This window comes from Mercenaria mercenaria, chromosome 19 (genome assembly GCF_021730395.1).
Source record: "Mercenaria mercenaria strain notata chromosome 19, MADL_Memer_1, whole genome shotgun sequence".
In the NCBI taxonomy this organism is placed as follows: Eukaryota; Metazoa; Mollusca; class Bivalvia; order Venerida; family Veneridae; genus Mercenaria; species Mercenaria mercenaria.
Window position 1 is genome coordinate 12,345,605 of NC_069379.1, and position 144,179 is coordinate 12,489,783.

Below are 144,179 nucleotides of genomic sequence, written 5' to 3' on the forward strand. Positions count from 1 at the left end.
AGGTCCGTAAGTCAAAGGTCAAGGTCACAGTGACCCGGAACAGTTAAACCGTTTCCGGCCGGTAACTTGAGAACGCTTGGGCCTAGAATCATGAAACTTAAAAGGGAGTCGATCATGACCAGCAGATGACCCGTATTTATTTTGAGGTCAGTAGGTCAATTGTCAAGGTCACATTGACCTTGAACAGTTAAACTGTTTCCAGATGGTAACTTGAGAACGCTTGGGCCTAGGATCATGAAAGTTGATAGGGATGTTGGTCATGACCAGCAGATGACCCCTATTGATGTTAAGGTCAGTAGGTCAAGGTCACATTGACCCAGAACACTAGAACTTTTATTTTGCCCAATAACTAGAGAATGCTTTGGTCTAAGATCACATTTGATACGGAGGTCAATTATGACTGGTAAATGACCCATAATTATTGATTTGAAGTCAGTACGTCAAACATGCAGTGCACAGTGACCAAATGATTTTTGTTTCTTGTGCAGTTACTGAATGCATCATAGGGGACATTTCGTGTTCTATGAACTCTTGTTTTTAAATTTTGAGTGTTTTTGTTCTACCTGAATATTTGGAACTTTGAAGAAGAAACTAGGTACAAACAAGAACCATTGCTAATTTTGATAGTGTTGAATATGGTTGAAGCAATATTGTAACAAATGTCTTCACTGAATTCATTACTGCAGTTAGGGCTGGCAACTAGGTGTTAAGCAGTCATGACTTCTGTCTTGGTATAGGTATTTTTCAAATCTTTAAACAATATTTTCAGGTCATCCCAGCAAGCACGATGCACGTTACTCGAGATCATTGAAAGTTATTGTCGAGGTTGGAAGGATCTGTCAAACGATGTTACACGCTTTTACTGCGATACTATGATGGACATATTGACTGACTGAAACTTACATTATGTATTTGAAAATAACTTTATTTGCCTTTTATGATTTTTAATGAAAGTATCTATGTAAAGATGCTAGACACTTGCTGTGGCACTGTGACGGATTTATTAAGTTATTGACTGATTGAAATAAGTGCTTGCGTTAAGAATGCAACTTGTGACATCTTACTTTTTCTAATTCAAGAATTTCATGTTTACACAGATACTTGGCAGGAGGTTATAAAACTGGGTTGTTGTACCAGTTATAAAGTCTTACTATTGGACAATTTCAAAACTGAGTTCAGATTCAACCAATCAGATGCCGAGTTGTTAGACTGGTCTAGAATCATAAGTTTTGTAACCTTTGACCCAGTTTATATAATTAATAGTTTTGCACTTTCATGCTTACACTACATACAAATTTATACGTGTGACTGTCCTGCTTTTTCTTTGATGGACAGGTGTGAGCAATTATTCAAAGTATTATGTTTGTTTTTAGTCATTATCAAATTGCAAGGTGATAAATTCACATTCCTTACCAATTTAGAAAAAGGGCAGATTGATAAAGGCAGCAAATTGATGGAATAGAGAGTTGGAGTTGTTTTCTAGTTAAACTTTGCTTCAGTCTGATATTTACATTTATGCAATGCATTTTTGAAAATTACGATGTTCCTATTGCATGAACTGAAAAAGGAAAGGCACCAAATTTTGATAATATGCAACTGTTTTTTGACGATGTGCACATGTAGTCAGGGATAAAATTCTTTAGATGACTTCTCATTAACTGTTGTTCTGTCTGGTGAACTGAATAACTGAAGAAAATTCTGATGTTATATACAACAACATTTGTGCAACTTAAAAAAAAAATTAAATAAATGGAAATGAAATATAATGTGCATACAAGAAACAATCATATTTTTCCAGAATAATGCGTTATTCAAAGCTTTTCTGCACATATTTTGTCGTTCATTTTTCATAGACTCTGAAAAAAATAAATTCATTTCTTAACTGAACTGAGAACCATAAGGAGTTATTTTTTTGTGTGAAAATAATCCTCATTCTAATGTAAGAGAAATGCGGTATAGGTGCTTTTCATCAAACTGGGAATGGTACATGGAAACATGAGGTGTATTTGTTGTATCTGTATATAGCAATTGTTTTTGTGGAGAAGTCAATTTACTGATAGTGAAAGGTGTTTTTTCTATTTAGAGATTTAAGCCTGCCCACTTAGCTCGGTAGAGCGTTGGTCTATGGATCGTGGGGTTGTGAGTTCTATCGTCGGGCGGGGTGTATGTTCTCTGTGACTATTTGATAAACAACATTGTGTCTGAAATCATTAGTACTACACCTCTGATTCATGTGGGGAAGTTGGCAGTTACATGTAGAGAACAGTTGTACTCAGGTACATAATCCAGGAACACTGGTTAGGTTAACTGCCCGTCGTTTCATGACTGAAATACTGTTGAAAAATGGCATTGAACCCAAAACAAACAAAAATCTTCAGAGATTTTGTAAACAGAGGTTTAGCTGTACTAAGACTGGCATTTTTAATTGATTTTTGTTCAAGTTTATCAAAATTTTAATAAAAATGTCATGCCTGGCAAACAGCACCAGTGAATAAGCATTTTTTCAAGATCTGTGTAACACTTCACGTCTGTTTTAAAATGAAGTGCCCCCAAAATTATGTCTTTTTCTATTGTATTACTATTATTTTTATTTGCAACTGTATAATTAGTGTAAACAAAATAAAATAAAGAAGGGATGCAGCAAGATGCAGGCAGCATGCAATTATATATTATAAGATACACTTTTGTAATTGGGAAAAGCATGTACATGTAGAATAGATCTCTTTTATGTTAATTATGCATTCTAACATGACTCGATTTGATTTCCAGTTAAACAAAGAAGAAAATCAAGCTCTGTATATTCTGCGATAAACAACGGTTGATGCGCGGACCGGTAAGAGAGCATTATGACGTCAAATTGCCGCACGACGTCCGATACATTACTCCTCGCGGAAAAGAAGTCCAGTATAATATTTATTAAAATATATCAATGAGCATGTCAGAATGAAAACAATCAAGGCCTTCTTGTGATTTATCGTCTTATTTACCACGGTTCATCGTTCAGATGCTTCAGTATTGAACCACTCGGGCTATCGTCCTCGTGGTTCAATTCTTACGCATCTGAACTCAGAACCGTTGTAAATCAGACGATAAACAATTCGAAGGCCTTGATTATTTGTTAAATATAAAATGATCTAGTGATAATTTGTTAAGGTGGTTTAACCCATAATAGCAGTCAGATATTTCGGTGCACTTGAGTGTATTTTCATGTATTATTCATGATTTTAACATGTCCAAAATGTAGTAATGATACTAATTTCACTTTGGTAATGTTTACATTTTACTCGAACTTTATCATAGACACACTTTTAAAATCTTGTAACTATCTAAATTAAAACCGAACTATAATTTTAAAAGGAAACTTGAAAGTTTTGTATTTTGTAGGGTATATATGGTTTTAAAAAAAAGAATTAGATTTCTGAAATAATATGATACTTACTTTTAAAGTCACTATATGTTCATTGTAAAGGTAGTGGAAAATAGCAAGTACTTAGTTTATCCTAATTTATCTAAGGTCGATTAGGAGCAAATTCTACTACTTATATTAATCACTCTCGCCACAAGGATATGATAGAAGAGAAGCAAGTTTCCCTTTTAATGCCAAGCGCCAAGCATGAAAGCTAATGGTATCATTTTTCACATCTGTGTATGACGCAGCCGGGGATCGAACCCATGACCTCCCGCACTTGAAGCAGATGTTCTACCAGTAGATTACCAAGGGGCTTCAAAGCACTTGAAAATGCAGTTTTCCTATTGGTCAAATAGAATTCTTGATGTCATGTTAAAGTTATGAATACTTCATTTGTATTTCTGTTATGAAATTCCTTTCCTGCAACAGTTAAAAATTCATTTGATGGTAGTTTTGTTATGCCCACAAAACAGTACATGAATTAAAAAATAACATACGGTTTCCTATTACGAAAATTTTAATGTCACCAATGAACACCATAATACCAGTGGTACTTCCATAACATAAGTCTAAAAATAGAATAAAGTTTTCCCAAAAATAATTTTGCGTTGTGATTTTTTTTTCAACATTTAAAAAAAATCATTTTATCATCCATAGAATCTTTTGGTTTAATAAACTAAATTTCTTGTGCATTTGAGTATGTAAGCTGATATTGTGAACCCTTGAAAAGCCTTGTAGATGTATAATACTGTAAAATCATTTAAATTCGCTGGCATGAAATTTCGCACAAACGTAAAAAAGGACTGTTTCGCGCGGGCTTTAATTTGCGCACTTTCATTTTTAGGAATGAAAAAATAAAATTAAAAATAATAATAGCACGGTCTAAAATTTGCGCATCGGTTCTAGCGCGGAATACGCGAAAAATTCGTCCTATGCGAATAAAAATGATTTCACAGTATGTAATGCTTCTTCAAATTCTTCTAATGCTTTTTGTAGCTCATACAAGCACGTGACATTCCATGCTTGCTTAGAACTGCCAAAATCATTTAATAATGAATACTGTAAAATCATTTAATTTCGTGGGCCTAAAATTTTGTGGTTTTGGTCAAAACCGCAATTTTGTGAGGATATGAATTCGTGGATTTTGCCTTTTGAACATAAAAAGAAAGGGAATTTTACTTGTTCGTTGGGATTGAATTTCGAAGATATACTCAACCACGAAAATTAGTCCCCCACGAATATTAATGCTTTCACAGTATACAACTATACATGTAATAATTCATTAAAAAGAAACTGTTGATTAGCTTTAGAAATATTGATTTAAGACGATGTTGAGGACTTTTCTATATCTTTTGAAATTTTTATATATTGTTTTGTATACTTTGACTAGTGTTCAGAATATTGCTGTATGTTGTGTTGGTAATATTTCAGGATTAAGTTGGAGGGCACCTTAACCATTTGATAAAGTTTGAGCAACTCGGCTATGAGGTATGCCCGCTTCAATGTCAAAAGCACTTTTCATATCATTTTTTGAAACATATCATTTGATGTTGTGCTATTAATGTTGTCTTACAGATGTAGATGTTCTAGGAGTGGGGCTGGTATCTCTTTTTAAGCATTAAATGTAAATAAATTGTGAACAAAAAGAAGAGAATTTTCTGTGGATTCTTTAGTTTTTAGATATCAAGAGGATATCTTTTGATTTTTACAAGTAATAAGGAACAAGGTGACCTGCCTAAGTCTGCTGGCAGTGAATTCTCTAGTTGAAGACAATAAGGTCAAACCTGTATTAACTATTGGAACAACACAATCTGAGTGCACAAGGTAGGTTGGTGCTTAAGACAAGTTGAACTTGGTTGCGTTCTTTGCTTTTAAAGGATCTTTTCATAGATTTATTAGAAGACATGACTGTCAAGCTCTACATCAGTGAATTTTGTCGATTGAAATCATTATTTGTTTAGTAGCAAAGCACTTGTATGACAAGGACGCAGTCTGATTGATATAATAACACGCATCTCTACTACTGGGAATTTTATTTTCTTAACTAAGTGGCAACCCTGTTTGAAACTATTTTGCTTTTGTTAGAACCACTTTCACTAGTAGACAAAATTCATCCATCTAAGAAACTTGAATTATTTTCATGGTAAAAAAAATGTAATTTTGTTTTTTATATGTTTTACAGAAAAGTCAAGAGTATTTTGTCAATTCTGGCAGTATTTCTGGTGAACGGCAATCTTTTGGTGCAATTGAATTATATATGTACGTTTTTTTAGAAGAAAAAAAAAATATTTGCATTTATTTATGGACTGATGTACATTTTGTTTTCAGTTTTCATGCAAATTTTGAGAACACTATGTAACTTATTTGACTTTCAAAACCAATAAAAATGATTTGAAAGTATTCCCGTTTTCTTCGTTATTTGAGGATGGATTTGTGAGTAGAGAATGGGAATATAATTATAATCAAATAATAATTGCTCATGTTCCGTACTTACCAGTCATGTCCATGTATACGAGTCATGTTCCTGGTGGCTCAGAAAGCCTATCATATTGTGCATGTTTTCATTTACATAAAGTCTCCAGGCCCATCTTTTATCATCACATCAAAGCATAATTCATTAAACGTTTTCCACAAACCTGGTTTCATATAACAGATAAGTTATATCGGATAAGTCATTTGAAGTGTTCCCTCACTGTCACATAATAATATTGAATGTGGCAGACAGGGAACACAAAGTTCATGTCGGGGACAAAAACTTAGGCCGTCTTCTCATTACTCCAGAAGACATAATTATGAGGAAGTGAAGAAAACTGTCTTTTTTCTATCTTTATTCAAAACATATCTCTTCAGTTTATAAGGTAAAAAATAAAAATAAGTTATCACAATTCGTTATAAATGTACTGACTAAACTAACACAAAAATAGAATAAATAAAACAAAAAAATGTTTTTACTAAAATGCATACTGTTAATACACAAAATGCTGTCTTTACACCAAAGAGCAATAAAAATACTCAAAGAGCTACACACATTCTTTAAAATGCTTTCAATCTATTGAATATTACTTCATACACAACTTACACTTAGATGCTTCCATGACATCATTCTATAGTATTTACATTTAAAGCTCTTATAGAGCCATAGCCTCTCATTAGCTAATAACGACCCTCTGTATCCATTAACTATGTAAGCTTTTTTAACTATGTAACATTTTGCTTTTTTGTCCAGAAACGTCTCTTAATAGCATACAGACGTCTACTGCAAACAACACGTGTTTGCTTGTATTTAGTATTTTGCAGGCAAGTATATTCAGCAGTAAGGGAAGAAGTATGCCATTTATATACATGTATAGGCACATGTATATAAATGACCAATAGACACAAATCACAAATCCTGACTGGATTCACTGCTGATGTAGACAAAAAAAAAACTACAGTAGAATCAGATAATTTAGCAAGCAATATTCACTGTCTGTATTTGCCAAATAATTTGTGAAAGCGTTATTATCTATATACATGTATACAGTAATATATGTTTCACCAGACAGCTATTTATTGTGAAAATTCTACCTCACAAATTCCAGTTTATAATATAAAATAATGAACTGTAAGACTTGCAGAAATTGTCTGATTTTACAGTAATGGAAATATACTACGCATCCACCAAACAACTGACTGTTTCACAAGAGGGGGGCAATTCCTCTAGTAAATTCCTGTAGGGGAAGGGTAATTTTATTGAATGTTTCTCATTGCAGAGTTGGTGCAGCCGTTCTGCGCAAGTGCGGAATTATTATCCATTGGAGCGCACGGCAAAATTACTCATTTTTTTGCATGTCCACACGCATTTAGTGTATCAAATGCATAATAAACTGACTAGAGGTTAGGGTTAGTATCACCATGGTTACAAAATATATACATTTAAGATATTTTCTTTCAAATTTAGTTAATCCGGTATATACCGGAGTCTGTAATATATCACAGGTGCACCAACTCTGTACTTAGTCACAGCCAATTTTATTACTCCAATCCCCCTTTCCTTTTCTCCAAAGAATAAAAAACGCTAGCAACACCAAATATTCTAAAATCCATGAATATTACTTTCTTGTCATGTCATCTTGTCCCTATTAATTCAATTAACACCAAATTAACACTTTCCAAATAAATACCACACCCCACTTTCCCCACCTCTCCATTCATCATTCCACATGTTTTACAGTTTGTAAATTTGATGGTAGATGACCTTGACCTGCTAACTTCCTCCTGTCACTAGATGGCGCTGTGTGTGAACGTGGATATTTTCCTGCTACTGCATGTGGCATAGTTTGCTAAAAAGTGAACAAATTAAATGAATTACTATGATCATACATTCAATGTCAACTGGTAGTTAACTGCAATATTGTATAAAGTACAAGTCATAGCATCATTATTTAATCAGCTTCTTTACATATAAGCCTAGGCACTACTGATCAATATACCAGTAATTGACCAGACGCCAGGTTCTGCCTACTGGTCACGTGGTACCACAAAATACTAAACCTCCGACATTTAGATCGATAATGGCTGCTGCTGCTACTTTACGCGATATTTCTGAAGAGATTGGCAAGAATTTTCTGTCTTATTATGTGTCTTTAAAACATTTAGATGAATTTCGAGAAAGTACTGTTAGGAGTCTTACATTGATAGTTTTGAGATTTTCCGACATTCGGGGACGGAATTAGTTGAGAAAGCATGTATATTCAGAAGACAAAAGAAGACGGAAGAAGGCTACACGACGACAATTACTGATGATATTTATTGTTGAAAATTTTGTGTTGCTTCTTTAATAAATCACTGACAAGTTTATGCGTGTTTTTATTATTATAAAAATATTTGTTTATCATTCAGTTTGATATTTTCTTAGTATTTTCTCGACTTGTACTCTATCAGTACTTATGCCCCGTGTGCAGAACTGGAAAAAGTGCATTGAAGGATAATGATACATTTACATTTTAGGTATAAATAACCCTTCTCCCTCAACCTAAAAAAATTCACATCACCGATGTCTTTCCACGTACATGTCGATCGAGGCAACTGAAAAGTTTGGGCACGAATAATGTAGCACTTATAGTTCATATTTTTGCTACTTGAACATTTTGGCACTTTCTCTTCACAGTTTCTTGTTATGTAAATGCCCAATAAGAAGTGCTATGGCTGAGAAATAAACCAACAATGCCTAGTTTATCTTTGGCCTACGTTGTGTCTGCAGAACCCGTAGACTGCCCGTATCCTCCTTTCTGTGTGACTGCGGAGGCAGTGGGGAGGGGGTTGGGGGTATGGATGTGCGATTTTCGTACGGGCTCCGCAGCCTCTACGACTTTGTTTAGCGGAAAGTTATACATATTTGAATTAACTGAAAGCCCGTAGACCGTAGACATGTCGTAGGTGGCATTGCACAATCTCCGCACAGGCATCGTTAGGAGGTCATGCGCTGATCGTGCAGCCAACGCACGATATTCCGTGGACAAAGTGCCTAAAAGAAATCGTACGGAGATTGTAGACACCTGAGACCTTCGCACGGCACTCGCAGAGCTGCCACAAGGTTCCTGCTTGCTGCAGTACTTTACCGAATGAAATCGCATGGATATTGAGCAATCATCGCGCGGCCTTTATATGGCATAACATTTTTCAGATGGTTATATATATTGGTCATCTCCAGCACGTAAGAGTTCCGTTGGAAGCCTGCGATGACTGCAAGAAAACTGCACTGAAATTGCAAAAAACAAAAAAATGAAAAAAATATGGCACGATGCCCGTATTTAATGTGAACACATACACCGTAGCTGGTAGCCACCTACGATGCCAAATTTAGACTAATTTATCGCACGGCGCCCGGGTCAAATGTGAATTAAGTGAAAGCTAGATATATTAATACCATTGTATATACAAATATGTGGTAGTTTCCGTCGATTTTATCCACTTTCAATTGTCTGTGAGGACGTCCACAAGTCTTAATCCAGCGAAGATACGGCATGTTCTAATCTCTGGCCTGGCCTGGCCCGGTCTGGCCTGGCCCGATGAGCCCAATTTTCGACTGAGCCGGGCCAGGCCAGGCCAGGCCATAGATTTCAATTTCGTAAAAGGTGAAAGTGATTACTATAGCATCTTTAAAATCTGACTTTTGGAATAAGTTTGGATATTTCAGACATTATATAAATACATTTTGAACTCCCACTCTGTAAAATTATACACCTGGGAATAAGCCTGTCTAATTTAAAGGTGATGCCTGATTAATTGTTAGACTATTATCAGGGGATCTCCACCTCAATTGACACTTGACTGGTGGTTTGGTTTTCCCCCAATTGAATAACCTAACTAATTTTATTATTTTGTCTATTGAGGATTATTTAGTATTGTCCGAAATTATTGAACTAGCACTCAAGGATATTCCGTATGCTTCCGTAAAAAAAATTTCGGTGCCCAAACATAAATAAAAATATAAATATTGAAAACCAAATAAAATATAAACATTTCTTTACTGCCAGGTCGATAAAGTTGTGCTGACAAAACGTTCAGCTACCAATCTCGGGACTGTAAGTTCGAAACACCTGTTTGACCATTTTTATTATCATTTTTTTAAAAATTTCCTCTGTAAACTTAGAATGCAGGAAATTATTTATTGTTCATTTATTGAAAGAAATACACAAGTATTTGACATTCTTCTACATACAAGTTATTACCATAAAATGTTGCAAGAATAAAACCAGTATCAATAAAATGACATTATATTGATTTAATGAAAACAATCTGAATTGAAATCGAACCCACGGTAACATGTGTGAAAGTCGGAGAACTTACCACTACGCCACTGTGCCATTGGTAAACTTTGCATGTTATTTTGGTCAATTTAGATATTTTCAGGTTACAAATATGGTGTAAAATAAAGAAAACGCCCGAAAATATTGGCGAAGATTAATGAGTGGCACCTGTTGTACTAACGGACAACTTTTAATTTCTAAAATAATGCTACCTCCGTTCTAGAATCTGGGATAGTATGGTGCGGGGAAGCGATAAATAAATTTTGTAGTTTAGGTTATACACATACTGAATATTTTTGTAAGATTGTTTTTATATTGATCTAAGTATGTGGAAAAAAAATCCTACAAAGTTTTGTGAAACAGGCTCAAGAGCATCTTTTAGCATTAAATATATCACTTAGAAATAACATAAACACAATGCACCATTATTTTTTGTGCAAGAAAAATATCAATAATCTAAAATGCCAACACCCTGACAATGAGTTAGAGGTCCCACAATGAATATTATTTTTATTACTCTTCCATAAATTGAACATCAGCTTAACTAAACCAAACACATTAAACGTTCAACTGAACAGTTAAAAGGTCAGCTAAGGATAGTAGGGACACAACCTGTAATTACAATTCCCAAAGAGATGTGTTCACTGCACATATTCAGTTATATTGCAGCATGTAAACTTATCAATGAAATTAGCCATTAGTTTTAAAACCAAGTGTTAAAGTTGACTTTAAATAATTTTAAGGTAAGTACTAATATTAATTGATAATAAGTCTAGGAATAATTACTGTTGCTGGATACAACAAAATGGCATCTATTAAAATCAATGTCATTGCGACAGGAATTAAAATCACTGGCGCAGGCAACTTCAATAATGTAAGATTTGAACATCCAATACAGATTTGTTTTGCTTTTTTTCAGAACATAAATTGACAGAAAACAATTGTGTCGAATATCTACTCGACTGAATAACTCATGTGGTAATTTATTTAGAAGTAAATGTGACAGTACAGTAAAATTCATAAGCATTATTCTGTTTTTGTATGAAATTATCATTTCAATAAATAACCGATAGGACTTATGAAGGTGTAAACCACATTTTGCAGGTAAAAATCGACTGACAATGCTGCAGAGGTAAATTCTCCAGGGCCATAGTTTGCATTTTAATAAATGAAGTTTTTGCAGTTAAAGCTATAAGAAAATGCTTGAGCCGTAAAGAATGCAAGAAAGCAAAATAATAACACCTCGCTCTAACTGAGTCTTCAAACAGAATTAAACTACAAAAAAATGTGTACAACTAGAAAACTATCAGCATGATCAGTAGCGATACAAATGCAGTATGTAAACGTGTTCTTGTTAAGACGTCGATATAGATCATTTAACAAAGTTTATAAATCAGAATTGATTGCATTACCTGTAATTCAATTATGATAACAATTATAGTGCGTTTCATTTGACCTGGCGGGTCGGAGTTATGCAAACAAGAGTCTGACTTATGCAAATAAGGGTAACCTCAAAAATGAGCAAAATAGATAGAGCAATATAACTGTTTAATTCCGTAATCCTTCGGTAACCAACGACAGAAATTCAAAGCTACATTGATTACAATGTAAGATAGAGGAGCTCTGAATAAGAAATCAGCGTAGTATGATGCACGTGCATTACGTGCACAGTGTTTCATGTTACATTAAATGTAAATTACTGGTTTTCTTTACACTCGTAAAATGGCAAAAATAAATGACCAACGTAGAAGCATAATTTCAAAAGTATTCAGCTTCTTTAAGAAAGAATCTAAGCAGCCTTCCAAGTTACCACCAGGTGCATGCACTCTAAGAACGTCCATAGCTACTGGCGTCAGTGAAAGAACCGTGCAGCGTGTTGTCAAGGAGAAAGAAAATAATAACCGTCCAGCAGCAGTAACCAAGAAGCACAGGTACAAATGCATAGACAATGTTGATGAGACGGCAATACGGAACAAGATTTTCGAATTTTACACCGTTCTTCGCCAGCTTCCCACACTAAAGAACCTTCTTGGTGCTCTTCGTGAAGATCTGGCATATCCTTGAGCCGTTCTCACCTACATCAGACCTTGCACCAACTTGGTTTCATCTGGATAAAGACAAAAAGCCAAAGAAAGGTCTTGGTGGAAAAACAGTCGGTTTTGGAGCAAAGATTACACTTCTATGAACGGAAGGACAGGCTGCAGAGGGAGGGATTTCAGTTTGTTTTTGTCGACGAAACCTTGGTCGACACAGGTTACACCGCCAACTACTGCTGGCAAAGTCGAGATACTGACAGTGTTTTGACTATCATCACGAGATGAACGGGGAGTAGTTCCTGAAGTGGAAGACGGAAAGGCTTCTTCCGAGCCTGCATCAGAAGTCTGCCATACTACTCGACAATGCGTCTTATCATTCTATGAAGAGTGATAAATGCCCTACATCGTCCACCAGAAAGGCCGACATCAAGGTACGCAAATTATAAACTGTTTTACTTGTAACAATGAATATGATTAATGCCACTAAAAAACAATAATAATAATAATTATAATAATGATGATGATGATGATGATGATGATAAGTAATATTCCTGATTTATTGCAATCAATTGTATTTATTTGTTTTAGAAATGGCTGAGTGATCACGGCATCACGTTTGATCCGAAGCTTCTCCGTCCCCAGCTTTTGCAACTAGTGAGACAGAAGAAGCCCGAGACTTCATACGTCCTTGAAAACGTAGTACAGGCAAGTGGACACGAAGTGCTTGGACTTCCTCCTTACCATCCGGACCTAAATGCAATCGAGTTAATCTGGAGTCAATTGAAAAGGGCTGTCCAACAGCGCAACGTGACCCACAGACACGATCACGTGTTGAAATTGACACATGCCTCCTTGAACGAGATTGGCGGGTTGCAGTGAAGAAACGCTTGTGCGCATGCCCAGAAATACGAGAACGACTACAGGCGCCGGGATATTGTAGTAGACTCTGCTATTGATCGCTTAGTGATAGACTTGACTGATTCAAGTGACAACGACTCTGACAGTGAAGCAACTGATACTGCTAGTGAGACAGAAGATTTTTAATTGAATATTATTACGTAGTATTAATTATCTGTGATCATTAAATGAACATAAAATATGAAATTAAAAAAAGAACCAGAAAGAACAGAAAGACAGAAAAAAGAAACACACACAAAAACAAAATAAAAACAAACTACATATCCTGCACAATAATACAGTGGTCCGTCGCGAAACCACGCCCCGCCAGGTCAATTGAAATGCACTATACCTGTAGGAATTATTTTCAAAATATCTATTACCTTACATGATAACATTTCAGCAAAGACCCACAATAATGCGATGGCCTAATGAATAATGCACTTGCCCCTTAATAGGGAGGTCAAAAGTTCGATCCCTGTCAGAGGCGGATCTGTATGGCACAATCACTGAAAGTTATATTTAGCAGACATTAGGCAATAGTATTTATGCTATATGGAGCAGTATGAAAATGTTGAATAATATAATATTACAAACTTCCAGACGAAGCTATGGTTGACCCGAGGTATAGTGTATAAGATGGTCCCAAAGAAAGGGAGAACTTGTCAAATGTTTCGTATGCTTTCGTGCCGTTTGCAGCTTCTAAATCAATACGTAAGTCCGTTTGATCTTGACCGGCTAACTCTTGAATGTAATTCAGACCTGTAATTAGAGTAATTCGATCTAAAGAGCATTTCTTTACTATGAGGAGCTTGAATACCAACATTTGAAATAACGAGATATAAAGAAGAGGGTTGAGTGATTTAACAAATATTAATAATACAATCATCATATACAAATGCGTTTCATTAATTGAAATGCTAATGATATTATATCATAGAAACATATATGAAAAAGTCGATTAACAAGTTCTTTATACCCGACGATGCAACTTACCCAACCAAAATTCTGTGGTAAGATGTCCAAATCCTGTCTCATATTCCGTAAAGTTTCTGTAAAAATCTACTGTCCCGTCAAAGCGGTGCTGAAATACCTATTTTACAGGTATTTGAAAATGTAATATACTTCAATATTTTACCATTTTCTTCTGCATGAAACAGAACAGATTCAATTCATTGTAAAACTGTTCATTCAAACTTTAAATTAATACAATGCATAATAAGTTTCAATATTTTATTATGATTTACTTCACTGGATAGCTTTAGCTGAGGCTTTTCACTAATATCTAAGTTGTATATGTACAGACTTCGAATTGCTTGCCCTTCACAGATGCGAGTTCAATACCTCGATCTGGATGCAGAATTCTTTTAATTCAACCAGATATTTGACCGTGCTTGTAATAATGCAGTCTCTGTAAATGTCTGTTAAAAGTTAAGCAATTTTCTGAAAATAGGTGGATCTATTTTGACTTGTGTTTTAAAGGAAATGTTTACATATTTTAGCCATACCGTCCATCCCCCACCATCAGTGGACATGTCACAGTACACATCAAAATGTTGATGACCGTTCCCTGTTCTGATTGTATAAACACCATCAGTACTGTTTCCGTCGTAACGCAAAATGTTTAAACAATCAGATAACACTGGAATTATGTACATCATATTGTTAACTTAACTGCGTTCTTAGTTCTTATTATAAAGAAAGTATTGTAAGGCAATTACATAATCTCTTGGATCAAGCAGATATAGATGTTGGCTCCAAACGCTCTTCTCATCGCCTCACTGGGTTCATGAAATTATCAGACCTTCATGAAATGGCCCAGAAAACTTGTGAAAATTGTTCCATCAGTGTACTATTTTTGTATTATACACCATTACCATTGTGAATACGCTCATTGATATTTCATTTTATACTGATTAACATCGAATATTGTATCAAACATTAGCCTAAATAATTATAAAATTGTTACTCTTTGTGTTTTATCTAAATCTTCATAAAGGGATAATAACATATAGCGTTTTTGTTAAAGAATTAATGTCCTATAAAACGGTACGGGAATCAGTTTGAAGAGACAATTATCAATAATGAAAATTCTTGAGGCCTTTAAAACATTGAGTTTAACTGATATTATTTTACCCTTTACTTTCATATGCTTGAAATACATTTTACACTTGAGTGTTTGATTGATTTATTTAGTTAATAACATAACCAAACTTGATATCCTGCTAAACAGATAAAATTGGGTATTTATTTTATAAACGTATAGTTATTTATTAATCATCTACCTTCTTGTTTTTTGAAAAAGGAATACTTCTCACAGCACTTGCATTTAATAGCAATGATGGTTAAACGGACTTTAAAGCGTTTCTGCATAATGAACAATCGTTTAAACAAATATGATTGCACAAAAGAAATATTTCTGCTTATAAACTAGTTTTACTGCATATACGGACCGTTGGTTCAATATACCGGTAGTCGTAAGTCGTTACCAACAGTTATTATAACACGTGCAACATACATACATACATACATATACGTACATAGCTTTTAAATTTAATACTTATCTACATGCAACACGAGTCTACGAGGGACGACCCACAATAAATTTTATTTGTACATGAACATGACAAGGAAGACGTTCTCGTCTGGACTGGAGCTTAATTGGTCATCATGTTGTTGTAATTTCATTTTTGACCTTAACGGTTTTTCATACTTCATAAAATATAGAAACTACATGACTCCCGGCTTGGTGACGTCATCATTATTGCACATGTTACTCGACTCCCATAAGACAATAAATATATGCAACTTACTGTAGTCACAGTTGGTTCCGGTAAATCCATCATCGCATGAGCATCTGTAATCATTGATACCATCAATACATGTCCCGTTTCCACATGGACTTGAGATGCACTCATCAATATCTACAATGTAAATCAATACATGTCCTTTACCGCTTTTTTTTGGGGGGGGGGGGGGGGGGGGGGGGGGGGGGGCTACTCTGCAAATACGTTGCTCTTGGCTGTGTTCTTGGAGAAATCTACCCTTACCTTTATCTTATACAATCATAATTATGTCAGTAAATTGTTCTGTAGTAAATACATATATAATAACAATTGTTAATAAAATTGATATTAACACCTACAAAATAACTGATGTCTAGTATTTTAATAGTATCGATGAAAACAAAACCGTTTAGGGTTATCTCAAAATGCGATTTCGAAACAAGATGGTATTTGTTATTCTTAATCGCTCACCGAATGTCTAAATTTCTTCAAAAAAGACTGTGAAAAATGGCTTGCAGATTCAGAGGAGAAGATATTTTCAACGATTTCCGTAGAGCTAAAATCAGACCAGTGTTTTGATAAGGGATGGCACCTATCTCTTCTACTTTAAGCTCTGTCAGCCACATTTGTTGAAAAATTGAAATGTTATGAATATACATGTATTTGGCTGCTGATCGCCTTTAAAAGAACATTTGTATTGCAATTATTAGACACTCGAAGTATTGGGTCATGTGAAACCATTCCTATCAAATTATTTTGAAATTTAGCATGCATGTTATTTAAACTTCTACATACTTGTAAAGGGAAAATTAACAACGCGTCCTAGTGGTCGTAAGGTTATTTTGGTTTTTATTCAGAATAGAATGAACAAACTACTACGCAGGGAGTCACCAAATACACATGTCTGTGATATGTTTTATAATTAAAAAGCTTAAAAAGCTTAAGAGAAGAGGATATATTTTTCTCTTTTTTATTTTTTTTATCTTTAGCTTCGGTTGCAATGCCCCCCCCCCCCCCCCCCCCCCCCCCCCCCCCCACACCTGTCTATAAAGTCTATAAGATTTCCATCTTTGAGAAATTGGCTACTACCTCGACAGAGGGTCGTACAAGGAACATTTGTGTGGAATTAATTGACAAGAAGATAAACGGTTTCTGATAATAATACTTTTGAAGTATCCATTATATACATTTTATATCATTATCGATAAGGTTTTTTGAAGAGTCGTCATGGTTGGAACAATCTTGTTAAAGTGTAAAACAATTTTTATGAACCAAATGGTTGTGTTGATATATCATTTGAATATTGTTTCTATCTTTAGCTCAGTTGGTTCCTCCATTCAACCAAGTGGATAATTTTGAACAATTTTGAAAGATGATCCACCAAAACATATTTATCTTTTGTCAACTAATGATTTTAGAATAGGTGTAATTTTGAAGAAAATGTTGATGGTTAGCGAGTGATCACAATAAACCGCCTTGAGTGAAAAATGTAAAATCGATCTAGTCAAACCAAACGCTAAGCAGTAAACAAGCAACGGCAGTAGAGAAATAACTTACTGTGCTCACAGTTTGTTCCATTGAATCCATCATTACATGAACATCTGTAATTATTAATGCCATCAAAACATGATCCATGTTCACATGGGCTTGAACTGCACTCATCAATATCTTGAAGAGAACATGTTTAAACATGTCATAATTATATTCTTTTGATTATCGTATTCTAAAGTCGCAAAGTCTAAACCCGTAAGGATGTATCGTATCAGTGGCACAAAACGTATAATAAACCAATAAATACCTACTTTAAACTTTTATACACTCTGGAAGATGTTTAACATTTCAAATTAAAGGACTTGTATAATTTAAGTGAATTAAAGACTTTTGCCAATGTTTTGTGAAAATATTCTATGTTGTTTCATATATGATATAAACTGCAATCAAGCAAAATGATGTCAGACTCAGTGCATGAGAGGGAATGATATGCATGAGAGATAATGATATGCATGACAGGTAATAATATGCATGACAGGTATTGATATGTGCAACACTCCTCACGTCTCTTGCACCGGCTTAAGCGGAATTCTATAAGATAGGTATTGAAAACACTCCATGACCCCAAAGGACCAGTACATATACTGAAGCCAAGTAGGGGGAGACTGTTTTACGACCGCCTTAAAGATCTCTGTTTTGATAGTTAATAAAATCTATGAAAAGACTTTTAGAAGCATAGAATGCAACCAAGCTAAATAATGGTGCACTAGGTTTGGTTCAGTCTGTTTTCACAGCTACTGAATTGAATTTACATACTTTGAGTGTATGATTACCATTTTCTCTAATTACTCTTAACTAATCAGTTTATATTACAAACCGTTTTATTCTTATTATAAACCGTGTATGTTTGCATTTATCATTTTACAGCTTGTAACAATATATAAATGTACAATATATTTTGTATGAATAACATTTTTGCAATGATTTTCGAGCCCTGTTCGCGATACTGCACGGTTGATACTTGACGAGGTTCGGAACTTTCCAAAGTAGAAGCAAACATTTTACAATGTACATTCGATTACAGCTAAAACTCAAAACCATCAAAATAGAATCGATGAAATGAAATTGAGTAGATTGTTACTAGGCTGAAATATATTAGAAGACGAACCGCAATTTAATGTGGGTCAGTCCTTCTGGTTGTTCTATCCAGAAGTTTAGATATTTCTCAGTTTCAGTCAAATAGCAACTCGAAATAACAGACTGAAAACCTTTGTTATCTGGACAGCCTTTAATTGTACGCTTTATGTACATAGAAACATTAAGCAGACTCATTACGGGGAGACAACCAAGACGTCAGTTGTGTAAATAACTTACTGTATTCGCAGTTTAGACCTTTAAATCCATCATCGCACGAGCATCTGTAACTGTTTATGCCATCAATGCATGTTCCATTACCACAAAGACTTGAACTGCACTCATCAATATCTTAACGAAAAAAGTGTTCAAGCGTAACAAAATATATAGTATATGGCTTTTTAAAACTTCTTATATGTACTTAAAATGATATTTTTTTCTCTGTAATTAACCTAATGTATTTCTGATTAGACATGATCATTTCAAATAACATGTAGACTATATTTTTTATAGTAATCGTTTTTGTTTTGCATGAAGATTTAAAGTCAACCCTGATTTAGTGACTACAACTACATTTATACCAAAAGCCTGCTTATAAAGGTCACTATATTCCATTCTAGTTTAACCAAGAGTGTAAATGAAAACATTTTATAAGATCCTTTTTATACACAATCTAACATCAAAATCCGAAGTCTTTCAGAAATGTATGTAAATAGATATCGTATAATAGAATAAACAAACAAGAACGCATATCCAACAGAGTAGTAAAATTTGAATAAAAAGTTTATCAATTTATCAGTTTTATTTATGCAATGCAAGAGATAAATTATTTTACAGATATCGTCAATTCAAAATAGCTTAAAACGTCTGTGCATTTTAATTGCCTTAAATTCTATGATTTTTGTACTGCGGAATATCAAACGGATTTAGCCTATCTATAACGGAGACAATCACAACGACAGTGGATAACTTAACAACTTACTGTGTTCGCAGTTTGTTCCATTGAACCCTTTATCACATGAGCAGCTATAATTACTTATGGCATCAATGCATGTTCCATTACCACATGGACTTGAACTGCACTCATCAATATCTTAAAGAAAATATGTTTAAACATTCTTTTGACTATTTCTCTTTGAATGTCTATGATAATAAAAACGTAAAGATACTGACATTGATTTACGTACAATGAACTTTGCTTTATTTATATTGCTCTCTTATTTTCTTAACTGATTCTTTACTAAGCTTTATTTCTTAAAGGTTTAATAACTTTAGCACCAAGCATTACATACAAATGTAGCAACTCCACCTACCAAGTTGAAATATTTCTGCCTTTCAATTGCTTTTTATGATACGTTTTCAATGTTTGAAACAATTATTTTTTCAACTCAGTCCCAAACGATAAGACGAATTTATCAGTAAACAACTTACTGTGCTCACAGTTAATTCCATTGAATCCATCATCGCATGAGCATCTGTACTTATTGATATCATCAATGCATATTCCTTTTATACAAGGACTTGAGATGCACTCATCCATATCTTGATAAATATTTGTTCAATAGTCTAAGTATTATCATATCGATAATAGACATTTTCGAATTAATACGAAGTGGACAGAGGGCCCTTTGGCGATCAATATTTCAAGGGGACCACCGCGACATAATCCAGCTATACCATGTCCGATAGGAAAACAATTCCAAAATAGTGATGGTGTCTGCCTTATTATGCCACCACTTTGCTTTGGAGAACATAGATTTGACTTTTTCTGTTCGTCAGAAACAATTTGTATTACAAAAAAAATCATAAGTAGTATTTTACATTCCTTTATTAAAATTTACTTCAACACTTCAACATTAGAAGTTGAGCATCTTAACTAATGCGGGCAAATACAGCTAGTGTGATTGACCGGTGTCCATCTTCCGTCGTCGTAAACACTCCAGATTATATCGCAACTTTGTCAGAATGTTTGTCTTAACTAAAAGTGGTACAATTTATGAATTTTGGTCAAAAGAAGGCCCTTAGATCTCTAAATGTTAAACACCGTTTTTATTTCTTTCATTTGACATAGTGACCTTGATTTTAATCCGAGATAATACACTACTTAAACCGATCTAGACTTCATGAAAACAAATATTCTGACTATATTTCATAAAGAACAAATAGAAAATATTGACTCTAAAAAGAATGTTTTATTTTTTATAATTTAACCTCCTACTTACATAGTTATTTACCAAAGATAACCAAATTTTAAACTTGATCCAGATGTTATAGAAATAGAAACTTTCTGACCAAGTTTATACAGAGCAGATACAAAATATGCCTTCAGAGTGTTATGAATATGTTTCTATGATATGACCTTATTACTTAGTCTTATATCCAAAATATTTTTCGCTAATTTGTTCTATAATGAATAAAGAGAAATGTTCTGACTAAGTTTCATGTAGACAATATGGCATCTTATCTAGAGTGTCTATGAAACAACCTCGAGCAACAGATAATCAAGTTTCAAACAAGATCTAGATTTTGTACAGTTAAACAGCCTAACCAGGTTTCATAAAGAGCGAAAATAAATCATTGCCTCTAGTAGATATAGTACTAGAGATCAATCAATTACATAAATAATAATCTTATCAGATGTTTATTCATGCACCTGTATGACACCAGTTAAAAGGAACAATAAACTAACTGTGTCAGACGTAAAAACCTTGGTGATAAGTCAATTCATTAAATGAAACTTTGCAAATTAAATATTAAAAAGTTTTCACTTAACAATGACTTTCACTGTTTGCCTTGTTTTCGGTGCTTCCGAGATATCTACTTTCTTGATTGTATTGATAGGTAGGATGATCGGTAAGATAGACTACATGGAAATTAAATGTTAAGAAGTTTCAAGCTTAAAAAGTTTAGAAATGATTAAATCAATACTAAAAGACTAGAATATTGTACTCAAAATTAATTGTTTTTATTGTTTTGTTGTTTTTTTTTTGGTGTTTTTTTTTTTATAATTCAATATTTTTGGTAATATATCTACCTCTTGTGTGTAAACGAAGTTTTTCTATAACTTCCACTAGTGACTTTAATTTTGATCCTAGATAATCCAGATACATACCCAGCCCTTATTGTAGCAAAAAATAGCCAAAATTTTAACACTAATATTTTGCCAAATAGTACTTAAAAGCCTGACGTACCAAGATGAACCAGTTTCAAATTCTGCCGCAATTTTTCTTACAACAAACATTCTGACTAAGTTTTACTACGATTGTGGAAAATTTTAATCTCTAGTGTTAACAATGAAATGTTTAATGACGAATGACAACGAACAAAGACGCTCGAGGGCACAGTGCTACCACAATAGCTCACCTTGAGATCTTTGTGCTCAGATGTGCTAAAACACGGGATAGCAAGTCATAATGTTGAATAGCATTCCCATACAATCATATAATTTCATGACGGTCATTCAAAAGTGTAAGCGATATGTGTAACGCAAAGTAATGGTACAGATGAACAGACAATGCGAAAGCTATATCCACAAGGTATAGTGATTTAATAATAAGAAGCCGGACGTTATCACTGCTATATGCATGTTTTTCTTACTGATCATAATATAAATATAATATGTTGAGATGCCACTCTTGAAATACCGATCATCCTAAGTTTTCACACTTTACTTCGTCTTTATTATCAAATGTATAATAGCACCGTCACAGTTTACATGGTTTAAATAAAAAGTACATTCAATTTCTGACTTAGCTAGAATGACGATTTGAAAATGGAATATTGTAAATATATTAATCAAAAATCTTTCTGTTACCTTCTACGATTTCTATATTTAAAAATATAAACAGATAAATGATAGATAAGTTAACTACTTACTGTGTTCGCAGTTTGTTCCATTAAACCCGTTATCACATGAACATCTGTATCTATTTATGCCATCAATGCATGTTCCATTACCGCATGGACTTGAACTGCACTCATCAATATCTTTAAGAAAATATGTCCTCAAATGCTAATGAGGTTTGGCAATTTCTAAAGTTTCGTAGCGAACACATAACGATGCTCGGCCATTTCCGTGCGATACGTAATCCACGAAATCTATATGTATGGAATATTTCGAAAAATACCTAAATGGCGTACGGAGAATACTAATCAAACGGATTTGACTGATTGTCATTACGGCTGTACTCGCTTAACGAAACACATGGACAGCCTGAATTTTTATATTTACCAGACACAACCATTCAATTGATACAGATTAGCCGCAGCATTTTGGAAAGGTGCATTGTATTTTTCATATCAGTACCGTTGTTATATCAAAATGATAATTTATTACCAAAGAAATCGTTGAACAATTAAAGTTTATACATACATGCCTAAGGATAAATACACTTTTACATTAAATGTTTAACTACGAAATGATAATTTTGTTATATATTATAGCAAGGTAGTGATAAAACTTTCCACCTTTTACATAAATACAGTTGTAAACAATAACATGTTTTGCAGTCATTGTTAGTTGTCATCTCAAAGTAACTTAATGAAAACGACGTCTGTGTGCATTAACTTCTACAATTCCTTTATCTTCGGATTTACTCCACACCAGCTCAAGACCAGGACAACAAATATAGATGAGTAAACAACTTACTGTGTTGGCAGTGTGTACCATTAAAACAAAGAATAATATCAAACAGGGAATGCCACGCACCAAAAACGCAGCCTCCTCAAAACGAAACCCCCATCGCATGTACATATGTAATTACTTATGCCATCATTGCATGTCCCATTACCACATGGACTTGAACTGCACTCATCAATATCTTTAAGAAAATATGTTTTAACATGCTATATATCATTATACTTTGAATGCTTAATTAAATGGAAATGACTTTACACACATGGTGAACCAATGAATCAGTATTGTTACATTTTCTGCTCCTTCGATATTACCGATTCTACATAAAAGAATTCCGCTTAAGCCGAAGCTATGAGCGTTAGAGCTGTTGCGAAATCATTACCTCTCTTTTAAACAATCTTAATTAAGAAAGACTTTTTAAATCGAAACATGATCAAAAAAGGTATTACAGTTTTAACCCTTACCCTGCTAAATTTCTATAATGAACTTGTCCATCTTTCAATTTGGATAGTACCATTAACCGTTAAAAGGTATTACAGTTTTAAGGTTAAGAAGTGCTCATGGAGGCAGTCAGTTAATGGTGTTTATGACTCTATCAACGCACTGTTAAAGTCGTTATTTAGAGAATTACTTTTCAGTAGGTTAATTGTATATGTTTCTTGAGTGTAAGATGTATAATTTGCAAATTTTCTTCATATTTATTGGTAAAATTTTTAAACCATGCATGGAATCTTTACCTTCTTATATAAAGGCTTAACGGTCTTTATTTTACAATGTTGCAACACTCTCTAAAATACATAAAGAAATATATCTTTGACGTAAAGTCTGTAAATAGTCCTCATATTGAGGGTATAGATCAGTACTTTATGGAAAATGGTTTTAAAACACAGGGTGGATTCTTTTACACAATAATATTTCACAATTAGTTAAAAATATCATTTATAACTGTAACGCGTATACATGCAATCATATGAATACACATGCAATCAAACAAATATTTACACTTTCAAGCAATAAAATGCTTTCAGCTATCGTCTAATGATAACGCAAAGTAATTGACTGAAATTGTATTTTACTTTCTTTTTTTTTCTATATAATTGTTACTAAGTCTGAAAATCTTGCAACATTTGACGTAAAGTATGTACGTAACAACATTCCTCATATTGAGGGTATAGATCATTACTTAATGGAAAATGGTTTTAAATCACAGGGTTCTATTACTTCTTTTCCTAAGATCATAGAATTAGTCCTTAAAATCAGTTTTAATTAAAGAAACTATCTTCAATTATTAGGTACCGGTATGGGAACGAAAATGGCTCCTAGTTTTGTCTCTCTATTAAAGAGCAAAATTGAACGATTATTTATAGATTTCTATGATAATAAACCACTTATCTTGTTTCGTTTTTAGATTATTTTGTTTTAAAAATTAACAATAGTATCCTGCATACTAGTGTCATTGAAATAGATACTAACAGTGCATATTACGATATTAAGGTAATGGTCAAAATCAGCACAAAACTAACATTCATGTGTAATATATGAGGCATTAATGAGAATGTACGATACTGGAAACTTTTTAATCGTGAAAAGAAATCTTTCCTTTTGTATGTGCATACAAAACATCTTTGCCTGAGACTGGTAATTAATAAAACAGTACTGGAATTTTCTAACGTATTGTCAACATGACAGTGTTAGACAATTAAAATACTTAATCTGTTGTTGCTCTAAAAAAACCCGGTTATATTAACTAGCAAGAACATTCAATATTTTTAGTTCTATCTAGGTCGACCAGAAAGACATAATGGTATTGTATGAATATGTTTTAGACGTATCTGTTCCTATTGTTTAAATAAAAATGAATCTAATTGATTTTATCGTACGATCAATTCATTTTTTTAGTGTAAGGCATGATCTGTCATGCAGCTATTCTTAAAACATGTAATACATGTTTGAAAGAGTTTTTTTTTTTTTTTGGATATTAACAATGTACAGAAACAATAGTCATAGATATGATATACACCAGTATCCGAAAACAACTTCTAACGTTTCTGAACATTTTGAATCTCAATTACATACTATAGAATATTTCTCTCTTGTGCCTAATAAGATTAAATATCAAATACTTGTTAAAGAATTTTAGAAGAGTCTTCCTGGATGTATTGTTTGCATACTTTGTCTCTCCACAAGGAATGGATTCTAAAATTCTATAATGACGTCGTATAGATTTGTAATATACTTTACATATTAATGCTGTGTATTGCTTAACCATTGTATTTATACTGCTTTTTGTTCACAATTACTTAGGTATCATGCTATGATTCGCCTGTTTGTTACATTTTTTACGACGTCGTCACTGACGTCTTTTGACGCTGACATCAGTTCACGTAGCAAGTTTATTTTGTATTCTAGGTAAGGCTAATCTAGACAAAACGTTGGTAATAGATTAAAATGATTTATAATATTCTGTATTTTGACTACTTTTGGTACCCATAAACTCTTCTTGTTAATTGGAATCAGTAAAAAAGAAAGTTAAAACAAAATACTTTACAGAAATAAGAAAATATCGTTCAAATATATTTGTAGATATTTAATATATCTGCCTGCCATGGACAGAAAATGACTACCATTTTGATCACATTTTGAATTGTCCATATCATCCTTTTTATGCCCGTTATGAAAATTCTTTCACAAATAGTAAGTAGCCGGTACAATAGTTTGTAAATTCAACATTTATATAAATTGATTGACACCATCGAGGTTTTAGGATTTTGTTTTTATAACGACTTACTGAATTCGCAGTTGGTTCCTTTGAACCCAGGATCGCACAAACATCTATAATCATTAACGCCATCAATACATGTTCCATTACCACACTGAATTGAGCTGCAGTCGCCGATATCTTAAATGATACAAATATAAACGTATCCCATTATATTGCTCATTTCACCCGAATGCCCTAAACCAATTTTTCTGTTCTTCGTAATACCATGGACTTTTAGAATAAGAAATTTCTAAAAAAAACTACTTTTGTTAAGCGTTTTTAATAGAAAATACCGTTTTTGTTTAGTCAGAAGTAAAATGGATTATTCCCGCTATATTCTGTTTAAGCTTCCATTAACTATTACGAGTATAACAAAACATGTTTTCTTATCGTACTTCAAGTTTTCGTTCTTCTTAAAAATTTATTTAATATACTTTTCACAGAGCATGCAGAAATGTGAGATAAGATAGGCAAGAAACTGTATAATCAGGAAATAATTTTTTAAAATGTCAAATGGAAAACTAAAGACTTTAGTAAGACTTTATATTTTTTTCGCGGGGATGGTGGTTATGTCTTTCGTATGTTCAAAACGTTCGTTGAAAAGTGGGAAAAATCATTCTATTAGCCCTGTGATTTCGTAAAGGATCTACACTTGTAAATCATTCACGATTACTTACCAAAACAGTTGTAAGCGTGACACGTATACATGCAATCATATGAATACACACATGCAATCAAACAGCTATCGTCTAATGGTAACGCAAAGTAATGGAATGAAATCGTATTTTACTGTCTTTTATTCTGTGATTTTTCTATCTAGAAACGGATATACTCTGACTGAAATCTCATCTTGTTCCATTTTTCCAACATCGCATTAGCAAAATGTATCTTACTGTATTTAAATGTATTTGGAGCGGTGGTCTTGTGGTTAAGCTGTCGGCCGCTGACCCATGAGATCATCGGTTCGAGCCCCACTCGGGTCATGACCATGACTGCTCATATGACACCAAAAACTGGTTTTCCGAGGAAGCGAGCTCGGGACTGGCTCAAATAAGCTTGAAGCTTTCATTAAAATCGAGCTAAAATAAATTAGTATAAAATAAACTCAATGTATTTATTGTCGCCATCAGTACATGTTCCTTTTCCACATAGTCTTGAACTGCACTCATCAATATCTTGAAGGATATATGTTTAACTGTATAGACTGCAGGAGAAATGTATTGCACTAGATGAATCACCACATCATTAAATACTTTTATATTAGATACGGTGGTGCTAGTTAACGAAGAACAAACACAGAATATCGAAACCAAACTTTTACATAAATTATTATGATTTCCGATTTCTTAAAAAACAAACTGTGCTGGCTTTTGTGTTAAAGAACTTCAGCCATTTCGTTGCAATGACATAAAATAATTTTAATGCAGAAAAAAGTTGCAACCCAGGATGATAAATCAAGAGCTCAGGGCGAAACTTATGTATAATTATGAATAAAGAATAAGATATAATAGTTTCGTGCTGAGCTCACAAAATATTATGCGTAGGTTATACGTACCTTTTTTATCAGCATTTGTAACACCAAAGACAATACCAATAATCGTCCCAATAACAATAATCGTCAGCAGAATTCCAATACTAAATGCTTTTCTGTGTGATAAAAATCCACATTGTGTGTCATTATCATCTGCCGACGATTTGGTATAATCTGGTTTATTTGGATCTACTTCATCCGACTGTAATTCATACTGAGATCTAACATTGTCTACATCACCCGACTGAAATTCATGCCGATGTCTAAAACTATCTGGTACTTCATCCGACTGTAATTCATGCTGAGGTCTAACACTGTCTACATCATCCGACTGTAATCCATGCCGATGTCTAAAACTATGTGCTTCATCCGACTGCCGAGGTTCAAACCTACTTATTTTTATTAAATAAATTCCGCCGCCAGTCACACGAGTGTTCGCCATTAAAATATCGGTTTGCGTTTCTCAAACTGCTTTATGGTTTTAAATTGAAGCATCTGATAATAAAAAAAAAATCTTCCTTGTTATATAGTGCTACATATTTTACATTTTGAATTTCTGAACTTAATGATGATAATTTTTCAATAATTGTTATTGATACAAATTTTCTATTACATTTGGTGATTAAATGTCATAAGTTCAAACAAAATTACAATTTATGTATGTGTTCGCCATTAAACTGCAATTTTAAGGGTAGTATTGTAATCTGATATGATAACTGCCTGCTTGTTACACTACATTTGTAGCACTTTTATCAAAATCAAAATCAATATTTTTTTATACTTAATGAATGTTAAAAATTATATACATTTAAATGCAACGAGTCTTAATTTTTTATCGGAAAACTTGTAGCACACATGTTTTACTATACATCTGTTTCGTTCAAATGTATTTATTTTTTTACTTCAAGGTAACTTAATAGAAAGTTTATTAAACAGCTAAGCCTTATTCCTAAATGTAATGGATATACAGTTTTAAACGTGCCAACACGTGTGAAATGTTTTTATTTCGTCCTTTTTATAAGTTTACCTTACTGTTTTGGCCTTCGATCTATAATATAAACATTGTGTGATCGTTACAATATCCTAGTAGATAATTTGATATGATTATTTTGTATATTATATACTAAAATGAACCAGAATCAAACTTTTACGACATGCGTCATATTTCCTGTCGAAATGTGATGAACTATCTTCTAGAAGAATTTTGATAGTTTGGCACAACGCTGAGGCGGTCAGATAGCCGACCCGTTAAAACTGCAACGCATGTTTTCGCTGCTTCCTGCACCAATGCAGTGTTCTACTGTATCTATGTTTATTTTGTTTTCTTGTCGATGTCCACATTATTTATTTGTTGGGCAAATACATTAACAATATATAACTTGTCAGCCAGATGTATTTTTCAGAGTAAACCAAAGTAATCTTCTTATGTACATTAAATAGCTAAATGTAAACCACACCCTATAAACGACTGTACTCCCCCTCTTCCTCTTGCGAGTGATCAAAACAATAAACTGACAGCTAAAAGTTGAAAAACAGCATTTTAAAGTGACTGATTTGCTTTGAAGGTATGTCTATTGATATTTTATTTGAAGCTGAACATGATTTGTTTCTTTATATAATGTGTTAGTCTGATTATAGGTAGAATTATAGCAAAATAAAATCGATTGATCACTGATTTTGTCCATAAATTGTACATTGTCGGCGTCAAAAGTACATATTTTCTTGCATTTCAATTTGAAGAATGACCTACATGTCAGTTCCACTGTTTCTTGGATCAAGAAACAACACTAGTTTTGTAAAATCAAATAAAATCATTGCTAAAATCTCCAATTTGTTTATAATCGTCAATGAAAGAAGATTCGGTGTGATTACCTGACTGTATGCATGCTTGCTTTAGTACTGTACAAGTGCTTGCGACTTTCGGAAAAAGACTGTATGCCTGTTTGCGACTGACATTTAAAATATCGGCGTTTCCTAAGCTCCTGTAATATTTCTTCATAATTATAACCCGCAACAAAGTTTGAAGGAGGGTGGTATATAGGAGTCACCATGCGTTCTGTCTGTTCGGTCTGTTTGTATATGTGTCCTCATAAATTTGGTCGTGCAATTACTTCGGTACTATTACACTTACCTCTCGCAAAGTTTACACACAAATATCGGAAATGTGTAGTTAATGTCCGTCTTATTCATTTCCTTTTTTTTTAAAGTGACACTTAAAGGTGAAATTGGGTGTGTTTTTCGTGTGCGTGCCATAACTTCTTTATGCATTAAGGGATTCTGAAATAACTCGGCACAAATGTTCACCATCATGAGACCATCATGAGACGATGTGTCGTACACAAGACTACACTTTCTAGAATTTCAACCCATTGAATTAATAAGCTTTGAAAATATGAACAGTAAATGTGGTGATTTGTAGTGAAACGGCGCCAGATTTAATCCACTAGCTCTTTGTGGATCGGTTTCTTGACAGCGTCACACAGTAAACAGCTCTATTTTAGTTTGGTCCATGTATTTGCCTTAAACACACGATATTTAACATGAAACTTTTCTTATTTTACTGAAAAAATTCTACATTTTACAAGAAGTGTCATTAGAGGAAAAATGAAGGTTTATTAGGTCACCTGAGCAAAAAGTGCTCAAGTTGAACTTTTGTGATCACCCTGTGTGTGTCGTCCGTCTTCGTCGTCCGTCGTCAACAATTTTACTGTTAATTGTACAGGTCACACTTTTGGTCCAATCTTAATGAAATTTGGTCAAAATGTTACCCTCAATAGAATCTTGGACTATATTGCGTCATCTGGGCTCAAAATCTAGGTCACCAGGTTAAATCAAAGGAAAAGATTGTTAACAGTCTAGAGATCACAAATTGGCCCAACCTTAATGACACTTGATCAGAATATTACCCTAAATAAAATCTTGGACGAGTTCGATTTTGGGTCATCAGGGTTCAAAAACTAGGTCACCAGGTCAAATCAAAGGAAAAGCTTGGTAACACTCTAGAGGAAACATTTGTGACCATATATTAATGAAACGTTTTTCAGAATGTTAATTTTGATGATATTTAGGTTCAAATCTGGGTCAGATGGGTCAAAAATTTGGTCACCAGGTCAAATCTAAGTAAAAGCTAGTTAACACTCTAGAGGCCATATCGTAATTAAACTTTGTCAGAATATTGATCTTGATAATCTATAGGTGACGTTTAAATCTGGGTCAGGTGAGGTCAAAAACTAGGTCACCAGATAAAATAAAAGGAAAAGCTTGTTAACTCCCGAGAGGCCACAATTATGACAATATCTCTATGAAACTTGTAGGGACCATAACTCTGGAACCCATGATGGGATTTGGCCACTTTTTAAAAGGAACCGAGATATTATACCCATACAAATTGTTTGCAACTTTGATCAAGATCACGTACAAAATGTGGTCTCTGTCGTGTTCACAAGGAAAGGTGATCACAAAAGTTCACACTGTCACTGCGTGACAGGTGAGCTAAAAATTATATACGTGCGTTTACTACATATTGCCCTAAATTTGTTTGTTAAGCATCAAAGTAGGTGCAATCACATGTACCTTAGCTGTGTCTGAACATACGGCCGTCGTGTTGACTACCCGCCGTGATTTGATAATCATTTCACATACATTTAACTTACCAAATAAGACACAGCTTTCGATTAAAATGTCAGAATTTGCCGATGATATTCAAACAAAGACGAGGTGTAACTCACGCCATGTTTAAAACAACGAAGTGGATTGAGCCAGGCTTAGCAATGAAAACGACTAAATCTGCAATGACAGAGTTGGATATTACCTTGTTTAGGGGAATTTTAGGGATTTTTTTAGGGAAAATAAACCTGTTTCATGGGTTAAACTTCCAGGAAGTACTTAGCTTTATTTCAGTTTCAGTTTCCTATGGAAAAAAACAAAACATTTAGAGTTATAAACTTGCCAAGTTGCTGAAAATACGTGACTGTACAGATATCTGTTAATAGTCCAGTGCGTACGTTGTCTCGTAAAGTTTAACATGGTCAATAATTTTGTTCTCGATCAATTACTTTGTAATATTGTACTAATATTAAAATACACACAAAAAAAATCTAATTGACACAACATACAAGTTTACATGATTGTATATTGTGCCTATAACATGTTTAAACAAATATATAAATTATCCATTTTTAAGAAATGTACTGCCTAGAACTGCATTTCCAGCCTGCCCAGCTAATATATTTTAACTCTGCTCTGCGGCAGGGTTCGCTCTTCAGGTTCCATGAACGGGGCACAATTTTGTCAAAAATACAATAGAGTTATGGGGATTGTAACCACACATGCAGATGGTTATAAAGAAATTTTTTAATTTCAGTTCATTATCTTTTAAAGTACCAAAGATATGTCTATAAAGGAAGCTTTTGAACAAATTTAACATGAAAATAATTACAAGTATAACACCTTGATGACCTTGACCTTGGGTATGATGGACCCAGCCCCTGCACATACTTTGTTTGTTTGCTGGACAATATTTATGTGAAGTTGCAGTAAGATATAAGCAACAGTAACAAAGATATAACACAAAAACAAATGTTGCCAAAAAACTTTAACCTTAAAAATAATCCAAGTATTACACCTTAGTGAACTTGACCTTGGGTATAACTGGCCCAGCCTCTGCACATACATGTACTTTGTTTTTATGCTGGACAATGTTTATGTGAAGTTACAGTAAGATATAAGCAATAGTAACAAAGATATGACAGAAAAACAAAGGTTGTGGAAAAACCAAGAAAGTGACATGCTGACACCAACGCTGGGGCGAGTAGAATAGCCTCCCTATTCTCCGAAAAGTGGAGCTAAAAAACATGTTTGCCGTAACATGACCTAGTAACCCTCGAAAATTGCTGCGACCCAATTTTTTTTCTGGCCAGTCAAATGAAAATATTTTTTTTCCTATATAATTATATGCAAATTTTTCTTTTTTAAAATTCCCTACCTACCCACACAAAAAAACTTTGGGTCATGTTACCGCAAACAATTTTTTAAATACGGCCGGGCCGTATTCATAAAGCATCTTAAGTATAAGTTTTGACTTAAGTTGAAGATTTTACTTAAGTTTGTGGTGATTTCAGCTTAAGTCTAAGTAAAAAAACTTAAGTCCTATTCATAAAACAGCTTAAACTTAAGATACGTAATAAATGACTTGAGTCAGAAAACAAAATGGCGTCGGGAGTACGATTAAATGTTGTTTTTCAGATAAAAGCACTTTAAACATAATTGTGCATGTTGTATCTCAATCTGTCTGAAATTAATGTTGTTTTTTTTTTTAATGTTTTCGTCCACAATAAACAGATAAAAAGCCAAGAATTACTTATTAAGTTGTTTTATGAATAACAAAATACTTAAGAAATAATAAATTTCTTACCTAAGTAATACTTACTATGTAAATAATCAGTTTCTTATACTTAATATACTTAGATGCTTTATGAATACGGCCTCTGGTCTATAAAAAGAAAGACTAAAAGAAACTCACCAGTAACTGTATCTGGTATTTCAGCACAGCTTTCAGTATTCCTTTATACCCAGGTATGTCTTTGAAAATATCCAGATCTAGACTTGCTCCAGTCATCCTTCAGTATATTTAGACTCTCCCCTTTCACATAGACAGTAACCTGCAAATGGAGAAACTGAAGTAAAATAACCGAGGGACTCAAAAAAAAAAATAAAAAATACAAGTACCCTGTTCTGTGCCAATTAATTTATTGTAAAAAATAAACTGTCGATAAAAGATTCAGCATACCATTTATATCTGAATTTCAGCTGAAAAAAAAAAAACACCTTTATAAATTGATAAAAATAAAGTTTATGACATGCACCCTTTTATGTTGTTATTTATTTAAACCAGGACAGAAAAGTTTGTTTCATAATCAGTTTACTCATCAATATGATTACACGGAATTCATAGTGAAATCTTTCATTGTATCTCTTAAATAAATGGTCATCGAACAATTGCATTAAAAACATAAATACCCTGATCTTTCCATCTAAAGTCATGTCCTAAATATTTAAGACAGGTTTGTCATAACATTTATAACTTCTTTGTTGTCCCTTGATTATTTAAGTTCTGTACGAACGCTGGTTTTGTGAACCCATTTAGACGGTCACACATTAAACCGGAATCCACCTAAAAACCGGAATACACCGGAATACACTTTCCATAACCGGAGACCACGTGACATAAAAAACTGCAATTATTGAAAACTCTCCCACGCGTTCTATATAAATTAGGATTAACGTGTTTTTATAAGAGTAATATCATCTTTGTACCGTTAGCGCTTAATTGTCAGTAGGGCATATGAAAAAATGCAGGTTATTTGTATAAATTCAGTTTTACTCAAATACCTGATTTACTAAGATTTAACGTTCATTAACACTTTGAGTCATTTGCAGTCACAAAATTCATGATAAACAGTTAAATATGGATTTCTCAAAAATACTCAAAATTGGACAATTAGTTTTGTGAGGAGTTTGCATGTTGGTGAAACAGGATAACAGATACGTTGATTCAAGAAGATAGCCAGGTTATTTATTTATTTATTTATTTAGTTAGTTATTTTTTTATTTGTTAACTTTGTCTATCAAGATATAGTTAGTGCGTAGATGCTTGTAGGACTACGAATACCTTTTACTATATCGTGCCCTTCTTGTAAGAATGACGTAGTTGTTTTACTTTCTAACTGGGCCAAGTTGTTCGAAACTTTAACGGGATGTAATTTAGTTTTGTTTAGTTTATACTACCGGTAATTTGTTTTAGCTCGATTGTGATGAAAGCTTTAACTGTTTAAGCTTATTGTAACCACTCTCAAGTCTGTTTCCTATGAAAACTAGTACTGGGGTCATATGAGAAGTCATGGTCGTGACCCCAATGATGCTCGAACCCACGACCACTGCATTAAACTACTAAACTAACCGCCTGTTAAATTTCTATTCAGGATACTAGTCTTGGTGGGTGGGAAACACTAGTATGATGTTTTAATTTTACTGTAAAGATGATTTAGTGTTTATAATCTTTAACAAGTACATTTGAGTTTTCTAAACTGTCGAAATCTACTGATAAAGTTAATCGACCGTTAACTCAGTCGCCTATTAAAGTTTCGAACAAATGGATCCAGTTGTTTGCAAATGTAAAGATCATGCTGACATGTCTGTTTTTAATAACAAGTGAACATAAAAGGTTACAAATGATGGAAACGTTTCAGTGAATGTGTAAATTAAGTTTTTACCAAGTTGGTTCCACACTACAAATATGTAGTTTATTGTAATTCAATTTTATTGATATCTAATAACATGGGGTCATTTTTACGATATTAATATTTAGACGTTGTCAACTGAATTAACTTCCAAGTCAGTCTTATTTTTTTATCCCATTGATAACTGGTGAGAATATTGCAAGGTCATTTAACTCCAGCGTTAGCCTGTATTGTTAGATAGTAAATTGACACGAAATTCACGCGTTTTTGCCCAAGTTTCCCCCGATATATATACAACGCTACTGTTGTATATGAAATATAGACGGGTACAAGTCTGCTTTGCGATTGGCTATTTACGGATTATCGTGGTCTAACTTTTGTTAATCAATACGTACAAAAAAACGCGCGTAGTGTATTCATTTTTTAATATTATCGCTTCAAGTTTTCAACACCGCTTAAGAAGTAATACAGTTTGAATTCTATAACGATTTTAAAAAGATATCGACAGTAATGTAGGGAAAATTCTATAAAAACGGTCGAATTTTCACATAATTATTTGTAAAACTTCAAACAGCCCGATCTTTATTACTTATTTCTTTCTAAAAGTAAATAATTTTAAATGATACATACTATGGCCATAAAATTCAGACTTTTGACCAGAAAGTACAAAGAACAGAATAAAAAAATCTTAAATAATGAAAAAGTACATGTATATTTTTGTAAATTAATTATTTATTTTAGATATGATTGATTTCTATCATAAACCCTAAAAATACATTTATTTAAGAAATACGGGTGTACATTAGAGAATTTTAGGGCATGGAAATTCATTTACGAATACGCAAATTTCCAGTGCCTTCGCCGATTTTCAATCATGTACAAAACGTAATGTGCAAAAGTATTTTAATTTCATTTTGAAAATTAATTATTTATGATATATATTTTTGAATTCAGTCATAAACCACTTCAAAAATAGCATTTGTTGAAGAAATACGGGTGTATTTCGGTTATGGTAATTTCCCGCGCGGTCGCCGAATTTCAATCTCTTATAAAATCGTTTTTCATGAACGTATTGTATTTTCCTTTGGTATGTTGATTATTTATGATATATATGATTGAATTATATCAAAAAACCTTCAAAAATACCTTTAATTAAAAAAATACAGGTGTATTCCGGTTATAGAAAGTGTATTCCGGTGTATTCCGGTTTTTAGGTGGATTCCGGTTTAATGTGTGACCCCATTTAGATTCAAGCTTTCAGCAAATATTGTTCAATCTTATTTTCTATTTGAAACCTAATTCAAGATGTAAATATACATGTAACTGAAAGCCGAGCTTGCCTTCTAGCAGTCAGGTAACCGCCTAGTCGGCGTTCTATCCATGGGGTAACCGGATGCCTAGCCTATCTGCTATGGTAATCAATTTTCTTATGAATAGTGTAATAAATTCATTTAATTTATCATTTTGTTTGCCCAAGAAATAATTAATTATTACGATGAAAAACTCAGTACATTTGATTATTGTTTCACAACAACAGGTGAAAGCTAATTAAGGTGTGACAAATTTGATAATGGTTTTGTTTGTTTGTTTTGGGTTTAACGCCGTTTTCCAACAGTATTTCAGTCATGTAACGGCGGGCAGTTAACGTAACCAGTGTTCCTGGATTCTGTACCAGTACAAACCTGTTCTCCGCAAGTAACTGCCAACTTCCCCACATGAATTATCAGAGGTGGAGGACTAATGATTTCAGACACAATGTCGTTTATCAAATAGTCACGGAGAACATACGCCTCGCCCGAGGATCGAACTCGCGACCCCGCGGTCCGTAGACCAACGCTCTTACCTACAGAGCTAAGCGGGCGGGTACTTGATAATGGTGAAAAGATTTGAATGTAGAAATATTTGTCAAGTATTGTCCGGGCACAAAAACACAAAACATTACAACACACGCTTTTAAATGACAGTTACTTTACGAGCATTAGCATTTTTTAACAAAAAATTAATATTGATCAAAATATTCAGATAAAGGTAAGCCACATTTAATCTTAATCATAGTACACTATTTTTTATAGAAAAATACATAATTCATAAAAAAGTACCGGATTCTAAGAAAAACCCTATCAGGACATGACAGGCGCATTTTACTCATACTGAAATTGTGTATTAATTTAATTTAAAATTTTGTTATATATTTGTTAAATGAATTGGTAAACAGCCATTCATAGTTAATGTTGATTTGTTATGCCATACAGTACCGATAGCAGAGCTCAAGATAGGTTTTGGTGCATTAAGGGGTCGGTTAGACCCCCTCTGAGAAAATTGTCTGGATCCGCGCATGTCTTTTAGTACTAAAAATGGCCATTTTGTCAGCATAATAATTAATATTTTGTTTACAACACCGATTAGACTGAATGATCCTGTGCTTCTTTCCAATAAATAGCTAACGAATAACCAGTCTGTTGTCTATAGCGTCAAAGTCTCATACTCGTTCTATAACAGTTAATATAATATTAATAATAACTCATACGGAAAATGCGATAACGCAAGTGATTTTTAATTAATTGGGTATTAGGAATTTTAATTGCGTTTCAGTACGCACAATGTATGAATTCAATTGGGTTTTCTGCAACTTTAATAGCGTAAAAACGCAAATACACAGCTAGCTTATCTGGAGCTCTGGATGACAGTAAATAAAATTTGTATTGTATCATATAATTGTTTGGTTACCGGACACTTTCACACTTCCAATTATTTATGGAAAAAGAATACCCATGCTTCTAGACAACCCCTTATCAGAATTCTAGGGGTACAGATCTGTACCGTAGACTATTCATTGTGGTATACTGAAGAGGTTCACCTATGAAAGCAATACAGTTATATCAGAAAAGGAAGTGTCTAGGAGTATGGATCCGTACCTCTAGAATCTGATTCTAAAGGTACATTTCCGTACCTCTAGACGAGCCTGTTAGAGTTTTCTAGGGGTACGGACCTCCGATTTTCTAGAGATTAAGGGTCATTTACATTTCAAATTTTGTTGAAAATGAAATAACAAATAAGAATTCACCTTAAACTTGGGTCTAAATGGTTTACAGATAACAACGTTCACCTGATTTGTTACATTTTCTTTCGAAACGTTAATAACCGAGGAACACCGAATAAATCATGATGATTCGAACTGGCAGAAAAAAAGATATAAAGATTAAACAAAAAAATGTTAAATATCTTGGGGAAAAAAACTATTTGTAAAGATAATTAACCCTTAGGGTAGTTATGTTTTCCACACATTTGGTAGCCGTTACGAGATACAAGGGACATTTTCACAAACAGTTTCTTTTACTTAATGTTATTTCTAATTATGTTAATTTATTTCTTTCTGCTGAATTTCTGCTGAATTTCAAATAGAATTCATTTAAGGGTTACAAGCACTCATTTATCTGTTATCAAAAGACCCACGAAACAGTGTATTCATTTGGAGTTCCTCGGTTATTTAGGTTTTAAAAGAGAAGGTAAACAATCGGGTGAAAGCTGGTATCTGTAAACCATTTAGATCAAAGTTTTAAGTGAACACTGGTTATGTCTTTTTTTCATTTTCAACAAAATATAAGATATATATAACCCTACATATCTAGAAAAAGGAGGTCCGTACCCCTAGAAAACCCCTAACAGGCTTTTCTAGAGGTACGGATCCGTACCCCTAGAATCAGGTTCTAGAGGTACGGATCCGTACCCCTAGACACTTCCATCAGAAAAGAACAGCTATATGGCTTGATCAGTTCAACTTGTCATCCCTATAGTGACAGTCAAAGTAATCACGCTGCTCTATAAACAAACTATTATTCGAACTACCAGACCTCTACTAACTAGCTCAAACTTGTACTTTAGGCACTTCCAACTTTAAAAGATATTAGTGAATAAGGAAGGAAAATCGTTGAAAATTCTTTGAATCTTTCAGACATCTGAACACTAGAAATTTTGGATACATTGTATTTTACTAAGAAATAACATTTCCAAATGAAATAAGTACAAACAATGATTACCTTCTCGCAATTTGGTTTTTTATTTGTAATTTGCCAGAAATGTATAAAGAAACGACAATCTGTTTCTCAGGATGAAAAAAAAATTACTTCCGCATGCCACTTGACTCACTGTAGAAGAGTAATAAGGGGCGGTAACTGTAAGAAGACACATAACAACAACAACAACAACAACATATTTTATGAAAATTTGCTGCAATATTTATTGTATATTTTCGTATTTACATAAATTGTCAAGCTGATTCGCAAGAGAAAATTCGTTGTAAACATGTCGGACAACGAAATAGAGGACGTGTCATTTTTACCTGGTTGGTTTTTTTATTGTTATGTTACTTGTCTAGGTTCAGGACAGGTGTATCAGAAATCGGATACCATCCAAAGATTTCCAAGTGCTGAACCATTATTCCCCCTATATCATACAGTCAATAAAAAAAGAGATTTGAAACTGTTCTATTTTAAAGCTTAACATTTTGAGCATATTTCATGTATGCAGCAGTCCCACAATGTATCAATTTGTTTCACTTAAATTGCGACATACACCGTTTCCCTGTGGGCAATTGGGTAGCCCGTTGGCATTTGTTTAGGCTTTCAGGCACTGCCCGGGTCTTTTTGGCGTACGCGGATATGTACCAGATTTATTTTTAGTTCCTTCCACTCTAAATATTTTTCATCACTATATTCTTTCTCTGTTGATTTTGATGTGCAGAATGTCTTAAGTTCCCGCAAGGGGTTTAACGTCAGCGGCAGATAGATAGAGATAGATACATGTACTTACAAGAATTTAAGCAGATATTGATAAAAAATCCCATCTACATTGTTAAATCTTAACATTTACCTTTACCGCCTCACTAAAGGTTATAGCTACACTCCCCTCATATTTTTTTTTAGAGCTGATTAGCTCTCCAGAATGACCCTCCATGCGCATTGCATGAGCAAGGACTGTATGAGATAAGGTCATAATGTAACATCTGTATAGGCATTGAAATAGGACCGTTGTAACAGGTTTATCTATGCATTAGGCCTGTATTTCTTATATATGAGTACTACTCTTACAAAATGGTCAAAAAGCTGCGAACATGCCGCGAACATGTTGCGAACATACCTATTCACAGAATGAATTCGCGGGATATTCGCTGCTACCGCGATCATGCCGCGATTGATTTGATACTAGTTCGCACGATATTTGCAGGAAGACCAATGATCGCGGCATGTTCGCGAGAAGAACTTAGAAGATTATAATCTTTTGGTAAACTGTTAATAAAGAGCTTTTATAAGAGCAGGTAATTGTAGATAAATCAATTTGTAACATTATCTGTAAGGTCACAGTATGAGTCTTATAAGTTGATTACAACCAGATATTCTGGACATGTTTAGAAGGAAATCTTTGTGCATTACAGACAATTTTCATAAGTGATTCTTAGAGGTTGATAGGAATATATTCTTTTTTGTCGTAAGACAGAAAATTTATGTTTAATATCTATACACATATATATCTCAATAAACATAAGGAATTTTGAAAATGAAATAGATATGCTTAAACTTTTGCAGAGCTGAATCAGATCATATCTAAAATTTTAAAAGAAATATAAAACTTATTTTGACAATTTCTAAGCTTCATAAATTTGATAATTAACATGTAAACTATGACAGATTTTTAGTGATACATATAACTTATAAGCGGTGTGAAGAAAAACATTTGAATGAAATGGATACATGCACTCAGACACTGTTATTGAAATGACAATTAACAGTTAAAATTCAAACATATTATATCATTAAAATTCAAAATGCGCCAAATATGATATGAAAAAATCCAGACATTGACAATTTGAATTTGTTACAACCTCAGTGCTCAAGTTTATTCAATAAATTTATATCCTTGATTCCTATTAATTTATTTGTTTTTACACTTTTTCTGTACATGCTTTCTTGTACACAATTTCTGTAGTGATGGTTTTCAGCTAGTTCGCGGGATGATCACAGCAACTAGTTTGCGGGATGATCGCAGCAACTTGTTCGCGGGAAGTTCACAGCTACTTGTTCGCGACAACTTATTTGCGGCAAAACTAATTTGCATGTGAAAAACGAACATCCCGCGAACAACTATACCAGTTGTATCAAAAGTGTTCGCGGCATGTTCGCCTGATATTCACGGCATGATTGCAGCAAGTATTTGTTGCAAACTATAATATTTTTGTAAGGATATCTTTATTTTTTTGTAAGTAACTGACAATTTCTCCATGTGACTTGAACATGTCGAAACCCTCCATTTGAACAATGTGTTTTTGTCTTATGAGCAGTTATCGGAAACAAATCTCAACTCGACCAGGGACGGAATTGTTTTCGCTAATGTACTTATAAAATGTCTCCTGTAGGTGTTTCAGTAATGCAGTTATCATTAATAATCCAGTATTGGTCGTTTAATTGATAGCTCTAGTTTAGAGTTAATTACCATTATTTGTATTTTCAGGTGAAAGTCTCCACAGAAGAGCCATATACGAACCAAATATTATACAAAAGCTTCGTAATGTTGCATGCAACAAGGGACGGGCCGCTGTCATTGCAACCATAGGCTGTTTATTTCTACTTGTGATAGCGTTGATAGCTGCCTTGTCCACAGGCAGATCTTGCAAAACAATCATTTCTGAAGACAGTGAAAAACCTGAAATTCCTTCAGAACCGAAGAATGACTACATATCAACCAACGGGAAACCCTTCCCTTACAAGGATATACGGCTGCCAAAATCAGTCATTCCTACCCATTATCAGCTACTCCTCCATCCGAACATATCACAGTCCTTTTTCAGTGGGACGGTAAAAATTCACTGTGATATTACGCATCGCACCAATTTTATTGTATTTCATGTGAAAACTTTAAATATAACAAAGTTAGAATTACAAGACCTTAAAAAGTTGGGTCAGATTGAGATTTTAAACTGGTTGGAGTATAAGACAAATGAGCAGGTTTTTGTCAAACTTGGAACCAGACTAGAAGCAGGGTCAAAGGTCATTCTGGAGGTGGACTTTCAAGGTGACCTTGTAAAGAAACTGGCAGGATTTTACAAGAGTATGTACAAAACAAACAAAGGCGAAGAAAGGTAAAGTTTAAAAATTATTTTTGTACAGTATGTAATTCAAAATTCAGACTTTAAAGTCAAGAAATGTATTAATGTTAATGTTGCAAGTTTTCCTCATTACACAATACTGTTGAAAAATGACACAGAACCCAAAAACAACCAAACCAAACCAAACTCACTCTTATGAGTAGTAAGCTAATGGTCACATGGTCAACTTAGGAAGTCTGGATAAAAGTCCATCAGTTCTCACATTAAAGGCGTACGCTAGAATTCCCTGTATATGAGATGGGCGAAAATTTTCCCAATAACAGAATTTCTTTAAACTTTGGATATTGAAGGACAATCATCTAAGAAACAAAAAAATGCAATAAAAATCATAGGTCACCGGATTCGAAAAAGAGTTATCTGCCCTTGAAAACGTCATTTTTGGGGGAAACGCCGTTTTCAAGGGCAGATAACTCTTTTTCGATACCGGTGAACTATGATTTTTATTGCATTTTTTTGTTTCTTAGATGATTGTCCTTCAATATCCAAAGTTTGAAGAAATTCTGTTATTGGGAAAATTTTCGCACCAAATTCTAGCATACGTCCTTAACTGCCTTAAAAAAAATTTCAAATTTTTTCATAAACAAATATGCTTCTGTGCTAGATCTCAATAAGAAAAAAAAACTTACTTCTTGTTATCAGCAAAACTCTCCTGTCATTTTTGTATAGTTGACGTTCTGTTGTTTTTTCTCCGCAGATACATTGCTACAACTCATTTTGAGCCGACTGATGCACGTGCAGCTTTCCCGTGCTTTGATGAACCTCAACTGAAAGCCACTTTCAAACTATCTATGATACGTGATGCAAACCACATCTCACTATTCAATATGCCCTTAAAGAACACACAGGAGTATGGAAGTGGGCTAAAAATGGATATTTTTGATGAAACTGTAAAAATGAGTACATATCTGGTAGCGTTTGTGGTCTGTGATTACCAGAATATTACGAAATCTACTAAGAGAGATGTGATGGTTAGTATCTATTAACCCATACCATGCTAAATTTCTAGAATGGACTGGTCCATCATTCAATTTGGGCAATACCATTTATTATTCGAAGGGGTGTTCACTGAAAATTTACTGACTGAATAGCGAACAGTGCAGACCATGATCCGTGCAGGCTGATCTTGGTTTGCACTGGTCGCAAAGGCAGAATCTCTTGCTGCCAGCAGGCTAAAGGTTAACAACCCAGCCTGTTTAAATTGTCGTCTCTATTAACCTTTACCCTGCTAAATTTCTAAAATGGACTGTTCCATCATTCAGTTTGGGCAGTACCATTTTACTGACTGAATAGCAAAGAAAGCAAACCATGATTTTGGTCTGCACCGGCTGCATAGGCAAATTTCTTGCCACTAGCAGTCTGATCTATAATTGTGTCGGTGCAATGTTAAACCCAACAAAATAAAAATATAAATGGAAAATTCTAGGAATTATTAATGCTAAACTTTTAACATTGACATGAAAGATGATGAATTTTAGAGACAAAAAAATTTAGATTGTATTTATAGTTAATGATATGTAATTAATGAATTCACATTGATATATATTTATACACATCAAGTAATGAAATCTTTTATTGCAACTTCCACAACTTTTTATAGACTGTTTTTCCCTTTTTAATAAGTGTTTATCAATATATTTAAGGTGAGAGTTTTCGCCCCCAAAGATTCCATACATGCCGCACATTTTGCCTTGGAAACAGCCGTCAAAGTCATAGATCATTATGAAGATTTCTTTGGAGTTCCTTATCCACTGCCTAAACAAGGTAATAAGGAGTTCTTTATTTGCTGCCTAAAGGAGTTTTTTATTTGCTGCCTAAACAATGCCATAAAGATTCATTAATTTCCTGTCTAAACAAGGTAATAATGAGTTCTTTATTTGCTGCCTTAAATATAACAGGGTAATAAGGAATTCTTTATCCGCTGCCTAAACAAGGTAACCAAGTGTTCTTTATTTGCTGCCTGCAGAAGGTAACCAGGAGTTCTTTATTTGCTGCCTAAACAATGCAATAAAGAGTTATTGATTTCCTGTCTAAAAACAAGGTAATAAGGAGTTCTTTATTTGCTGCCTTAAATATAACAAGGTAATAAGGAATTCTTTATCCGCTGTCTAAACAAGGTAACTAAGTGTTCTTTATCATCTGCCTTAACAAGGTAATAAGGAGTTCTTTATTTGCTGCCTGCAGAAGGTAACCAGGAGTTCTTTATTTGCTGCCTAAACAAGGTAATAATGAGTTCTTTATCCACTGCCTAAACTAGGTAATAAGGAGTTCTTTCTTTGCTGTCTAACATAGATAATAAGGAGTTCTTTATCAATTGCCTTAACAAGGTAATAAAGAGTTCTTTATCCACAGCCTAAACAAGGTAATAAAAAGTTCATATCCACTGCCTAAACAAGGTAATAAGGAGTTCTTTATCCTCTGCCTAAACAAGGTAATAAGGAGTTTTTTATCCTCTGCCTAAACAAGGTAATAAGGAGTTTTTTATCCACTGCCTAAACAAGGTAATCAGGAGTGCTTTATCCACTGCCAAAACAAGGTAATAAGGAGTTCTTTATCCACTGCCTAAACAAGGTAATAATGAGTTCTTTATCCACTGCCAAAACAAGGTAATAAGGAGTTTTTTATCCACTGCCTAAACAAGGTAATAAGGAGTTCTTTATCCACTGCCTAAACAAGGTAACCAGGAGTTCTTTATCCACTGCCTAAGCAAGGTAATAAAGAGTTCTTTATCCACTGCCTAAACAAGGTAATAAGGAGTTCTTTATTCACTGCCTCAACAAGGTAATAAAGAGTTCTTTAACCACTGCCTAAGCAAGGTAACCAGGAGTTTTCCTAAACAAGGTAATAAGGAGGTCTTTATCCACTGCTTAAACAAGGTGATAAGGAGTTCTATATCCACTGCCTAAACAAGGTAATAGGGAGTTCTTTATCCACTGCCTAAACAAGGTGATAAAGAGTTCTTTATCCACTTCATAAGCAAGGTAATAAGGAGGTCTTTATCCACTGCCTAAATAAGGTAATAAGGAGTTCTCTATCCACTGCCTAAACAAGGTAATAAAGAGTTCTTTATCCACTGCCAAAACAAGGTGATAAGGAGTTCTTTATCCACTGCCTAAACAAGGTAATAAGGAGTTCTTTATCCACTTCCTTAGCAAGGTAATAAGGAGTTTTTTATCCACTGCCTAAACAATGTGATAAAGAGTTTTTTATCCACTGCCTAAGCAAGGTAATAAAGAGATTTTTATCCACTGCCAAAACAAGGTAATAAAGAGTTCTTTATCCACTGCCTAAGCAAGGTGATAAGGAGTTCTTTATCCACTGCCAAAACAAGGTGATAAGGAGTTCTTTATCCACTGCCAAAACAAGGTGATAAGGAGTTCTTTATCCACTGCCTAAACAAGGTAATAAGGAGTTCTTTATCCACTGCCAAAACAAGGTGATAAGGAGTTCTTTATCCACTTCCTTAGCAAGGTAATAAGGAGTTTTTTATCCACTGCCTAAACAAGGTGATAAAGAGTTTTTTATCCACTGCCTAAGCAAGGTAATAAAGAGATTTTTATCCACTGCCAAAACAAGGTAATAAAGAGTTCTTTATCCACTGCCTAAACAAGGTAATACAGAGTTCTATATCCACTGCCTAAAGAAGGTAACCAGGAGTTCTTTATCCACTGCCTAAGCAAGGTAACCAGGAGTTCTTTATCCACTGCCTAAACAAGGTGATAAAGAGTTCTTTATCCACTGCCTAAACAAGGCAATAAACAGTTCTTTATCCACTGCCTAAGCAAGGTAACCAGGAGTTCTTTATCCACTCTCTAAACAGGTAACCAGGAGTTCTTTATCCACTGCTTAAACAAGGTCACCAGGAGTTCTTTATCCACTGCCTCAACAAGGTAACCAGGAGTTCTTTATCCACTGCATCAACAAGGTGATAAAGAGTTCTTTATCCACTGCCTAAACAAGGTAATAAAGAGTTCTTTATCCACTGCCTAAGCAAGGTAACCAGGAGTTCTTTATCTACTGTCTAAACAAGGTAACCAGGAGTTCTTTATCCACTGCCTAAACAAGGTGATAAAGAGTTCTTTATCCACTGCCTAAACAAGGCAATAAAGAGTTCTTTATCCACTGCCTAAGCAAGGTAACCAGGAGTTCTTTATCCACTCTCTAAACAGGTAACCAGGAGTTCTTTATCCACTGCCTAAACAAGGTCACCAGGAGTTCTTTATCCACTGCCTCAACAAGGTAACCAGGAGTTCTTTATCCACTGCATCAACAAGGTGATAAAGAGTTCTTTATCCACTGCCTAAACAAGGTAATAAAGAGTTCTTTATCCACTGCCTAAGCAAGGTAACCAGGAGTTCTTTATCTACTGTCTAAACAAGGTAACCAGGAGTTCTTTATCCACTGCCTAAACAAGGTAACAAAGAGTTCTTTATCCACTGCCTAAACAAGGTAATATAGAATTCTTTATCCACTGCCTAAACAAGGTAATAAAGAGTTCTTTATCCACTGCCTAAGCAAGGTAACCAGGAGTTCTTTATCCACTGCATAAACAAGGTAACAAAGAGTTCTTTATCCACTGCCTAAACAAGGTAATAAAGAGTTCTTTATCCACTGCCTAAGCAAGGTAACCAGGAGTTCTTTAATTACTGCCTAAACAAGGTAATAAAGAGTTCTTTATCCACTGCCTAAACAAGGTAACCAGGAGTTCTTTATCCACTGCCTCAACGAGGTGATTAAGAGTTCTTCATCCACTGCCTAAACAAGGTAATAAGAAGTTCTTTTATCAACTGCCTTAACAAGGTAATAAGGAGTTCTTTACTTGCTCTCTTAACCTAGGTAATATGGAGTTCTTTATTTGCTGTCTAAACTAGGTAGTAAAGAGTTCTTTATTTGCTGACTAAACAAGGTAATTAGTAGTTCTTTGTCAGCTGCCTAAACTAGATGATTAGGAGCTCTTTCAGTGATTTTTTTCAGATTTTTGGGATGGTACCTGTTCCATTAAAATGGGGAAAAATGCATCATAAATGTAAGATTTGGGGGGAAATGAATCTGATGCTCCAGTGTTATTAAGTAGCCCAGTGGGGTAGCAGATGTGACTTGTGTTAATTTTGTTCTACATTTGATTCATGCTTGCACCATCTCACAATGTTTTTTTCCCCAATTCAGATTTAATAGCTATTCCTGATTTTGCTGCTGGTGCAATGGAGAACTGGGGTCTGATAACTTACAGAGAAACTGCTGTACTGTATGACCCAACTGTGTCATCAGCCAGGAATATGGAAAGGGTTGCTGTTGTAGTAGCACATGAACTAGCACATCAGGTTAGTTTGGAGACCAGTCTAAGAATGCTGCCTTCCCATTGGTCAATTTCAAAATTGTGTGTAAAAAAAAAAAACAATCAGGTACTGCAGAGTTTAGACTGGTTTTGAAATTGGTCTTTTAGAACCTCAGACAAAGGAAAACATTGAAAGATTGAGAATCAGTCTTAGAATGTAGCCTATCTATTGCTCAATTTCAAGACTGTACTCTAAAACTCAGTGTTATTATCATAAATTTTTGGTCATCTTTAACTCCCTGAGGCCGATACCGTTACATACTTGCTGCGGCGAGATAAGAATTACCAGCTGATGTCGAAGAGCATTATCTGATCTCATCATAGCCACACTCGCATGCAGTCAGTTGAAATCATGCAGGGGAACATTATTAACTTGGTTGTAAATTAAAATAAGCTTACAAAATCGTTGAAGTTTGAACAACTATTTTTAAATCTTATTTTGTCCGTAACTTATATCCAAATAGAATAATGTTTTCACCTCGAAATATTCACAATTTTAACACACCTTTTGTGTTTAATAAATATTTGAACATTTCTGATTTTCTTACTTTTTTACATGTTAATGCATAAATTCCAATAAAAAAACTACATTTTTAACACAGAATATTTACACAAGAATTACTTAAAATTTACACCCGTTTTTATATGAATATCGACATTTTGTATGTATAATCTGTCTCTAAACATGTACACAAATGTTGTGTGACAAGTGCTGAGACAGTTAAGTTGTAATTAACATTTACATCTTTGAAGAACTGTAAAATTTACAAACATGCGTTTATTTACACACATTTTTTGTATTGTATGAAACATATTATTGTGTTATTTTTTCCGTTTCAAGTATCGTATGCAATGTCAATGTATGAATAAACAGCCTTCTAAAACTTAACATTTTCCGACTATTCATTTCTCTGATGATGGAATTTAATCATCGGAATCATCATCCGACGGAATTGATATGTCAGAATCAGCATGATAGTGTTTTGTTTTACATTTTAAGAAAGATCTCTGGCAGACAACATTATTTTACTCTTTTGAAATACAGTATGAAAGAAACACATTTTTTATTTTATTTACATAACAGCATAATTACAAACATTTATTTTAACAAGGGAATTAATTATTAGCATAATTAATACATGTAATTATAAGATGTAACAAATAATAGCCAGTATGCAAATTAATTTTGCTTCTGTCAGGATTATCAGAGATTAACAAGTACGTGTCGCAATCAGCGTGATTTCGGAGCTGCAGCTGTACTCGTTAATCACCATCCTGGGGAGTCCTGATAACGCGCGTATAGTCAGCATTTGACGCTACAGGTAGAAAATATAATGCCTATAGTCACATTTCGGCCCCAGGGAGTTAAGTGCCTTCTGGAAAGAAAACACTAGAACTATGCACCAAAATGTAGATAGTTTTAGTATGGCTAATGCTTTTGTGGCAAAGTGGTTAATAGTGTTTATTTTAGAACTGGAAAAAGAGCAGTTAGGGACTGAAAAGAGGCAGGCAAGCAAGTCCTCCAACACGCAGTGGTGTTATGCGTAGTGCGTAAACAGGCCATCAATACCAAATTCAGTGGAGTGAAGGTGAACAACTATGCAGCTTCCTGACCATTCAGCTGTAGTTTTATGATTTATCTCTCTTCTTTGCAGCATCAACAACATCTTTATGGCAGTAGTATAGCTTTCTGTAAGATCTAGTAGTGAAATTGTTTGGTTAAGGTTGGTGACTTTGAGCCTTTGCTTGAATCTGTTGTTTTGTGAGCAAGCCATCCAGCAAGCTTACAGAATGTCAGTGCACCTGAAGTCTTCCTCCACTACAATAGGTTGAAAATCATCACAAACTGTAATTTAGCTTACAAATTAACACAATAATTTTCACTATTACTGATATAATGTAGAGCATGACTTTGTAAAAGTACAATGACTTCTTTGCAACCATCTGGTGTACATAGTGCAACAGTTTATTTAAAATGTTTCAGTGGTTCGGGAATCTTGTAACCATGGCCTGGTGGGACGACCTTTGGTTGAATGAAGGGTTTGCAAGTTTTGTGGAATATATTGGCAGTGGAGTAGGCCATGAAGACTGGAAAATGGTGAGTTCATCTTACTTAAAAGTGAATTATTTCTTTCCACAGTTTTGCATTTTAAAGATTGGGTTAAAGTTTTATGCTTTGTCTTGGTAACAGTTCTTTTCAGACTCTGGCCTTTTTGACTAAGAAGAAAATAGTTCAAAGTGCTGTTTCATAGACAGGGCTTAATTTTTATTTCAGGATGAACAGTTTGTAACAGAAACACTGTTAAATGCCCTGTTCCTGGATGGCCTGGAGAACTCTCATCCCATCAACCTTCAGGTGGACAACCCAAACCAGATCAATGAATTGTTTGATACAATAACTTATGATAAGGTAATGTGTTGCAATTGCTTATAGAAAGAATGTATTACCAGTACTTGTGATAAGGCAGTCTGTTACAAATATACTTAAAAGGTAATGTATTACAATTTCTTAATATGATCATGTAATTTCTTACAATTGTTTTGCATATGATAAGGAAATGTATAGCAAATACTTGTGATAAGGCAATGTATTACAATTACTGATTACAATGTAATTTATTACAATTACTTTTTATAAGGCAGTGTATTACAATTGCTCATGTTAAGTTTATGCATTACAGTTATTTATGCTACTTGTATATACGTGTAATTACCCGTGGCATAGTAATATATCTACAGTTGCTTTTGTTAATGTAATGTATAACAATTACTTATGATGTGGTAATTCATTACAATTACTTTTGAAATGATAATGTATTAAGATTACTTACAATAATGTTAATGTGTTTTAATTACTTATGAATCAGATAAAGTTATGTAGATTATGTAATTTTCACATAATTATTCAGCATTTTCTTGACGTGGATAGCAGCCTTATTAGTAGTTTAGAAAGTTTTGAAAAACTTGAGCGTTAATGTTTTTAGGACATAGTGCTGATCTACATTTGTGAGTTTTGAATTCACAAATGGAATTATGTGAAGTTTGCAATTTGCAGAGAACAGGTTAGTACTGGTACAGAATCCAGGAACATTGGTTATGTTAACTGCCTGGCATTACGTAACTAAAATAGTGATAAAAAATTACGCTTAACCCTTATAATGCTGTACACGACTGATTCTGCCTTTGCGACCAGTGTAGATGTGCAGGCTGATCATGATCTGCACTGTCCACCATTCAGTCAGTATTTTTTCAGTAAGCACCCCTTTTAACAGGTAATGGTACTGTCCATATTGAAAGACAGACAAGTTCATTACAGAAATTTAGCAGGGTAAGGGTTAAAGCATACTTACATCATGAAACAGATTTATTACGTTACCATAATTGAGCCATGCCATGAGAAAACCAACATAGTGCATTTTCGACCAGCATGGACCCACGCAGTCTGGTCAGGATCCATGCTGTTCACTAACAGTTTCTCTAATTGCAATAGGCTTTGAAAGCAAAGAGCATGGGTCCTGACCAGACTGCGTGGATGTGCAGGCTCGACTGGATCCATGCTGGTCCCAAACACATTATGTTCGTTTTCTCATGGGGCGGCTCAAATAGTGATAGAGCATGGCATATTGAATAAGAAAGATTTTATGTATTTCAGGGAGCATCTATTATCAGGATGTTAAACAAGTTTTTAGGAGATGAAGTTTTCAAAAAAGGGCTGAAATCATACCTAAACCAGTATAAATATAGCAATGCAGCCACCAATGATCTATGGAATTCTTTGTCAGAGGTAACCTAGCAACTGTCTCTTTAAGGTGGAGGACACATGGTGACACCAACTGCATACTCTCATTAGTAAACGTTTTTTAGACAAAAATACAACAGTTTTTCTCCTTATATAAGTGATACTGAATATTGGACCCATTAATTCGCAAACGGTCTTTCAAAATTATCATATTGGGTCCGCTGGACCCTTTCACAGTTGCTGTGAAAATATCGAAAAAAAAGGCAGAAAATATAAAAAAAAGCATTGAAAAACTTTAAAAAGCGGTTTGTTGCTGACTTTTGCGAGGATTTTTTATGTTCGTCACCCCATATTATTGACCTTTGAATGTTAATTCATAGTCTGTCTGAGTAAGAAACGTTAACTCATATTACAATTAGGTACGAATCGGGTATGAATCATTTGAGCCGTGCCATGAGAAAACCAACATAGTGGCTTTGCCACCAGCATGGATCCAGACCAGCCTGCGCATCTGCGCAGTCTGGTCAGGATCCATGCTGTTCGCTAACAGTTTCTCTAATTGCAATAGGCTTTGAAAGTGAACAGCATGGATCCTGACCAGACTGCGCGGATGCGCAGGCTGGTCTGGATCCATGCTGGCCGCAAAGCCACTATGTTGGTTTCCTCATGGCACGGCTCATTTATTATAAATGGTTATGTTCCACAGTTGTTTCATACACCCCCGTTGAATTACATTTTGATTCACAAAGTATTAAAAAGATACACTAGTAAGGTGGAAAAAAATTCAAAATTTTAAGAAAAAACAGTGTTAATTTACACAATTTTTCTGGTACCACCCCCATTCATAATTAAAAAAAAATATCACTGAAATATAACTAAACACACTGATGGCTTTCCATAAAAGGCAATGAAGCATAGAGATGCATAATTTGCTGCAAGTCTTTTTAACCAAACTTATCACATATTGTACATGTACTAAACAATGTTAGATAACATAGAGTGATGTGACCAGAGTGACAGAGCAAGAGGGAAAAGAAAAAAACCTAGACAAAAAGAGAGAAAAGTCCATTAGATACAGGCCTGTCCGGCTCACGAGTCTAGTAGTTTGGAAATAGACACTGGTTTTTGAACATGCCGGGTGTACAGCATTAATAAATGGGAGTTTGCTTTTTTTTTATCTTTTTTTTTTGGAAAAACCAGTATTGGCCTCTTGATTAGGTAAAAGACATTTAAGAGCACCGACACATGATAGGTCATGTGGCAACTTTCTAGCTTTAATGGTGGAGGAAACCCAAGGTGCCCCTCCGTGCATTATTTTCATCACGAGCATACTGCAAGGATTAATTTTTTGGAGATTTAAGGCCTCGTGAATATAGCAAAAATCAAACCCTGGTGAAAATTTCTGCTTTTATAGTAAGTTTTTAGCTCAACTATTCATAGAATAGTAGAGCTATTGGACTCGCCCATGCATCGGCGTCCGCGTCTGCGTCGGCGTCCGCGTCCTGATTTGGTTAAGTTTTTGTATGTAAGCTGGTATCTCAGCAACCACTTGTGGGAATGGATTGAAACTTCACACACTTATTCACTGTGATAAACTGACCTATATTGCACAGGTTCCATAACTCTATTTTGCTTTTTTACAAAATTATGCCCCTTTTTCGACTTAGAAATTTTTGGTTAAGGTTTTGTATGTAAGCTGGTATCTCAGTAACCACTTGTGGGAATGGATTGAAACTTCACACACTTATTTACTGTGATAAACTGACTTACATTGCACAGGTTCCATAACTCTATTTTGCTTTTTTACAAAATTATGCCCCTTTTTCGACTTAGAATTTTTTGGTTAAGGTTTTGTATGTAAGCTGGTATCTCAGTACTCACTAATTGGAATGAATTGAAACTTCACACACTTATTCACTGTCATGATCTGACATGCACAAAGCAGGTCCCATAACTTTATTTTGCTTTTTTTCAAAATTATGCCCCTTTTTCAACATAGAAATTTTTGGTTAAGTTTTTGTATGTAAGCTGGTATCTCAGTATCCACTAATGGGAAAGGATTGAAATTTCACATACTTGTTCACTTTCATGATATGACATGCAATGCAAAGGGTCAATAATTCAACTTCGCATTTTACAAAATTTTGCCCCTTTTTCAACTTAGGAGTTTTTGGTTAAATTCCTATGTAAGCTGGTAAAAATCCATGTTCAATTACATTTACTTTTATGCTTTAGGCCGTCACTAACAGTAAGGCAGATATCAACACTGATGTAAAAAGTTTGATGCGTACTTGGACAGAACAGATGGGCTTCCCTGTAATTACTCTTGAAAGGCAGAAAGGTGGACATAAAGTTTCAATCAGACAAGAGAGATTTCTGCTGTACAAACAGCCAAACATTAGTACACAGTCTACATCACCTTTTGGGTAGGTAAATAGTAGTGAACAGTTCCACTCAGCTTTCCAATTGGACTTTGTAGCTTACTTTTTTGCTGGGTATATAGTAGTGAACAGTTTTTCTTGACTTTCCTGTTAGTCTGTAGCAGTGAACAGTTTACCTTCAGCATTTTCAGCATCAATTTACCAGACAAGACATGTCTTTCTTATTGATTTGATTTGATAAGAAATCGATTGATAAGGTTTAAACTTAAATCCCATCAAAATTGTTTCATTACAAATTAAAATGACATGTTTTTCAGCCAGATATTAAATGAATGGTGGTGACATTTTTAGCTCGACTATTCGAAGAATAGTCTAGCTATTCTACTCACCCTGGCGTCGGCGTCGGCGTCGGCGTCGGCGTCACACCTTGGTTAAGTTTTTGCATGCAAGTACATACAGCTATCATTTAAAGGCATATAGCTTTGAAACTTATTTATTCTTTTTCTAGGTCAATTACCAACCTCACTGGGTCAAGTTCCATAACTCTAACATGTATTTTGAGCAAATTATGCCCCTTTTGGACTTAGAAAATTCTGGTTAAAGTTTTACATGCAAGTTACTATCTCCAAAACTAATGCAGATATTGAATTGAAACTTCACATGTGTCTTTGGGGTTATAAAACTAGTTGATAGCACCAAGTCCCATAACTCTGACCTTCATTTTGGCCAAATTATGCCCCCTTTTGTACTTAGAAAATTTTGGTTAAAGTTTTGCGTGCAAGTACATACAGCTATTACTAAAAGGCATATAGATTTGAAACTTATTTTTTCTTTTTCTAGATCAATTACCTACCTCACTGGGTCAAGTCCCATAACTCTGACATGTATTTTGGCCAAATTATGCCCCCTTTTGGACTTAGAAAATTCTGGTTAAAGTTTTGCGTGCAAGTACATACAGCTATTACTAAAAGGCATATTGATTTGAAACTTATTTTTTCTTTTTCTAGATCAATTACCTACCTCACTGGGCCAAGTCCCATAACTCTGACATGTATTTTGAGCAAATTATGCCCCCTTTTGGACTTAGAAAATCCTGGTTAAAGTTTTACATGCAAGTTACTATCTCCAAAACTAATGCAAATATTAAATTGAAACTTCACATGTGTCTTCGGGGTTATAAAACTAGTTGATAGAATCAAGTCCCATAACTCTGACATGTATTTGGGCAAATTATGCCCCTTTTGGACTTAGAAAATCCTGGTTAAAGTTTTGCGTACAAGTACATACAGCTATTACCAAAAGGCATATAGCTTTGAAACTTATTTATTCTTTTTCTAGGTCAGTTACCAACCTCACTGGGTCAAGTTCCATAACTCTTAACATGTATTTTGAGCAAATTATGCCCCCTTTTGGACTTAGAAAATTCTGGTTAAAGTTTTACATGCAAGTTACTATCTCCAAAACTAATGCAGATATGGAATTGAAACTTCACATGTTTCTTCGGGGTTATTAAACTAGTTGATAGCATCAAGTCCCATAACTGATATGCATTTTGGTCAAATTATGTCCCGTTTCGAACTTAAAACTCTTTTGATATTTAACATTTTGGGTAATAATTTCCTGCTTCTGTGACAATATTTCGAATAGTCGAGCTTGGCTGTCTTACGGACAGCTCTTGTTACAATGCATTTTATCCTGACATAAATGAAATATATTACAGGTACATGTGGGAAGTTCCGTTTACATACTCTCTAGCATCAAAACCAAACGAAGTCAAAAAGTACCTGCTGAAAGATGCATCAGGTACTACTTAGTGTTGTTATATGCCCGAACGCGTATTATGTTATGACGCCGGTGTCCATTTGTCGGTCTGTTAGCAATTTGATATCCGCTCTGTAAATCTGATTTCGAAGAAACTTGACACAAATGTTTACCACATCGAGTGACGTGCAGAGCACATGTTTTGGATGACCACATTGAGACGACATGCAGAGCGCATGTTTCGGATGGCTTATTCAAGGTCAGTGTCACTTTCAAGGGCCAAAGGCCATACCATCGGGCGTATATTACTCCGAATTGCGGTGCTCTTGTTAAATTATTTAATTATTTGTTCTGCTCCTGTTGGTCTGTCTGTAGGTCTGTTCGGCCATAGACAGTTTGATTTCTGATCAATCACTAGAGAATGCTTTGGAGTGCTATTGTCAAATGTGATAGGATAATTGCCTGTGGTCATAGATCAAGGCAAAGAAGTATAAAATACACAGAATGGCAACTGGCTGTAATCTCGCGTGATCTCGCATCAGAGCGTGATTCGGCGTTATCTTAGTGAAGCGAGCATGGAGTTGCAATTTATACCTTTAAAACTACATGTAAAATACATGTTAGCTTCTAAAACAACATTTGTTAAATATGAAAGTCTTAAGCAAAAAATACACGTTTCTTACTATCAAAAACGTGTGGTCGTACGGTAATAATTGATTAATTGACAGTGTCATTCTTTCGCATACAAAATGGCGCGTGGAGAACTTCTGGTAACGAGATCTTGTTTGCAGCCGCGGGATGTTGGCAAGATTTGCTCTATATGCCTTTCAAGTTGCCGATCTATTTATTTTAGTTACTCAAGGTCATAGTGACCTTGAGACTGAAAATGTATTGAAATAAATAAAACAATGTGGCCTACAGCCATAAAAATGTATAGAATGACTGTCTGTGGTCAAAAGATAACACTGTTGTTTTATGGGGTCAGTATGTCAAAGGTGACGGTCACAGTGCCTTTTAGACTGAAAGAGTTTCCCAAAATTACCTGCCCAGCTGTTTGTCACTTGGGGCCTTGAACATGAAAGGGCATATGTGTTAGATAAACAGCTCTTGTTGTTCAAAATTTACTGTAAAAAATATGTATTTCAGTTAATATCCCTGAACAGTTGGTAAGGAATGAAAAGGAAGGATTTTTAAAATTTTCATTTCTTCCTATTCTGATAGTAAAAGTTTTAAACCAAAAACTGCTAAGCAATGGATTTCATTTTTTTGGTGCTGCACCTAAATTGTAAATAACAGCAGTACTCGTGCACCATTTAAAAAAATGGAATATATTTTTTCTGAAAAGAGGGCATTTTATTTACTTTAACAGGTTCATTTGAAGTACCTGCAGATATTACTTGGATCAAAGGGAACTACCACATGTACGGATATTACAGAGTGAACTATGATGAAGATGGCTGGAGGGCTTTGATTGGTCAGCTGAACGTTAACCATTCAGTAAGTAAGAATAAATACCCATATAAAATGAGCAGGCTGGTCTGGATCCATGCTGGTCGCAAATCACCATTTGCTGCTCAGTTTTTTGTAAAACAGACTGCAGTTTAATAAGGTAGTGGACCCATAATGACATTCGGCAATTTTTCATGCAATTTCGTATTTTCATCTTATTTCAGCCTAAATGTACATCACACAAGTTAAGGTTTTTATGACAGTCGGAAAATGCCAAAAACGTCAAACAGAAATTACCGATAGTCATTACTGTCATCTTTAGGAACAGGGCCAAGTTTTTGATTCTTAAGGTATTTCTGCATGTTTGATAAACCCAAAGTGATTGCGTAATGTCATTTATCGGGAAAACATAGAATAAAACCTGGATTCGGTTTATGGCAACCCATGATTAAATATATTACAATGGCACTGTTACCATCTTTATAAAGTTAAAAGTTTGATATTAAAATATCTGACACGTTAAATGATTCAATAAAATGTGTTAAAATTATGTGGTAATGTGTGGTTTGCTTTAAAATGGTCTCTCAAATATAATGTCACCACATAGTAGACCATATGAGCCGCGCCATGAGAAAACCAACATAGTGGCTTTGCGACCAGCATGGATCCAGACCAGCCTGCACATCCGTGCACTCTGGTCAGGATCCATGCTGTTCACTAACGGTTTCTCTAATTGCAGTAGGCTTTAAAAGTGAACAGCATGGATCCTGACCAGACTGCGTGGATGCGCAGGCTGGTCTGGATCCATGCTGGTCGCAAAGCCACTATGTTGGTTTTCTCATGGCGCGGCTCATATGTTTATTTACAATTGTGAGAAGTTTCATTGAAATCTACATTGTAGAAAAATTTCTATTCGTGAAAATGTTGATATGAAAGTTGTGATTTTCCAATAGATTCCCATTATGAAAAATTGCTTGAGGTCCAAATTTTTTAAGTCAGTCTAGCAAACAAGCAGGCACACGACCCTATCTTTTTTATTTCCTGAATTTTCTAATTTTCTAAGTATATTATGAACTTTTGAAAGATTTGGGTTGCCATATTACCATATTGTATATGGTAATAAGGTGGGTTGGGTAGCATCGGTTGTTTCGGTCCGATTGAGTTTTCGAAATTTCGGGAGCCCTGGTTTTCATTGATAGCCATACTGATAGCAAAAATGTTTCAGAACTGATGCTGTTTTTATGCCCCCGAAGGGAGGCATATAGTTTTTAAACCGTCTGTCTGTCTGTCGGTCTGTCAGTCTGTCCGCAATTTTCGTGTCCGGTCCATATCTTTGTCATCCATTGAAGGAATTACATATAACTTGGCATGAATGTGTACCACAGTAAGACGACATGTCGCACAAGACCCAGGTCCGTAGCTCAAAGGTCAAGGTCACACTAAGACGTTAAAGGTCATTTTTCATGATAGTGCATTCATGTCCGGTCCATATCTTTGTCATCCATGGATGGATTTTCAAATAACTTGGCATGAATGTGTACCACAGTAAGACGACGTGTCGCGCGCAAGACCCAGGTCCGTAGCTCAAAGGTCAAGGTCACACTTAGACGTTAAAGGTCATTTTTCATGATAGTGCATTCATGTCCGGTCCATATCTTTGTCATCCATGGATGGATTTTCAAATAACTTGGCATGAATGTGTACCACAGTAAGACGACGTGTCGCGCGCAAGACCCAGGTCTGTACCTCAAAAGTCAAGGTCACACTTAGACGTTAAAGGTCATATTTCATGATAGTTCAATGATGGGCATGTCCGGTCCATATCTTTGTCATTCATGCATGGATTTTAGAATAACTACGCATGAATGTGTGGCACAGTAAGTCGACGTGTCGCGCGCAAGACCCAGGTATGTAGGTCAAAGGTCCTAAACTCTAACACCAGCCATAACTATTCATTCAAAGTGCCATTGGGGGCATGTGTCATCCTATGGAGACAGCTCTTGTTTTAGTAAGTCTAACCATTTTGAAGTTTGGGGGAATTGACTTTTCACTGACTTACCAGTAATTTCAGTATAAAAAAATTGTACAACAAAATGTATTATTAAATGAAAATGCTATTGAACCAAATTGAGAGTTGAATGCAAAAGAAGTCCAAGTGCTTCTTTATTTTCTTGTACTCGGACTTCTTTTGCATTCACTCTTGAAATTTATTGTAAATAAACATTTATGTTGTAGGTGTTTACAGCAACAGAAAGGGCGGGAATGATTGACGATGCTTTCATGCTGGCACGAGCTGGGCTACTGAATTACAGTATAGCCCTTGATCTCTCACTGTACATGGTGAATGAAGAGGATTACATTCCCTGGCAGACATTGATAGATAACTGGAAATTTATAGAACATAGGATAGAAGATAAACCAGTCTATTCTAGATTTAAAAACGTTCAGCTGAAACTTATGAAAAAACAGGTATTGTGTTCCAGTTTTGAGGCTCACTAATTTTGTCAGCATGGAGATCTGAACCGTTCAACCAGTATTTTACCAAACTTTATCTCTTACTTTTTATACGCCAGTCTCTGAAAGAACGGGGCCTATTATGCGAACACCCGTGCCGAGCAGGCGGGCGGTTGGCGTCCAAAGCATGTCCACTCTCTAAGTCGAACAGTTTTCATCCGATCTTCACCAAACTTGATGAAAATGTCAATGGGCATAATATCTCAGCCAAGTTCGATAATCACCCAACTCGCCCCAGGCACTCTTGAATTATGGCCCTTGATTTACTAAAAAACTGCGAATTTAGCCTTGTCCGCTCTCTAAGTTGAACAGTTTTCATCTGGTCTTCACCAAACTTGCTGACAATGTTTGTGGGCATAATATCTCATCCAAGTTTAATAACCACCCAAATTGCCCCAGGCACTGTTGGATTATGGCCCTTGAATAACTCGAAAAACTGCGAATTTAGCCTTGTCCGCTCTCTAAGTCAAACAGTTTTCATCCGATCTTCACCAAATTTGCTGACAATGTTTATGGGCATAATATTGATAGGTTGATAACCGCCCAAGTCGCCAAAGGCACTCTTGGATTATGCCTTAAATTACTCGAATAACTGCGAATTTAGCCTTGTCCGCTCTTTTAGTCGAACAGTTTTTATCTGACGGGAGTATTTTGTGACAGTCTGGCACTTTTGTTGTATATAGGAATTAAAGTTACATGTTTGGAGTTGACTGTGTGAAATTACTAGGACTAATTCAATCAGTTTGAGTTTTACAATTCATTAAAACATGTAATTTATTTTGTATACCTTCATTAAATGAAAATGTTGACTTTATCAGCTAAATTCCTCAGTAGACATTGTGACTGCCATGTACCTTTACTTACCTAGAATACTGGAGTGGCTGCCAGATATCTTTACCTATCTAGCTTACTGGAGTGACTGCCAGATATCTCTACCTATCTAGCTTACTGGAGTGGCTGCCAGATAGCTTTACCTATCTAGCTTACTTGGGTGACTGTAATATACCTGTACCTGTCAAGCATACTGGGGTGGCTGTCAGATACCTTTACCTGCCTAGCTTACTTGGTTTGTTACCAGATACCTTAACCTATCTAGCATACAGGTGTGGCTGCCAGATATCTTTACCTGCCTAGCTTACAGGTGTGGCTGCCAGATATCTTTACCTGTCTAGCTTACAGGTGTGGCTGCCAGATATCTTTACCTGTCTAGCATACAGGTGTGGCTGCCAGATATCTTTACCTGCCTAGCTTACTGGGTTTGTTACATGATACCTTAACCTATCTAGCATACAGGTGTGGCTGCCAGATATCTTTACCAGTCTAGCTTACAGGTGTGGCTGCCAGATATCTTTACCTCTACCTACCTAGCCTACTGTCAGAAAAATAAATAAAATGATTATGTTATATTTTAGATAGAAAAGATGACATGGGAGGACGAAGGTTCTATGCTTGACAAATATTTAAGGACTGCTATCCTTAATTTAGCTGTTAGTCTAGAACATGAGAAATCTGTGAACAAAGGGAAAGAACTCTTCCAGCAATGGAAAACAAATCATAGAAGGTACGAAAGGCCACTATTAAAGGCATATGCTAGAATGCCCCGTGTAGATGAGTCAATTTTTTCCCAGTAATAGAATTTCTTCAAACTTTGGATATTGAAGGACAATCATCTAAGAAACAAAATACATGTACACTATAAAAATTATTCGTCACCAGTATTGAAGAAGAGTTATCTGCCCTTGAAAACAGAATTAAATATGCAATAAATAATATTAGGTCACCGTTATTGAAAAAGAGTTATCTGCCCTTGAAAATGTCATTTCCTATGATTTTTATTGCATATCTTTGTTTCTCAGATGATTGCCCTTCAATATTCAAAGTTTGAAGAAATTCTATTATTGGGAAAAATTTCACCCCGAATTCTAGCGTATAAGGGAGATTAAGCACGATCATTAAAGGCCTAGATTTTGGCAGTGGGCCAAGGGATTTCTGTCTTCACCAGCACAGTTGGGGACTAATGACCATCACAGTATTCTTCCAATAAACAAGGGTCATTGTTTATTGGAGAGTCAGTCTACTTTACAAGTGTATCAATTAGTGAGAAGGGGAAACAGTGTAATTTATTTTAAATTAATGAATAATTGATAACTTTTTAAGTTATACTTTTTTTTTGGATTTCTATGTAAAGAAAAATATTTGTTGATCAAACACAATAATAAAATAATCAGAAACTTATTTTCCTAATAATGAAATAATGAGAAACTTCCTTAAAGAAAGATGCAAGTTTTTAGTTTTTCAAATTGTGTCTGGAGAATTGTGATATTTCAGAAAAATGTGACTTTCACTCATCTAAAGCTTGCAGAATACTTTAAATAACATTTGTCTAACTTGAATTGAAAACAGAATGTGCATTTCACAGCAATCTGACTAAAGTACATCTCCTATTACGCTACGCATAGGATCTGAAAACGACCTATTCATTGCCTCGTTCTGACGGTTCTTTCGCTAGCCAATCAGAGCCTAGCTTACAACATCTTGCAAATCTACATGTAGCATTGACTTTTGATATTTACAATTCTTATGTCGTAATGTATCAGATAGCCGGTTAGCTCAGTCGGTAGGCCACTTGCTTTGTAAGCGAGGGGTCCCGGGTTCGAGTCCTGGAATAACCGCATATTTTTCTTATCCTTTGACAATCGAACAAGTCGTCTGATTGGATAACATAAAAATAGCAATAATGGAAATCCAAAATATACAGAAGACGAATGTGAATAGGTCGTTCTCAGATCTTCGTTTAGAAGATCAAGTACTTTAGTCAGATTGCATTTCACAGTTACAAAGCAAAGCATGAAAAAAAGTCACTTTTGGCAACATACTGAAAATGAAATTTGAGTACAGATGGAACATAATAATAATTAAAAAATTGAATATTCAAATGATGTTAATTACATGAATACAAGAAAATCAATTTCCAGTTCGAAAATTATTGTTTGTCAGCACAAAGAACTCATGAAGTTTTCACTATACTTGTGTTTTATTATCATTATTATTTTCAATATTATTACTGTATCTTTTATCATCCTATGTGTAATATAATAATAATAATAATCATGATGATTTTTATTATTATTATTATCATTATTATAACACAATAATAGTTATTATCATCTATATAATATCAAGATAATAATTATTATTATCATTCCACATTCACTGAAAAAAAATAATTTCTTTCAACTCCACTGCACACATCTTCATGGTCTAGTTGGGGTCCCCGCTGTGCCAATTGCCCTCTAATCAGTCACTGTTCATAATCGCTGATAAGCAGCAGATAAGATGGAAGTTGTATATTGGATTTGTGGGGGGACACTTATATAGTAGTGAATCTAGGCCTTTAAGTATATAATATTTATTTATTTGTTGGATTTAAGGTCGCACTGACACATGATAGGTCATATGGCGACTTTCCAGCTTTAATGGTGGAGGAAGATCCCAGGTGCCCCTCCGTGCATTATTTCATCACGAGCGGGTACCTGGGTAGACCCACCAACCTTCCATAAGCCAGCTGGATGGCTTCCTCACATGAAGAATTCAACGTCCCGAGTGAGACTCGAATTCACATCGATGAGGGGCAAGTGATTTGAAGACAGCTATCTTAACCACTCGGCCACGGAGGCCCCTTAAGTATATAATAATATTTGCAGAGGTCATGCTAACATTCCTACGGTGCCCCTAAAGTGACATGTTACACACATTTTTCCAATTAGGTAATGTGAGACTTTTTTTTATTTCATTTAAACGAAATGATTTCGTTTAAACGAAATAACTTTTTCGTTTAAACGAAATCATTTCATTTAAACGAAATAAAAAGAAGTCTCACATTACCTAATTGGAAAAAAAGTGTGTAACATGTCACTTTAGGGGCACCGTACATTCCAACTAATTTTGCAACACATTCTGACACTGATTTCCAGACAAAATCTTTAAAAAGGCATATCGTCGCACCACGTAATTTTACGCACACCTATTTCGACGCCAATTTGTTTTGACCTCGTTCTCGATTAACTTGGGGTTTCCGATGACGTAGTTACTCGGTGTAATCACAGAAAACATCATGGTTAATTTTACCGATAAAAAGGTTGGAAAGTTCAGGAATTTGAAGATATTTATCAACTTACATTTACCCCATACATGATTTTTAATGTTTCTACAAATGCAAATTTTCATCCATTTTAAAAACGTCCCTGTGGAAGCTTAGATTAAAAAAGTTACGGGAAATTTTGTTGTACGTCTGCAGCCGACTTTGGTGCTATCAAGGTCACATCACTGCCACGTGACATATGTAATCGCACTTTTTTATGCACTGTTTTGGAAGGTGTACGCATTATATATCAATGCGATCATTACTACACACTTCGTTTTTTTTCTCTTTTCAACTGGGCTGCGAACACTGGGTTCATCTAAAGTTTTGTATAAAACAAAATGTGCCAAATTCCTCTGTAAACACTGCAGTCCAGAAAAATGAAAGAAAAAACATCAGACAGTGTGTATTAAAAAAGCAAAGTGATTATTTATGTTCTTAGCCCCTTATGTTGATGAATGTTTAAATGTTTTCCCATTTATTAATATCATTTGGCCTTTAATATTGATTATCTACTTGCATCTGCTTTTATGTCAAGTTTTATTGCAGCATCCATGACAGTTATGGTGTAGCGCATTACTTACAGTGATTGCACAAATATTTAAGCCAATCAATAGCTTCGTAACAAGTATCATGTAAAATGCGTCGAAATAGGTGTGTTAGAAAAAGTATGGCCGATCACACTAGTTGTTGTTTACCATTTGATTTCTGGCAGGTAGTTGTTTAGAATAAGATGTTATTGGTATGATTCAATGCATAAAAGGTTAGTGTACGTGCAGCATCTAATAGAATCAAGTATGTTACTGAATGAAAAAGCGCGGCCATGCTGCTTGTTATGTGCGTCGAAACTGGTGAGTCTGGGATATTTAGTTTTGTTGTTTTTTTGCTGCCCTAATTTGAAAGCAACCGAAAGGTCAGTTTTCAGTTCATGACAGACAGATGATTTTATGACCTCCAGTTGTGTGTATGTTCACTCAGAAGAAACTAATCTGTAAACTACTAAAAACATACTGTAAAACCAGAAATTTTCGTGAGGTTTAATTTTCGCTATATTCGCGAGTCTCTACATCTTGTGAAAATTAATGCTCGCATAAATATTCACCATTTATATAATTCAAATTCAAGTATGATACCTTTTTAACAAATTCACGAATATTAAACCTCGTGCACATACTCAAAATTTCAAATTTGTGAAATTTTGACCCAGTAAAAATATATGCTTTTACAGTAGTTTTGAGACTTAAAACTGAGTAATTTTCCTTACATTTTTTTGTAGCATACAAGTGAATTTAAAGAGTGTGATATACAGGACTGGCATCATGTATGGTAAGGAAGAAGACTGGGACACAGTCTGGAATGCTTTTCTAACTGAGAATGATGCATCAGAGAAGATGAAACTGTTAACTGCTCTAGGACAGTCAAAAGATTATAGACTTCTCTCTAGGTAACTTCTCAATACAGTGTTGTGTATTTTTTGTTTGTTTTGGATTGACATCACACTGACACAATTAGTTATAGGTCATATGGTGACTTTCCACCAGCTTTTTATCATGGTGGAGGATGACCCTAGGTGCCCCTCTATGCATTATTTCATCACAGACTGGCTCCTGGGTAGAACCAACAACCTTCTGTAAGCCAGCTGAATGGCTTCCACACATGAAGAATTCTACACCCTGACGGAGGCTCAAACACACATAGGTAAATGACAGTGATTCAAAGACGGCACGCAGCCCGCCCGCTTAGCTCAGTAGGTAAGACCGTTGGTCATGAGTTCGATCCTCGGGAGGGGGGTGGGGTTTCGTATGTTCTCCGTGGCTATTTGATAAACGACATTGTGCCTGAAATCATTAGTCCTCCACCTCTGGTTCATGTGGAGAAGTTGGTAGTTACTTACGGAGAACAGGTTTGTACTGGTACAGAATCCAGGAACACTGGTTAGCTTAAATGCCCGCCGTTACATGACTGAAATACTGTTGAAAAACTGCGTTAAACCCAAAACAAACAATAAACAAAGACGGCACGCTTTACCAGTCTGTCATGGAGAATCTTTTTGTGTACAGATTATAAATTAAAATGCAAGATACAATATATATAGTTGGGCACATTTGTAGAAGGCCAGCTACATTGCTTTGTTATATGCCCGAAGGGTCGTATTATGTTATACCACCTGTGTCTGTCAGTCCGTCTGTTAGCAATTTCGTTTTCGCTCTGTAACTCTTGAACCCCTTGAAGGATTTCAAAGAAACTTGACACAAATGTTCACCACACCGAGACCGTGCAGAGCGCAGGTTTTAGATGTCTGGCTTCAAGGTCAAGGTCACACTTAGGGGTCAAAGGTCATATCAGTTTGTTTCATGTCCGCTTTGTAACTCTTGAACTGCTTAAAGGATTTCAAAGAAACTTTGCACGAATGTTCACCACACAGAGACGATGTGAAGAGCACATGTTTGGGATGACTCACTTCAAGGTCAAGATCATACATAAGGGTCAGAGGTCATATATGACTTTGTGTATATTGCTCTGCATTGCAGTGCTCTTGTTTTTAGCTCGACTATTCTACTCACCCTGGCGCCGGCGTCAGCGTCACACCTTGGTTAAGTTTTTGCATGCAAGTACATACAGCCATCAATTAAAGGCATATAGCTTTGAAACTTATTTTTTCTTTTTCTAGGTCAATTACCAACCTCTCTGGGTCAAGTCCCATAACTCTGACATGTATTTTGAGCAAATTATGCCCCCTTTTGGACTTAGAAAATTTTGGTTAAAGTTTTACATGCAAGTTACTATCTCCAAAACTAATGCAGATATTGATTTGAAACTTCACATGTGTCTTCGAGGTTATAAAACTAGTTGATAGCAGCAAGTGCCATAACTCTGACTTTCATTTTGGCCAAATTATGCCCCCTTTTGGACTTAGAAAATTCTGGATAAAGTTTTGCGTGCAAGTACATACAGCTATTTCTAAAAGGCATATAGATTTGATACTTATTTTTTCTTTTTCTAGATCAATTACCAACCTCACTGGGCCAAGACCCATAACTCTGACATGTATTTTGAGCAAATTATGCCCCCTTTTAGACTTAGAAAATTTTGGTTAAAGTTTTACATGCAAGTTACTATCTCCAAAACTAATGCAAATATTGATGTTAAACTTCACATGTGTCTTTGGGGTTATAAAACTAGTTGATAGCAGCAAGTCCCATAACTCTGACCTTCATTTTGGCCAAATTATGCCCCCTTTTGGACTTAGAAAATTCTGGTTAAAGTTTTGCGTGCAAGTACATACAGCTATTTCTAAAAGGCATATAGATTTGAAACTTATTTTTTCTTTTTCTAGATCAATTACCAACCTCACTGGGTCAAGTCCCATAACCCTGACATGTTTTTTGAGCAAATTATGCCCCCTTTTAGACTTAGAAAATTTTGCTTAAAGTTTTACATGCAAGTTATTATCTCCAAAACTAATGCAGATATTGATTTGAAACTTCACATGTGTCTTTGGGGTTATAAAACTAGTTGATAGCAGCAAGTTCCATAACTCTGACCTTCATTTTAGCCAAATTATGCCCCCTTTTGGACTTAGCAAATTCTGGTTAAAGTTTTGCGTGCAAGTACATACAGCTATTACTAAAAGGCATATAGATTTGAAACTTATTTTTTCTTTTTCTAGATCAATTACTAACCTCACTGGATCAAGTCCCATAACTCTGGCATGTATTTTGGGCAAATTATGCCCCCTGTTGGACTTCGAAAATTCCGGTTAAAGTTTTACATACAAGTTTCTATCTCCAAAACTAATGCAGATATTGAATTGAAACTTCACATGTACCTTAGGGGTTATAAAACTAGTTGATAGCAGCAAGTCCCATAACTGCATTTTGGTCAAATTATTCCCCCTTTTGAACTTAAAACTCTTTTGATATTTAACCTTTTTGGGTAATATTTTCCTGCTTCTGGGACAATATTTCGAATAATCGAGCTTGGCTGTCTTACGGACAGCTCTTGTTTTTTGACAGATCTCTTTTTTGTTCACTTATACATGTATATATTTTTTTTGAATTTCTTCCCTTTTATGTTACTACAAATAGCTTATTTTGAAACGTTTTTTATTATTGGCCGTTGGGAAAAGCCGAGACCACTTTTCTGTGGTACAACATGGATGTTACCTCTAATTTTTAGGTGTATTTTGACTTACCTGTACCTGATGAAGAAGTTTTTTTGTGGACTTAGAATTACTTTTGGAAATTCTTCCCTTTGTTGTTCCTGTCCTTAGGGCTCCAGCAGTCAAGTTCTTTAAAATTTACTGTCATCCTCTGATGTAACCCTTGGGCGTATATTGCCCCACTTGGCGGAGCTCTTGTCTCATGGACAATTTTATACAAAGATCTGAGCGAGGAAAATGTAGAAATAAAGGGCAAATGATTCCAAATCAGTGACCATGACCAATCTGTCGCACGAAGATTAAACATGTTTTAGACAGCTCATAATTTGCATGCCATGTTCTAATATCATTTCAGGTTAAACAATTTTAGTTTGAATGAGACTTTAGTGCGAAGACAAGATGCATTCAGAGTTTTAACGTCTGTTTCCGGTACATATGTAGGGCAGCTCCTTGCTTGGAGATTCTTCAGGCAGAACTGGGAAGTGTACGTTGATAGGTAAGAATGTTCAGTGTAATTTTATATTCTGCAGAGTTAGCTATGTAGGAATTAAGGACTAAAAGATTACGCAGCAGTTGGTCAACAGATGATTATTTATATATTTTGACTTGACAATGTTTAAAATATGCGCCCATCCATCTCTGTTTGCTGGTTCCCTTCTTTGTTTTTAATTAAGCACACCTATTCAGGAGTACTCAGTTGTCACTTAGTCTCTAGATTGGCTAATTTCAATTCTATGTTTTTATTCTATTTTTTTTTTGTTCACTAGTAACATAACGCTGCTTCGCTGGAATATCATTCCATTTACATGTGACATGATACTCCAAACGGTCACATTAGAATGACGCTCGGCTGACCTGCCGTAGTGTTATCCTCTGAATGCTGAGTGCCTGAAATATGAAAGCTACTAGTACCATTATTCACATCTTTGGTATAATGTGGCTTGGAAGAGAACTCACAACATCTTGCTCTGCATGCAGGCGCTTTACTGATGTTTATACCCCCACCAAACATGTTTGAGGGGGGTATATAGGAGTCAGTTTTGTCGCGTCCCGTCGTGTCCCGTCCCGTCCCGTCCCGTCCCGTCACGTCCCGAAATCTATTTTCTCAGTTATTACCAAATGAAATTGATTCAAACTTAAAATACATGTTCCACCTTATCACACACATCATGTGACACAAGGTGCATAACTCTTGACACCAAGTTTTCATGAATTATGTCCCCTTTTACTTAGAATTTAAGGTTAAATTTGTTGTATTTTCACTATATCTCAGTTATTACTAAATGGATTTGATTCAAACTTAAAATAGATGTTCCACCTCATCACCCACATCATGTGACACAAGGTGCATAACTCTGACACCATTTTTTTATGAATTATGCCCCTTTTTACTTAGAATTTAAGGTTGATTTTGATGTATTTTCACTATATCTCAGTTACTACTGACTGGATTTGATTCAAACTTAAAATAGATGTTCAACCTCATCACCCACATCATGTTCCCACATCATGTGACACAAGGTGCATAACTCTTACACCTAGTTTTCATGAATTATGTCCCCTTTTACTTAGAATTTAAGGTTAGTTTTATTGTATTTTCACTATATCTCAGTTATTACTAAATGGATTTGATTCAAACTTAAAATATTTGTTCCACCTCATCACCCTGATGATGTGACATAAGTTGCTTAACTCTGACATAAATTTTTTATGAATTATGTCCCCTTTTACTTTAAATTTAAGGTTGATTTTGATGTATTTTCACTATATCTCAATTATTACAAAATGGATTTGATTCAAACTTAAAATAGATGTTTCACCTCATCACCCACATCATGTGACACAAGGTGCATAACTCTGACACCAATTTTTCATGAATTATGCCCCTTTTTACTTAGAATTTAAGGTTAATTTTGATGTATTTTCACTATATCTCAGTTACTACTGAATGGATTTGATTCAGACTTAAAATAGATGTTCCACCTCATCACCCACATCATGTGACACAAGGTGCATAACTCTGACACTAATTTTTCTTGAATTGTGTCCCCTTTTACCTAGATTTAAAGGTTAATTTTGATGTATTTTCACTATATCTCATTCTGATTGGGTTAGAGCCAAAGAGAAGTAACCTTTTTTTAACTTTTGTTTCTTCCCCTTAAATTCCAGGAATTAGTCTATTTCTAGAAATGCTATTTTTAGATTTTCAATATTTTAGGTATTTTTCTAACTTTTTTATTGTAATTCCTATGTAAAAAGTAAAAACATTTTTCTGTGGTAACATGGGTCGGTAAGACACTTTTTTGTATTCACTTTTAGTGTATCTCTAATATTAGAGATTTAATATATTTACTAGTATTACTATACTAGTATTATACTAGTATTACTTATATGTGGAAGCCCAGGATGAAGTACTCCAAAGTATTTTTAAGATTTCTTATGGTTGCCATTCTTCTGTGACAAGACTGTATGGTGGGGGGTATGAGTCACTCCTGTGACAGTTCTAGTTTAAATTTGGATTACACTGTAAAACTGATTACAATTCAATACAGTATATTCATGTACTTGTCTAGAAGCCATTGAATCACCTACCATTTACAAGTATTAGCACAAAATGTTTTTTCTACTGTTTATCTTAAGGCTTGTTCTGTTAAAAAGACTCAATGTCAGTAGTATTATTGGGGGAATAATTTCATCGATTTGTTGTTGTGTATATCTGTGAAATTCAGTCCCATCTAAATATCCTTTTTATTCTGTATTCAAAATGTGAAGCTTTGGAACTCGCATCTCTAAGAAATAACCATTTTGGCCCCAAAAAAGCTCATTTAATGCTAACAAAATTAAATGATTCCACAGCAGTTTGATTTGTCTATTTACAGGTATGCTTCTACATCGTTCATATTTTCAACTTTGATTAAAGGTACCTGCTCAAATTTTGCCACCCAGTTTGATTATGACGAGGTAAGAATTTCAAACAATTTCAGGAACATGCTGTTCCATTCAAGATTTTATAAAGATTTTATAAATGAGCTGCGCCATGAGAAAACAGACATAGTGGCTTTGCGACCAGCATGGATCCAGACCAGCCTGCGCATCCGCACAATCTGGTCAGGATTTATGCAGTTCGCTTTCAAAGCCTATTGCAATTAGAGAAACTGTTTAGCGAACAGCATGGATCCTGACAAGACTGCGTGGATGTGCAGGCTGTTCTGGATCCATGCTGGTCGCAAAGCCATTTTGTTGGTTTTCTCATGGCTCAGCTTTTATAAATGTTTTGTGTCTGATGGGGCTAGGTCAGTAGGTCAAATAATAGAAAAACCTTGTGACCACTCTAAATGCCATATTTTTCATGGGATCTGTTTGAAAGTTGGTCTGAATGTTCATCTTGATGATATCTAGGTCAAGTTCGAAACTGGGTCACTTGCGGTCAAAAACTAGGTCAGTAGGTCAAATAATGAAAAATCGTTGTGACCTCTCTAGAGGCCATATTTTTCATGGGATCTGTATGAAAGTTGGTCTGAATGTTCATCTTGATGATATATAGGTCTAAAAATAGAAAAACCTTGTGACCTCTCTAGAGGCCATATATTTCATGAAATCTTCATGAAAATTGGTCAGAATGTTCACCTTGATGATATCTAGGTCAAGTTCGAAAGTGGGTCATGTGCCGTCAAAAACTAGGTCAGTAGGTCAAATAATAGAAAAACCTTGTGACCTCTCTAGAGGCCATATTTTTCATGGGATCTGTATGAAAGTTGGTCTGAATGTTCATCTTGATGATATCTAGGTCAGGTTCGAAACAGGGTCATGTGGGGTCAAAAACTAGGTCAGTAGGTCTAAAAATAGAAAAACCTTATGACCTCTCTAGAGGCCATACTTGTAAATGGATCTCCATAAAAATTGGTCAGAATGTTCATCTTGATGATATCTAGGTCAAGTTTGAAAGTGGGTCACGTGCCGTCAAAAAGTAGGTCAGTAGGTCAAATAATGAAAAAACGTTGTGATCTCTCTAGAGGCCATATTTTTCATGGGATCTGTATAAAAGTTGGTCTGAATGTTCATCTTGATGATATATAGGTCAGGTTTGAAACTGGGTCAAGTCCGATCAAAAACTAGGTCAGTAGGTCTTGAAATAGAAAAACCTTGTGACCTCTCTAGAGGTCATACCCTTGAATGGATCTTCATGAAAATTGGTCAGAATGTTCACTTTGATGATATCTAGGTCAAGTTTGAAACTGGGTCACGTGCAATAAAAATCTAGGTCAGTAGGTCAAATAATAAAAAAACCTTGTGACCTCTCTAGAGGCCATACTTTTCATGGGATCTGTATGAAAGTTGGTCTGAATGTTCATCTTGATGATATCTAGGTCAGTTTTGAAACTGGGTCAACTGCGGTCAAAAACTAGGTCAGTAGGTCTAAAATTAGAAAAATCTTTTGACCTCTCTAGAGGCCATATTTTTCAGTGGATCTTCATGAAAATTGATCTGATTGTTCACCTTGATGATATCTAGGTCAGTTTCGAAACTGGGTCATGTATGGTCAAAAACTAGGCCAGTAGGTATAGAAATAGAAAAATCTTGTGACCTCTCTAGAGGCCATATTTTTCATGAGATCTTCATGAAAATTAGTGAGAATGTTTACCTTGATGATATCTAGATAACGTTCAAAACAGGGTCACGTGCCTTTGAGAACTAGGTCAATAGGTCAAATAATAGATAAACCTTGTGACCTCTCTAGAGACCATATTTTGCAATGGATCTTCATGAAAATTGGTCAGAATTTTTATCTTGATAATATCTAGGTCAGGTTCAAAATTGGGTCACATGAGCTCAAAAACTAGGTCACTATGTCAAATAATAGAAAAAAACGATGTCATACTCAAAACTGGGTCATGTGGGAAGAGGTGAGCGATTCAGGACCATCATGGTCCTCTTGTTTTCTTGTGGGAGATTATACTTTTACCAGTAGATATATGATCGTTCCTTACAGAATATTTCTACTGTACAAATAAGACAAATCTACACATGCTGTATAAAATAATGAAATTGAATGATACAATTTAAACATTCTTACTTATTATTTTACTTACTTAAAATATATGTGGCACTTGTCATATCACAACTTAAAAAAACATTTGACCAGCATTGTCCAATAAAAACTTTTTTGGTGCAGCATTTTAATTTGGTAGGTAGGGAGACAGCAAACAAACATACTTTTAATTTTGGCCTTACCTTGAAATCCTTAATATTTTAGGTGGCTGAATCTTTTTGTAGATTTTGTTGTTTTATCAGTCAATGAAAATCAAAGTAAATAACAATGAACACAGAAAATAACCTATTCATCTGGCCTCAATTTCAGGAAAAAAACCGTATTATATTAAGGAATTGTTGAGCTACGTCTGTTATTTCAAATAATAATTGTTTTGCCCTTTATGCTCTTGAATATAGTGTGACTTCTTCATCTATGTATGACTATTTCATAGATCAAAACACAAGAATTCTGAATTTTACAGAAACCGAAGTACAGAAATAAGAAATTTACTCAAGTAAATACTTAAGTTTGTTATATAGTGCTTATAAAGAAATATCATATTTGCGAGACTGAAATAAGTACTGCAGACAAGTAGCACTAACCATAGTGTGATTTTAGTTATGAATACATTGTTATAAAAAAATCAACATTAGATAACAATTACTTAAGCAATAGCACGACTTTAAAATAACAGACTTGACTAAAGAATTACTTAAGTTTTTTCGTGAAATTGAGGCCTGATCTTCAGAATTTTATATCCACAAGTTCAAATCCCCATGAAATAATGTTGTTGTTTTTTGACAAAAAGATGGCACATTTTCATGAAAGTAAATGATTCACTGTAAATATTATTCAAAATGTAATTTATAATAGTATGCAAATCAATTGTTCATTGCATATTTTAATGTAGCACCATATACAGCTGAAAGTGAAAATGATTTGAACAGAACATGACTATACAGGTGTGTATATACCTTAAATGTAATGATGTTGAACATCTTTTATTGTTTAGGTGCACACGTTCTTTAAAACCAGGGATGCTGGAACAGGCAAACGAGCAGTCAGCCAAGTATTGGAGAAAATCCAGTCTAACATTGACTGGACACAAAGATACGAGAAGACTGTCACAGACTGGATTAATAAACGTGGAGAGAAACCAGTCTAGTATTGACTGGGCACCCAGATATGAGAGTTATATCACAGACTGGTTTCAGAAACATAACGAAAAAAATGTATAACATATAGACAGGCTGGTATAATAATGTAAATATAAGTCTTTGATACTAAGGTTAAGACAGGTTTATACAAGTATGTGAGTATCAGTAAAAAAAAGTAATCAAACTTTGATTGGTTGATACAAAAGTTGGAAAATAAACTAAAACTTGGAATGTCAATTTGATTAAGTTAAACATGTTTCTTTGCTTGAACTAGCTGTTATAAATACGTGATTATAGGCCAGAACGTTCTCTGTTCTAGATTGGTTGTATAAGAATTTGAAAATTAGTCAGTTTGAGTAAAACATGTCTTTGCTGGGACTGGCTATTATAGATATGTGATTATAGGCCAGAACATTGTCTATTCTAGATTGGTTGTATAAGAATTTGAAAATTAGTCAATTTGAGTAAAACATGTGTCTTTTAATTTGAGTAAAACATGTGTCTTTGCTGGGGCTGGCTATTATAGATATGTGATTATAGGCCAGAACATTGTCTATTCTAGATTGATTGTATAAGAATTTGAAAATTAGTCAGTTTGAGTAAAACATGTCTTTGCTGGGGCTGGCTATTATAGATATGTGATTATAGGCCAGAACATTGTCTATTCTAGATTGGTTGTATAAGAATTTGAAAATTAGTCAGTTTGAGTAAAACATGTGTCTTTGCTGGGACTGGCTATTGTAGATATGTGATTATAGGCCAGAACATTGTCTATTCTAGATTGGTTGTATAAGAATTTGAAAATTAGTCAATTTGAGTAAAACATGTGTCTTTTAATTTGAGTAAAACATGTCTTTGCTGGGGCTGGCTATTATAGATATGTGATTATAGGCCAGAACATTGTCTATTCTAGATTGATTGTATAAGAATTTGCAAATTAGTCAATTTGAGTAAAACATGTGTCTTTGCTGGGACTGGCTATTTTAGATATGTGATTATAGGCCAGAACTTTTTTGAACATAGACTGATTGGTTAAACATTTGAAAAAAAGCCTTAACTAGATGTAGATGCTTAGGAAAATAACATTATGTTAACAGATGATACGAGCCGTGCCATGAGAAAACCAACAGTGACTTTGCGACCAGCATGGATCCATACCAGCCTGCGCATTCACGCAGTCTGGTCAGGATCCATACTGTTCGCTGACAGTTTCTCTAATTGCAATAGGCTTTGAAAGCGACCAGCATGGATCCTGACCAGCGGATTCTCATGGTGCGGCTCATATGGCAGTCCAGTATCGAGTACCAACAGTGGATTAATTGTATGTGTCTATTTGAATTCTCTGATGAAAGAACTTTATTATAAAATCTGCTTATAAAAGCCACTTTTGTAGTATCTGGTTTTACCAAAAAAGAAGTTAACCTGTGTTAGGAGAACACCTATTTAATATGATAACTGTTTTCATTTCCGAAGGGTAGGCTATAGAGGCAGGTTTGACTATAATTCATGAAATCCTATTTAGAATTTAGAATACAGTTACAGCAATTTACAAAAGTTTAAGTGTATTTGTCCTTTTGGAAAAGTGTAGCACATAAATTTGTCTGCAGATGATTTTAGTAATGATTATAATTACGGTTTTTAAGGGACCAGATGTTTTGCCTGTGGGCTGTAGTGCCCTCTAGGCTTATTCTCACATGAAAATTGTAATGATGGAAATGCACACTTCCAAAATGAATTGGGTGTGCTGTCAGGGTGTAAATAGGTATTTATTTAATGCACAAACTATAGTTGTTTCATTGTATATACATGTTTATTTTAATATCTGTTGTTTTACTCAAAAATATAATTGATATTTTGGAAAATGGATATAATTTCAGAATTGTTTTATCAGAAATAACATTTTTTTAAATAATTTTACTTATATATATTTTGTTATTGGTTTTTTTTTTCAGTTTTGACGATTTCACTTTTTATATGTATTATTCTAGAAAACTATTCACACATGAATGTATCCTGTTCTAGCATATGGAGTATGTAGGTACTGGAAAAAAAAACAACAAAAAAAAAAAAACATCAGTAAAATTGAAAAAAATCCCAGTCAATGGTCAATGCCTGGAACACTTTAGGGCTAGAGGCTGTCAAATTTCATGAGCTGGTTGCCTTTTGTCAGAAGTTGACCGTTTTTGTGTTTGGCATCGAGATTATAAAGATCAGTGTCTTTGTTACCTGGAGATTGAATATTGGCGTATGCTTCATTACTGAAGAATCCTATGGTCTGTGATCTTCAGGCTTTATAGGATGATCGCCTTACCCCTGTTGTTTTGAGGTCATTGGGCCATTGGTCAAGGCCTCACCATATAAGATTACAAACCCACTCCCACCTGACTGGTCATTATAGTGGTCATATTTGTTTAACACAAAGCCCTTGTTATTACGTATATTGGTGATAATCCTTTCTTTTTGTATATAGTCAAGGTCATCAGCCATTTCCATTTTTCCAATGGCATAAAAGTGTCTATTTTTAAACCCCAACGAATTGAAGTTTATTGGTGTATATACATGTAGGATTGAGCCTGTCGGTCGGCCGTCCGTTGGTTTTCATAGTTTCCAGATGATAACTCATGAAAGGCTTTAAATAGTTTTTGGTACACAGGTGTAACATCAGAAAATAAAGGCCATGTTAGAATTTGGGGTCAAAGGTCAAAGTCACAGTGACTCTGAACAGTTAAACTGTTTCCGGATAATAACTTGAGAACGCTTTGGCCTAGGATCATAAATTTTGGTACACAGGTGTAACATGAATTACAGATCAAGTTTTACTTTGAGGTAAGTAAGTCAAAGGTCAAGGTCACAGTGCCTCCTGGCCGAGTGGTTAAGGTCGCTGATTTCAAACCACTTGCCCCTCATCGATGTGGGTTCGAGCCTCACTCTGGGCGTTGAATTCTTCATGTGAGGGAGCCATCCAGCTGGCTTATGGAAGGTCGGTGGTTCTACCCTGGTGCCCGCTCGTGATGAAATAATGTACGGAGGGGCACCTGGGGTCTTCCTCCACCATTAAAGCTGGAAAGTTGCCATATGACCTATCATGTGTCGGTGCGACGTTAAATTCAACCAACCAGTGACTCGGAACTAGGATCATGAATTTTTGTACACAGGTGTAACATGATAATATACAGGTCAAGTTCGACTTTGAGGCTAGTAAGTCAAAGAACAAGGTCACAATAACATGAAACAGTTGAACGGTTTCCGGATGATAAATTGAGAACGCTTGGGCCTAGGATCATGAAAATTGGGGAGGTTGGTTATGACCAGCAGATGACCCCTAATGATTTTGAGATCAGTAGGTCACAGGTCAAGGTCAAAGTGACCCGGAACATTTAAACGGGTTTTCAGACAATAAATTCATGATGCTTGGGCCCAGGATCACGAAACTTAATAGGGAGGTTGGTCATGACCAGCAGATGACCTGTATTGATTTTGAGTTCCAAAGGTCAAAGGTCGGAGTGATCCGGAACATTTAAACCTTTTTCGGACAATAACTTAAAAACGCTTCGGCCGATGATCATGAAACTTCACAGGGAGGTTGATCATGACCAGCAGATGACATCAATTGCTTTTGAGGTCTGTAGGCCAAAGGTCAAGCAAGTTCAGCTTTGACATTGCCTTAGTTCTGTGACAAGGCTATGTTCTGGGGGTATAATTCGTCACTCCTGTGACAACTCTAGTTCATCAAATTATTTAGCTCGATTGGTGATGAAAGCTTAAAGCTTGTTTGAATCCATTTCGAGTCAATATCCTGGAAGACGAATACTGGTGCCAGTTGAAACCCAAAATTGGACTTGAACCCACGACATTTTTTGTTCATTCGGCATCTGACACTTCAACCACTCGACATCCACGTCCATTTTGCGCAATCTCATTTGAAAAACATATCGGGTCATAGTAATTTACAGTGAAATCATTTAATTTTCCATGGCAGTCATCTTTGGGAGTTAAAATTTGTGTTTTTCATATTTTGAAAATGAAGAGGTATTTTGTTTGTTGCGGTTTAACTTGTTGGATTGACAAAGCTACAAAATCCACGAAAATTAATTTCCCATTATAGTAAGTGATTCAAAATCTTTCAGTTTAGATAGCATTTCATCATGTAGGAAGTACTGGTTTGTTTCATGTTTAACATGAATATTAGAATTATGCGTTAGTAAATTTATACATGTAACTTATATATATGTATATATGGTGACATGCACGGTGTTATAGTAGCGTTTTTAAGTTTTACCTTTAAAAGGCAATGGTCCAATGTTCAATATTTATCGATGATGCTTATCATCTTGTGTTTGTTCATTTTCACACTCACATTTTCCATTAAATAGAAATTTATATAGTTCAGAAAAAAATGTAATTCTTTTTAAGCGGATGAAACAAATTAAAACTAACAAATGCTAATTTAAAGTAAGTTTGGAATAACAGAACTATTTCTTTCAGACAGTAATCTAATCTGACATAAAATGTAAAAATATTATCCATGCAATTAATTGTATTGAAATTGACACATCTTGTAATACTCAACTGTTTTTTGTTTGTTTTTTTTTGTTTTTTTTTTGCAATTCTAGTTTTTATAATATTATTCACTTATTGAATCACTTGCCGGTCAAGTTTCGATTTAGCCGAGAAAATGTAGTTTTAAACTATAGTCTTATCAGTTACACATACTAATGACAGGCGATTTATGTACCAAATCATGAAATAATTCATGTGTTTTTTTTTTAGCTCACCTAAGCATGAAGTGCTCAAAGGTGAGCTTTTGTGATCGCCCTGTGTCCGTCGTCCCTCATCAATTGTCTGTCGTCGTCAACAGTTTGATTGTTAACACTCTAAAGGTCACAATTTTGAGCCGATCTTAATAAAACTTGGTAAGAATGTTACTCTCAATAAAATCTTGAAGGAGTTCGATATTGGGTTATATGGGGTCAAAAACTAGGTCAACAGGTTAAATCAAAGGAAAAGTTTGTTAACACTCATAGGTTCAAATCTGGGTCAGGTGGGGTTGAAAACAAGTTCACAAGGTCAAATCAAAGGAAAAGTTTGTTAACACTGTAGATGCCACATTTATGGCTATATCTTCATGAATCTTAATCAGAATGTAATCTTGTTGATCTTTAGGTCATGGATGAATCTGGTCATATCAGGTCAAAAGCTGGGTCACCAGGTCAAATTAAAGAAAAAGCTTGTTAGCATTGAAGAGGCCACATTTATGACTGTATCTTCATGAAACTTGGTCAGAATGGTAATCTTGTTTCAGTCTGGGTCCAGTTTCCATCTGGGTTATGTAGGATCAAGAACTAGGTCACCAGGTCAAATCAAAGGAAAAGGTAGTTTACACTGTAGAAGCCACATTTATGACCATATCTTAATGAAACTTGGTCAGAGTGTTATTTTTGAAGATCTTTAGGTCAATAGGTCAGTTGAACGATACAGGGCCCACCACCATTGTTTCTACTGCTCTGAATTATTACCTAATGTAATTTACACACCTATCTGCTGGTCCCGCCATGACATTATATTTACAATACTGCCGCCATGGTTTATTAACTTTTACCACCATTGTTTCTACTGATCTGACTTATTACCTAATGTAATTTACACACCTGTCTGCATTATTTAGTGTGATTTGGATACTTGTTTTACTCTTGTGAATTGAATACTCAATAATTGTCTATATTAAAAATTTTATTGCCTGTCATATCCTGTTGACTGAAATTGGCAAAACTTCGGTAAATTTAAGGCCTATAAGTTATAATTATATACACAAACACATGTAGTTTAGATTTGAGTACTTAATGTCTGTTAAGTCAGAACTGATTTCAAAATAAATGTTGATCATTTTACTTCGATATATGTACATTTTTATATGTATATTTTTGTTGCAAAGCAATATTTATTATACTTAGGCAGTCTCTCTTAAGTTTGTTAATAGAATCATCATAAATCATTATTTTTATAAGCTTAGAATTATTGACTATTTTGTACTGTTATTTAAGTATTTTTTTTCTAATATGATGAATAGAATTGTAAAGTTTGTTTCTTGCAATTTTTGTATAACCCAAAAAATTTGTAGTTTCAAGAAAATGTATTGTAATCTGCCTACCTACATACTTGGATATTTCCTTTCTAAGTATACCATCCCAAAACGGATCTGTATTTAGCATTTTTGTCGAGCCCGCTTACAGTGAGCTCGATATAGTCGCCACTTTCGGTGTATGTGCTTGCGTACGTTCGTGCGTCCCATTTTGTCCGGACCATAACTTTGACATGCATGGAAAAATCTTGTTTATATTTGGCATGAATGTTTACCTCAATGAGAAGGCGTGTCGTAGGCAAACCCTATGTTGCTATCTCAAAGGTCAAGGTCATAGTTGGAGATCAAACGTCAAATTGAAGTTTGTCCAGAGCATTTCTTCTTCATGCATGGTTAGATTTTGATGTAACTTGGGATAATGTTCACCATTATGAGATGGAGTGTCATGCACAAGAACCAGGTCCCTAGGTCCAAGCTCAAGGTCACACTTGACAGATGTCGGGCTCGACATTCTGTCCGTGGGCATACTTGTTAGCATTTACCAGGCAGAAAAAAGGTGTCTTTGATATTTACTTTAAGTTAGTTTTTTTACAGTTTGTGGCTATACTTGCAGTTGTACCGTAGTTCTTTTTTTATTCTCATGACAATAATGATATCAACGTTTATAGAGCAAGAAGTACTCTTTTCCTGTTTAACTTATACATGTATATGGATGTGATTCAAGACTTTGTGATGTTTTAACATGGCTATATATATTTATTACATGTTTTAGCCCACCATCATCAGATGGTGGGCTATTCAAATCATTCTGCGTCCGTGGTCCGTTGTCCGTCTGTCATTCCGTCCGTCCGTCCTTCCGTCCATTAACAAGTTCTCATTATCGCATCTCCTCAGAAACTACTGGGGGATTTTGACCAAACTTTGTCAGGATTATGTATTGGTACCCTAGTTGTGTCCCTAACAAAATCAGACTGGTTCAACAATTTTTGAGTGAGTTATGGCCCTTAGTTTATTTTTATAATTTACATAGATTTATAAAGGAAAAAAAACTTTGAAACACTCACAGGACCTAGGCTTTTGATATTTTATATGTGACATCATCTAGTGGTCCTCTATTAACATTATACAAATTATTCCCCTAGGGTCAAATAGGACCTTGCCCTGGGGGTCACATGGTTAACAAAGACTTATGTAGGGAAAAACTTTGAAAGTCTTTTTGTCCAAACCACAAAGCCTAGAGCTTTGATACTTGTAATGTAGCATCATCCGGTGGTTTTCTACCAAGTTAGTTCAAATTATCCCCCTAGGATCAAATATGGCCCGCCCCGGGGGTCACATGGTTCATATAGCCTTATATAGGGAAAAACTTTTAAAATCTTCTTGTCCATAATCTACAACATTCAAATTTGTACCGTATGTATGGTTTTGATTGGCAAGATGAACCTTGACATGAGTTGACTTTGACCTAGTGACCTACTTTCACATTTCTGTAGCTACAGCCTTCAAATTTGGACCACATGCATAGGTTTGTTTACCAAAACAAACTTTGACCTTGAGATTGACCTGGTGACCTATTTTCACATTTTGAAGGTACATGCTTCAAATTTGGACCACATGCATAGTTTTATGTTTCGAAATGAAATTTGACCTTGAATTTGACCTACTTTTACATTTCTTAAGCTACAGCCTTCAAATTTTGACCACATGCATAGTTTTGTGTACCGAAATGAACTTTGACCTTGAGATTGACCTAATGACCTACTTTCACATTTCTGTAGCTACAGCCTTTAAATTTGGACCACATGCATAGGTTTGTTTACCAAAACAAACTTTGACCTTGACATTGACCTGGTGACATATTTTCACATTTTGAAAGTTCAGGTTTCAAATTTGGACCACATGCATAGTTTTATGTTTCGAAATGAAATTTGACTTTGAATTTGACCTACTTTTACATTTCTCAAGCTACAGCCTTCAAATTTTTACCACATGCATAGTTTTGTGTACCGAAATGAACTTTGACCTTGAGATTGACCTAATGACCTACTTTCACATTTCTGAAGCTACATGCTTCAAATTTGGACTGCTTGGATAGTTTTGTGTTCTGAATTGAAATTTGACCTTGATTTTTACCTAATGACCTACTTCTACATTTCTCAAGGTACAGTCTTCAAATTTTGACCACAAGCTTAGTTTTGTGTACTGAAATGAACTTTGACCTTGAGATTGACCTAGTTACCTACTTTCACATTTCTGAAGTTACATGCTTCAAATTTGGACTACTTGGATAGTTTTGTGTTCTGAATTGAAATTTGACCTTGATTTTTACCTAGTAACCTACTTTCACATTTCTCAAGCTACAGCCTTCAGATTTGAAGCACATGCATAGTCTTGTGTACCAAAATGAACTTTGACTTTGAAATTGATCTAGTGACCTACTTTCACATTTCTCAATCTACAGCTTTCAAATTTGGACCACATGCACAGTTTCGTGTACTGAAATGAACTTTGACCTTGATTTTGACCTTGAGCTAGTCTTTAAATTTGGAACATTCAAAAAATGGCTCAGTGGTGGGCGCCAAGATCATTCTGTGATCTCTTGTACAGAATTATATTTCCAGCTCACCTAAACCAGATGTTCAGGGTGAGCCTTTAGTTTAGGTGTATGGCTCGGCGTTAGCTATCGAAAAGAGATCAAGGTATCAACACATAATTCATATAATGGAAATTATAATGATTTGATTCATGAATTCACTCGCACTTCATTCTTTCAGAAACTTTGATATTCTTAACAACATTTATCAGGGTATTGCACCGGTCTCCTAATTTCCCCCCAAGGTGTTTCTTTCTGACTTATATTCTCGCATTTTCCAAAGCGGCTTAAAATATGGTACGTTCTGTGTCACAAGTTTTCCGTTATGCCTTAATCCTATTTCTATATTATAATCCCTGGTTTATAACTAAATGGTGTTGATAGCTTTTGGCATAATTCTTATGAATCGTATTGCTATTCTGTTTGCCTCTGGATGTATGGGCTGATTCTCCAATGTTTGAAACCCATTTCGACTTCAAAACTTGCAAATTCTTCACCTTAAAAAAGTGGTCCATTGTATGTTCTCAAAACTGTCGGTACTACTGCGAAATTACTGTTCTTGCTGCAATGCTGTTTATTATTCCCACAAACGGGTATCTGCTGTAATCATCAATTAAGACAGTAAGATATTCATGTAATGTCAGATAGTCCTTAAAGTCTACACTGAGTTCATCCCAGACTTTCTTTAGTAACTCTTTGCTGAAAGCCTAGGCATTGTTATTCTTAGCAATGACTTCATCTGTTGTCGTTAAAACTTGTCTTTCTCGAATCATTGCCATGTTTGCTTCTCTCGTGTCTATGCATAAGCGGGTTTCTTCACTGCCCGCCGTTACATGACTGAAATACTGTTGAAAAACGGCGTTAAACCCAAAACAAACAAACAAACAAATCTTCACTTTCTTCCGGAGCTCACACAATAGATGACCCCCATAGTATTGGGCCTGATGCTTTTTCAAAAATGTCCTGTTTTCTTATCTTCAACATTTTATCATCCCCAGTGTACCGTCTAAGTAGCGTTGTTTTTTTTTATTCATTTCTTTGAATCATGATTCATCTCGACAAATAAGTTATCCAATTTTCCGACATATTTCTCCCGACGCACATCAACTGATTGCGTGTCTTTATGCACATTGAACTGCGAAAAAGGTGTTAATCCAGTCATTTTGGCGAATAAACAAGTGTCCAACACAGACTATTCTATTCTGCAATGAACAAATGAAAGTCAAATATCTTGTTTTTTCTTTTGCTTTTTATCACCCACCGAAAATGAATGGCTATAGACTTGACGTTGTACGTCCGGCTGTCTGTCTGGCCGTGCGTTTGCGTCCCTCGAACTTGAAAATGCTTATTAATTCAAGAAGTAATTTAGCTAGAATCACCATACCTCACATAATTATTATATTAGCACATGACCGTTGCACACTTGTAGTATTATTTCCCTTGACCCATTTGTAGTCCTGTTTGGCGCCATATATGCTATACTGTGTTGGTGCGCCGTAAGACCCAAATAAATAAATAAATCTTCCTTGACCCTTGATGTGGTAAAAACATATTTTTTTGACCGTATCTAACTAGCCTTTCAATGGATCTTCATGAAACCTTACACAATTGTAGATGCATATAGGGTTGTGGTGCACATGCAGCATTTGTCAGGATCATTTCAGTAGCTTCGTAGTTATTGCCCTTTAGTTATTTCATAATCCAATAATTCCCACATGACAAAGCATCTATGGATGGATCTTCATGCAATTCAGAATCACTGTAGGGCGATGGTGCACATGCAACTTTTATCAGGGTTTTTCAGTATTTTTTGTCCCCTAGCTCATTTACAATACGACCTGTTCGACGGGAGACATAATTTCAACTAATTTGCTTGTTCGAAATCTATTTGTAATGATTTTACATCCGTCGCCATTGTAATGTATTTTATTTTTTATTTAATTTAATAACACTGGTATATTTTTATGCCCCCACTTTGGATTTTAGATTTGCCTTGTCCGTCCTTCCGTCCGTCCGTCCTTCCGAGAATGTTGTGTCGCGCTTAGCGCCAAAAGTATTTAACGTAGAATCACAAAACTTTACAGGAATGTTGGTCAGCATGTGTAGTTGTGCACCTGGGGTGGGGTTTCGCGTCTTAATTTATTTAGTCTTGTAGGAGTTATGGTCCCTGACTTTGTAAATATTGGTCATTTTAGTGTTATGTCACGCCTGGCTCCAAAGGTATTTGACATAGAGTCACAAAACTTTACCGGAATGTTGGTCAGCATGTGTAGTTTTACACCTGGGGTTTTGTGTCTGGATTTATTCAGTCGTGTAGGAGGTATGACCCCTGACTTAGTAAAAAATTAGTCATTTTAATGTTGTGTCGCGCGTAGCTCGCCTGGCTCCAAAAGTATTTGACCTAGAGTCACCAAAGTTTACAGGAATGTTGGTCAGCATGTGCAGTTGTGCACCTGGGGTTCCGTCCTTCCGAGAATGTTGTGTCGCGCCTAGCTCCAAAAGTATTTGACGTAGAGTCACAAAACTTTACAGGAATGTTGGTCAGCATGTGTAGTTGTGCACCTTGGGTTTCGCATCCGGATTTATTCAGTCATGTAGGAGTTATGGCCCCTGACTCCTTTGTCATGTAGTGGGAGCATCTGTGTCCCGTGGACATATTTCTAGTTATACTTTTATTTATTACTGCGACTATATCATAAGGCGGGAAGACATAAGTGTATGATAAAATTGTTACATAAGCATTTAATATTACAGCATCCTTATATGGTCCTTTCTCAAGTTTGTTTTACTGGTCCCGTATGGCCCATTTTAGCACCCCCGACCCCTACCCCCCTTCCTCGGGGATAAAGAAGAAAAACCTTTATAAAATAAGTGTTGTTCAAGAACCAGATGATGGAGCTTCACCGAAACAGTTCTGTAGCATCTTTGTCTAGACATCACTGATGTTTGTTATAATTGGGCAGTTTCAGGGGGCTACCAAGACTTAAAACAGAAAAAAGCTTATAAACTACTTCTTCTGATGAATCAATTGATGGCTCCGCTGAACTTTTTGACCATCCTTGATCTTTAGAACCCTTGGTAATGTTTGACCCCTCTGTGTTTATACATGTTTTGGGGCCATCGCAGCAAAAAGGGAAAATAAGTTAAACTTTCAAATAGCTTTTAATGATCTGCTGAATGATTCTTCTCAAAGCTTGGTCAGAATAAAGTCAAAATGTGAAGGTCTTCCTCAGGTGAGCGACTTAGGCCTTTATTCACTTATGCCCATTCAAGCCTCTTGTTTGTTCTATGTGATGATAGATTTGTTATTTTATGACTTCCGGGTTTTCGGAAAAAATACCTAAAACCATAGAAGAAATCGAATTTGTGCATATCTGTGTTATGTAGGGTCAAAATTAACCTTTCAGATAAAGTGATTGACCTGTTGTTAAAAAATAAATGAATAATAATGATGTTCAGTGAATTTGCATGCAACCTGTGTTGGCAACTATGCTTTAGCTATGATTCATCGTTACGTAATTTATTTTTCAGTGTTTTTCAAGAGTTATACAAACACTTATTATATTAATACATATATTTTGCACCGATGAGTAATTTATGTTTACATGCTCTTTACTTATATTGGTAATGCGGTTCACTTGATATTTTATTATTGTCTTATACTGCAGTAATTTGGTTAATTGTGTTTACTTGTTACTTATACATGGTAGATGGCAACAGCATTTTCTCATATGACACATTTGTAAGGTTGCAGTGTGACCCACAAAAACATTTAAAGGGACATGCCTCCAGGTATTAACTGACCATGGAGTTAGGCGTCCATGGCGTGTTGACTTTTTATTTATATATAAAGTAAGATCGTTATAATTACTGCAGCTGTGTAAATGCTTAGCCTTTTTTTTTCTGGACTGTTGAAAAGATAGGTAGAACTATTGCGCACACCCGTACATAAACTCAGTAGCAGCAGGGGGCGGAGATTGAAACTTCACACACTTAATCCTAGTTATGATCTGACATGCAGTGCACATGTTGCATATCTATATGGGGCATTTTTACAAAAACCGTCTTTGGGAATGGATATAATTTTTTGAATGTTTCTCATTGCAGAGTTGGTGCAGCCGTTCTGCGCTTGCGCGGAATTATTATCAAATGGAACGCACGGCAAAAATACTCAGTTTTTTGCATGTCCGCACGCATTTAGTGTATAATGTGCGTAATATACTGACTAAAGGTTAGGGTTAGAATCACCATGGTTACAAAATATATACATTTAAGGTATATTTGTTCAAATTTAGTAAATCCGGTATATACCGGAGTCTGTAATATATCACGGGCGCACCAACTCTGTATTTAGTCACAGCCTTATTTTTTACACTGTCTTATCCACAGTGAGTAGGTCCAGAACTCATTTTTACTTTCTCGACAAATTTATCCCGCTTTTGCGACTTAGCAATATTTAGCCATTTTTAGAGAAGAAAATTCATTGTATTCATTTATGTAACGCTTATTAATGAAGAGGCTATTGAATAGTCGAGAGTTACTGTCCATTTTATTAGTTTTTGATAGACTAAATGTAGAATTGCCAAAAAGAAGTTCTACAGGAACATGTCTGTATGGCAACATGATAGAATTGATTCAGATATTGCGGGTTAAAATTGCAGTGAAAAGAGGAATTAACCTGCGATGCTTAGGTCATGCAACAATGTTTCAAAGAATTTTTAGCGAGAAAAAAAGAAGATACTAACTTCCATCTGGAGGCAAGCCCCTTTAAGAATACAAATTAGCTGCACCATAAGAAAACCGACATAGTGCGTTTGCGACAGCATGGATCCAGACCACCATGAGCATCCGCGCAGTCTGATCAGAATCCATGCTGTTCACTTTCAAAGCCTATTGCAGTTGGAGAAACCGTTAGCAAACAGCATGGATCCTGACCAGACTGCGCGGATGCGCAGGCTGGTCTGGATTCATGCTGGTCGCAAAAGCACTGTGTTGATTTTCTCATGGCGCGGCTCAAATAATGCCACTTCATTATGTGATATATTTTATTGTCATATCAAATTTTGATTGTACATTAATTGTGCCATACAATGTTTATGAAATGATCTTGATATTATGTTCATACAGTGTGAATAATCTCAACGGGATTGGTGTTGTTTGATTTACTGTTGTTTATGTTACTTTTCGGTAATAAAGATATATTTATGTTGTTTATTTATTTTTTCTTTTCGGTAATAAAGAGATAAACGTTTTCAATAGATTTTTATTGTTTTATGACATTTCCAATGTAATTTATTCATTTATTTAAAACTTTTGAAGTCTTAAAGCGGCTCATTCGAAGGTGTTTGTAGAAGAAGTGCCTTTGCTGCTTTCTGTGGATATAAGCATTGTTGTTCATAAAATTGTATGGTCCACTCAACATTCAGAAAACCAGTCGACTCTACTGTTTTCTTGACGGACATATTTCCCACCCACCCATCACTCCACGACCCTGCACACACACACATACACACGCACGCACGCAGACACGCGCGCGCACACACACACACACATTGTGATTTGGCAAATACTCAGTGTAGTAAAAGGCAAATACTCAGTGTAGTAAAAAGGCGTTCACTTATAAGTGGTATATTTGGGCTGCTAACGTGGTAAATGTCTTATACCCCAGTCACATAACGGCGCAGATAGCTACGTCTAGCCACGGATATGAACGTAGTAATCCGTTTCGATCCGTACCGGACAGACAGACAGATTTCTTTATTACTACCCAAGTATACATTTACATATACAATATGGGGATTTTCTAATAGAGTTATTCATGACAGTATATATCCAGTAGTAAACATAAAGATAGATGCACAAGTTTAAACAATATCAAATTCAAGCGTTAATGATGTCATACATGATCAAAATTTGATACAGATGGTGGGGGAATTCATATATTTCTGATCAAATATTCAATGTATTAAAGTAACATATTAAGATATTAAGACGTCATTATCAACTATAGAGAAAGAAAGATAAAGAAAGTTGGTGTTTATTGCAGCAAACATATTTAAGTTTCAACATTCTAAAATACGTTTGAGATGGTCATTTGTCAAACAAGATGACTTTATTCAGATTACATGCATGAGTTGACTTGAATAAAAATATACATGTATATGTATGTTTACATTTAGGACTATTTCTTTTCATAATATAAAGTAGTGCTAAGTCAATAAGGTTATTAAGAGATGTTACGCTATTATTGCATATAAGATGAATTGACGATAATTGATCAATGGTCATTGATTATGTGATTCTAATAAAATGCCATAATAAGATAAAAGACGCGCATGATGAATCATTGTCTTGTAGATTTATATTTTTATTGGATTGTTATTACACGTGCTGTTTCGGTAAGTGTAATTGCAGATTTAATGTTTATTTTAATTGTTGTAAAATACTCTAGAATTTTGCCAAAACTGCACGAATGAATTTGCATAAGTTTACAAGATCTGTCTCATTTATCGAGTTCATAATCTTTGCAAATGCAATATCGTTTCCGATTGTCAAGTTATGATTATTAAGCAGTTCATTCCTTTGGTTAACAAAGTAACTACATTTGAAAATGTAATGGCTCTCTGTTCCGGGAGAGTCCGTTTGACAAAGTGGGCAAAATCTGTCAAGAAAAGCGGTGCCATCATAACGACCTGAGCCGTACCTTAAAGTAGTAATCCGTATCAATCCGTAAGGCACAGGTACGGATCGATACGGGTAACTACGTTTCTATCCGTGGCTAGACGTAGCTATCCGCGCCGTATGTGTGACTGGGGGTATAAAAATTAATATCTGTTGATTGCATTATTTCAATTTATTTGTAAAAATGTGATGCAAAACGTAAAGTAATATTACCACCATTTATCTACACAGTCAATATAACCGTTTATATGTCTAAGCACGCTCACTCATCGGATAGAATTACATTGGTGTATGCCTGTATTTGAAATAGAGATTTTGTATCATACAGATGCGCTTATGGGCCTTATATTAAAAATAAACTAACCTAAACTAAACTGTTAGATTTATAACAGCGTTAAAGCTACTGTTTTTGTCATATCTGTCTAATGTGTACTGCCTATCAATCAATTCTGGTTATAACTGTGAGGCGCTTTGTCTGTGACAGACTGTTAAAAGATGAGCAAGCTCATTATGTGACCTATCAACGATATTTTCCCTTGAAAAAGGCCATTGTAAGGTTACTATGACCTTCAAGTTGCAATTGTGTCTGGGTTAAACAATAGAAAATTCACAAAACTGAAAGTATTTAGAAGTGTAAATCATTATTACTTTCCGAGTATAACAACAATTAGTGTGATATCAACCACTTAATATACAGTGGATATGTTACGGTGACCCAGGCGCAAACAATAGCCACTTCAATCCACTTGTATCATTCAGACTATCCTTTAAACACAATCAGACTCTCAATTCTTGATTTCCTGACTCACTATTTGTCAAGATAGATTCGCTGATTAGCCTAGGGAATGTAGATAAGGATTGTAAATTTGATTCACTCTTGTTAGATTGTTCATATACAAAGAATTTTGTACATGCCAACGGTAAAAAGATTCTGATTTTGACCTATAGTTGTCACACTTTTAACGATTAGCCTTTGCGACCAATGCAGACTGATCGTGGTCTGCACTGTTCGCTATTCAGTCAGTATCTTTTTGGTAAGCACCCCTTTTAATAGTTAATTGTGCTGTCTAAATTGAAAGAAGGACAAGTTCATTGGACGATGATTAAGTTAATAATGATATCTATTTACTTTTTATGCCCCCACGAATTTATGTGGGGGAGGGGAGCATATAGTATTGCTGCTGTCCGTCCATACATACGTCCGTACGTCATGAAACCTTGTGTGTCCAACTGCTCTAACCCTATGCCTGATTTGCCTTAAACTTTCACAGAGGAGCATGTTTATGGACAGATGACCATGAGGAAGGATTTTTTTCTGTGAATATTCTTACTGCCGTTATGACCCTTTGATACTTATTTGCTATATAGAGGATTGCACATTTTGTGGGGAAATCCGTGTCCTATGGACACAATTCTAGTTTTTGTGTTTTGTGTGAAATGTTTTTAACAATAACAAGGGAACTTTCAGGCAGTATATAATTATGTCTCCCACCACACAATGGTGTGGGAGACATATTGATTTACTCCAGTCCGTGTGTGTGTACGTGTGTGTGTGTCTGTCTGTCTGTCGCAAAGCTTGTCCGCACTCTTAAGTCGAACATTTCTCATCCGATCTTCACCAAACTTGAACAAAATGTGTCTGACCATAAGACCTCGGCCAAGTTCGATAACTAGCCAAATCCGCCCAGGCACTTTTGAATTATGGCCCTTGATTTACTGATTGAGTTCACTCGTCCAAGACATATAACTTGGTCCATTCATCTAAGCCATCTAGAGAAACTAGACATTTTTCGTAGGGGCAGTTGTGGGAGACATGCGCTTTTCTCAAAAGCATCTCTAGTTTTATCATAACTACACTTGAAGCGTTTTTGTTTACAACTGCCGACTTCTAGTGGACCAGCAAACCAAACTGTAGACGGTCAGTCAGCTTACTTACCGAATTTACATGTCGGTGTAATGTGTTCCTAATTTAAGCAACTACTTGCTAAAAGCAGCATCACTGTGCTGCTGACTGCTTGGTTCAGGTTTGACTGTATGTCCAATACAACTTGTGTACGAAATGATTAGGAATCATTGCCGTACTCTTGCATGATCGTACGAGGCGACAATGAGGGGTTGAAGACTTGAAGGCTTGAGTGTGTTGCAAATTCGGGCCAGTGTGTAGCTTATGTTTGTTAGTTTTGGTATCTGTCAGGATTTGTTTGTTTGTTTTCTTTTTAGCTCATCTGATTTTTTGAGAGAAAAAAATGATGAGTTATTGTCATCACTTGATCGGCGTAGGACTGTGCGTTGGCGTTGGCGTGGCCTGGTTAAGTTTTATGTTTAGGTCACCTTTTCCCCTAAACTATCAAAGCCATTGTGTTGAAACTTGTATCGCTTGTTCACCATTAAAATATGACCCTGTAAAGCATCCTGCTTTTTACAAGAATAATGGCCCTTTTTTAGCTCAACTTTTCGAAGAATAAGTAGAGCTATTGCACTCGCCCCGGTGTCGGCGACGCCGTTGGTTAAAGTTTTTTTTATAAAGTCAAATATCTCCGTTACTATCAAAGCTATTTACTTGAAACTAAAATAGTTGTTTACTGTCAAAGTCTACACCAGGAGAATCAATTCCCATAACCCTGATTTGAATTTTGATGGAGTTATGCCCCTTTTTGACTTGAATTTTTGGTTAAAGTTTTTTTATAAAGTCAAATATCTCTGTTACTATCAAAGCTATTGACTTGAAACTTAAAATAGTTGTTTATTATCAAAGTCTACACCAGGAGAAACAATTCCCATAACTCTGGTTTGAATTTTGCTGGAGTTATTCCCCTTTTTTACTTAGAATTTTTGGTTAAATTTTTGAGAAAGTCAAATATCACGGTTACTATCAAAGCTATTGACTTGAAACTTAAAATATTGTTTACTATCAAAGTCTGCACCAGGAGAAACAATCCCCATAACTCTAATTTGAATTTTGTTCTAGTTATGCTCCTTTTTTACTTTGAATTTTTGGTTAAAGATTTTGATAAAGACAAATATTTCTGTTACTATTAAATTTTTGAGAAAGTCAAATATCACGGTTACTATCAAAGCGTTTGACTTGAAACTTACAATCAAAGTCTACACCAGGAGAAACAATCCACATAACTCTTATTTGAATTTTGATGGAGTTATGCCCCTTTTTAACCTAGAATTGTTTAGTTAAAAGTTTTATAATTTTTTTACTGGCAAAGCTTTAATTCAGTGTTAAGCACTGCGAAAAGTCGAACGCGCTGTCTCACGGACAGCTCTTGTTGGACGTAGAACATCAGATTTCTTGGTTAAGTTTTGCGTTTAGGCCAGCTTTACTCCTAAACTGTCAAAGCTATAGCTTTGAAACCTGCAACACTTGTTCATGATCATAAGCTGACTATGTACAGCAAGAAACGTAAATCCATCCTGCCTTTTGCAAGAATTATGGGTCTTTTGGACTAAGAAAATATCAGATTTCTTGGTTAAATTTTGCGTTTAGGTCAACTTTTCTCCTTAGTGGTCAAAGCTATTACTTTAAAGCTTAGAAAAAGTTATTCTCCATTAAAAGCTGACTCTGCACAGCCAGTACCGTATCTCTACATTCCTTTTTGCAAGAATCATGGCCTATTTTTGGACTTAGAAAGTCATGGATAGGACAATATTTCTTTTATACAGACAAAAAAAAAGAAGATAAAATCAGATGAGCGTCTGCACCCGTAAGGCGGTGCTCTTGTTCCTATATGTATTTTGAGATATTTCATGGATATTTAGTTATGTTGTGATTGACACGCGATCGTCTGTATTAAAAGGAAAACACTTAAAACTATCACATGATCATCAATATTATATTGTTTTAAGGACAAATAGCACTTGACAAACAAAAGTATTCAAAAATTGTTTATATAAAGACAATAAAGGTTTTTGTCACATGCGAAAGTTCTCTTGAGAAAAACGGCTGCCATATACATATACATGTGGAACATATACATGTGGAAGAGAATAAAGTCAGTTTTCAACTAAACTTGTGTAGCAATGATGGGGTCGAAAATAGCGGTACTGTTCGGCTGTTTGGTTTTTGTTGCGGGCCGTTCTTTGACAGTTGAGAAAACGGTTATGTTGGCAGAAGATTCCAAAGGTAAAAGATATAATTATATATTTTTGTTATTGACTAGATTAACGCACGTTTTTCGTGCTATAACTTCTGGGATTGGTTGGTGCCCAAGCCCGTGGGGCGAGAGTACCAACGTATCCCGAGGGATTCTGAACATGTTATAATATGAAGGCCGGTGCGCCATGGTAATTGCCAAATGCCAAATAGTTAATGCAAAATGTCAATTATTTAATGCTAAATGCTTTATGTCATGTGCTTAATGCTGGCTACCAAATACTAAATAGCTGATGCTTATTGCTAAAACGTCAAATTCTTTAACTTTTTGAATCTCTTAATCTATGAATGTTTTTTTTTTTATTATATAAGATTATATATTATATAAGTATGGAAAGCCGGCGCGCCATGCGTTTTGCGAAATGCTTAATGCGAATTGCACAATGTGTTATGCTTTTTGCTAAATGCAAATTGCTTTTTGCTAAATGCTTAATGCGTAATGCTTCATGTGAAATGCTGAATGCGAAATGCGTCTTGCTTCTTGCTAAACGCTTTATGCGGCATGCAAATGCGACGTGCCACCACGCGTGATTTTGTTACTATTTATAGTGATGCTTGCTAATTATAGTATCATAGAGGTTTAAGTTTCGACCAATCAGATATAGCAATTGTCGGTACTGCCGTACATGGGGATTTCCGTAAATTTCCGCGCCAAACTGTCATGGAAGCCGCATGTAAGACGTGTGGTGCGTCCCTAAGTAAATTTCCTGCAGCTCATTTTTGTGTGGACAAAACCTGTATTCCATTTCGCAAGTGAAATTGCATCTCAGACAGTTTTTCTTTCTCAACACGTTTGCCCCACAGTGGGGACAAAAGTGAGCTGCAGGAAAATTACTTAGGGACGCACCACACGTCTTACATGCGGCTTCCATCAGCAATGTAGATTCGAATCAAAATGTTCACTAATCTTTCACAACAATATGTCCAAGTGTCAAATATAATATCCATAAATAATTACAGCCAAAGTGCTAGGTTCACTTCTTACAAAATGCCTTTTTTTGTCTCAATTTCTCCGGGTGCACAGCCGCAGATTCGACAAAAAGGTAAGAAAAAGCATAACTCATTGCGGAGTTCGCATTAAACACTTAGCAAAAAGCAATTCGCATTAAGCATTTAGCAAAAAGCAATTCGCATTTAGCAAAGAGCATAACACATTGTGCAATTCGCATAAAGCATTTCGCAAAACGCAAAATCCATTTCGCAAAACGCAAAATCCATTTCACATAAAGCATTTCGCATGTGGCATTGCGTATGTCGGCTTTCCATAGTGTACAAGTAAAAAGCATTTCTTAAAAAACATTTAGCAATAAGCATTTTGTAAAACTCATGACGCATTTTGCAAAAAAAAATCATTGCGCCCAGGCTTTCAATAGCTATTATTTAGAGTTGGTTTATTTTAATGTTTTTATTGACAGATACGGATGCGGCTATAAATTATCTTCTGCGGACTGTTCTTAGATTTCATGACGTCACTTCCGGTGAACAAGATGACCCTTGTCTTTGCAGCAAAGGAATATGCAGGTGCTGTCAGAAATTTCCATATATGAAGGCAAGTATGCCATAGTAAATAATTCACTCGTTCAGACGGACAGTAGGAGACCCGTTTTATTTCAGCATGAAATATAGATTAAAGTAGCTCTAGCCCATGCTTTGGTAGATTTACGTTTTCTTTGTAATTCTAACTAGTATTTGGACAAATTATTCAATCTTCTCAGAGACTTAATATTTAGGAATTAATGAAGCACAGTTGCTTATATATATTACTGCTGTATAAAATCCATACAAAAATCTTCAAGTCTGACTATCCGGACTGAGAGAATACATTCTTGCATACCAGATGGGGATTTCCGGTACTTTTACCTGTGTTGGAAAAATCTCGTGCTGTATATGACTTCTTACGAACTACATATATGTAGAAGATTTATGCAGTTACTCATATTTTATTTTAACAAAGGAATAAAAGTCCATTACCTTGACACTTCCTCTTTGATCCTGATAATAAATTTCTCGATTTAAAAAAACGTTTTTTTTTTATTAAAAATTCATAACGTAACGCTGCAATTGATAAAACAAAACCGGAACTAAACATTGTTATTTGTCTTTGAAACGTCATGACGTCTTTCCTGGACGTTAGTTTCACGCCCTTTGTTTAAATACGCAGCTAAAAGAAATAGTTCTAAAAAGAAAGCCGTTCAATTGAATTTATTTGTATTGTCTTTTTTTTTCTTGGAAAAGGTATGTAAGAAAAAGATTCTAGCTCTGGTTGTAGCTGCAGACGGGAATATTCGGCTCTTGGGGTACTGTTTATGCTGTAACTCGGCAAAGCCTTATTACCGCCTAAACAGTTACTCTCGATGCTGGAAATTCCCATCTGCAGTTGCAGCCTGTGAAATAATCTTATGATTTTCAAGATGTTAATTGTTTAACACTTTCTAAAAATTTGTTTTCGTACAGAAACGCTGAAATATGTTTTTCCGTTTATCTTGTTTTTTTCTGTCTATTTCAGCTTGTATCATAGCAACACGGGGAAATAATGTCATTAAGATGAACATCACAATTGATAAGGAGGAATATTTGGAAGCCCGAATCCCATGTAATAATATCTCTGTTGTATTATTTTGTCATAATTGTACTTAAAGTATATGTGCACGTAATTTGTCTCACGGCTGTGTGTGCTGGCATGACGTATTTGAATCTTTTAAGTATATAAATCTATACATTGTTTAATGGAAAGATCTTGTAAATATCTAAGTTGATCGTTCAAAATTGATTATAGACTATATAACTTCCAAAAAACATAGGTCACTGCAGGAGAAAATACCTTAAACGCGATCTATTTGTGTCCCAAGATTTACAGCCAAGGATACCCTACCACCCCCGACCCCCACCCTAATCCCAGTACGCTGTACAGGTTCTTCTGAAGAGAACCGTATCGAAAAGTTTTGAAAACATAAGTTAAAAACAAAAACCCATTAAAACATGCATCAAAAATTTGAATAAAGTTCATCTAAGCAAGAGTATTGTATGAAACGTGATAAAGCTGTAGAGCATCTGTAGATAACTTACTGCATTCCCAGTTGTTATCTATTACCCGTGTTCAGTCATAAGAAATCCCCATATTATTTCGATGGAGTAATAAGGAATATGAAATATTTCCAATACTAGAAAGATAGATATACTTTCCAAATTATAAAAAGATCAAATCAAAGCTTAACTTAATGTGAAAGCTGGTGACAGTTCAATATTCTTGCATGTCCTAGCTTTTTTTTTTTGTTTTTTTTTTTCTTTTTTTTTTCTTTTTTTTTCATATTACCCCCTATTCATTGGCGTGACAGATTGATAAATTTGTCTTTCAGTTCCATTGACAATTTGTTCAGCTGGTACAGGAATGAAAGCCAAAAACTGCTGTTTAGAGGTGACGAAAATGAATAGGAAGGAAGCGTCCGCATGTGCATTTGTCTCCTTCGAGGTAAGCTAATCATTCATGCACATCGATCTCTTTCTAGGTCAACTAGTTATTCATGTACATCGATCGCTTTCCAGTCAACTATTTATCGTTTTCAAAGTCAACTACTTATTCACGTACATCGATCGCTTTCTAGGTCAACTTATTATTCATGCACAACGATCGCTTTCCGGGTCAATTTATCATTCATCCGCAGCGATGGCTTTCCAGGTCAACGAATCATTCATGTACAGCCATCGCTCTCCAAGTCAACTAATCATGGAAGTTCATGCACTTCGATGACTTTACAGGACAACTTATCATTCATGCACAGCGGTCGCTTTTCAGGCCAACTAATCATTCACGCACAGCGATCACTTTCCAGGTCAACTAGTCATACATGCACAGCGATCGCTTTCCAGGTCAACTAATCATACAGGCACAGCGATCGCTTTCCAGATAAACTAATTATTCATGCATAGCGATCACTTTCCAGGTCAACTTATCATTCATGCACAGCGATCACCATTCAGGTAAATTAAATGTCCATGCACTCCCACCGCCTTCCAGGTAAACTAACATCTAATCAACATTAAGGTACCAAATTTATTTATTCAGATAGTTTTTATGAAATAATCCATGGTTTATCAATTTATTTAATATCAAGTTATCAAGACATTTTGCGTAGTTTATCGTTTGATTTACCACGGTTAAGATCTAGATGAGCAGACACTGAATAATATGGGTGCATCTAAGTAGAAGAACGATTAACAATGGGAAATGCGTTGTTTATTCTCATTTTTACATGTCTTACATACTCATTTAAACATGATGGTAAAAGGTATACTGAGCTTTATTCATCCTGTGAGAAAGTCGGAATCTTTTAAGAATATATTTTAACTTATTTTATTTTCCTATTATTTCTATATTAGGTGGATACAAAATGGTACATAGGCAAGACTGAATGCTTTAAAATACCCGCTTCGGGGATAGCAGTGGATGAGGCTGTGGATTACAAGGATGAGGATGTGGATAACAACGATGATGACGCTGTGGATTACATGGAAAGTCCGAACGATGCTGGGAAAGTCTTCAGGCTCGGGCCGATTCTCAAGTTCTTAACTTTCAGCAGCAATGCCAAACAAACCAGGCTCAAGTAGAAACAATAACTAAATTAAAAGAGAAACACAACATCTTTGACAAATAATTAGAAGTGAATTATGAAACTGTAATATTAATAGTCGTTCAGGTTTTGTTGTCATTTTAGTATCGAAATGCCGTCTAGATGGCCATATAGAATTGCAATTGCAATTGCTGATGGCATCTTTAAATGAAGAATGTACAATTTATACCCATCCTCTAGCTCTAGGTGTTATATAGACTTCGTTTAACTATTGACTGAGTCACAGTTGCAATTGCTGATGGCATCTTTAACTGTACAATGTATACTAATTTCTTTTCATTGCCTACTCTCGGTATTAGGCCTCGGCTATTGTCCAGTCTAATGTTGTAATATTATAAAGAATTTAAATGTTGTCTTACGTTCTTTCCCTTAAAGTATTAGATTGCAGAGAATCTTTGCTACTTTCTGCAGAATGCCGGGGTCAGATAGGGTCAGTGTTCATCTGAACATGTGGCTCCATAAACCTCTAGGGTCTAGGTAGTCTGGCTACCGACTAGATAATTTTTATTTTTTTTTTTAGAAAAAAAAATCTGTAAATAATTCTGACTTCATCAGTCCTGGCTCTGATTATCTAATGTTTTGAGAAGAAAAGGGACATAATTACAATATTTGAATAGTCTCAAGAGTTCTCTCCTATGAACAAAACATTAGGTCTGAACACAGACTAGGGTCTAGGCTACCGACAGGGCTAATGCAATGAATGTATTTGGGAGATAGCTTTCAACATTTTGTAGCTTGTATAAAAGGGTTGTTTTCAAGTTTTCCGAGTTTATTTGAGAGTTTTGAAGTGATAAAGTCGCAGATATGTAACGGAAAGAGAACTTTATCGTTTAGAAACAACTGCTGTACATATTCTCGTTATAAAATGCCTGTAGTTTAGTACAGATTAAAATGTAATCGGACTTGAACTGTGATTGTTTTGTATATTATACATAAATTTACTTAAGTACTACAACAGTATACACCTGAGATCAAAAGGAAATTTCTTTGATCTTAGTCGGCATAAACATCTATACAGTCAACTCTTGAAATCTCGACTTCGTCGGGACCAAGGTAAAAAAAAGTCGAGATATCGAAAAAGTCGAGATAACCGAAATAAGGTCAGCTTAGGTCGGGAGGTGGGGTAATGAAGTTTCGTGTTGATACATACACGGTTGTAAAGATAAAAACTGTATATTATCGCTGAAGTTTTGTGGCCTTGCACTGTTGAACCATTTCAACAGTGCAGTTTCAACTTCTGGGAATTTTCCTAGGCTGGCGCTTTGGCAAGCTCTTGACTTCCGCCCTCCGGCATGACTCAGCAGTTTGACAATATTGAAAGGTAGATCTAATCTTCGTGAAGAATATCTGATTGAGCGAATACAAGCGAGTGCAGTTTTTCGCACCTCTTTTGGCAGACGATAAATGTCCACTCGAGATACCGATGTCCAAATAGAGTAAATTTTAAAGTTAGGGACTAACAATTTAGTCGAGATAGCGATAAAAAAAATCGAAATAAAAAATCAAGATGTCCGTAGTTGATCTGTATAAAATAAAAAGGAAAAAAAAATCGGGACCGGGAAAATCCACTCGCGATATCGAAATAACCGAAGTCGAAATATCGAGATTTGACTGTACATACATAAACTGCTGAAAAATAAATTTTTGTACGTTCTTGGGAGCTGTGGAACGACCCTTTAGAAACGAATGAATACTTTAATAAGAGCTTCCTCTCTCCTCAAATGTTCAAGTACTGTTTTCTATTCTCACAAAACTACAAGCTGTAAATGACTGAAATACGTGAATAAATTCAATGCTAACCCTTAACCTGCTAAAATTGCTATAATGAACCCGTCCATCTTGCAATTTAGACAGTACCATTAACTGTTAAAAGGGGTACTTACCAAAAGATACTGACTGAAAGGCGAACAATGCAGATCTTGATCAGACTACACGGACGTGCTCTACACTAGAGGCAAAAGCAGAATTAATCGTGTCCAGCATGCTAAGGGCTAAAATACCATAATATTTCTTATCCAAAGAAATTATCTTAAGTTTAAAGTTGCTAAAATTTGTTGCAGCTTCTTAGCTCTTAAAGTGTCATAATAATCATCATAGGCATCATCATCATTTTCATCATCATCATCATCATCATCACCCTCATAATAATCATCTATTAATTTGACCACATATACAACGCGCACATTTTGCGTTCAAAGGTGTACAATATACATTCCAAAATGCTTAAATGTAAACTAAACTCGAATGTAGTAACTAAAAAAAAACAGAAAATACTGATTACTGAGTTGTAAGAAGATGTGGCTTAAAACCTGTCTCTAGGAGAGTACGGTGTTCTGTTAGGGCCATTGTTAAATTGTTTCTCCCCTTTGTCCTATAGACTGGTAATGGCGATAGCGTTAACGTATCTAAGAAGTCGGATTTTTCATATATGTTTGTATATATGTAGCTTATCAACAGTAGCGTACTAATTGTTCAAAAAACAGCTAAAATATAAAGGTAAAAAGTGAATTTTCCAAATATCGGCTTACATAAAGTGGTCTCGCTTCGTTATGCCGAAAACATCATAAATAAAACGAACTGAAACTATCAAGGAAAGTTGGAAAACCAGACTTAAAGCTGCCCATTCTTGAAGAGTACTTATAGATTATAATGACATGTATGTCGTGCTTCGGGGCATTTTTGATGTGTAATTTGTGTAACCACCCCTGACAGGATCGGTTTATACATAAAACTAAAGTGTGTAAGTCCCTGGGTTCACTCGATTTTTACGAATTACCGTTATTTCAAAAATGTACCTTCTATTCTTAATATTAGATAATATTCATTATCCAAAGATCATGCGATTAGTCATTTTCCTTTTGGCTAGAGATGTCCATCTCAATCCCAAGCCTACTCAAGAATCCAATGGTTGCTTTTCTATACTTCATCAGAATATAAGGAGTATTCGCTACAAGTTAGATTATATTAAATATAATTTTCTTGACTTTGATGTTATCTGTTTTACCGAAACTCACTTAACACTAAGTAATTCTGTTTTGCAGATGAAACTTGAAGGGTAAGATAATAATTGAGCCGTGCCATGGGAAAACCAACATAGTGGGTTTGCGACCAGCATGGATCAACACCAGCCTGTGCATCCGCGCAGTCTTGTCAGGATCCATGCTGTTCGCTTTCAAAGCATATTGGAATTAGAGAAACTGTTAGCGAACAGCATGGATCCTGACCAGTCTGCACGGATGCGCAGGCTGGTCTGGATCCATGCTGGTCACAAACCCACTATGTTGGTTTTCTCATGGCACGGCTCAATTATGTTTCGGAAATATGTTTTGTCACATCCAGGTGGTATCCTAGTTTATTGTAATTCAGGATTACAGCCAAAACGATTAAATGACCTTGAAACCATTTTACCGGAATCTCTGTGTATTAAAATAAAAGATCATAATAAACACTTTAATATTGCAACAATCTATAGGTCACCAAATTCCGCTATCGACTTCTGGCAAAGATGTGATGTTCTTGTTGACCAGGCCTTAGAAATATCAGATAATACTATTTTAGTTGACGATATAAATGAAGATCAGTTAAATGTAACAAATCGTAAATTCAGAGACATACTTATTCTTAATAATATGACAAAATAATGTAATTAATAAACCAACTCGAATAACACACAGTACAAGCCCTTTCATTGATATTATTGCATCAACAAATACTGTAATACCTCTGGATTCTGGAGTTTTTGAAACCCCGTCAAATATTAGTGATCACTTTGGTAAATATGTTTATGTTAAAAGCAGTTTCCAGGTCAGGACATGCTACACACCCGCCGAGTGTGGAACTACCATCAAACCGATTTTGACAAATTGAATAACTCGATAAACGCTACCGACTGGTCAGTTCTTAACTTAGACTCTCTAGACGTAGCCACATCTTTTTTCGAAAAAAACATTTTTAGATCTAGCTAAAACATGCATTCCTACTAAAGTTGTACAAATCCGCCCTGAACGACAGACCTTTGTACAACTCACTTATTCGTACTACATCTCGGAAACGTGATCGTTTAAAGCGAATTGCTATCCAGTTCGGGAAACCATCAAATTGGCAATGTTACAAGAAAATAAGAAATCGTTTTGATAATATGAAAAAAAAAAACGGAAAAAAAGAAATAAAAACCTACGCGAACAATTTTATAATGCTCTTGAATTTTCCATGAATGATTTAAGTTCTACAAATCCTAAACAATATTGCGGATGCGCAGGCTGGTCAGGATCCATGCTGGTCGCAAACCCACTTTGTTGGTTTTCTCATGGCACGGCTCAATTATGTGTGTACTATCAAGCCAGCCATGGAAGCGATACAATTTGACTGATTCAGGCAGTTGTCTGTTTAGACATATAAACCGAATTAACAAAATTATTGACAAAACAGACGGAAGAAACTAACTGTACATCCGTTGTTCCGGATATATGATCAGTTTATGACCTAGTTGGTTTTGAGTTATAACACAACTACAATAAAGGATAAAAATATTAAAGTGTACAAATAACCATTAATTATATTGGATTTCTGCTATTTTCATAAACAAATTGAGAAATATACAATTTAAACATTGAATGACACTATCACGCAATATACAGGGCCATTTTTCAATGAATGATACGATGTTGATCCAAGGATGTTAAAATATGGCGTTCAAGTGGTTACATGTATATTGTTTGGAGTTGTTTGTTATTGGTATGTGTTTATGTGTACTATGTAGTTATCATTACATGTTCTTTAAAATATTTTGATAAAAAATACGCCGGATTTCGTTTATCCAAGTAGTCGTGACCCGAATGTCATGCGACAATTTACGTCATATTTGACGTCTTAATGTTGTCTGACTGGCTCGCGTGTCAACCGAATTCGCTATTCTCCGTTCTTTACGGAAATCCTTGTACGCATTAAGCAACATTCCAAAGAATTACCTAATATGCAAATATCTAATCGCACGAAAATTGCCTTATATGAAAAGTCACAAAATATTTAAAATATTGCCATTATGACTTAATAAACGTCAAAAAGTATACTAAAATTATATAATGTTTTTAATAAATTACAGAAACAATTCTGTCAGTGGATGGGTTGCGATGTTTCAAATGTGACTCGACGTCAAATCCTGACGTATGCGGCGCGGACTTCAAGCTGACGTCATTAAACACTAGCTTCATTCTTGACAGCTGTGACTATTGCATCAAATACCGCTTTACTAACGACAGAGGTAAATATTATGGGACGCCATAGCTGACTTGTGCTGTACATGATAAACACAGTCAGTCTGTGGTTTCATCGCTATAACATATTGTGCAAAATTTATTATGTTCTGTAATTCGGTCTTTATGTTATATGCGGACCGCGTTGTCATTTGTGGTTTAATATAAGTCCTGCGCAAACTTTATATTACTCTGAACTTTTTTGCTTGTGCAAATTACATTATACATGTCATTATATTTTATGGCTGGATACATACATCCGATGTGAATCTGATTATGTATTTTCATTATATATTGGCGTATGCTTTGATAGTTCAACTTGAGTTCCGCTATCATCGCGTGTCGCTTAACTGAAAATGCATCCAACTGATTGTGAAATACATTTCTTTCAACAATTCTCAAAGATGATTTATTCACATTTAAAAAACCTTTGTTTTCAGTATATTTCCGTACCTGCTCAAAATATTCAGATTACACGTACAAGTTGGGCTGTGACACATGCCGTGCCAGTGGAACAAGGGTTCGATCTTGTTACTGCAATGAAAACCTGTGCAATGGCGCCGTATCAGGACTATCAGCATTGTCTGATATTACACTTGTTTGCCTCTTAGTATATTACAGCCTTGTTGAATTTGATTTTAAGCGGATATACAGATTCATATAACATAATAACAGAATTAGATATTTTATATCTATATGCTCTCAGACAGTTTTCAACTGTTTATATTAAATCAATTTAAGAACAAGTGACATCGTTATGGGAAACGTTACATTGCCTTGTTGCATTTGATTTGAAATGGATATACGAATTCATGTAACATAACACAGAAATATTCACTCAGTATTTACTTTACTTAGAACGATTTTCACGTGTTAATTTTTAAATTGAAATACTCCCTTAAGAGAAAATATGAAGCTTAAAAAATGATAATTTATATCTTGAATAAGATTCTACTTATAATCAAATATAATTATTTTGAGAGCTGCATTAGAAACATTAAGTGTTGTACTAAATCCAGTATCTTTAAATTTCCAAACAAAGAAATCAAATCAATGAAACTTATCAAATAAACGTGCAATGAAAAGATGAAAATAATTCCAGACATTTACAGCCTATTTTGTATATCTTTCAATGTATGCAGATTAAATTTAAAACATATAAAAAACTGTGACTTTTGAAGTTGTAAAACTCCAATTCAAAATCAGTTCAAAGAATGACAGCTACACGCCTTTTCCACGCTGCCATATCTCGGGCTTAGCGCAAAACGGTTGTAACTTATATGAAATAAAGAAGGAGTTACAACCGTTTTGCGCTAAGCCAGTGATATGTTGTTTTAACAGTAATGCACATTTTGTATCTGTTTACAAATTAATTAACGGAAATATATACTGAATATTTACACGAGCGCCAGGTAAATGCTTCTGTATCAAACAAATTTGTGAGAACAGGTAATGCAGTTTTGTCCGGACTGAACTAACAAAATCTAACACAATGAGGTATACTTTCCTGTTAGCAGACTCTTTCATTTTCTGTGTCGTTGAACTAACTTTTACTTTCAAGGTCCGGCGTTTGTTTATTATATATACTGTCAACGGATCACGCTGTTTTGACAATCAACTTTCGTTATTTGATCTTTTCTCTCAGTGCAGTACAGAAATGTTTCAAGTGGCCAAGGTCACGTTTTAATTGGAAAAAGCTTCTGCCGACGGCACGTCTGCGTTTTATTAATAAAGGACCACTTCATGTTTTAAAAGCTTCCGAGGGTATAAATATAAGTTTATTCGATGCACGTTGGCAGTTAGAGTAGATACAAAAAACATTCGCTTACAAAAACTGTGAGGATGACGGGATTGAAAATAGCGTTACTCTTCGGCTGTTTGGCTCTGGTTGCGGGGCGTATTATTACTGTACAGAAAACTTCACTGTCTTTGACAGAGGATTCTGAAGGTATGGGACATTTTATTGGATTTCGTTTATAAAGTAGAATAATGTTAAAACAATGCATCGAAAATTAAAGATATTTGATTTTTTGATACATGGAGATGTTGACTAAATGATTTAGTTAAAAAATTTAGCTGCTGCATTAATTTCCTGATACCTATTGTTTTGTCACAAGATCAGGAGGCCAGTGCCTTTAAATGTTCAGTTGTGTATGATGCATCATTGCGACTATTCTAGCACAAATTTAACCTTTACCCTGCTGGCGGCAAGTGATTCTGCCTTTGCGACCAGTGCAGACCAAGATCAGCCTGCACATCCGTGCAGTCTGATCATGGTCTGCACTGTTCGCTGTTTAATCAGTAAATTTTCAGTAAACACCCCTTCAAATGATAAATGGTACTGCCCAAACTGAATGATGGACAATTCCATTATAGAAATTCATCAGGGTAAGGGTTAATTTGAATTATACGTATATAACAACTCCAGATTAAGCATCAACTTGAAATTTCAAATTATCTTTTAATTAGATAAGATAAATATTGAGAAGCGAGAATTCCCTCAATATTTTGAAAGGTTGTTTTATAAGTACTTTAATTCCGGGTCGTCTCGAACTGACCGATTAGGAATTTTCTTGAGTGTATACATTTAAGATATTTTCGTTCAAATTTAATTAATCCGGTATATACCGGAGTCTGTAATATATCACAGGCGCACCAACTCTGTTTTTAGTCACAGCCAAGATTTTTTTCTTTAAAAACAACGAAAAAGACCGAAGCATTAGAATCCTAATGAAACCTTTTTAACCTGGCTTTTTATCAATTTTAAAATGTAGCGGCAAGCTGAGAACCAGCTGTTGCAGTATATAAACCAAAAACCATTCTACTAAATGAAAGTTGTTGCCGTTACGCGTAACTGGTCGAAAATTGTCTGAACTTCGCAGATAAATTGTATTTTAGTTTTAGTTATGTTCAAAATTAGCATACTAACGGGCCATTGGCTAGCTTTAACACAAACGCTTTTCGATTTTCAGTGTAAAAATTAGTAAAAACAAGTAATTCTCATGTGTTTATATAAGATATAGTCTGTCAATTGTTGTACGTACAGATGCAGACGAACTAACCGACATTCTGCGGACCATTCTTAGCTACTCTGACGTCACTTCCGGTGAACAATATGGCGACATTGTTCAAGGCTGCAGCAAAGGGAAATGCGAGTTTTGCAAGAAAATGTACAAATTTAACGGTAATCAGTGGCTTATTTATAATTTACTTAATATGATTTAAGGTGCTTGCCAACCTGCAACTAATGAATATATGATATCTAGTCTTTACGTGTTGGCACCGTTATGTAGAAAGAAAAACAACATTTGTAATCGTCACCGAAATAGAACTGATTTAGATCCAGTTTACCTTGGATCAAATGTCAAAATCAATTGTATGTTGCCGGACTACTTTCCTTAGATAGCATGACCTGATAAAAATCAAATATGACAAACGTTGTTTTTTTTTTCTAAAATAGTTATTAATATGAAATAAGGCAAAGCCTCAAAGCGAGCTCAAAGAAATCGGATTTAGCTAAAAATATTATGCATCATTTATTTGTCACAAAGAAACTATTCACTAGTCACAAGAATTCAGGAGAACCTATTCACTTGAAAAATTCTACATTTAGTGTCACCATACCTGTAACAGTGAATATCATACGTTGCAAAATTTATGGGAAGCCGGTGTCAAGGTGACGTCATTACCGCGTTCCCGTTTCTTTCTGCTTATTAATGACATTTTTTCCATTTTCTGGCCGATGCTTGATCTTTTAAATGAAAACAATATTTTTTTCAAACAACTGGAAATCATTCTTTCATTATTGTTGAGTGACGAATATTTTTTAGCAATTGAATGAAGTTCTGTATTCACTCCGGAAAGAAGTACTTCCTGTGAGCACCTATCCGCTAGGGTGCGCTTTTTAAAAACTTCCGACGAAACTTTTCAAATCCATCACCAAGTGTGCAAGTATACTTGCGTTACCGTAAAGCTCGATTCTCGAGCAGGCCCTTCGGGCCTGCTCTTCGAGCTCGCTATTATTTTAAATTATTTATTATACTCTAAATGTCTGCAGAGAATAGATGAATTCCAAAACATTTTGACCAGATCGGCTATTTTAAAGTGACTAAAGTAAGCTAAAAGCTGTTCAGTTTTGTCTGAAACGTTGAGCATAAAATGTGTGAAGAAACTTGTTGGCTTGTCTCCTGATCTTCTCTGTTGTACAAGAATGAATTGTTATATTTTTCAGTCTGCTTCGTAGCAACCTTAGAAAAGGACGCTGTCGTGCTAGAGGTTACATTCGACAAGAGACAGATATTCAAAACAGTCATCAAAGGTAATTAACTTTTTACATATATATTTTTTTACCTACATAAATTCTTTAAAAAATACGACTTGTATCTCACAAATATATGTGATTAAACTAATTTCATGTTGTACAAGGTCTGTGTCGAAATCCAATCCAGAATCATGCGTATATCTGAATTTCTAACCTGGTTCTGTAAATAGTCCAAACCGAGTGTTACTCCGGCCTGTCTCGACGGGACTCCGGCCTGCCTCGACGGGTCGGTATAAGAATAAGATCTTTGTTTTTAAAACATCTAGCCTGCTGGCGGTAAGTGATTCTGCCTTTGCGACCCGTGCAGACCAAGATCAGGCTGCACATTCGTGCAGTCTGATCATGGTCTGCACTGTTCAGTAAACACCCCTTCAAATGATAAATGGTATAGCCCAAATTGAATGATCGACCAGTCCATTTTAGAAATTTAGCAGGCTAACGGTTAAGGACAACAAAAAGATCGAAGCTTTCAAATAATGAATGCTTCTTTTACCCGGCTTTTCTGTGAGAAAAATTCCAAATGAACTGGCAAGCTGGGAACCAGCTACTACAAGATAATTATAGAAATTCAGTAGGGTAAAGGTTAAACATAAATATTGTCGTGATGTTTCTAAAGTTGTGCTTAATGAATGAAGGTTCCAATCTAAAAATATATTTGTATTGTTACGGTGTGTATTATTTGTACATGAAGGTATCTAATAAAAAGCTGGGTCGTTACAATAGCAACTTGACCCGGGGATGTTGTATTAGACAGTATTGACGATAGGTGTTCAAAGCCTAGCAAAATCTGCTCAATCCGAAAACAACACGCCGCTGTTTTAATAAACCTATAGTATTTCTGTATGTCTTTATGCCTGTCTGCCTATGTACTACGGTATACTTCATCTACTCTACTTAAAAAAAATACCCACCCGGCAATCTCAAATGGTAATTTGCATGACAGTTTTAAACAGAAGATTTGACATGAGGACACTGCAAAATCGCATTCTGTCATGATGATGATTTTTCGTAATTTCGAAGGCACGACATAACGGCGGGTAGCGCTAAATAATTTGTCTTGTTTTGTCGTTCTGTTGGAGGTGCCAACATGACAGTCCAGTATGTCAGAAACGAGTCACCATCGCATTCGGACATGAGCATGCCTACAGTAGATATGAACTTTTGCCAGTATTTGTGATGTATGTTTCTTTTCAGTTCCTAATCCACCAAAAGTTTGCAAGAAATCAATTCCACATGTTCCGTTTATAACAGACGTCTGCTTAGAGGTCAAGGACGTAAATCTCAAGCAAGCTTCCGGTTGCGTCTATGTCTCCTTCAAGGTAAATGTAATGTGACACCGCGAATCTGGGCAGGTTTTAGTGGTGATTTAGACTACGGTAGCCATTATATTTTGATATATTTATACTATTAACAGACATCACAACAGCAGTGTTAAATACTGTTAAATAAAAAAAAAAAAAAAAAAAAAAAAAAAAACACAGTATATGTATAAGAAAATCGGATGACAACAAAGAATGTACAAATTGATTAATAATATTTACAATTTAGTTGATTTTTTTTTAGATTAAGGTAAAAGAATTCTCGGAGAAAATTGCGTGTTTCAAGATACCAACCAGTGATGGTGTGAACCAGATAACAGAAACTGAGCGGGGACAGACTGAAGAACATGGTACCAGAGCTGAAAACCACGAGGAGACAGTAGTTATGTTTGAGAGTATGAATACGACAGCTTAGATATTCAATATTTCAACCTCTTATATGCCGGAAAAATTATGGAATATATTATTGACACTTGCGTGTTAGAATGCTTGTTCCTTATATGAGTTATATTAAATACATACCCGCTTTTTATCTCCTTAATTAACCTATGTGACCGTACTATATATTCCCATACTGAATACGGCTTAAGATAATATCATAACCATATTGCACGGTAAGAACAGTAAGAACCCCATGAATCCCATTAAAGTCGCTTAAGGATATTATACACATAATGAGCTATTTTACACATATTGTACACATTATGAGCCATTTTACAAATATTGTACACATATTGAGCCTATGCACATATTGTACACATATTGAGCCATTTTACACATATTGTACACATTATGAGCCATTTTACAAGTATTTGTTGTGTTGAGCGACCTGTGGAGTTTCCACTTTTTCTATTGTACACATATTGTGCCATTTTACACATATTTTACAGAATCCTGTTAGACAGCCTTCTATTAAACACTTGCATAATTAATATATTAGATTCTTTGGTAAATGTTTACTCTAACAAAATTCTTGTTATTCTATCATGATTTCTAACAATTTTCCCCGAATAAAATTGTTTGGAAAATAAGATCGACTAATGCCATGCTCGTAGTTAACTTATACGAAAATATTACTTCTGCTTTGTATGTGTGTTAAAATAGCAATAAAAATAGAAGAAAAAACATTCTTAGTTCAACTTGATGAATAATTATTTTAAGCCATAATGTATACTATAGAATCCTGTAGAATGTTATATTAGTGAGTCCTGTTCAAAGGAACTGATGTCCATTTTAGAAATTAATCCTGTTTAAAGATTTACATGTTCATTTGAATTATAAAATCCTGCCTAAAGGTGTACATGCCATTTGTAAAAATAAATTCTGCATAAAGGTGTAAATGTCACTTGTAAAAATAAATCCTGCCTAAAGGTGTACATGTCACTTGTAGCAGTAAATCCTGCCTAAAGGTGTACATATGATATGGTAAGATAAAAATTAGTTTATTAACGTGACCTGTGTGAGCGTATAAACATAATTACATAAAATATTTATCAATTTATCAATTAAACAAACCCGACCCAATGGGCCTATATGTCACCAGACTATGTATTACAAAGTACATGTCATTTGTAAAAGTAAATCCTGCCTAAAGGTATACATGTCGGTTATACTAGAAAACCGGTCTGAAGCAGTACGTTTTATTAACTATCCTAGTAAATCCGGTCAAAAGTAGTCCATGTCACTGATAATACAAAATCCTGTCTTAAGGGGTTCATGTCAGTTATATTCATAAATACTGCCTGAAAGAGTACTTAGCAAATACTGCGTAAAGGAGTATTTGGTACATCTTACCTCAAGGATTAAATATCTTTTAATATAGTGAATAATGCGCAAGGGAGTCTATCTACATCATGTACCAGTACATGTCCATGTTAAAAGTGCATCATGTCTAAGGGAGTTTGTCAATTATCACCTCTGTTATGTACATCCTGTGAACTCCAATGTCAAGTGGTTTATGACAACAAATTATTAAATGATATGGAGCAGGGTCTCAGTTCGAGCATAACGTGTTCTTTTCGTAGTTCTAGTGATGTGAAATATTTTATTTACATTCCATCAGATGCACACCATCATGGGATAATTATGAACAGATATGAACGTACACCTGCCTTTTGTAATAGAAGTATATGGACCTCCGTGGCCGAGTGGTTGGACTTCCGATCACTTGCTCCTAACCGATTATGCGTTCGAGCCTCACGCGAGGCGTTGAATCCTTCCTGTAGGGAAGACATCCAGCTGGCTTGCGGAAGGTCGATGGTTCTATCCATGTGACCGCCTGTGATGAAATAATGCACGGAGGGGCACATTGGATTTACCTCCACCATCAAAAGCTGGAAGGTCGCCATATTAACGAAATGTTAAGCACAGAAAAATGAATAAAAAGTAACTTAAATACAAGAGAGGAAAGAAATAAACTCATTGAATTAAAATGGTTAATATTTTTTATATAACTTTAAATCTAAACGCTTCACTACATATTCATACCTCGTTGACGGTCTATTTACAGACCCACCACAGCCTTGTTTTGAACTGATTTTTTCCTGCCACCTGAACTTCGTGGACGCTTAGCCTTATCTTTTAAAAAAAGAAATCAATAAACACCAAGTCATAAAAGAAAAGGTTGTTCCACGTGAAGATTGAACGGCTTATAAAACATGTATATTACTCTTCAATACAATTGTCAGTTTACTGATATATACATTGAATTCCGGAAAAGGACTGCATAAAAGGGCCACATTTTTGTACAGTTCAGTGCCTTTAAAAACTCAGCATTTACAAAGAAATGTTACATATCTTCGTTTTGATGCCTTTGCAATAACATCCCAGTGCTGCTGAAATTTCACATAATTGTGTAGAATGTAGTTTTCAGCAATTGTTTATCTTTACTTCTTTACAAAAATGGCATTCTTTTGAAAGGGGACAACTTTTAAGAATGTTCTTAGTATCCCTCGTACAGGACAGAATGACAGAACATGTAATGGTCAAGTGGCCGTCCGGTACAGTTACTCTTTCTTTGTTGTATAGTACAACAAGCGCTTTTGGACATGGATTGTGAGTATCACAACAAATTTACAACATTGACAGTTCTGTAGTTTTGAAAATTAACGCTGTTTCAGTTATTATAGGTCACAATAGCCTAAATAGTTTTCCCTATATATTCTATATAAAACTGACCTTTTTCAAAGAGCTACCAAACATAGCTAGACCCATTTCAGAGAACAAATCCTTACCTCATTTTAAAGAGTTATGATAAACTGATATAAAATGAAGAGAAAAAAAGGGGTCATGTATCTTCTAAGAGAGATTTCTCTGGTCACATTTACTTACTGTAAACTGAAATCAAAATCACACTGCTGTGACCTGGAAGTACTACTCATACTAAAATTGAGCTTGACTTCACCAAATACAACCTGCTCTCCCATTTTTCCTACCAAAATGTCAACCATACTTCCACAATGAAATTTAAACAAAAACTAGCCTCAATTTAGACCTCTGTTGCCATGCCAAGTGAAAAATTAGTGTTCAAATACCTGGCAGCCATTACGCGACTAGACCAGATGGCTCCCACGCTGGTTCCTTTAGTTTAGTTAGGCCTATAGCATTGAAAATATTATCATCAACAGTGAACCTTTCTTTGCTACACATCAAAGAATTCAGCCCATGTTCAAATTTCCAATACATATCTATCATGGCCACCAGTCTGGAGTAGTGTTTAATCCCTCCGCACAGAAATGTAGTCCTGAACAACTTAGACAAAACAACTGTTAAAGACATCAGAAATGACACAAAATGTACACGATATCAATAAATACGTTTAGAATTTAACAAGTCAAAGTAGGCATGGCTTCAAATTGGGAACTTCAGAAGTTCAAAGAACTACTTCCTAGGATAAACGACCAAGAAGTACTTCAATATCGGATTGATACCGTCAAGTAGATTATTGGTAAGATGTTGTTCGTTTAGCAAATATTTCTGTGTTTTATATATACTCCTATAACTTAAAGTCGCCCGTTCTCTAACAAACGGCGTTAAACCGAAAACAGTAATCATGGTATTCGATAATGTATTTATGATTATGTATTCTCGATAAGTAACCCGGCACTCTTCGGGCGTTGCAGTCAGCCCGCACATGGTTTTCTGTTAAATCGGAAACATACCAATTCTCTGTCTGATAGTAAACATAATTATTTACTTTTAGACTTGGAACACTCGTGTGTACAAATCATAAATTGAGCATACCGGGCTCCCTTGATCATGATACAAACCTATTTTCTGGTATACACAATTATAATTTCATTTTCTTACTTCCTTCGAAAACTAACAAATTGTTTATGAATAACTAGGCAAATCTGAAATCACAATTCTGTCTTTTCGGGTGTAAACTCTGCTTCACCCTTATACAAAATCCCACTTGTCAAAGGTTTTCTGGAAACCGGAGAGCATGTTCCTTGAAAATCAGGAAGATAGCTTACTAAAAGCGGACCAGTTTTACTCAGAAGGGTGCACATTATTTAGAAGCTTGAAGGGGGTTCCGTTTGTGTTATTGTGCCTTGAGACCCCAGGCCTTACGGCAAGGTCACATTTAGAGGTTAAATGTTAATATGGTCTGTTTCTTGTCCATTCCATAACTCTTTCATCAATGAAGGGATTTCAAAATAACTTGACATTAACGTTCCCTATATGGAGATGACGTGTCAGGCGCAAGATCAAGACCCCTAGCTTCAAGGTCAATGTCACACTTAGAAGTCAAAGGTTAACATTGTATGTTTCTTGCCGCCATTCATCTAGGGGGACTTTAAAATTACATGTCACAAATGTTCCCTAAAATGAGTTAATGAGTTGATGTGTCATGCTCAAGACCCAGACCCCTAACTACAAGGTCAAGGTTACCTTTGGAGAACAATTTATTCTGGTCACAAAATGATTCATACCTAAACTATTCTGGCATTATTTGAGCAGACAACTGTATCATTCTTGGGCACACTTTGGGGCGTTTGTCACTAATAGTGACAGGTCTTGTATGAGGTCCAGTCTTAAATAGTATTACTTAGTATATATTGAGAGTTATGTATACCTGTATTTTTCGCTATAAAATGTCAAGGTCAGACCCCTCACCAACCTCCCCCCACCCCCATACCAGATTTTTTTAATCCCCGATGTACAAGATCTTATCTGGTCCAGTCTGATAAGGGTCCATAAAACCCCTGTAGACTTGACATGTAGCCTAATTATTGTCAGAGAATAAATAATTTTAATGGCTACAGATCAATTGGTTATTACCTGTGTTTTTGCATTTTATTGATTGAAATGCCTTTTTTTTTTTTTGGAATGTACACAAATGTTTTTTTTAATTGATGCTGATTACTGTCCCGGCCAATTAAATTATAACTCTTATAGCAAAGCAATTCTCACTCCTTTACCTTTAAATAATTATATAAAACTTAAATGAAATTAAAAGTTTGTTTATTCAATGATTATGATCTTTTTATCAAAAGTAACGAAAAAAAAGATAATTGCTGGATTTTATTAGAAATTAAAAAAGCGTTCAGTTGCATTTTTAATAGATAAAATGGAATATGGACAGAAGGATTTTATATATTAAAAGTGCATAATTCCCCTTGTGTTGTCTAAATAACGTTTCTTTTATATATAATAAAATCCAGCAATAAAGAGATATCATTGTTCAAAATACACATACTTTATTATTTCTAAAAGCTATGTGCCTGAATGCATTTTTTTTTATATATTTTTGATTAAAAACAACAGCAATGATGAAATGTAATTGTTAAAAAATTTGATTATTAAAAATATGATAAAAACACTGTTGTATCTTATCACTTTGTTTATTCACCCCTAATTCAATCAAGCTTTCTAAACTAGTATAAAGGTGAGAACTGATTTGCCATGAAGGTGAGAAATATCACCTGTAATTTATGTACTGCACAGTAGCTATACAGTAGCTTATTATGATAAACAGAAGCAAGTCTATCAATGGTCCAGGCTTGAGTATTGGCCATTACCACCAATACGCAGACCTTATCATTCCCATAGGCCACATACCAGGCATACCAGAATCAGTGTCTTTAAAACTTCAAGTAATTTCTTGAATACTGACGGTTAAAAATAAATACAAAAATGTACTATAGTCTATTTATTTATTAACGGTTAATGTGACACACAGATAGCTACACAAGAAATTACTTGAATATCGATGTTTCAAAATAAATGCTATAGCCTATTCATTTATAAACAGTTAATGTGACACACAGATAGCCACACGGAAATTGCATGCAGATATAGACTTGTCATAGTACGCTTATCAGCGACCACTACTGCGGTAAATATAAAGTGGTAGTATTGGACTGGGAATTCATGGCATGTAATGCCAACTATTAACAAGTAGGTAACTCTTTCTTTAACTTCATATTCCAAAATCTCGCTGAACGTGGCAATTTTTCTCGCTAGTTAGATATGCATATAAAACATAAAACGTACAAAAAGCTTGTTAGACATGAACTCACTAGCACAACGCCTTATCCACACGTTCATGAAATATTGTTTATTCAATAATGACGTTTTCTACCTCATTTCAGAGTAATTAACGGAAATATAATGAATATTCATGAAGGGGTAGATATCAAAAGAAAGATGTGAGCACCTAATCATGGAGAATTGAATGAAATACAGCACATAGTAATCATGTATTTGAATGTTTTGTAAAATCCATAAAACAATATTTGCCGTTCATAAGACTTCGAGGTTCATACAAAGTTAATAGCAAAAATCGATTGCGAAAATATGGATTAATTTTCCAAAATATTACCATTTTTGCAAGGAGTCCAAAAAATGCACATGGTCGTTCACACAAATCCCATCAACAAAATGTAGTTACCGATAGCTGATTACTAGTTTAAGTACTATTTGCTGAATTAGGCCTCTGTTTGCTCGTAGAGCCAGCAATCGGTATTTGCAGGTTCGCATCCGACCGACCCCAGGACACTATTTCTGTTAATATCAAATGACTCATTGCATCAATCACAGAGCACCATGGTACAAAATGCGCATTGCATATTATTGTGAAGGAAACCAGGACCGCTTTCAGATTAGTTCGTACTAGTTTATCTTAGCTCGGTTGTTATGAAAGCTTTCAGCGTATTTGAATCACTCTCGAGGCCTTTTCCTGAAAACGCTAGTACTTTATTTCAAGATTTTGCTGTTTGCATCTAAGGCTTGAAACTACCAATTGCATTTTGACTAAGTTCCTTTGACTACTTTGAACACTGTTCCAGAAAATGAAGAGTAGTCTTCTAATTAGACTGGTCCCCTGCGAACTTCAAAAAAGCCATTTTGAATGGGAACCAATATTGGACAGGGAACCAGATTATCTTCTAATAAAAAATTGTTTTGCTTTGGTACCTATTCCTTCTGACAGCATTCACACAAATGTCACTTGTTTATTTTTAGATGTTATAGTTATTATGGAAGTAACTGTGTTCCGCACTGCTGTACAATGATCCACACAACTAAAATAAGATTACTACTTTTTTCACGGTTTATTGAAGTAGGGAACCAGTAATGGAAGTAGGGAACCAGTAATGGAATTCGAAATTTCCTGGTGATTATGTATCGGCATTCTTCGGGCGTTACTGTTGCTCAAATCGCACGTCGATTTCCATTAAATCTAAACAATACCAATTCTTACGTTCCTTGAAAACCAGTAAGATAGCTTTTAGTTTCTAGTGTACAAAAAGCAGACCGGTTTCACGCGAAGAGTGTACATTACTTAGAAACTGGAAGCGGGTTCCGTTTGACAATGTGTTATTTACATCCGGCGTGGCAAGTGCGCGTGAGGTACATCACCTGGTTTGTATACGCTTTCATTTTCTGTGGCGTTGAACGAAGTTTTGCTTTCAAGGTTCGGCGTTTGTCTATTGTATACACTGTCAACGGATCACGCTGTTTTGACAATAAACTTTTTTTATTTAAACTTTCCTATCGGTACAGTTTGTTAACAATGAAATGTTTCAAGTGACCAAGGTCACCTTTTAATTGGAAAAATACATCTGCCGACACGTCTGCATTCATTTAATAATGGACCACTTCGTGTTTTAAAAGCTTCCGAGGGTATAAATATAAGTTGAAACGATGCACGCTGGCAGTTAGAGTAGATACCAAAAACAATCGCTTACAAAAGAATCGTGAGGATGACGGGATTGAAAATAGCGTTACTCTTCGGCTGTTTGACACTAGTTGCGGGGCGTACTACTACTGTACAGAAAACTTCACTGTCTTTGACGGAAGATTCTGAAGGTATGGAACATTTTATTGGACTTCATTTATAAAGTAAAAAGGTGTTAAAACGATGCATCGAAAAATAAAGATATTTGAGATTTTGATACATGTCAAGAGATATTGACTTAATGATTTAGTTAAGTCGTAAACATAGTTTAGAGATTGTCCAGAATCGCGCGTGTACATTTTCTTTGAACATTTTATGGTTTTATATATATTTGGATACAGCAAATAGGCATATAAAACAAAACATGTTGTAGATGTTCAAATTTGTTATTCAAAGAACCTGTTTTCAAACATCAGCAAGTTTTTATTGTTTTTTTTTTTTTTGTTGTTTTTGTGAGTTTCACGCTAAAAGTTGTTAATAGGCTCTGACCTCTAAATTTTAGCTAAAAATGACCTTTCTTTAAAATTGAAATTTGGTCGTATTTTTCTTAACTATCTTAAAAATGCCAAAAATAAAGCCCGCCTAAGGAATCGAACCCGGGCAGATGCGGCAATAAAAACCTTTCCGTTACAGAGGAATATGTGTAGATGGAGTTAAATATAGATATCTTTAATTCTAACACAATCCGATTCAGTTTCCTATTAAACAAAGAAGGCTGAAAACAGTGAATTATTATACAACAATTCACTGTTCTGACATCACAATTATTACGTCACAGCGTCAAACGGCATAGCTGCGCACTGGAAAATAAACCGATTGAAAACTGGTAAATATTTAATGAATGCCGTCAAGGCTGTACTTAATTGACCATGGTAACGTGTTAGAGTCGAAATAATATATCTCATTTAGTGATTTGTCGCTGAATGAATCATTGTTTGCCGTTCAGATGCGTATTATTATATCACTCGGGCTGCGCTCTCGTGATATAATTCCTTCGCATTTGAACTCAAAACGATGATTAATTCAACGACAAATCACTAAATGAGATATATTATTTCTTAATTAAGGCAGTTTACCTCGAGTAAAGCGTTACAAACGCTTTTCGATTCTCGGTATGAAAATTAGTAAAAACAACTATTTCTCAAGTGCTTCTATAACTGTCAATAATTAAGATTCAAAGCTTTCTTAAAAATTCAGCTGCTGCATTAATTTCCTGATACCTATTGTTTTGTCGTAAGATCAGGAGGACAGTGCCTTTATATGTTCAGTTGTGTACGATGCATCATTGTGACTATTCTATCATAATTTTAATTTGAATTAGCTTTTTAAACATGGTACGCATAGGAGCCTATAGCAATTGTAGATTACGCAATTAATTGAAATTTCAAAATATCTTTTGATTATATAAGATAGACAATAAGAAGCAGGAATTCCCTCAATATTTTGAAAGGTTGTTTTATAAGTTCTTTAATTCCGGGTCGTCAAGACAAGTCCGTATTACGATAAGATTTTTTTTTCTTTAAAAACAGCGAAAAAGACCGAAGCATTTGAATTCTAATGAGACATTTTATACCTGGTTTTCTGTGCAGTTTCAAATGTAGTGGCAAGTTGAGAACCAGCTGTTGCAGCATATAAACCCAAAGACATTCCTCTAAATGAAAGCTGTTGCCTTTATGTGTAACTTGTCGAAAATTGTCTGAACTTCGCAGATACATTGTATTTTAGTTTGAGTTATGTTCAAAATTAACATAATAACGGGCCATTGACTAGCTTTAACACAAACCTAATTTTGTTTTCAATTGCTGTACGTACAGATGCAGACGAACTAGATCTAACCGACATTCTGCAGACCGTTCTTGGCTACTCTGACGTCACTTCCGGTGAACAATATGGCGACATTGTTCAAGGCTGCAGCAAAGGGAAATGCGAGTTTTGCAAGAAAATGTTCAAATTTAACGGTAATCTACGGCTTATTTATATCTTACTTAATATGATTTAAGGTGCTTGCCAACCTGCACTTAATGAATATATGGTATCTAGTCTTTACATGTTGGCACCGTTATGTAGAATGAAAAACAACATGTCACCGACATTGAACTATTTTAGACCAAGTTTACCGTAGAACAAATGTCAAAAATCAATTGTATGTTGCCGGACTACTTTCCTTTGATAGTATGACCTGACAAAAGTCAATTATGACAAATATTTTTTTCTAAAATAGTTTTAAACTGTTTATCGTACTCTAATAGTGTGTAGAGAGTAGATTGCTTCCAAAATAATTTGACCAGATGAGCTATTTTAAAGTGACTAAAGTAAGCTTAAAGGAGTTCAGTTTTGTCTGAAACGTTGACCATAAAATATGTGAAGAAACTTGTTGGTTTGTCTCCTGATTTACTCTGTTGTGTACACAAGAATGAATTGTCATATTTTCAGTCTGCTTCGTAGCGACCTTAGAAAAGGACGCGGTCGTGCTAGCGGTTACATTAGGCAAGAGACAGATATTCAAAACAGTCATCAAAGGTATTTAACTTTTTTACATAATATTTTTATATACCTATATAAATTCTGTAAAATACGACTTGTACCTCACAAATATATATGAAGAGACAGACTAATTTCATGTTGTACAAGATCTGCGTTGAAACCCAATCCAGAATCATACGTGTATCCAAATTTATAACCCGGTTCTGTAAATAGTCCAAATCGAGCGTCTCGACGGGTCGGTATCAGGATAAGATTTTGTTTAACCTTTAGCCTGCTGCCGGCAAGTGAGGCTACCTTTGCTACCAGCGCAGACCAAAACCAGCCTGCATATTCGTGCAGTCTGATTTTGATCTGCAGTGTACGCTATGCAGTCAGTAAATTTTCGGTGAACACCCCTTCAAATGATAAATGGTATAGCCCAAATTGAATGATCGACCAGTCAATTTTAGAAATTTAGTAGGCTTACGGTTAAGGACACAAAAAAGACCAAAGCTTTCGAATCATGAAGGCTTCTTCTTTTACCCGGCTTTTCTGTGAGAAAAATTGTAAATGAACTGGCAACCTGAGAACCAGCTACTGCAATATATAAATAGAAAATTGCAAGCGTCTGATACGTACATGTTTATCATTTACGTTGAATATTTTATCACGCTTTTCAATTTAAACGAAGCACAGGAATTCAACGTGATTAACCCTTACCATGCTAGACACGATTTATTCTGCCTAAGTTGCGACCAGTGTAGATCATAATTAGCATGCACATCCATGCAGCCAGATTATGATCTGCACTGTTCGCCATTCAGTCAGTATCTTTTTGGTAAGCACTCCTTTTGACAATTAATTCTGCTGTCCGAATTGAAAGATGGACAAGTTCATTATAGAAATTCAGCAGGGTAAGGATTAAACATGAATATTGTTGTGATGTTTCTTAAGGCATACTTAATGAAGGTTCCAATCTAAAAATTTATTTGTATTGTTACGGTGTGTATTATTTGTACATGAAGGTATCTAATAAAAAGCTGGGTCATTACAATAGCAGCTTGATCCGTGAATGTTGTATGAGACTGTCGTAGATTTCACCAGACCGAGTCACACTTGACGATTGGTGTTCAAAGCCTATCAAAATCAACTTAATCCGAAAACAACACGTTGCTGTTTTAATAAACCTATAGCATTTCTGTATGTCTTTTTGCCTGTCTGTCTATGTACTACGGTATATTTCATCTACTCTACTTAAAAAATAGTGACAGTTTTTAACAAAATATTTGAAACGAGGACACTGCAAAATCGCATTCTGTCATGATGATTTTTCGTAATTTCGAAGGCACGACATAACAGCGGATGGCGCCAAAATGATTTGTTGTGTTGTCGTGTTGTTGTTCCATCGGAGGTGCCAATATGACAGTCCAGTATGCCAGAAACCAGTCACCATCGCATTCGGACATGAGCATGCCTATAGTAGATATACACTTTTGCCCGTATTTGCTGTAATGTGATGTATGTTTCTTTTCAGTTCCTAATCCACCAAAAGTTTGCAAGAAATCAATTCCACATGTCCCGTTTATAACCAACGTCTGCTTACAGGTCAAGGACGTAAATCTCAAGGAAGCTTCCGGTTGCGTCTATGTCTCCTTCAAGGTAAATGCAATGTGACACCGCGGAATCTGGCCAGGTTTTAGTGGTGATTTAGACTACCATTACATTTTTAAATAATTATACTATTAATAGACATCACAACAGCAGTGTTAAATACTGTTAAATAAAAAACTCACATTATATGTATAAGAAAATCGGATGACAACAAAGAATGTACAAATTGATTAATAATATTTACAATTTAATAGATTTTTTTAGTTTAAGGTAAAACAATTCTCGGCGAAAATTGCGTGTTTCAAGATACCTACCAGTGATGGTGTGAACCAGATAACAGAAGCTGAGCCGGGGCAGGCTGAAGAACATGGTACCAGACCTGAAAACAACGAGGAGACAGTCGTTACGTTTGAGAGTATGAATACGACAGCTTAGATGCGAAAATAGATTCTTCTCATTCAATATTTCAACCTCTTATATGTCAGAAAAATGTTGAAATATATTATTGACACTTGCATGTTAGAATGCTTATTCCTTACAACTTCTTTTCTTCTCCTTCAATTAACGTATGTGACCGTACTATTATTCAGATATTTAGTTTATACTAATTTGTTTTAGCTCGATTGTGATGAAAGCTTCAAGCTTATTTTAACCACTCTCAAGTCTGCTTCCTGGAAAAACCAGTACAGGTGTCATATGAAAAGTCATGGTCGTGACCCCAGTGGGGTTCGAACCCACGCCACCTGGATTGAGCGGCCGACACCTTATCCACTAGACCAGCGCTCCCCTTAAATACAGATATTTGATAAGACAAAAAACAATATCATTACCTTATTGCATGTTAAGAGTCCAAAAAATTCCATAAAAGTCGCTTAACAATACTGTACAAATATTCATCCATTTTACACATATTGTACACATAATGTGCTATTCTACACATATTGTACACATAATGTGCCATTTTACACTTATTGTACACATAATGTGCTATTTTACAGATAATGTACACATAATGTGCCATTTTACACATATTGTACACATAATGTGCTATTTTACACATATTGTACACATAATGTGCCATTTTACACATATTGTACACATAATGTGCTATTTTACTATTATTGTACACATAATGTGCTATTTTACTATTATTTTACACATATTGTGCCATTTTACAAATATTGTACACATATTGTGCCATTTTACATATATTGTACAGATTCCTGTTAGACAGACTTAAAATTAAGAATTGGCAAAGCATCAAGAGTTGAGTTAAAAGTTCCTAAATGTTTACTGTAATATTATTCTTGTTACTCTGTCATGATTTCCCGAATAAACTTGTTTAAAAAATAAGATTGACTAACGCCATGCTTGCTGTTAACGTAGACGACTTTTTTACTTCTGCTTTGTATGTGTGATAAAAATGGCAATAAAAATACAATAAAAAGACATTCTTGATGTGATGTATAATTCTATTAATAGGCCATAAAATATACTATAGAATATTATATTTGTGAGTCCTATTCAAAGGAACCTATGTCCGTTTTAGAAGTTAATCCTATTTAAAGATTTACATGTTCATTTGAATTGTAAATCCTGCCTAAATGCCGTACATGTCACTTGTAGCAGTATATACTGCCTAAAGGTGTTCATGTCACTTGTTAAAATAAATCCTGCATAAATGTATACATGCCACTTGTTAAAGAAAATCCTGCCCAAATATGTACATATCATTTGTAAAAGTAAATCCTGCAAAATTGTGTACATGTCACCTGTTAAAGACAGTCCTGCCACATATCACTTGTAAAAGTAAATCCTGCATTTAGGTGTGCATGTCATTTGTAGCAGTAAATCTTGCTTGAAGGTGTACATGTCTCTTGTAGCAGTAAATCCTGCCTAAAGGTGTACATCTCACTTGTAGCAGTAAATTCTGCCTAAAGGTGTACATGTCGATTATACTAGAAAACCGGTCTGAAGCAGTACGTTTTATCAACTATCCTAGTAAATTCTATCTAGAGTAGTCCATGCCACTGATAATACAAAATCCTGTCTAAAGGGGTTCATGTCAGTTATATTCATAAATACTACCTGAAAGAGTACTTAGCAAATACTGTCTAAAGAAGTTTTTAGTAAATCTTACCTCAAGGAGTAAATATCCTTTAAAATAGTGAATACTGTGCCTATCTGCATCATGTACCAGTAAATGTCAATCTTAATAGTGCATCATGTCTAAGGGAGTTTGTCAATTATCATCTCTGTTATGTACATCCTGTGCTCCTATGTCAACTTGTTTATGCCAACATATTGTTAAATGGAACACGGCCTCATTTTGAACGTGTTCTTTTTGCAGTTCTTGTGAAGTGAAATATTTCATTTACATTCCACCAGATGCACACCATCATGGAATTATCATGAGCAGATATGAGAGTACACCTGCCTTTTGAAATAGAAGTATAGGGGCCTCCGTGGCCGAGTGGCTAAGATTGCTGACTTCTAATCACTTGCTCCTAACCAATTATGGGTTCGACCCTCACTCGAGGCGTTGAATCCTTCATGTAATGAAGACATCCAGCTGGCCTGCAGAAGACCGATGGTTCTATCCATGTGACCGCCTGTGGTGAAATAATGCACGGAGGGGCACCTTGGGTTTACCTCCAGCTGGAAGGTCGCCATATTACCGAAACGTTAAACACAGCAAAAATGAATAAGAAGTAACTTAAGTACAAGAGAGGATAGAAATAAACTCATTGAATTCAAAAGTTTAATACTTTTCGTATAACTTTATATCTAAATGTTTCATTACATATTCATACTTCGTTGACGGTCTATTTCGGACCCACCACAGCCTTGTTTTGAACTGTTTTTCCCTGCCACCTGAATTTTGCGGACACTTAGCATTATCTTTTGAGAAAAGAAATCAATCAACACCAAGTCATAAAAGAAAGGGTTGTTCCACATGAAGATTGAACGGCGTATAAAACATGTATATTACTCTTCATTACAATTGTCAGTTTACTGATATATACATTGAATTCCGGAAAAGGAATGCATAAAAGGGCCACATTTTCGTACAGTTCAGTGCCTTTAAAAACTCACCATTTACAAAGAACTGTTACATATCTTCATTTTTATGCATCTGCAATAACGTCCCAGTGCTGCTGAAATTTCACATAACTATGTAAAATGTAGTTTTCAGCAATTGCTTATCTTTACGTTTTTACAAAAATAGCACTCTTTTGAAATGGGGACAACTTTTAAGAATATTCTAAGTATCCCTCGTACAGGACAGAATGGCAGAACATGTAATGGTCAAGTGTCGGCCCGGTACAATTTCTCCTTCTTTGTTGTATAGTAAAACAAGCACTTTTGGACATGGGTTGAGAATATCACCACAAATGTACAACATTCACAGTTCTGTAGTTTTGAAGATCAACACTGTTTCAGTTATTATAGAATTGAAAATACTATCATCAACAATGAATTTTTCTTGCTACACATCAAAGAATTCAGTTCATGTTCAAATTTCCAATACATATCTTTCATGGCTACCAGTCTGGAGTGGTTTTAAATCCCTCCGTACAAAAATGTAGTCCTGAATAGATTAGACAAAACAACCGTTAAAGACACCAGAAATGACACAAAATGTATACAATGTCAATAAATACGTTTAGAATTCAACAGGTCAGAGTAGGGAAGCCTTTTTAGAGCATTTTTTTCAACATACCTAAAAATATATATTTTTGTTGTCGAACGATCTGGAAGCTAGTTGCTTTAAAACAAATGAAAAGCTTGTTAAAATCCTAGAGGTCATATTTATGACCCTATCCTTATGGAACTTGGTCAGAATGTTTATTCTGATGATTCCTAGGCCAAATTCGAAACTGGGTCATTTGGGATAAAAAGCTAGGCCACCACTCAAATTAAAGGAAAAGCATGTAAACAATGTAAAGAACACATTAATGACCCAATATTCATGAAACTTGATTACAGTGATTATCTTGATGATTCCAAGTTTAAAAGTTGAGCGATATAGAGTCATCATGACACTTCATATCCTGTAATTCGTCTTGAGCGCACTACAAGTATGTGTCAAATGTTCTCCTTGGTCTTTCTTAAGTTTGCTTATCGCGGCCAGGTAACTGGATCAACTCTTCACCTTGCCAGTAATCGGTCATCTAATTATATTTACGTCACAACATCGTAGTACGGTGACCAAATATGGTAATCGACCTCATTTATTAGTTCTTGCGTATGCGCTAAACACCATAATCAGAAAAGAACTACATCAGTATTATTAAGTTTATTCTTCATACATGCCATCATGAGCGAAGCTACTGTATGTGTAGGAAAAAGTGTTTAAAAGTAAAGGTAGATTCTAACTAGATGTTGATCCACTCTCATGTATATAGAAAGTTAATCTTTGTTTGACCTTTATTTATATATATATATATGACTGTATATTTTTATAGACCAGAAACTGTTTAGTCTAATAAAATCTTCTTCTTTTTCTTCTTTCTTAAATGACAGCGTTGTAAAGAGAAGATATCTAATCACTTAAAGTAATGATTTGTTTTTTTATCAAGAAACAATATGTTGACCATCGGGATTTATTGCATGTTTCTCGGAAAACTTTTGGTAAAGAGAGAAAAACGTCTTGCTATTTCGGAGTGAAAGTCATTTTCGATAATTGAGTATAAAGAAGCATGCATATTTCTTTCTGATACGTCACTACAGAATTAATTTTTACAGCGCCAATTCCTTTCAGATTTTTTTATTTACATATTCCACGGCTACGAATGCAGAACAACATTCCAAGACCTCTACTAGACTTCTTAAAGAACGCAGCGGAGGACCAGACACCACCACTTCAACCTAATAGGCTCTCGGTCTGCACTGAAATTAAATATGACGGTGGAGAAATGTGTTGCGAAGAAATTAAGCAAAAAAAACAAAAAACAAAAACAAAAAAAAAACTGAAATTCTTAAACACATGGCGAAGAAAAGAAAACTCACTGAAGAAGAACAATTTCATAATTATATATATTTTTATGCCCCTTTTGCGTCCATGATACTTTTTTTGTGAAGTATAACTTGAAAAGACTTAATAGCATTGACTGAAACTTCACATAATCATAAAGGCCATTGACACAAAGTGCACTGTCAGAGAACCATAACTCTATCTTAACTAGTTTTTGAATTATACAAAATAAAGTTTGTCTGGAGCATTGCTTGAAAAGTGTTCATGGCATTTCTTTAATCTTAACATAATGATAAAGGTCATTGACGGAAAGTGCAGTGTCAAAGAATTTTAATTCTACTTTACCTAGTTTTAAGTGATCTCCCTTTATTATACAAAATAGAACTTGTCCTGAGCATTACTTGAAAAACATTAATGGCATTACATTGAAACTTTACACATTGATAGATGCCATTGATGGAAAGTGTTGTGTTAAAAAACATAACTCTACCTTACCTAGTTTTTTTAATTATCCCCTTTATTCAATTTTCTTCTCTTTTTTTATCTCCATTTATGTAGTTTCTTACACGTTATTCCCCATATAGAGACAAGCATATGCACTGGGGAGCATCATTTTGTTTCATCGAATCCTTGTTATTATATGAAGTCAATGAAAACAGACTTACCCAGAATGTTCACTTATTACAGAATTACTTTTGGTCAATTCAAAATTGCGTTTTTAGATACGGATACGAGTATAGATTGTCAGGACTACCAAACTGTAAAAAGACCCATTACGACTGCAAGTAATTCTAGTATTGTATGAGGCCATGATAAAAGAATGTACTTATCAAATGCTTTTTTTTCACACTCGAAGTAAACCAATACATGTGTGTATAAAACCTTGTCAGGGAATAACTCGCTAGCTATGATAGGTATTGTCATGATTCTATATAGATTGTACATATTGTTAGATGTCAATGCGAGGGTGTGTAGCGACAAGGAACCATAACTCAAAGTGCTCCCCTTCTGAATTATCTACCTTCTTTTGAAAACATTGTCCAGGGAATAACTTGAATACTATGTAAGGCATTGGCTTCATAATTTATATCTTGATAAGAGGTCCGTAAGAGGGAATGCAATGACAAAGAACCATAACTCTGAGTACGCCTACTTTTTATATTATCTTGCTTTTTTAGAATACTTTCTCCGGAGTATAACTTGAATAGTATAAACATATTGAATGCATACTTTACGTACTTACAGATGTCAGTCACAGGGAGTGTAGTGACAAGTAATTATAACTTTGGGTGGCCTCAATTTTGAATTATCTTCTTTTCTTGAATAACTTGTCCACTACTTAACTTGAATGCTGTATAATGTATTGACTTCATACTTTACATATAAAAGAGGTCGTTGATAGGAAGTGAGGTCTTTAGGAACCATAACCTAAGTGCTCACGTTTTTTTTAATTAATTCCCTATTTGAAAAACCTTGTCAAGACTTTGTAAGATTTTGACTTCATACTTTACTTAAGAAATGAAATGATGTTTTTTCGGTGTTCATGCGAAATGAACGACAGAATAGGATCGGCATATCGATAAATCGCGCTAGCAATTCATGTTTAATTTTCAATAGAAAAGAATAGGGCGAATGTAAATATATATTGATACAACTCAGAGAGAGACAGAGAGAGAGTGAAGTGGTAAAATACAGCTCTTGCTGCCAATATTTTTTCTTAACACAGACCCCGTCTTGATGATTTCTAGTTCAAGTTTGAATCCGTGTCATATGGGGTAAAAAAACTAGATCACACAATCAAATTAAAGGAAAATCTTGTTAACCCTCTAGAGGCCACATTTATGACCCTATCTTCATGAATCTTGGTCAGAGTATATTTGTCTTGATAAACGTGAGACCAAGCTGGGTCATGTGGGGTCTAAAACTAGATCACTTGGTCAAATCAAAGGAAAGCTTGTTAACACTCTATGAGGCCATATTCATGATCCAATCTTCATGAAACTTGGTCAAAATGTTTATATTGATGATCGTTTGTCCAAGTTTAAATCTGGGTTATGTGGGGTCAAAAACTAGAGCACTAGATCAGATCAAAGGAAAATCTTGATAACACTCTAGAGACCATATTTTTATTCTATTCATACAACTTGGTCAGAATGTTTGGTATAATGAAGTCTTGTACTATTTCGACTCTGGGTATTGTACGAATAGAATCAAAGGAAAAGCGTGTTTATACTCTGGAAACCACATTTTTGCTCCTTTTTTCACGAAACTTTGTAAGAATGTTTGTTTTCATGAGTTCAAGGAGGAGTTTTAATCTTGGTCATTCGGGATCAAAAATTAGTTCACTAGTTCAAATGAAAGAAAATGTTTGTTTATACTCAGGTCAGATTTTGGGTCAAATCTGAATGAAAATTGGCCAGAATATTTGTCTTCATGAAATTTCGGACCGCTTGAAAATTAGATCTGGTTGGGTAAAACACTAGGTTACTAGGCCAAATCGAAGAAAAAAACAAAACGTCTGTTGTCCGTCAAACAGCAAGGATATATTCTATACGTTTTGACCTGGGACTCATTAATCATCGCCAATATGTTTTTGGCATTTTCCATATTTTATCTGAAAATATCAACATTAACTTTAATAACTTTTATAAGTTACCAGTGGTACTTTGGAGTAAGAAATGTCCAGAGGTACGGATCTATACATCCCTTTTAGGTGTAAAAGGACAATTTAGGGGTATTTAAATCTTGAATGTTTGCTGAAAATGAAAGAACAAATAATATTTAATCAGTTGTTTATGTATATTAGATTTTGAATCCTGAATCATGACCAGTTATGACCGAGGTAAAATTAACAACTACTAAAAGAAAACCAAAGTAAAAAAGAAAGCAAAATTGATTTACTACTTCTAATATTGATTTTAAGTTTTGTGCATGCTTCTGATATTTTGTGAAAAATTGTTTTGTTGTTTTGCGAATGAATGTATAGCAGGCCGTTGCAATTGAAAAAGCTAAACGTTTTGAATTTATATTCGGAACAAAATAAAATAATTTAAAACTGTGAATAGAGTTTTTCTATGTTTATCAGTATGTCTTAGGTTTATCTCGCCCTCCTGGCTTTCATAAAAGATGCAGTTAATAAGACGGATATGAAACAAATACACTGGAAGGTTGAAACAATTCATCTCCTTTTAACACATATTCCATGAGATAATCTGGAAAAACAGTATATTTCACGGAATATCTGCAATGCCGTGCATAAAACCTGTGGTACCCTTAAGGCCGTACTTAATATTCCATGGAATATTTTAGAGTGAGTGAAGGATATAAACTGAAGAATCATACATTTTCCAGTCAAAAGGGAAATGGTTTAATTATTCCGTGGAATAGAATAAAGATGGAAATTGAAATCTCGAAAGAAAACGGTAAGGCCATTTCAATCTACGTGAAAGCAATTAAACACACCACGAAAAAGAAAACAAAAACATCTTGATTAAGATAAGATCAAAGTGTTCTGCTATGCACTGTTTATAAGTAGAATGGATGAGGCAGTTCATAAACTACAAGGTGTTCAGTGCGGAAATATCATTTCTGCAATGCAAACCCTTATAATTTATACACTAGTTCAGTTGGACTTTTGTCCCGAGAGACGTCTGTGTTGTTTCTCAAACAAAAAATATTTGAGCCGTGCCATGCGAAAACCAACATAGTGGGTTTGCGACCAGCATGGATCCAGACCAGCCTGCGCATCCGCGAAGTCTGGTCAGGATCCATGCTGTTCGCTCCAATTCCAATAGGCTTTAAAAGCGAACAGCATGGAGCCTGTTCAGACTGCGCGGATGCGCAGGCTGGTCTGGATCCATGCTAGTCGCAAACCCATTATGTTGGTTTTCTCATGGAGCGGATCATTTCTCATTTCAAGTATAATACTGTTTCCTATAACTTAAAGTCGCCCGCTCGCTAAGAAATGGTGTTAAACCCAAAACAGTAATCATGGTACTCAGTAATTTTTTATGATTATTTATTCTCGATAAGTAACCCGGCATTCTTCGGGCGTAGCTGTCAGCCCGCACATGGGTTTCCGTTAAATCCGAAGAATACCAATACTTACGATAAGTGTGCACGACTTGTTCCCAGTCTGATAGCAAACATAATTTTTTACTTTTAGACTTGGAACATTAGTGTGTACAAATCATGCCGAGCTCTCTTGATCATGATACAAACCTATTTGTGTATACACAATTCTGATTTCATTTTCTTACTTTCTTCGAAAACTAACAAAGATGTCTCAAAGTTGTTTATGAATAACTAGGCATATCTGAAATCAAATTTCTGTCTTTCCGGGTGTTCATCATTATATAAAAACTCACTTGTCAAATTAAGGTTTTATGGAAACCGGAGGGTATGTTCCTTGAAAATCAGTAAGATAGCTTTTACTCAGAAGGGTGCACATTATTTAGAAGCTTGAAGCGGGTTCCGTTTGTGCTATTGTTCCTTCAGAAAGAACACTCAGAATTTGTAAGTCATATTTGACTGAGCAACTGACCTCGAAAACTGTTGTCATTACAAGCTGGCCAATCAGACACCATGATCATAGAAATAACATCTGATGTTAAAATCAAATTATTCTTTCCTAATTGAGGTGACTCTCCGGCTGAACGCGCTCCGCGGATTACATATTACTAAACCCTAGGCTGGAAAAGCGGCGTTGTTGAAATTTGTCAAACATCTTATTTGTCACAAAGTTTAACATACGTCGTTACCTTCGAATGCATGGTCAATATGTGAAAACAAATCCCATTGCGACCCTTTCATTGTGCGCAACAAATTCACGCATCGAATGATCGGATGTCACGCTCACGAGATTTAGGACAGATACTACTTAATTACAGCCATGAATTACTTGATCAATGATCACTAAAATTGTGTTGTGCGAGAACGTAGACTGTTAGCGCATCAAAATCACTACATTAGGATGCTAAACAGAAAAAATAAAGCGAATATATGACAATAATGTTGAATAGTCTTAAAAACAGACATTGCAACAAAAATTTTAAAAGATGAATATGGTATACCTATAGGCATGAAGGGGGCAATTAGCCGGATATGCCTCCGTGGTCCACTCGAATGTAGTCCATATCAATATATAGTGCAATTTTCCCGCCTAGTAAAGGCCATTTTCATGCCAGATATAAGCTTTATTGATGCTTGATTGTAAAAAGGAATGTCCGCAGATGATTTTAAGCTACGTTATATGCTTCAAAAGTTGATTTGAAGCTGCCTTGTAAAATGAAAGTGAAAGTAGGTATTTCCTGATGTCTACCTACGCAATATTAGCGTTTTCATCACGTGTCTCAGTCACGTGACCATGGTTTCACTGCATTATGGTCAACCCCATATTTTTTTAGTATATTTTGATTGCCTAAAGCCAGACCTTCAAGACAAGGGTAGTCTCACAGTAAGTGAAAGGCTAGAAATCTTGATAAAAATATGTTATAAGTTGTTAATTTTATATAGAAAATAGTAGCGGAGGCATTTAATACCTTCATACCTATATAGATGTGCCCTAGAAAGAACTTTCGCTTTAACTTGTCTACATCCGGTTTGGAAAGTGCACGTTACGTCTAGCTTCCTCGGTTCATATACACTTTCATTTTCTGTGTCCTTGCCCTAATGTTTACTTTCAAGATTAGGCGTTTGCATATTCCTACACTGTTAATAGGACAATAAAATCAAAACAATCTACTTTAATTTTCAATTTTACCTTTCCGATGCAAATATTTACAATGCAAAACAGTCTACTTTAATTTTCAATTTTATCTTTCCGGTGCAATTATTTACATTGACATATTTTAAGTGACCAAGGGCACATTTTAAGTGGACAAATGCAGCTACCAGCACGTATACGTTTCAATAACAATAGGTTATTGCATCCTAAAAGCTTCCAATGAAATGGTATAAATATACCTTTAATCAGTACACGCTGACAGCTGGAGTAGATACTTACAAATTGTGAGGATGACGGGATTGACAAATGCGTTGCTCTTCGGCTGTTTGACTCTGGTTGCGGGGCGTACTATTACTGTACATAAAATTTCACTGTCTTTGACAGAGGAGTCTGAAGGTAGGGAACAATTTATTGGATTTCATTTATAAGGTAGAATGCTGTTAAACTGCGAACGCATTTCATAGAAAAATAACGGCATTTGAGATTTTGATAGATGGAGATAATAACTTAAGGTATTGGACTCCTAATAGTAATGTTTAAAAAATGGCATTTGCTTGGTATATTCTTGAAGATAGTCGTGTTTTGCACTGTGTTGCAATTTTTAAACAACTTTAACCGTGCCGTTTATTTATTTATTTATCTTTTTTTTTATAAATTTTGTATAATTTATGGTATTTCCGTAAGCTCAAGTAGGGACACATTTCAAAGTGATGGCCACTGTCCAAAACGTTTGCAGAGAATTCATTTTACCATTAATTTTGATAAAAGAAACATCACACTATTGTTAAACAATAATAAAACACAAAATAAAACTGAGAATATCAATATTTTTAGGGTGCCTCAAGTAAACAGATTTAATGAGAGAGAATTTTAACTCCAAAATCGAAAAATTAAGGTCAAGTCCTATGGGACTGTTTTAAATTTTGCTCACTTCATTCAGGGGCTGAAGTAAAACCTACCTATATTTCTTCCACAATATGTAATCTAAAGAGAAAAAGCAAAATAGAGAACTTTTACCGCATTTAACTCAGTATTTTTTTTAAAGATGTTTGACTCTGTCCCCTGCTCTTTCAGAGGTAAGTTCGCTTTGAACAGCAAGAAATTGCTTATCAAATCAAAATTTTCAACTTCTATACAATTTCTCAAAAGAAGTAAAAGCTTACTAGAAGAAAGGAAAATAAGAGGGAAAAAATTCGGTCCCAGTGGGGCTTGAACCTACACCCCCTGAAAATTTCAGTAAAAGTAGATTTATTGCAGGAATAGAATACTCTTCAAAAGGACGTACTCTTTTACGGGTCTAATACATTAATGATTTAGTTTAGTGAAAAAAAAATAAGAATGTACAATTTCATCTTTACAAATATCTAGATGTAGCAAATAGACATATAAAATGAAATATATGGTAGATATCAAACTTTTTTTTTACTTAAAAGAACTTTTTACAAACATAAGCAAATTTTTTTGTTTGTTTGTTTGTCTTTTTAGAAAGCGCTAAAAGTGGTTTAAAGACACTGGCCTCTAGATTTTAGCTAAAAAAATGATGTTTCTGTAAAATTGAAATATGGTCATATTTTGAACACTAGAATATGAGTTTTTGTTTCTTAACTATCTTTAAAATGCCAAATTAAGAAAAAAAGAAGCCCGCCTAGGGAATCGAACCCAGGCCGCTAATTGGTCGAAAATTTTCTGAACTTAGTTGTATCTGTTGTTATCTTGTTGAACAATAGCATAATAGCGAACAGTTGACTAGCTTTGACACAAGGCTTATTTTTCTTTTATTTCTGTACGTACAGATGCAGACGAACTAAATGACATTCTGCCGACCGTTCTCGGCTACTTCGACGTCACTTCCGGTGAACAATATGACGATATTGTTCAAGGCTGTATCAAAGGGAAATGCGAGTTTTGCAAGGATTTATATGGACATGAGGGTAATCTGCTGCTAATTTATATGTAACATTGTTTGATTTAGGGTAAATGCCAACCTGCAGCTCTTGAATATATAATATCTAGTCATTATGTGTAGGTACCGTTATGTAGAATGAAAAAAGAACTTTTATAATCGTCACCGAGATTAAAATGATTTGGACCCAGCGTACTTTAGAATAAATATCAAGAATCAATTAAGACATTCTTCCTTAAATAGTTTTCAATATTTTATTCTAAAATTCTGCAGAAAGTAGATAACTTCCGAAAAAAATCCTGACAAGATGGACCACTTTAACGCGAAATAAAGTAAGCTTAAACAGTTCAACTTTGTCTGAAATGTTTACCATAAATGTGTGAAACGACTTGTTGGTTTGTCTCCTGATTTCCTCTGTTGTACAAGAATGAATTGTCATATTTTTCAGTCTGCGTGGTAGCAACCTCAGAAAAGGACGCTATCGTGCTAGAGATTACTTTTGACAAGAAACAGACGGTGAAAACAGTCGTCAGAGGTTTTCTTTAGTTTTTTATTTAGACTGTGACTAAAAACTAACTTGGAGCGCCTTTGATATATGAACCGGATAAAAACGATTTGGATGACTAGTATCTTTAATGTATATATTTTGTAATCATTGTAATACTAACCCTAACATTTAGTCAGTATATTACACATATTATGCACTAAATGCGTGCAAACACGCAAGAATTTGCGTATTTCTGCCGTGCGCTCCGATGACGATTTTGTGGCATGCGCAGAATGACTGCTTCAAGTCTGTAGTTGGCAACGTCCTTTTTTAAAATTTATATATGCATGTCTGTCTGTCTGTGTGTCTGTCGTCTGTCTGTGTGTGTACATCGCTTGTATATTATAAGTATCTACTCTGCTTTAGAAATACGCGTCTCTCGAAATTATCAACAGGTCATCAGATCGATCTTCCGATGTTCGACAATTTGACATTAGACTCATTCTGCGGTTGAAGTTATCACTTCCCATCTCCATCTGTGATTTATGGCAGCTGCGATGAAACTGGTTTAATTGAATAATTTGATAAAGAAATGTTTTTAAACAAAATCTGTTTTTTTTCAAAGTCTTAAGTCTTTTAAGACGGAAAATAAAAAGTCATTATAAAACAATGTTAGTGTTTGCAAAATGCATATATCTCTTCTTTACTCAATACCACCCTCGCCCTCCAAAAAAACAACAAAACAAACAAACAAAAATTGGGCTGAACTGACATGTCCAACCGGAAGTGGACTACAACATTGACGACAAACTAGATGTGCTTGTATATTCAAAAGTGCTTTCCATTTAGCATTTGATGATCAGCTTTCACCGCTAAGTATTTGTTACTGAACATTTGGCAATTATCATGCGACACAGGTATTTATTAGTGCCTTCATGCTGGTGGCCCCTTTGGCAACATGAGAACACTTTGTCGTGATCTTGGTATGTCGTATTTGCGAGGGCACGACATAATAGTTGCGCTAAAATGATTTGTCGTGTTGTTGCTCTGTCGGAGGTGAAAACTTTAAAGTACGGTATGTCAGAAAGAGGGAACTTTCCCATTGTCATTCGCCCAATGCTTCCTGTAGACATGAACTTTTGCTTATATTAGCTATAATGTGATCTATATTTTTTTCAGGTCCTAATCCACCGAAAATGTGCAAACGATCCATACCAGGTATCCCGGCAGTTAAAGACGTCTGTATAGAGATCAAGGACGTTAATGTTCAGCAATTAGCCGGTTGCGTCTATGTCTCCTGGAAGGTAAACATCACGTGACATTGCGAATTCTGGCTAAGTTTGCATTATGACGAAGCCTACCGTAATTACTTAAAATTTTTGAACTGGTTTTGACCGGAATCAGGACATTAAATTTTATGTTTTAAATAAAAATATTTACGAAAAGACCGTAGTAGAAATTAAGTTATTAACTGATTAATGATATTAACTATATGACTGAATAACTTTCAGTTTAGAGGCAGACCAAACATAGTGAAAATCGGGTGCTTCAAGATACCAACCAGTGGTGGTGTGAACCAGATAACAGAAGCTGGGCGGGTGCAGGTTGAAGAACGTGGTACCAGAGCTGATAACCACGAGTAGACAGTTGTTATATTTGAGAGTATGAATACGACAGCTTAGATGCGAAAATCGATTCTCCTCATTCAATATTTCAACCTCTTATATGCTGGGAAAATGTTGAAGTATATTATTGACAACTGCATGTTAGAATGCTTGTTCTTTATATGAGTTATATTTATTCCACACCTTCTTTTTTATCTCCTTCAATAAGCGTATGTGACCGTACTATATGTTCCCATACTGAATACGGCTTAAGATAATATCATAACCATACTGCACGGTAAGAACAGTAAGACCCCCATGAATACCATTAAAGTCGCTTAAGGATATTGTACACATACTGAGCTATTTTACACATATTGTACACATATTGAGCCATTTTACACATATTGTACACATAATGTACCAATATACAAATATTGTACACATATTGTGCCGTTTTACAAATATTGTACACCTATTGCGCAATTATACAAATGCTGTACACATATTGTGCCATTTTACATATATTATACAGAATCCTGTTTGACAACCTTACATTAAACACTGGCAAAGCGTCAAGAGTTCACTTAATATAGATTCTTTAGTTAATGTTTACTGTAACATAATTCTTGTTATTCTGTGATGTTTTCTAACAATTTTCTCCGAATAAAATTGTTTGGAAAATAAGATCGACTAACGCATGCTCGCAGTTAACATAGACGACTTTATTACTTCTGCTTTGTATGCTTTGTATGCGTGATAAAACAGCAATAAAAATAGAAGAAAAAACATTCTTAGTGTGATGAATAATTCTTTTAGGCCATGATTTATACTATAGAATACTATAGAATGTTATATTAGTGAGTCCTTTTCAAAAGAACCTATGCCCATTTTAGAAGTTGACACTGTTTAAAGATTTGCATGTTCATTTGAATTATAAATCCTGCCTAAAGGTGTACATGTCACTTGTAGCAATAAATCCTGCATAAAGGTGTACATGTCCAGATGTCACTTGTTACAGTAAATCCTGTATAAAGGTGTATATGTCACATGTAACAGTAAATCCTGCATAAAGGTGTACATGTCACTTGTAGCAGTATCCTACCTAAAGCTTTACATGTCACTAATAGCAATAAATCCTGCATAAAGGTGTACATGTCACTTGTTACAGTAAATCCTATATAAAGGTGTACATGTCACTTGTTACAGTAAATCCTAAATAAAGGTGTACATGTCACTTGTAGCAGTATCCTACCTAAAGCTTTACATGTCACTAATAGCAATAAATCCTGAATAAAGGTGTACATGTCACTTGTTACAGTAAATCCTATATAAAGGTGTACATGTCACTTGTAGCAGTATCCTACCTAAAGCTTTACATGTCGCTAGTAGCAATAAATCCTGCATAAAGGTGTACATGTCACTTGTAACAGTAAATCCTGCATAAAGGTGTACATGTCACTTGTAGCAGTAAATCCTGCCTAAAGGTGTACATGTCACTTGTAGCAGTAAATCCTGCCTAAAGGTGTACATGTCACTTGTAGCAGTAAATCCTGCATAAAGGTGTACATGTCACTTGTAACAATAAATCCTGCATAAAGGTGTACATGTCACTTGTAACAATAAATCCTGCATAAAGGTGTACATGTCACTTGTAGCAGTAAATCCTGCCTAAAGGTGTACATGTCACTTGTAACAGTAAATCCTGCCTAAAGGTGTACATGTCACTTGTAGCAGTAAATCCTGCCTAAAGGTGTACATGTCACTTGTAGCAGTAAATCCTGCCTAAAGGTGTACATGTCACTGGTAGCGGTATCCTGCCTAAAAGTGTACATGTCACTTGTAGCAGTAAATCCTGCCTAAAGGTGTACATGTCACTGGTAGCGGTATCCTGCCTAAAAGTGTACATGTCACTTGTAGCAGTAAATCCTGCCTAAAGGTGTACATGTCACATGTAACAGTAAATCCTGCCTAAAGGTGTACATGTCACTGGTAGCGGTAAATCCTGCCTAAAAGTGTACATGTCACTTGTAGCAGTAAATCCTGCATAAAGGTGTACATGTCACTGGTAGCGGTATCCTGCCTAAAAGTGTACATGTCACTTGTAGCAGTAAATCCTGCCTAAAGGTGTACATGTCACATGTAACAGTAAATCCTGCCTAAAGCATTACATGTCAATAGTAGCAATAAATCCTGCATAAAGGTGTACATGTCACTTGTAACAGTAAATCCTGCATAAAGGTGTACATGTCACTAGTAGCAATAAATCCTGCATAAAGGTGTACATGTCACTTGTAGCAGTAAATCCTGCCTAAAGGTGTACATGTCACTAGTAGCAATAAATCCTGCATAAAGGTGTACATGTCACTTGTAGCAGTAAATCCTGCCTAAAGGTGTACATGTCACTAGTAGCAATAAATCCTGCCTAAGGTGTACATGTCACTTGTTAAGGTAAATCCTGCATAAAGGTGTACATGTCACTTGTGGCAGTAAACTCTTCCTAAAGGTGTACATATGATAAGGTAACATAAGAAATGTGTTAATTAACGTAACCCGTGTGAGCTATATATATAAACATAATTACATACAATATTTATCATTTAAAATCTCCCGGTCCAATAAGCCTGTAAGTCACTAGACTATGTACGTGTGTATTACAAAGTACATGTCATTTGTAAATGTAAATCCTACCTAAGGTATTTTTAGTACATGTCGGTTATACTAGAGAACCGGTCTGAAGCAGTACGTTTTATCAACTATCCTAGTAAATCCTGTCTAAAGGAGTTTATGTCAATGATAATATAAAATCCTGTCTAAAGGGGTTCATGTCAGTTATATTAATAAGAACTGCCTGAAAGAGTATTTAGAAAATACTGCGTAAAGGAGTTTTTGCTAAATTCTCAAGGAGTAAATATCTTTTAAAATAGTGAATAATGTGCAAGGGAGTCTACCAACATCATGTATCAGTACATGTCCATGTTAAAAGTGCATCATGTCTAAGGGCGTTTTTCAATTATTGTCTCTGTAATATACATCATGTGAACTCCTATGTTAAGTGGTTTATGTTAACAATGTTTTGACGATATGGAGCAGGGTCTCTGTTCCAGCATAACGTGTTCTTTTCGTAGTTCTAATGATGTGAAATATTTTATATATATTCCATCAGATGCACACCATCATGGAATTATCATGAACAGATATTAAAGTACACTTGACTTTTGTAATAGAAGTATAGGGGCCTCCGTGGCCGAGTGGTTAAGATTGCTGACTTCCTATCACTTGCACCTAACCGATTATGGGTTCGAGCCTCACGCGAGGCGTTGAATCTTTCATTTAAGGTAGACAGCTGGCTTGCGGAAGGCAGATTGTTCTATCTATGTGTCCGCCTGTGATGAAATAATGCACGGAGGGTTACCTTGTGTTTTCCTCCACCACCAAAAGGTGAAAGGTTGCCATATTAACGAAACTATAAACACAGCAAAAATAAATAAAAAAGCAACTTAAGTACAAGAGAGGAAAGAATGAAACTCATTTAATTCAAAAGGTTAACATTTTTTTTTTGTATAACTTTATGTCTGAAATTTTTATTACATATTCATACCTGGTTAATGGTCTATTTACAGACACATCAGCCTTGTTTTGAACTTTTTTCCCTGCCACCTGAATTTCGTGAACGCTTAGCCTTATCTTTTGAGAAAGATATTCAATCAACACAAAGTCATAAAAAGCAAAGGGTTGTTTCAAATGAAAATTTAACGGCGTATAAAACATATACAATTGTCAGTTTACTAACGTATTCATACGTATACATTTAATTCCGGAAAAGGACTGCATGAAGTGGCCACAATTTCGGACAGTTCAGTGCCTTTAAAAACTTACCATTCACAAAGAACCGTTACATATCTTCGTTTTGATGCATTTGTTGTAATGTCCGAGTGCTGTTGAAATTTCACGTTACTATGTAGAAAGTAGTTTTGAGCATTTGTCTTTACCTTTTCGCAAATGACATTCATTTTTAAATTGGGCGAACGTTTAAGAATATTCTAAGTATCCCTCGTACAGGACAGTACGACCGAACATGTAATGGCCAAGTGTCGGCCCTGTGCAATTTCTCCTTCTTTTCCGTATAGTAAAACAAGCACTTTTGGACATGGGTTGAGAATATCACCACAAATTAACATCATTCACAGTTCTCTAGTTTTGAAGATTAACACTGTTTCAGTTATTACAGCATTGAAAATACTATCATCAACAATGAACTTTTCTTGCTACACATCAAAGAATTCAGTTCATGTTCAAATTTCCAATACATATCTGTCATGGCTACCAGCCTGGAGTAGTTTTTAATCCCTCCGCACAGAAACATGTAATCCTGAATAAATTAGACAAAACAACTGTTAAAGACACCAGAAATGACACAAAATGTATACAATGTCAATAAATACGTTTACAATTCAACAGGTCAAAGTAGGGAAGCCTTCGTAAGAATTCAGTCTATGTTTAAATTTCAATACACATCTGTCATGACCACCAGTCTGGAGTAGTTTTTAACACCTCCGCACAGAAATGTAGTTCTGAACAACATAGACAAAACAACTGTTAAAGACATCAGAAATGATACAAAATGTACACAATGCCAATAAATACATTTAGAATTTAATAGGTCAAAGTAGGGATGGCTTCAAATTGGGAACTTCAGAATTAACGTATGATTATGTATTCTCGATAAGTAACCCGGCATTCTTTGGTCGTAGCTGTCAGCCCGCATATGGGTTTCCGTTAAATCCAAAGAATACCATTTTTTTTTACGATAAGTGTGCAAGACTGGTTCCAAGTCTGACAGTAAACATAATTATTTACTTTTAGACTTGGAACATTCGTAAGTACAACTCATACACTGATTGCCTTGATCATGATACAAACTTATTTTCTGGAAAACATAATTCTGATTTCATTTTCTTACTTCCTTCGATAACAAACAAAGATGTCCCAAAGTTATTTATGAAGAAGTTGGCAAATTTGAATTATTTCTATAACATTTCTGCTTCCTCCTGATACAAAAACTCAATTATCAAAGGTTTTCTGAAAACCGGAAATGTGTTCCTTGAAAATCAGTAAGATAGCTTACAAAGAGCAGATAAGTTTCGCGCAGAACGGTGTATATTATTTAGAAGCATGAAGCGTGTTCCGTTTGTGTTATCTACATCCGGTTTGGCAAGTGCGTGTGGGGTCAACTTCCTATTAGTATACATTTTCATTTTCTGTGTCCTTGCCCTAACTTTTACTTTGAACATTTCAAGGTGCGGCGTTTGTATACACTATAAATAGAACAATACATCTAATTTTGCAATTTGATCCTTCCGGTGCAGTTATTAATAATGATTCAGAACTATTTTAAGTAACCAAGGAAACGTTTTAATTGGACAAATGCATCTGCCAGCACGTGCGCGTTTAATTAATAATGGAATATTTCATTTTAAAAGTTTTCGACGCTGGGGTATAAATATAGGGTTCATCGAGGCACGCTGACAGTAAGAGTAAATACCAAACGGAATCGCTTACAAATTTTCAGGATGGCGGGATTGAAAATAGCGTTACTCTTCGGCTGTTTGGCTCTGGCTGCGGGGCGTACTCTTATTGTACAGAAAGCTTCACTGTCTTTGACAGAAGATTCTGAAGGTATGGAACATTGTATTTGATTTCATCTATAAAGTAAAATGCTGTTAAAACGATGCATAGAAAAGTGAAGATGTTTGAAATTTTTATCAATAGAGATATTGACTAATAATTTAGTTTAGTTGAAAAAAAGTAATTTAAAGATTTCCAGAATCGAGCGAACATTGTCTTTGGACATTTCATTTTTTTTATTATATTTGGATACAGCAAAAAGGCATATAAAACGAAACTTCAAAATTTGTTACTCAAAAGAACCCTATTTCAAACATAAGCACATTATATATAATTTCTTTCTTATTAGAGGCACTGACCTCTACACTTTGGAAAATAAGAGCTGTCCGTAAGACAGGCAATGCTCGACTATTCGAAATATTGTCCCAGAAGCAGGAACATATTACCCAAATTAATAAATGTTTAAAGAGTTTGAATCCAGTACCTGCATTGCTAAACTTTAACATAAAGTTTTAAGTTCAAAAGGGGACATAATTTGACAAAAATGCATGTCAGAGTCATTGGACTTCATGCGATCAACAAGTTTTATAATCCTGAAGACACATGTGAAGATTCAATTCAATATCTGCATTAGTTCTGGAGATAGTAACTTGCATATAAAACTTTAACCAGGATTTTCTAAGTCCAAAAGGGGGCACAATTTACTCAAAATACATATCAGAGTTATGGGACTTGACCCAGTGAGGTTGGTAATTGATCTACAAAAAGAAAAAATAAGTTTCAAATCTATATGCCTTTCAGCAATAGCTGTATGTACTTGCAAACTTTAACCAGGATTTTCTAAGTCCAAAAGGGGGCATAATTTGGACAAAATAAAGGTCAGTGTTATGCGACTTAGTGCAATCAACTAGTTTTTACAACCCCGACGACACATGTGAAGTTTCAATTCAATATCTGCATTAGGTTTGGATATAGTAGCTTGCATGTAAAAGTTTAACCAGGATTTTCTAAGGGGGCATAATTTGCCCAAAACAAATGTCAGGGTTGTGGAACTTGACCCAATGATGTTGGATATTGATCTAGAAAAAGAAAAAATAAGCTTCAAATCTATATGTCTTTTAGTACTAGCTGTATGTACTTGCATGCACAATTTTAACCAGGGTTTTCTAAGTCCAAAAGGAGGCATAATTTGGCCAAAATGCAGATCAGAGTTATGAAACTTGACCCAAAACTTTAATCAAGTTGTGACGCCATTGCCGACGCCGACGCCAGAGTAAGTAGAATAGCTAGACTATTCTACGAATAGTCGAGCTAAAATGATGATTTTTCTTTTTTAAATTGAAATTTTGTCATGTTATGAATACTAGAATATGAGCTCTTGTTACTTAAAAATGCCAAATTAAGAAAAAAGAAGCCCGCACAGGGAATCAAAATCGGGCCACTGGGGCAAGAAAAAACCTTTCCGCTGTCTATACCATTACCGCTTCAGAGGTATATTTGTAGATGGACTTAATTAAGGCAGTTTACGTCGAGTAAAACGTTACAAAAGCTTTCCGATTGTCAGTGAAAAAATTAGTAAAAACAAGTAATTCTCATGTGTATATATAAAATATATTCCGTCAATAATTAAGTTTCAAAGCCTTCTTAAAAATAAAGCATATATTTCCTGATACCTGTTTTCTTTGTTTCTTTTTTGTTTTGTCGTTCAATCTGGAGGCCAGTGCCTTTAAATGCTCGGTTGTGTACGACGCGAAGTAGATTTTAAACAGTGTACGTATATACTCTATAGCATCTTAATTGAACTTTCAAATAATCTTTTTATTAGATGAGACGCACATTAAGAAGCAGAAATCCCGAATGGTTGTATTATAAGTATTTTAATTCTGGGTTGCTTCGACAAGTCCGTATTACGATAACATTACAAAGAAAAAAACCGAAGCCAGAGTTGAATCCTCAAATCCTAATGAGGCCTTCTTAACCTTGCTTTCTGTGCAGTTTCAAATGTAGTGGCAAGCTGACCGAGAACCAGCTGTTGCAAAATATAAAACCAAAGGCATTCGTTCTAAATGAAAGTTGTTGCCTTATGCGTAATTGGTTGAAAGTTGTATTTCTTTTGTTATCATGTTTAACAACAGCATAAAACGGGCTGTTAACTAACTATGACACGAAGCTAATCTTTTTTTTTCAATTTCTGTACGTACAGATGCAGACGAACTAAATGAAATTCTGCGGACCGTTTCTGGCTATTCTGACGTCATTTCCGGTGAAGAATATGACGACATTGTTCAAGGCTGTAGCAAAGGGAGATGCAAGTTTTGCAGGGATTTACATGGAAATGACGGTAATCTGCGGCTTATTTCTATGTAACGTTGTATGATTTAGAGTGCATGCCGACCTGCAGCTCTTAAATATATAATATCATTATGTGTAGGTACCGTTATGTAGAAACAAAAAAAAATTATAATCGTCGCCGAGATTAAAATGATTTGGACCCAGTGTACTTTAGAATAAATTGTATCAAGTATCAAGAATCAGTTAAGACATTTTTTCTTAAATGTTTTCAATATTATATTCTAAAATTCTGCAGAAAGTAGAAAACTTCCAAAAAAGGCTGACAAGATGGACCACTTTAACGTGAACAAAATTAAGCTAAAACAGTTCACTTTAGTCTGAAACTTTTACCATAAAATGTGTGAGGCGATTTGTTGGTTTGGCTACAGATTTCCTCTTTTGTAAAAAAATGAATTACTTTATTTTTCAGTCTGCTTAGAAGCAACCTTAAAGAAGACTGGTGTCGTGATAAAAGTTACTCTTGACAACGAACAGATAGGGAAAACAGTCGTCACAGGTTATTTATAATTTATTTCTAGACTTTGGCTGAAAACTGTCCTGGAACGCCTTTGATATATATAACGGATATAAGCAATTTGGATGGCTAGTATCTTTAATATTTTGTATGTTTTGTAACCGTTTTAATACTAACCCAAATATTTAGTAATTATATTACACACGATATGCATTAAATG

At 35.1% G+C, this 144,179-nt stretch overlaps 9 protein-coding genes across 10 annotated transcripts in view; 8 read left to right on the top strand and 1 right to left on the bottom strand.

Moving 5' to 3' along the window:
• LOC128550875 (CBP80/20-dependent translation initiation factor-like) overlaps positions 1–2,247 on the top strand; it is an 18,444-nt gene extending 16,197 nt beyond the window's left edge. The window contains exon 5 of the mRNA XM_053530817.1: positions 770–2,247. Within this exon, the coding sequence (XP_053386792.1) occupies positions 770–896 (127 nt within the window). The 3' untranslated portion in view covers positions 897–2,247. The remainder of the gene's footprint in view (positions 1–769) is intronic.
• Positions 2,248–10,972: 8,725 nt separating this feature from the next.
• LOC123541841 (fibropellin-1-like) lies at positions 10,973–27,925 on the bottom strand. The gene is made up of 12 exons (XM_053531168.1): positions 27,497–27,925; positions 25,969–26,079; positions 23,276–23,364; positions 22,421–22,556; positions 19,976–20,086; positions 19,527–19,637; positions 18,785–18,895; positions 17,477–17,587; positions 15,947–16,057; positions 14,642–14,775; positions 14,130–14,226; positions 10,973–13,642 (listed from the first exon to the last, which is right to left on the bottom strand). The coding sequence occupies exons 1-12, from the start codon at positions 27,912–27,914 to the stop codon at positions 13,533–13,535; spliced, it is 1,650 nt and encodes a 549-aa protein (XP_053387143.1). The 5' UTR covers positions 27,915–27,925; the 3' UTR covers positions 10,973–13,532.
• A 10,982-nt stretch (positions 27,926–38,907) lies between these two features.
• LOC123542877 (endoplasmic reticulum aminopeptidase 1-like) lies at positions 38,908–74,871 on the top strand. Its single transcript, XM_053530815.1, has 17 exons — positions 38,908–39,052; positions 41,215–41,842; positions 42,564–42,837; positions 43,510–43,630; positions 47,033–47,187; positions 49,186–49,299; positions 49,477–49,611; positions 50,854–50,985; positions 53,176–53,366; positions 55,042–55,124; positions 56,452–56,579; positions 58,767–59,000; positions 60,458–60,606; positions 64,463–64,630; positions 67,704–67,844; positions 70,228–70,309; positions 73,393–74,871. The coding sequence occupies exons 1-17, from the start codon at positions 39,013–39,015 to the stop codon at positions 73,543–73,545; spliced, it is 2,928 nt and encodes a 975-aa protein (XP_053386790.1). The 5' UTR covers positions 38,908–39,012; the 3' UTR covers positions 73,546–74,871.
• Positions 74,872–92,672: 17,801 nt separating this feature from the next.
• LOC123542454 (uncharacterized) lies at positions 92,673–97,738 on the top strand. Its single transcript, XM_045328326.2, has 5 exons — positions 92,673–93,022; positions 94,468–94,601; positions 95,559–95,645; positions 96,409–96,521; positions 97,430–97,738. The coding sequence occupies exons 2-5, from the start codon at positions 94,568–94,570 to the stop codon at positions 97,655–97,657; spliced, it is 462 nt and encodes a 153-aa protein (XP_045184261.2). The 5' UTR covers positions 92,673–93,022; positions 94,468–94,567; the 3' UTR covers positions 97,658–97,738.
• A 4,373-nt stretch (positions 97,739–102,111) lies between these two features.
• Positions 102,112–103,963, top strand: LOC123542239 (uncharacterized). The gene is made up of 3 exons (XM_045327956.2): positions 102,112–102,414; positions 102,782–102,940; positions 103,373–103,963. Exons 1-3 carry the CDS (start codon positions 102,366–102,368, stop codon positions 103,594–103,596), a joined length of 432 nt encoding a protein of 143 aa, XP_045183891.2. The 5' UTR covers positions 102,112–102,365; the 3' UTR covers positions 103,597–103,963.
• A 736-nt stretch (positions 103,964–104,699) lies between these two features.
• On the top strand, positions 104,700–109,946 carry LOC123541771 (uncharacterized). Its single transcript, XM_045327365.2, has 5 exons — positions 104,700–104,880; positions 105,979–106,116; positions 107,164–107,250; positions 108,448–108,572; positions 108,817–109,946. Exons 1-5 carry the CDS (start codon positions 104,775–104,777, stop codon positions 108,985–108,987), a joined length of 627 nt encoding a protein of 208 aa, XP_045183300.2. The 5' UTR covers positions 104,700–104,774; the 3' UTR covers positions 108,988–109,946.
• A 6,747-nt stretch (positions 109,947–116,693) lies between these two features.
• Positions 116,694–122,279, top strand: LOC123541770 (uncharacterized). Its single transcript, XM_045327364.2, has 5 exons — positions 116,694–116,885; positions 118,569–118,712; positions 119,188–119,274; positions 120,752–120,876; positions 121,093–122,279. The coding sequence occupies exons 1-5, from the start codon at positions 116,780–116,782 to the stop codon at positions 121,261–121,263; spliced, it is 633 nt and encodes a 210-aa protein (XP_045183299.2). The 5' UTR covers positions 116,694–116,779; the 3' UTR covers positions 121,264–122,279.
• A 9,487-nt stretch (positions 122,280–131,766) lies between these two features.
• Positions 131,767–136,100, top strand: LOC123541807 (uncharacterized). Of its 2 annotated transcripts, XM_045327413.2 has the most exons (5): positions 131,767–131,927; positions 133,325–133,462; positions 133,883–133,969; positions 135,101–135,225; positions 135,433–136,100. In XM_045327413.2, exons 1-5 carry the CDS (start codon positions 131,822–131,824, stop codon positions 135,562–135,564), a joined length of 588 nt encoding a protein of 195 aa, XP_045183348.2. In that variant the 5' UTR covers positions 131,767–131,821; the 3' UTR covers positions 135,565–136,100. The 2 variants fall into 2 exon arrangements, with proteins under 2 accessions (XP_045183348.2, XP_045183349.2); XM_045327414.2 differs by lacking the exon at positions 133,883–133,969.
• Positions 136,101–141,019: 4,919 nt separating this feature from the next.
• LOC123542554 (uncharacterized) overlaps positions 141,020–144,179 on the top strand; it is a 5,746-nt gene continuing 2,586 nt past the window's right edge. The window contains exons 1-3 of the mRNA XM_045328459.2: positions 141,020–141,204; positions 143,357–143,494; positions 143,915–144,001. Of these exons, the coding sequence (XP_045184394.1) occupies positions 141,099–141,204; positions 143,357–143,494; positions 143,915–144,001 (331 nt within the window). The 5' untranslated portion in view covers positions 141,020–141,098. The remainder of the gene's footprint in view (positions 141,205–143,356; positions 143,495–143,914; positions 144,002–144,179) is intronic.

Excerpts from the sequence above, each read along its gene's own strand:
- LOC123541771 (XM_045327365.2), top strand. The coding sequence starts at position 104,775 with ATGACGGGATTGAAAATAGCGTTACTCTTCGGCTGTTTGGCTCTGGTT. Across the intron at positions 106,117-107,163 it reads GAAAATGTACAAATTTAACG|TCTGCTTCGTAGCAACCTTA; the intron begins GTAATCAGTGGC and ends TATATTTTTCAG. Across the intron at positions 107,251-108,447 it reads ATTCAAAACAGTCATCAAAG|TTCCTAATCCACCAAAAGTT; the intron begins GTAATTAACTTT and ends GTTTCTTTTCAG.
- LOC123542877 (XM_053530815.1), top strand. The coding sequence starts at position 39,013 with ATGTCGGACAACGAAATAGAGGACGTGTCATTTTTACCTG. Across the intron at positions 43,631-47,032 it reads TTATCCACTGCCTAAACAAG|ATTTAATAGCTATTCCTGAT; the intron begins GTAATAAGGAGT and ends TCCCCAATTCAG. Across the intron at positions 55,125-56,451 it reads CCTGCTGAAAGATGCATCAG|GTTCATTTGAAGTACCTGCA; the intron begins GTACTACTTAGT and ends TTACTTTAACAG.
- LOC123542454 (XM_045328326.2), top strand. The coding sequence starts at position 94,568 with ATGCAGGTGCTGTCAGAAATTTCCATATATGAAG. Across the intron at positions 95,646-96,408 it reads TTTGGAAGCCCGAATCCCAT|TTCCATTGACAATTTGTTCA; the intron begins GTAATAATATCT and ends TTTGTCTTTCAG. Across the intron at positions 96,522-97,429 it reads GTGCATTTGTCTCCTTCGAG|GTGGATACAAAATGGTACAT; the intron begins GTAAGCTAATCA and ends TTTCTATATTAG.
- LOC123542239 (XM_045327956.2), top strand. The coding sequence starts at position 102,366 with ATGGCGTTCAAGTGGTTACATGTATATTGTTTGGAGTTGTTTGTTATT. Across the intron at positions 102,415-102,781 it reads TTTGGAGTTGTTTGTTATTG|AAACAATTCTGTCAGTGGAT; the intron begins GTATGTGTTTAT and ends AATAAATTACAG. Across the intron at positions 102,941-103,372 it reads CCGCTTTACTAACGACAGAG|TATATTTCCGTACCTGCTCA; the intron begins GTAAATATTATG and ends CTTTGTTTTCAG.
- LOC123541841 (XM_053531168.1), bottom strand. The coding sequence starts at position 27,914 with ATGGCGAACACTCGTGTGACTGGCGGCGGAATTTATTTAATAAAAATA. Across the intron at positions 14,227-14,641 it reads CTGATGGTGGGGGATGGACG|GTATTTCAGCACCGCTTTGA; the intron begins GTATGGCTAAAA and ends CCTGTAAAATAG. Across the intron at positions 13,643-14,129 it reads TACCACAGAATTTTGGTTGG|TGATTGTGCCATACAGATCC; the intron begins GTAAGTTGCATC and ends TATAACTTTCAG.
- LOC123541770 (XM_045327364.2), top strand. The coding sequence starts at position 116,780 with ATGACGGGATTGAAAATAGCGTTACTCTTCGGCTGTTTGACACTAGTT. Across the intron at positions 119,275-120,751 it reads ATTCAAAACAGTCATCAAAG|TTCCTAATCCACCAAAAGTT; the intron begins GTATTTAACTTT and ends GTTTCTTTTCAG. Across the intron at positions 120,877-121,092 it reads GCGTCTATGTCTCCTTCAAG|TTTAAGGTAAAACAATTCTC; the intron begins GTAAATGCAATG and ends AGATTTTTTTAG.
- LOC123541807 (XM_045327413.2), top strand. The coding sequence starts at position 131,822 with ATGACGGGATTGACAAATGCGTTGCTCTTCGGCTGTTTGACTCTGGTT. Across the intron at positions 131,928-133,324 it reads TTTGACAGAGGAGTCTGAAG|ATGCAGACGAACTAAATGAC; the intron begins GTAGGGAACAAT and ends CTGTACGTACAG. Across the intron at positions 133,463-133,882 it reads GGATTTATATGGACATGAGG|TCTGCGTGGTAGCAACCTCA; the intron begins GTAATCTGCTGC and ends CATATTTTTCAG.